The sequence below is a fragment of the Hyperolius riggenbachi genome, chromosome 1 (genome assembly GCF_040937935.1).
Source record: "Hyperolius riggenbachi isolate aHypRig1 chromosome 1, aHypRig1.pri, whole genome shotgun sequence".
Lineage (NCBI taxonomy): Eukaryota > Metazoa > Chordata > Amphibia > Anura > Hyperoliidae > Hyperolius > Hyperolius riggenbachi.
In genome coordinates this window covers 344,655,515-344,799,693 of record NC_090646.1, presented here as the reverse complement: position 1 = coordinate 344,799,693, position 144,179 = coordinate 344,655,515, and positions in this window count along the sequence as shown.

Here is a 144,179-nt window from a genome sequence, read left to right as displayed (position 1 = left end):
GGAAACAGAACAGAAGAGATAGCTGGTAGCAACCGCTGCACCAGCTATACTCCAAGAACATAGATCAGAACCATTTCCTGTCAACCACCATAGGGACAGGACAATGGCAAACAGGCAAGACAAGACAGAACAGGCAATACAGATAATACAACCTGACTGGGCTAGAAGGGGAGCCTAAAGCAACCCCCAGGAATTAACTATACTAGATAGCAATGGCTGACACTCCAGCAGTGTCCATCAGGAACTGAGCATGGAAAGGAAATGACCAGCAAAGCATTCTGGGAAAGATAAAGCTCTTATAGTGCCAGTCATCAAAGAAGGCAGGTAGGGGATTTGCATAACGAATGTATGCAAATTCCCCAGCAAGAGAACAGAACAGAAACTTGCAATGAAAAGACAGGTCTCTGTTCCAGAGACCTGCAGCCCACAGACTAGAGGAATGGACAAACAGCTGTCTGCCTGTGCAGCCAGCTGAGCGGATCATCACAGTACCCCCCCTTCTAGGGATGGATTCCAGACATCCCTCAAGACTGGTAACATCACAAAACTCTAACTGAAGACTCATGAAGGTCAGGACAGCCCGACAAGGCCCAATTCCAGAGTCAGTCCATCCGAAACCGACCTCATCAGAAGCAGAAGCCACCGAAACATGCCCATCAGCACTGCAAGTCTCAGCGTAACACCCATCAGGACTGTGGACACCAGAGAAGAAGCCATCGACACCCTCCAGACAATACCCACCACCTTCCAAGGAGCGTCCAAGAATACCAAACCTGCCGCAATACCTGTTCGAAGTGTCCCTTACAACACCAAAGCCATTGCTGATCGTATTCAGGGCACCAAGCAAAACCTTTCCCGGAATCTCCCAGAACGCCTTGAAGCTCCGCAGAGATCCCAAGAAGCCAGAACGCTCACCAGGCTCACATGGAGAACCACCAAGAACCCCTATTGAACCTATGATCATTCCAGACTCAAAATTAGCAGGACACCCATCAAGATCAGGACTTTCAGGGACCACTTCTGGGCATGCAAGCAGGCAGGCTATATCAGAACATGTCTCCACTGAGGAAGCATCTGAGTACGCTGGTAACCGAGGCACACTTGGGCTTTCTGGGTCACAGAGCACATCGGGGTACACTAGTACAGGAGAAACCTCAGGACATGTCGGGGAACTGCCAACCTCAGAGTCCGACACGACAAGACCAAAACCAGTACCGGGCAGAAAATCATCACGAGTAAAGATCACAGGTACTGGTCTTTCAAAAGAAGACTCGGACTCAAATTCAGAATTTTCTGTAACTGTAACATCATCATTGACTACACATGAATGAAGCTCCACAAGAGCTGCAAAAGTAGTCAGCAAGGCAGCAATGCCTACTGAAGTGGGCAACACCTCAGAAGGACCTGGGGGGCAGGAGACATCTCCTACAAGTTCTACACCCTTTGGGAGGAACTCGGAGACCTTTAGATCATCAAACAAGACCTCAGGAACATCATTTTTCAAGTTGTCTAAGAAGGATTCTGTACTATCCATGTTACAGGGCAAAACTGGAACTTTATTTTGAGAACAGGGCAGATGTCCCAGGGAAGGTTCCACCATAAACTGAGACTGAATTTCATCATCATGAGTGGAACGTACAGGAATATTCACTGGACCACACACTGACTTCCTAACTTTAATCTCGCTGCACCCAGAACTCTGCGTAGTAGTCAAACTAGCTTGCAATTCCAAAACTGCAGAAAGACAGGTAAAAATAGCAGCAATACCTAGACGAGCCTCTAGGGGCAGGGCAGGAGATATTGTACAAGGCAATATTGACTCATCCAGAGTACTGGGTGGAGAGTCAATACTTTCTTCAGAATCAGACTCGCAAATGTCAATGCAAGTGGACATCATGCCTTCATTCATGGTACAGGGCAGGTTCAGAGAAAGCTTCTCTGGACAAGGCAAAGAAGCTTCAGCATCAGATTCGCAAAACCGAAGCGCTGTCTCACTCTTAGATTCGGCTAACAATGTCGAATCCGAGGAGACAGAACGCAAAATTTGCGGATCCAAGATCGCTTTAGGTTGCGAAACTGACGCTTCCATATCGCAAACTTCCGCGATCTGCGGAGCAGACTGCAAGGCATCTAGGACAGAAACACTGGAGCAACTGTCATCAGGCAACAGGCCTGCACAGGTGTGAACAGGGTGAGACAGAAACTCATTTGCAGAAGAAATGGCGACATTAACAGGATAAACTTTATTAGGCATAATAATTTTACTTTTGACGCTGCATAGTCGAGAAATTTTCCCCATAGCAGGGTCACAGACGGAAGATCTCAAAGATCTGTTTCTAAATGACAAAGGATCCCACACATCCTTGAGGAAACCGGCAGACTCATGCTGATCACAATCTGCAGGAACATTCGAGAAACAGGCATCAGATCGCACAGATTCAAACTGCACACTGTCAGGAGCGAATCCTTCAGGATTCGCACAGGAATCAACCACAGCGGCACACTCATTCATTTCAGATTGCACAAAGTCAAGACTCACATGCTTTACCCCAGAAAGGCAGGAACAATCATCCGACAACGATGTCTCTTTATTGAAATCAATTGGTTGGTGTGTGTGCAACTCATCCAAAATCGTTTGCCATACATAGATCACCAGATCCACATCATCCTCGTCACATTCATCGGAATCAATCAGAAGGTACATAGAGTCAAGACAAGCATTCAAGACATCTTCGCTTTTTGCGATGTAAAAATCGCAAAAGGCTTTCCAATCAAAATCGAATTCTTCCAGCAAGGCCCCAATATCCCAGGAAGCAAATGGGGGTTCAAACAGGCCAGTATCCAAATAATCTCCATAGGGGTGGAGTTCAGGAACAAGAACAGATTTTTTAACTGCTTTAATGTAGTGTGCGATCCTACCTATAGCAGGATCCACATAAGCTTTGGATTGGGGCAAAAACCCTGGAAACTGATCAGCAGATGCATTATAAACATCATTATCATACTGCATGGTTTTGCCCATTTCAGACTTGACAGAAATAACCTCTTTATTTGTGGTTGCTAGGGGCAACGGATCTTTCCACTGGGAAGCCTTCCTAGATCTTTTACGTTTAGACTTAGAGGCTTTGGATGGCTGCTTTGTGGATGAAAGAGTAGATGGAACAGCTGATTGAGCTGCTGACAACAACTCATTAAGGGGGTATGGTAATTGAGGTAATCTCAGCCAATTATAAATTAAAAAGGCCAAGAATTCCAGGGGTCTTTGACTCAGGGTGGTATGATTTAACACATCATAACCCCACATTAACATTTCACCCCCCAACAGAATGTAGACCATTTGGGGGGCCCAGGTAGACACTGGGGTGCATTGGAATTCAGGGTTCGCTAACAGTTTCATACACTCAGACAAAAATTCGTCTGCTGATTCAGGTTCAAGTTTTTTAAATCTCTTAAAGGTACAAGAGCCATATTCGACAAAATCGTACAAATCGGAAATTCCGTCTACACTGGGGTTTTGGGTATGGCTGGTCATTCTGTCACGATTGTGGAACTTTCCCCGTGATCAGCGCACAACGCGTGCGCTGACACGGCGGAGATCCTCCACAAGCGTATAATTAGCAGGAACCCAGCAAAAGGTGCTACGCACCTGTAGAGGGAAATTCCCGTCGGCAGATGGCGCTGGGGAGTGCAGAGGAACCAATCCTCTGTACCTCCACAAGTGCCAGACAGGAATTGTACGAAGCGCAGAACGCAATCGCAAGAGAGGCGATTGCGAATGAGATGGAGCAAAAGGGATAGGTTGTATGTGTGTGCGCCAATCCAGTCGCCACTCCGCGACCGCGCACACACAACAGCAGATACGAAATAGGAACGCGATCGCGAGAGGTGCGATCGCGAGACGTGACACAAGGCAGAACAGAATAGAATACGAGGGTAGCAAAGGCACAGCAAATACAATAAGGAGATACGGAAAATAACAACCGCTAGCTAACCGCGAACACCGCACTCATTCGCAACAGTGCACGCGGTTATGCGCGATCTCCACGTGATAAGCACAATAGAGACAAGCACGCCTAACTAACCATAAACAGACAAACATGAAACAGGGGACGCGAGCGCTTGCTTAACGGTTACCTCACCGAGCCTGTAGCAAGCGCAGCGGACAAGACAGACACACGAAAAACAAGAACTAGGCAGGAAGGATCCACCGCTCTTCCGCCAGAGCAAGTGTGATCCAAGCAGGAACACAGATCAGAAAGATCCACAGCCGCTAACGCTAGCGGCTAGTGCGATCTCAGCAAGACAGAACGATTCGCTATCAACCGTCGTTGGTGACAGCGCAATCGCGACCGACAAGACAGAACAGAAGGATCCCCAGCGCTCGCACAAAGTAGCTAGCGCGATCCCAAGAAACAGAACAGAAGGATCCCCAGCGCTAGCACAAAGTAGCTAGCGCGATCCCAGGAAACAGAACAGAAGAGATAGCTGGTAGCAACCGCTGCACCAGCTATACTCCAAGAACATAGATCAGAACCATTTCCTGTCAACCACCATAGGGACAGGACAATGGCAAACAGGCAAGACAAGACAGAACAGGCAATACAGATAATACAACCTGACTGGGCTAGAAGGGGAGCCTAAAGCAACCCCCAGGAATTAACTATACTAGATAGCAATGGCTGACACTCCAGCAGTGTCCATCAGGAACTGAGCATGGAAAGGAAATGACCAGCAAAGCATTCTGGGAAAGATAAAGCTCTTATAGTGCCAGTCATCAAAGAAGGCAGGTAGGGGATTTGCATAACGAATGTATGCAAATTCCCCAGCAAGAGAACAGAACAGAAACTTGCAATGAAAAGACAGGTCTCTGTTCCAGAGACCTGCAGCCCACAGACTAGAGGAATGGACAAACAGCTGTCTGCCTGTGCAGCCAGCTGAGCGGATCATCACAGTCCGACCTCGAGAACTATCTCCTCTGTTTAGAGATAGTTCACAGATCTGTCAGTGACACTCCACCATTGGTGTCACTCACACTCTGGTCCTTCCCACTCTCAGCCTGACTCCTCCCCTTGGGGAGCCTCAGGCCATTGGAAGGAGCCTGTTCTTTGGGCAGGATCTCTTACTGCCTAGCACCCTCTATACGGGGGCTCTCCTCAAAGTATTACTGTTGCACCAAACACTCATATTACTCGGGTGTCCAGAGGTTAGAGATATATCTGATTATCGGTGATACTGCAGATCATCTATAATCGGGTATATATCTGTATTCTCGGTGATACTGCAGATCACCGGTAATCAGATCCTCTCTGTGTTACACCGATCGTTACACTCCTGTTCTGTTTGTGCCAAAAGTAAAACTCTGCGTTGTGCTCCACAGGGAAATCTCCAACCACTGCCCATTCCTGAGAAACCATGGACTCATATCTCCATGGATTTTGTGGTCGACCTTCCGGTTTCTCATGGACAAACTGTCATTTGGGTAGTGGTTGACGGATTTAGTAAAATGACTAATTTTGTTTCCCTATGAAAATTACCTTCTGCTAAAGAATTAAGTCAGTTCTTTGTCGATCACATATTTAACCACTTAACGACCAGCCGCCGCCCATAGGCGCGGCTGGTCTTTTCTGTATTTCCATGGAAACTTCGTTCGAGCGGCCGTTTCCTGTCAGTTCACGGCGGGGGGCTCCGTGAACAGCCTGCGAGCCTCCAATCGCGGCTCGCAGGCGAAATGTAAACACACGAGGAAGAAATCCCCTGTGTTTACATCTTACAGCGCTGCTGTCACAGCAGCGCCGTAAAGGAGATCGGCAATCCCCGGCCTCTGATTGGCCGGGGATCGCCGGCATCTGATAGGCTGAAGCCTATCAGAGGCGGAACAGGACGGATCGCCGTCCTGTGCCGCCCACAGAGGAGAGGAGAGGAGAGGGAGGGAAGGATAGGGAGGGGGGAATAGCGCTGCGGAGGGGGGGTATGAGGAGCCCCCCGCTAGGCCACACAGCGCGGCGGCGATCAGACCCCCCCAGCAGGACATCCACCTAGTGGGGAAAAAAGGGGGAAGTCTGATCGCCCTGCCTGAAACTAGATCTGTGCTGGGGGCTGAAGAGCCCACGCAGCACAGATGTTACAATATTCAGCCGGTCCTTAAGTGGTTAAGTTGCATGGAGTTCCTTAAAATATATTGTCTCAGACAGAGGAGTTCAATTTGTGTTGCAATTTTCACATTCTTTCTGTGAAAAAATTGGAATTTCCTTTTTATTTTCTTCAGGGTTCCATCCTGAGACAAATGGCCAAACAGAAAGGATGAATCAATCGTTGGAGCAGTATTTGAGGTGTTTTGTCTCTGGGTGCCAGGAAGATTGGGCAGAGTTATTGCCCTTTGCAGAATTCGCTATTAACAATCTGGTCAGTAGCACAACCAAGATGTCTCGGTTCCAGACTGTATATGGTTTCAATCCAAAGTTTAATGCACTCTCTAGTACGTCGAATCTGCCCGAACTAGAGTCTTGGTCTTCACGGTGTAATCAGGTTTGGCTACAGGTCCAGGAAAACATCAAAAAAGCTGTCAACATTCAAAAGTTGTTTGCTGATGCACACCATACCAAGGAGGTTGAATTTAATCCTGGTGATCTTGTTTGGGTTTCTATTCGACTAAGACAACCCTCAGCTAAACTGGGGCCCAAGTTACTCATTAAAGATTTTCATGATAAAAGAATCCTGAAAAGCCGAGGGTGGAGTGTTCAAAGTCCACTTCTAAGGGGAGGGGTACTGTAGGGTCCACAGGCTTGGAGGACGCCGAGATGCGGGCGGAAGCTTCTACTTCCGCATCTCAGCAGCCCAGTGACGTCAGTGGAGCGCAGGAGGCGACTGAGAGCGGATTGGGTGGATGGAGGACGCGCTCTCAGTATGCCCTGCGGTTCCCGCAGCATGGGGCAGCGCTGTCTATTGATTGGCTGTCCCTGGTTTAAATTGCGGTGGGTTCTTTCTGTCAGTGCCCGTGATAGTAACTACTAACCTTGTTACTGGTATCTCTCATTGCCTGTCTGTTTGACTTTACTTCTGATTGATCTCTATTGCCAAAATCTGCGTGTTCACTAACTACGCTTTTGCCTAGCCCTCTCCTGTACCTTGCCTCGGAAATCTACTAGACCTATCCTGCTGACCTCGGTTTGTCAAGTTTAACGGCTCTGTCTCATCCTTATCTGCATCACGTTTGGACCCTGCAGGACTCATGTGTATGACCCTGGCTTGTTAATCCACTTCATCTTGGAACTTCGGTGCTAATTGCACCCGCAGCTCATTTATCTGGACTGCTGCTGTTTCTGAGACTCGGGTGACTATTACTAGTTATTTATTCAATTACTCATGTGCCCTGTCATCTGTGCTGTAGAGGTTTGCTGATATAGTCACTGCGCTTTACATAGCATGCGGTATCTACTTACAAAGAGTTAGTGTGTGTGGTTGGGTCACTCTTTGGAAGTGTTAGCTAGTCGGCCGCATCCGCATGCGCAGGGCCGTGACAAGGTCCCACATCAACAGAGGCTGAACTGCCCAAATGCGCCCCCCCCCCGTAAGTTTAATGCACAGCTCTCTGGTGACTGAACTGCATGTTCAACCGCATAAGTAGGGGGGAGAACTCACACAGACAGGCTGACATCACATGAGAAGCATGCTGACTGTCTCTCTGCACAACAGAGAGGCACTGGAGTGAGGGGGAGGGGGGGGGCGCATCGCACGGTGACCATGACACAGGGCTGGATTTCAACTTTTCAGTGCCCACAGACCACTTTTATTAACTGCGCCCCTGAGTCTAAAAAGTATACACAGAAACCATAACTGTCTCTCGTAGGGACCAGAATCCAATTTTTAGGTTGACAAATTAGGCCACAAGCTCATACAGACACAGTGCTATATAAATACATAATAATAATATGGTAGGACATTACACTATGACTATGGTAGGATTAGATTGTAAGCTCCTCTGAGCACAGTCAGTGACATGACTATGTACTCTGTAAAGTGCTGCAGAAGATGTCAGTGCTATATAAATACATAATAATAATATGGTAGGACATTACACTATGAGTATGGCAGGATTAGATTGTGAGCTCCTCTGAGGACAGTCAGTGACATGACTATGTACTCTGTAAAGTGCTGCAGAACATGTCAGTGCTGTACACACACATAATAATATGGTAGAGACATTACACTATGACTATGGTAGGATTACATTTTAAGCTCTGAGGATAATCAGCAATATTGCTATGTATTTTCTAACATGCTATGGAGGGAATCAGCACTCTTGTCCAGAGAATTTTATTGGTAATGGCCACTTTAAAGCAGACCTGAACGTCCTCTCTGCTCTAAAAGATAGACAACATCATAAGAACCTTTAAAGAAAAACCTTTCTTTGCTGCAGCTGATACAAATTCTGCACTGTTTCCACTTCCTGCTTTCATGGAAGCAGACATACTGCAAACATCCTGTGCTTTCAAACGAGCTTATATGCCTTATATGCTGTGGCAATCAGGTGGCACAGGGGAGAGATCAAATCACAACTTTGTATTCGTCACAGATAATAGGGAATTAGACAGGCGTAGCTGTCAGTACCTACAGGGTGCACGTTTCTCTGTTTTCTTTTTAGACACACAACACTTATATCGTGATTTTCTCCTGACGGACTCAAAGCGCCAGAGCTGCAGCCACTAGGGCACGCTGCACTATAGGCAGTAGCAGCTTTAAGGAGTGTTGCCCAAGGTCTCCTCACTGTATAGGTGCAAGTTTCTTGAACAGGCAGAGCTGAGGTTCAAACCCAGGTCTCTTGTGTCAGAAGCAGATCCCTTAACCCTAAGCTCTTACACTATCCAGCCACTGCATAGTGTTCTGTGCAATAGTTCAGGTCCAAAGTGAAACACTGAAGGGATGCTTCTGGAGAGGGAGATATTTGAGGGAATGAAAGATAATGTAGAGAGGCAGAGAGGAGTAGAGAATTTAGAGGGGGGGGGGGGGGGGGGGTAAGGGGAGATATAGCATTAGAAGGGAGGAATGGAGAGTGATAGGGAGAGAAAAGGAGAGAGGTGTTAGTGACACAAAAGGCAGCATCTCCACAGACCTGACTGACACACAGCTCCTAGTTACTTCCCCCTGTGTGCTCTCCCTGCAGTTATTCCTGTTCCTGTTCTAACAGCCCCCCACATAATCATTAGAGATGGTGGGAAGTTCGGATCTTTTCAATGATCCAGATGATTCGAATCGGATCATTGAAAAGATCTGGATCTTTGATCCGAATCTCGGATCATTTTACTACGGAAGCATTCGGGGGTGAAATGACTAGCAGGACAGGAGAAGGGGAGGGGGGTGGACACACAGAGAAGGGGAGAAAGTGGACAGAGAAGGGAGGAGGGACGAGCAGAGAGCAGAAATGTTTGTTTGCCCACAATACCCACATGCTGCAATCATAGCTTTACATATATTTCACCTATATGTTCATCTGTAAACTTTGAAAGAAAAGGTCGCACAGTGAAAGAAAGCATTCCCCAAAGATAAGTGCTGCTGTTTAGTGCCGAGTGCAGGAGGATCATATTGCATAGCAATCACAGTGCCTGCAAAGTTACTGAGCTGTGCTGAGCCAAAAGCTTCCAATGTGTTCACTGTGCGCAACTACGAACAGACAGCCTGTAATGAGCAGCATGTTATAGCCAGTATGTGTGCTCTACACATATCTGGCAGTGGCACCCATGTCCCCTCTCTCATCTACCTGTCTCCCTGCAAGGCTGGCTCCCATCCAACAGAGCGATCCATCTCAGCTCTGCTTCCAGGACCCCGCTGCCCGCTGAGAGGGGGTGTGTCGCTCCTGGCCCCGCCCCTTTTGCGATCCGAATCACTCATTTTGATGATTCGGATGATTCGGCTCACAAAAGAGATTCGGATCAAAGATCCGAATCGTTCATGATCCGGACAACACTAATAATCATGAGAGAGAGAGAGAGAGCTCCCAGCTGTGAGTGTATAATGTACACTTGTGGCAGAAGCAGAAACAGATCAATTCAGCATCAGGCAGTGTGTGTGCATGTGAGCAGAATCATGCCTGCATGTTCTGCTCTGCAGGCATGATTCTGCTCTGGACACTTCTCCCCCTTCCTTACAGTGCCTCACCTTCCCCAGCACAGCTTCCTGTCTTCCGACTCCTTCATTTCATTCTTGAATTCCCTGGGTTCTACTGTTCTCAGCCCCGCCCCTCAGAGTCACAGAGGAGAGGAGGGGAGGGGCGCTCTCCTCCATGCAGTGCACGCATGAAAGACTGGAGGATAGCGAGCAGCAGACAACTGACTACAGATAAACAGTTGATCTGCTCAGCTCCTCTTCCCCCGCAACCAGCCAGCACTGCTAGCCAGTAAAGTGGTGAGCGATTCACAGCATGAACACAGCGGGGGTGCTGATCGGCCAGCCAGGCACAATACAGACCTGTGCCTTGCGCCCACCCACACTGCAGTTAGCTCCGCCCAGAGGCTCCAGCCTCGTGAGCCTATGTGTCGGCCCGGCCCTGCGCATGCGGTATGAATCAGAGTCGTATACCAGCCAGACCTGACACCTAATCTGTAAGAAAAAAAAACAAGAGATAAATCATTTAGGCGTGATGAGTAGTGATAAAGTTATTGGCAAATGAATGGGGGGAGCGCTGAAATGTGAAAATTGTTCGGATGCGTTAAGGTGAAAAAACACTGAAGGCTGAAGTGTTTCAATGTGCATTTATCGTATATGAAAATATAATTTTTGGTATATATAGTTATTATCTGATGGCCCGGCATTGGTATGTATTTGGCTGGTGTTGGCTCCACCCACTTTTTCTAACCCTAACACACAATTACTCAATTACCTTGTTTGTGAGCTTTGCGGTCTATGGCATCAATAATTTGCATTGAAATTAAACAAATCTGATTGGCTGTGGCTCCACCCCCTTTTCTGAATTTGAACCTCAGTCAGCCAGTGACCAAACTGTACCAAGTTTGAGGCTTGTGCCATTAACAGTGCAAGAATGGCCGCAATTAAATATTCCCCTTGAAAATCAATAGGTGAATTTAGATTGGCTTTTGTAGGCTTCACCCACTTTTCTGAATTTTAATCCCAGTCACCCAGTGACCAACTGTGCAAAACCCTACTATTAACAGTGTAAGAATGGCTACAGTTTAAATTTTCCCAGTGAAATTTGTATTTGTCTCCGCCAACTTTTTGGTTATGGGGATAAAAAGTATCCTATGTGTTATTTCAGGTAATGTACTATGTGTGCGCCAAATTTCATTCAAATCCGTTCAGCCATTGTTGCATGATTGAATAACAAACATCCAAATATCCAAACTTTGGCATTTATAATATTAATGAGATTTATATCTTTTAGCAGTAAAGGTGGCCATACACTGATAGATTTGCAGCAGATTCAGGTCGAATCTGACAGGAATCTATCTGATGTGTGCCACACACTAGGAACAGATTTCCAATAGATTTCACAATTAAATCTGGAAATCTATTGAAAATCGATCTAAAAGCATTACTGAACCATTATATCCAATGCAACTCTATGGGCCACTCTATGGCAGCAGATCGACCTAGATTTTCCATCCTGTCAGATCAAATTGAAATCAATCGATCAGCCGATTCTATAGAATCAATCGATCGATTGCTGAAATCGTCCAGTGTATGGGCCCCTTTAGACTAGGGTACCTATTGTGTTTATGTACAGTATATGTACAGTATAATAGATCCAAGTCTGTTATATGATAGGGAATGCTTGCTCCTTAGATGACTTATATACATACAGTGCAAGTTGTGCCCTGTTAACCAGTTAACCTCTTGAGGACCGCAGTGCTAAACCCCCCTAGTGTTCAGACCATTTTTAGTAAAATAGGCCACTGCAGCTTTAAGGCTAAGCTGTAGGGCCGCACAACACAGCACACAAGTGATTCCCCCCCCCCTTTTCTCCCCACCAACAGAGCTCTCTGTTGGTGGGGTCTGATCGCTCCCCCCATGTTTATTTTTATTAAATAAATATTATTGTTACTGTTTTTTTATTTAAAAAAACTGTTTCTTTAAATATCTACCCTCCCTCCCCACAGCCAGCCAATTATGGCAATCGGCTGTCATAGGCTTCTGCTTATAAGAGCCGATCTCTCTCTTTTCCCTCAGGGGGACAGCCGTGTGACACAGCTGTCCCCAGTACAGCGCTGCTGCTGATCGCAGAGCTGTACATGTAAATAGATCACGCCATCTAACAGTCTCCCGAGCGTCAATAGCCGCTCAGAGACGGAGAGCGCGATCTCCTGCAAAACAGAGCCCCAGGACTTTACGCCAATCGGTGTGGCTGCCGCCGTGGCCACGCCCATCGGCGTGACGCGGTCGGCAAGAGGTTAATGGCATCCTGACTTCCTGTTTGAGCCAGTTAACGGCAACAGGATCTTACCTGTCTGATGTCTTCTTCGTCCGTCCCTCTGCGCCTCCCTTGATGCGCTCCACGCGCGTCACGTGATTACAAACACTTCCTACTACAACCCGGAAGGAGGAAGTGTTTGTAATCACGTGACCGCCGCTTGGACCGCATCATGGGAGGCGCACCGAAGAAGACGTCAGGCAGATAAGATTGACCCCCCCCCCGCCCCACCCCACACAGGGAGATATCCGGATATAACTATCCGGATGTCTCCCGGATCGGATTTGAGCAGCCCTGTTTATATAGCACTGCCATCTTCTGCAGCACTGTACAGAGTACATAGTCAGGTCACTCACTGTCCTCAGAGGAGTTCACAATCTAATCAGTACCATAGCCATAGTCTAATGTCTTACCATATTATTATGTATTTATACAGCACTGACCTCTTCTGCAGCACTTTACAGAGCACATAGTCATGTCACTGACTATCCTCAGAGGAGGTCACAATCTAATCCTACCATAGTCATAGTCTAATGTCCTACCATATTATTATTATGTATTTATATAGCACTGACATCTTCTGCAGCACTTTACAGAGTACATAATCATGTCACTCACTGACTGTCCTCAGAGGAGCTCACAATCTAATCCCTACCATAGTCATAGTCTAATGTCCTACCATATTATTATTATGTATTTATATACCATATTATTATTATGTATTATATAGCGCTGACCTCTTCTGCAGCATTTTACAGAATATAGAGCCATATTTTATTTCTTCCTTAATTATATCTTATATGGACTTCATGTGCCACATGACTGCAGTTCAAAGCAGCTGCAGTGATGTCGTGTGTCACCAGCCACCGCAATTGATGCTGTGAGATGTAGTCCATTAATGTGGGCACAAACCCAGCCAGGACATATAGTCACATTTATGGAACACATCTCCCAGCATGCATTATTGCAGCAGCTGGTCAAGGGTGCAGAATATCACTGCAGATGCTTTAAACTGCAGTTCAAGCAACATGGGGGCACCTGAATAGACCACAAGGTGACACTAGAGATCATCCCCTGAAAACATACACAAACAAAATGATGATACTCAAGTCCCTATAGCAGTGTGCTCACAGCAGTCATTATAGAAGGAGGAGCACTGTGACTGGTAAGATCATGAAGGAGTTGCCAGCCACATGCAGATTCCAGCTAGGGAGAGGTAAGGGGGGGGGGGGGGGGGGACACAGACACAGCAGGAGAGATGATTTAAGCTCTGCACTTTTTTCACTTTCAGTTGGGAAACTGCAGTAGAGGAGAGATAAGCAGTGCAGAGGAGTGAGAGGCTGTCTGCAAGGCAAGCATGCTATGCACTGCTCAATTCACCTCTCCTCACCAAACAAAGTGAACAAAAAGTGCAGAGCTCCAATCCCCTCTCCTGCTGTGTCTCCCCCCAGCTGGGCTGCATTGCATGTGGCTGCAACTCGTTACCCACTTACATTTAGAATGTGTCATGAATACCTGCTGCCTGGGGAGAAAACCTAGAAGAGGAGGACAAAAGTGAACTTCCTGCACCCACGCTGTGCACAGTTTACTTCAGTCAGTAGCAGTCTGGACAGGGATTGTTGGCGGGCTTGCTGGGCAGCCTCTCTTCTTCATTGGCTGGAGAGAGGTGCCTGAGTGAAGGAGTCAACTTATTGGAGGAAGGGCGGGACAAAGGAGGAAGATGAAGCCTGTTAATTTCCTAGCTCAGCCGCCTGGGAACAAGCCTGGGTTTGCAGCGATGCGCACATGCGCAGTAAGAAATCGCGGCAGCAAGCGCCTGTTTTGACGGATGCCTATCTAAAAAGGACGGACACTACGGACAGGGGATTTTTAGTGTAGTAAGTACAGACTGCCCGTTCTTTTTACGGACGGTTGGCAACACTGAGCTCGGATAGTGCATTCCGGATGTACCCAGCTATCCGGAATCCGGATCCGAGGTTGGATATCGGAAAAGGTTTGGTTAATCCGGGTAGTTCGGGTATCCGGTATCCGGATGAGCATCCTTGGTGGCCACTAATGATCCAACCCTTTTCATCCAATCTTACCATTTCTATGTAATATAAGGGAACTGCCTAAGTTATCCATTAAATATACTCCCTCAATTAACCCTTATATTACATATATATGGCAAGATTGAATGAAAAAGATTGGATCATTAGTGGCCACTAAAACTAATATTAATCAATGCCTAGTTGATCTTGTGGTAGCTGTGATTGACAGTGGAGGTGCTTTTGTTTGGTTATGAGGTACAGCCACTGGAAAATCAGCAGGATGATGGTTGGCCAGCAGCAGCTGGAACTTCAGCTGGGTACATAATACTTGTTGTACTGAAAGAGTGCATTGAGGTAGGGCTATGCATAAAAGACAAAGCTTTCAAAGGGACCTCGGCTCAATCTCACATGAAGCCAGAAGATGAACACAACATCTCGGTCGTTGAGATTTGTTGATTCTGCATATCACTGGACATGCAAGGTAAGCCCCTCAGCCGTGACTAGGCCAATATCATTGAAGGAATCCTACTCTAACGGTGGATGCATCCTAACCATGCATTAAGCGTGTCTTTAGAAGGATTGATTAAGAGACTGATTTTCTTTGCAGACACTGGAAAATTAATTATTAACAAAATAATGTGGACAATTACATCTTTTGTTAGATCCTATTTAATGGAAATTTCCAACATGTCAGGTTTTTCATACTATATATTTAATGGATCTATTACTCATGTCTTATATGCAGAGGGCAAAAGATTCACTGTTTACTGCCAATACAATTATTTTGTATAAAAATTTTTTGATCTTTAGCTGTCCATATCATTCTATGTGTGGCCAGCAGTGGTTGCCTTCAGAAATAAATATTATTGACATCAAGTCTTTTGACCTTTTTTAAGTCATTTTAAAAAAGGAAAATGAAAATTTTCAAATGTAAGCATTAGTAAGTGGTGCCTTGTGGATTTCTTTTATTGACGATCTGAAAAAAATATATTATCTGTTATAAGTCAGTCCAGACTCCCTTTGCTACAGCAGTTAGTTGTTTTATGTTAATGTGAACTTTTAAACATAATGTTCTTTCAGAAATGAAGAAGCAAGGTTGAGAGCTCATGGAAAAAAAACACTAGGATTGGAACTATTTGGAATGTTCATATTCAATATTTGAATGGACTGTCCACCCACAAATAGTTTAGTGCATAATTTAAAGTGTGGGCGGTATATGAAAAAAATGTTTTCTATACCAATGCTTGTAGAAGCATTTTAACTGCTTGAAAAGAAGGATCAGTGCTTCAATAACTGTCCAGGAGCAGTATTTTAGTACTTTAGCAGGATTGAGGGCCCTTTTCCACTGTCCGCTTCAATAAGCGCATCGTAGTTTTTTTGCCGATCGCTAGAGCACCACAATTTACATGTAAATCGCGGTACTCATTTCCCACTAGTGCGCATGCTCTTTCCTAGTTCCATTCCCGATGGGTAAAGGGTGCAAATGCGGTTAGTGGATATTGCTGCTTGCGTGATCGTACTGCAGTGTGATTGTGGGCAGAAGCAAAAGCAGCAGTGGAAAAGGGCCCTTACGGCCCCGATTTTCATCCAATTCGATACAAATTATTCAAATCTAAAATTATCTGCCAAATCTAAAGATGCATGGCCACCTTAACTCCAGTAAGCTACAATTCAAATGTTATGGCATCGAACTCTTTAACCTCTCTAGCGTTCTGGACGAGCTGAGCTCGTCCAGAGACGCTAGAGGGCACCGCTCAGGCCCCGCTGGGCCGATTTTGATAATTTTTTTTTCAAACACGCAGCTAGCACTTTGCTAGCTGCGTGTTTGCCCCGATCGCCGCCGCTCGCCGCTGATCCGCCGCTACCCGACACAAAAGAGGGCAATCGCCACCAGGCTGTGCTTTGGGGTGGATCGGGAGTCCCAGTGACGTCGATGACGTCACTCCGTTCATCGCCATGGCGACGGGGGAAGCCCTAAAGGAAATCCCGTTCAGAACGGGATTTCCATATGGGCGTGATCGCTGGCGGCGATCAGAAGGGTGGAAGGGAGAGAGGAGGAAGGGGAGAATCATGTAGCTAGCGCTAGGCTAGCTACATGATAAGAAAATAAAATCGGGTGAAAAAAACCCTGGGGTGAAACGCCCAGCAGGTTAAGGAAGCAACACTTCAGAAAACAAATTAACTTTTTTTATCACACATTCACACATAGCTTATGTCACATTCCTCTATCCATAACTTTGTAGACCCCAAGATCAACCATTCTTTGGGTAAATCTGGGGTACATGTACTGTAGATGCTAAATTTGCTTAATTAATCCTTCTGAATCTAGGTGGGGTTCATCATTTATTTTTCTTGACTTTGCATGCTCTAGTTCAACCCTTACTTAACATCCACATACAATGTGGCAATTTAACCAGTTCACCACAGAAGGATTTTTCCCTTTATAAACCAGAGCAATTTTCACTTTCCAGCGCTCCTCCCTTTAATTTGTCTATAAATTTATCACTGCTTATCCCAATTATTTCGCCACCAATTAGACTTTCTTTGGGTTTTACGTTTTGCTAAGAATTATTTTATGCTAAATGCATTTTAATGGGAATAATAAGAAAGAAATGGAAATTAATTATTTCTCAGTTTTTGGCCATTATAGTTTTAAAATAATATGTGCTACCATAATTAAAACCCACGTATTTTATGTGCCCATTTGTCTTGGTTATTACGCCATTTAAATTATGTCCCAATCACAATGTATGGCGACAATATTTTATTACAGTTTCCAGGTGTCTAATGGCCCTCCTCCCTCCCCTATACAGTTCCCTGGTGTCTAGTGTCCCTCCTCCATCCCCTATACAGTTCTCTGGTGTCTAATTCCTCCTCCCTCCCCGTAAAGTTCCCTGATTTCTAGTGCCCTGCTTCCCTCTCCTGTACAGTTCCTTGGTGTCCAGATGCTGTCTTGGAGGAAGCAGAGTGAGGTAAGCATAGTGCCAGTGCCTGCAATGCACATCTCAATGTGTCTGTCCTCTCTGGTCCAACTTTGCACACACAGCTGGAGGGAGAGGGGGCTGGGGCCATCGCAATTTATGGATTCAGGGGGCAAAAAGTCTAGAACCGGCCCTGCCGAAAGTGAGAGGTATATGGAGGCTGCCATATTTATTTCCCTTTAATCAATATCAATTGCCTGGCAGTCCTGTATATCTTTCTAGCATTGGTAGTGTCTGAATCACCCACCTGAAGCAATAATACGGCAAAACCAGTCAAGCTTCAGTCATTTGTGATGCTTGTTAAAGGGACTCCGAGCTCACCCAAAAAAAGAAAGTTGTACTCACCTGGGGCTTTCTCCAGCCCAGTGCTGGTCGGGAGGTCCCACGCCGGCGTCCTGGCTCTTCTCCTTCTCCCCGCTCCGGAATGGCTGACAGGCCGCAGCCCGGGCGACACTTGGCAGAGTGTCGGGCTGCTCCTTCCGCGTATGACGCGGCTGACGTCACACGCCGGCCGCCTCGCGTCATCACGGCGGCCAGCGTGAAAGTGCTGCGCATGCGCGCTTTAATCGCGCATGCGCAGTACTTTCACGCCGGCCGCCGTGATGACGCGAGGCGGCCGGCGTGTGACGTCAGCCGCGTCATACGCGGAAGGAGCAGCCCGACACTCTGCCGAGTGTCGCCCGGGCTGCGGCCTATCAGCCATTCCGGAGCGGGGAGAAGGAGAGGAGCCAGGACGCCGGCGTGGGACCTCCTGACCAGCACTGGGCTGGAGAAAGCCCCTGGTGAGTACAACTTTCTTTTTTTGGGTGAGCTCGGAGTCCCTTTAAGGGTCTGTAACTAAAAGTATTAGGCAGAGGGTCAGCAAAACAGTCAAAAAATGTGCATCATGTGAAAGGAAATACAGTAAATGTGGCAGCCTCCATATCCTCTCACTTCATGTGTCTTTTAAAGGTTACCCAAGTTGTAGTCAAAATGTCCCCTTTTACTTACCTGGGGCTTCTCCCAGTAGTCTTTTAGGTCCCTCCCTGTCCTCCTGGTCCTCTTACTGTGCGGCCTGGTAAAGTCCACGACTTAGCTAAGTTGTGCACTACTGCACATGTGCTGACCCAGCAGTGCACTTACATGATTGCGAGAAGCGATGTGCGCATTCACGGTTTGTTAAAGGGAAGCTGAGACGTGAAGCGTCTTAGGTTCCCTACTTACCTGGGGCTTCCTTCCTTAACCCCATCCCGACCGCCTAACACCAATTGGCGTCGGGAGGGTGTCAGGAATGCCTAATGCCAAAAAACGTCAAGTCCTGGGGCAGGGTTTTACATGTGATTGCAGGCACTAATGCGCGCACATCCCCACTCCATCGTCAGTCTCCCAGCATCGTTCTACGGCATCGATGTACTGGGGACAGCCGTGTCACTCGGAGAGGCTGGCAACGCGATCCCCTCTCATAGGTTGATTCCTATGAGAGAGGATTGTTCTTGTTAGTTCACGGGGGGAGGGGGGGGGGATCATGGGAAAAAAATAATGAAAAAAGACACATTTTTATTAAAAAAAAATACACATTTAAATTAATAAAAAAAACAAATACAAACACAAGATGCAGCAGCAATCAGAGCCCATTAACAGAAAGCTCTGTTGGTAGGAAGAAAAGGGGGGATTCATTTGTGTGCTCAATTGCATGGCTCTGCGGCGAGCTATTAAAGCTCGTAAATATATCAGGTAGAGAAGGGAAAAGGTGCTGGCACTGCAATGCTTGTAATTCTTGTGGAGGGGGAGAGGGGGTGGTGGAGATGCAGAATCTCGGTAATCCGGCAACAATGGAAGCGTGCTCAGGCCATGAGATAATCTGTATACAACAGAAGGAGAGTAGCGCCGGCACTGCTTCAGTTGCTTTATTCAAATAAATAATTAGACATACCATACTGTGTCAAGTGTATACATCATTAAAAGGTGAGGCACATACTGGAGATAACAGCATTCAAGTGCGGTGGGTGCAGGGGGTGGAGAGCCTTACGGCCGTTTCGGGCTGTAAGCCTTACAGCCTCCGTAGAAGCGCACCTGCGCGAAACGGACCGTAAGGCTCTCCACCCCCTGCACCCACCGCACTTGAATGCTGTTATCTCCGGTATGTGCCTCAACTTGTAATGATGTATACACTTGACACAGTATGGTATGTCTAATTATTTATTTGACTAAAGCAACTGAAGCAGTGCTGGCGCTACTCTCCTTCCTCTGTATAAGAGCTATTAAAGCTGCAGAGCACTTAATTGTAAAAAATAGCCTGGTCACTAGGTGGGTGTAAGCCTGTGGTCCTTTAGTGGTTAAGCCCCCTTAAGGCCGCTTGTCCCTCACCGTCTCCGGTTCCCGTCAATTCAGCCCGAAAGTCTGGTCGAGTCACCAGTCATCTTGCGTGAGTGGCCAGACGCGCTCCTCATCGCACTCCCGTCCGTGGGAGCGCTCTGCGTCTGTGTGACATTAATGTGCAAGTGTAGAACGCTCCCAGCTGCTGGAGCTAAACGAGGAGAGCGCTAAGCCGCACATGCGCCACGAAGCAAGACTTGGCCAGGCTTTCGGGCTGAATTGTGAGGGACCGGAGCCACTCGTGGAGATGGGACGGGACGAGCAGCCTAAAGGAGGCTTAAGGAAGCCCCAGGTAAGTATGGTACCTGAGACGAGAAGCATACACTTAAAGATTTATATCTGTGCATTCACGAATGCTTCAGACAAATGTTCACTCCAAGGATTCTTTACCACTTATTATTGACTCAGATAATATTTCACTCTTTGTTTTTTCTTATCTTCTTATCTTTTTTTCTGAACAGCAATTGCAATACTGTAGTTGCACATAGAGGGGAAGCATGTTTTTAGACTGATTGTAAAGTCCAATTATAAGAATAGGACAAATTCAATTCAGTGTTCAATTCACCTGTGATTAAAGTAACAAGGCAATAAATCCAAAAAGCCTCAATCTTGTTTACTTCATTCTGTCTATCACCCTCTCTGGAGGGATTTTTTTGTTTTAGTATCCGATTAAAGGTATGTCTAGACCTTTGTTGGAGAGGCTGTGGTTTAAAAGGAACTTTAGAACATTTATTTTGGTATTGTCCTAGCATTGTTCCACTATGGTCTGAAATACAAAGTATGATATTAAATATTTTAGGGATTTTGGTCCCCCTTGAACCTCTCATTATGCTTCTAGGTCACCCACTTCCTAATGTTAGAAAACATATCAGACTTTTAATCATCCACATCCTTACAGATTTCAGATTAGCTATAGCTTCTTCTTGGAAAAACATAGCTCCCCCTCTGATATCTGATATTATTAGAAAGATCTCCTGCACCAAGGATATGGAACAGTTAACAGCAAAACTGAGGGATACAGAAGATGGGTACCAAAAAATGTGGGAACCCTGGGAATCTTATATTTCTAACAGTACCCCTCCTCCCCCCGACAGAGGTCATTATAATATGACTTTAGAAAGAGCATATTGGGAGGGTCCTATATGGGATCCAATCTCCTTATGTTGTTGTAATACTGTATCTATCATTTTCTTGGATACTACAGTAGGCTGATTTACTAACCTGGGACATCCCTCAGCCCCCTGAAGCTGTATGGTGCCCTCGCAGCCTCGTTCCGATCCTCCTGTCCCCGCTGACGGCTCCTTCCGGTTTCAGCGACAGCCGCCGACAGGCTGGGAACGCAAGTTATTCTCCACGTTCCCAGCCGCTATATCACCCTCTATGCTGCTATAGCGTATATGTATAATCCGATGCACGTATATGTATATGCTATAGCAGCATAGAGGGTGATATAGCGGCTGGGAACGCGGAGAATCACTCGCGTTCCCAACCTGTCGGTGGCTGTCGCTGAAACCGGAAGGAGCCGCCGGCGGGGACAGGAGGATCGGAGCGAGGCTGCGAGGGCACCATACAGCTTCAGGGGGCTGAGGGATGCCCCAGGTGAGTAAAACTTTTTTTTATTTTTTTTTACTTAAGTATCCCTTTAACTTTACTCTTTTCTATTCTCCATTCTTTTCCTAAAAGAAAGGGCTCAATTTCTTCTTTCTTTTTTCTTCCTCTCTAGAGTCCTTCCCACACATTATTTCATATATATACTTGATGTTTGATACTTTTTCTAATAATTATTGGTATACTGATATCTTTCAAACACTAACTATGGACATCCTCTCCATATACCGTAGATCCCTAGATGGGCACTGACCGTATTGTCGATAATATGTATGATGTTATGAATAGACGTTTTTCTCCTAAATTTCTATCGATGATTCTTTTTGATAAGGTTTCTTATGTTTAAAATGATCATTAGATAATAAGAATGTTTGATACTTACTATACTGTAAGTTACATATAGTGTCCACAACTTCAAACTAATGTGATGTATATCATGTTAAATTTAAAAAAATTTTTAAAGCGGTTTAAAACTGACTAAATATTCAACAAAAATGTGTTTTCCTACTTTTTATAACCCATACAATTATAATATTTGCTTTTGTGCACAAGTATTATAATTCATTTATAAATTATAACTTTCCAAAGTTCAGTTTATTTACTTTGAAAGCTTCTGGTGCATTTTATTCATAACTGTTGTAATTCTGTTTTAAATGCAGCCATCAGTGATTTCTGACCTGTGTTTCACTCCAGGATTTATTAGCATAAGTTTCTGCACAGCCACAGAATGTTTACTTATCACGTAAAGAATGCATACAGAAGATAAGCTAAACACCAGTTTGGATGCGACAGCCCCTGCAGAAAAAAAAGTCAGTCCTGTGATGTAACCCTTTAAATGCTGTTTTACTAAAAAAAAAAAAAACATTGTGTTAGTATATTACTGTATATGCTGTAAATAATCTTTTAGAGCAAAGAAGAAATACTGGGTTATATTACACTTTAATTAAAAAAAAAATAGCTCAGGCTCCCATAATCTAATGTTAAACCAATATCCAAACCAGACATGAGTGACAAATATCGATGTGACTCCTGAAATTCAAACCAGCCAAACCAGGTTTTCCAGAATTGATCCTGTCTATCCTGGATAGTAGATGTAAGATCCTCCATTTTTCGCACCCCGTGCACCTCCCTAAGCCATTCCTTCACTGTAGGAGGGTCTATCTTTCCTGCACCTAGCAATTAGGGCCCTATCTGCGTTGACCAGGTGTCTAGTAAGGGTTTTCTTATGTCTTTTGATGGACTATGAGTTATGGTGTAAGGGCTAGTTCACACTTGCTTTAAAAACGTATCCGTAGCTACGTTTTTTGTCCCGGACAAAAAACTGAGCCACGGATACCAATGTTAAAAATAGGAACAGTACACACTCAAGTTAAAAACGTATCCGCGTGCGATCCGTGGAATACGTTTTTAAACCCGGAACGCAGAGTCCGGACTTGCAGCATTTTTCACGGACCCGTATACACGTACGGGTAGTGAAAATCAATGGAGAAACGGGCCTCCCTCTTCACTGACATTTTGGGACACTGGAAACAGATCAGTTTCCAGTGTCCCTTGGTGAAGGATGGGGCCGCCATGCTGGACGGGGTAGCAGCCAGGACGGGGGGCTGCGGGGAAAGCGGCGGCCAGGGGGGTCACACCCTCCCCTTGCTCACCTGGGTGCCCCCCGTCCCCGCTCCCCCTCGTACATAATGTACTAAATTGTACCTAAGGAAGTTCGGCGAGCCGGCACTTCTGCCCACACCGCTCGAGTCACTTCCTGCGATGCCGCCCACTGAAATACAGAGGGCGGCATTGCAGGAAGTGACTCGAGCGGTGTGGACGGAAGTGCCTGGCTCGCCGAACTTCCTTAGGTACAATTTATTACATTATGTGCGAGGGGGAGCGGGGACGGGGGGCACCCAGGTGAGCAAGGGGGGGGGGGGTGTGACCCCCCTGGCCACCGCTTTGCCCGCAGCCCCCTATTGTGGCTACTACCCCCTCTAGCAAAAAAAAAAAAAACACGCAAACGGATCCAGAACGTGTGCTGCAAAAAAGGCAGCACGGATCCGTTTGTGTTCCGGTTTTTGAAAATCGGAGCCCGGACCGCGGATGCGTCCCGCACCCGGAGCTAGTGTGGCCCTAGCCTAACAGAAGGCTGGTGAGTCAGGCGGTAGAAAATCAATTCAGCTTGTGCATAATGTCTCTCACATCTGCCCAGTACTGAGTAAGTTTACTACATAACCAGAAGATATGTAACAAGGTCCCTGGTTCCAACCCGCACCTCCAACACAGATGGGAAATACCATATCGTCAGAATTTTGTAACCAGCCTCCTGAGATCATGAGGAGATGGAACACTTATGAGAGAATACCAGAATCTTAACCCATTGTTTATCACTAAAGAAGACACCCAGGTCTCGTTCCCATTTGTCTTTGTAGGGCCCAGAAGGAGAGTCAGAGTAGTTCAGCAAGGAATACATAAGCGAGACGGTGCCCTGTAGCTCTCCATCACCCTGACTTGCCTGCTCAAATGCAGTAAGGGGTCTATCAAAGCTGTTTTTTGAACCCTGAGACACAAGAAAGTGTTTAAACTGGATCCAGCTCCAATCATCCAGGTTCGGAGTGCACAAATTATGCCACTCCATGTCTGAAGCTGGATTCGGGCACCTCCCAAAATCAAATGATGGGCACGATTTTAGAAGACAAGAGGCAGCTTTTTAAAAAGAGATGGTCAACTCTATACAATAATTATAATCATATGCTACCTCCTCCTTCCTTATCATAAGGATCTTCCTAGCCTCTAGAGTACCCTTACCGATATAGCTTAGTCTTAATGTCCTCTCTTGTTCATGTTGTTTACAAATAAGTTGGTTCTTACCCTTTACAATGTTCTATGTAACTTCCCCTCCTTCCCCTCGCTACTCCCCCCCTTCTCCTCTTCTTTCTTCCCCTTTCTACTATTTTTCTCTCTTTTCTCATCTCCTTTTGACTTGGCCAGGACCACAGACGATCTAGGAATTCGGGATACTAAAGTCCTGCATTTGTACATAGGTTTGATACACATTCCCAGTCAATACAGTTACTGGCCCTTTCTCTGGGCTAGGGTGTTTGGGCTTTTTCTTTATTTGAATTTGTACTTTTCTTTTAGTCCAACTACGGTTTCTACCACCATTATCATTGCAATTTATTTTTAGTGCTCATTGTCTAATATCTCAACATCTTAAAACACAGATATTATTCCATTGAGATGGAGGGTTGATGTTCCTTAATTGTGATGTTTTCAATTGATTCATATTTGGCAGGTTACCTCCTTACTGAAAAGCCTTCTTTGGGTCCCTCCTATGTTTCTCAATTGTTTATGTTAAGGATGTATGTTCTCATTATGAGTAATTGATGTTATACTCTTAAATAACTTTCGATTACTGTAATGTATATTACATGGTAAATTTACATTTGGGGGGGGGGGGGGGGGGGCAATACTCTGCAAATTATTTTAGCCTGTTCCCTTTCACAGTTGGACTCCTTCATGTATCATTTTTCTTATGTTGAGTGACACACTGGTTTGTAATGTTGGTGAATTATGTTGTATTATTTGCTCAAAAAAGACAAAAAAAATCAATAAAAACTATTGATAAACAAACAAATGATGGGCACATAACACTGGGCCCCTACGCTAGGCAGGTTAGTTCCTAGAGTGGAGACCCAAAGCAAAAGATGGATTCTCAAGGATGGAAAGGAGCGGCGTGGGCCAAGGGGCAATAAGAGGCAGTCCCCCCTATATTTAGCAAGTGTCTGAATAGTGTGGGCCACAAGGGCCACTGCAGATTCTGATAGTTTCAGTGAGCGCACGGACCATGGGGAATATATAACACAACCCTTAAATAATTCATCCTCCATTTTCACCCACCACTTATGGCCAACGTGTCTATGCCAATCAATGATGCGGATTAGAACTGCCGCTGTGTAGTAGAGCCGAGGTTTGGGTACCACCATGCCCCCCAACTCCTTAGGAGCAGTTTGAATCAGTTATTTTAGCCTAGGCTTGCGGCCACTCCAAATAAATTTAGAAAAGACCTGAGTTACTAATTTAAAAAAAGCAGAGAAGATAAAGATAGAGAGGGTTTTTATAATATTAGATCTCCCAAACCAAGAAAACTGAGGTTTATTCCAAGTCTGCAAATCCTGTTTGATCCATTCTAGCACAGGTGGGAAGTTATTAGCTACCAGGTCTTTTGGATTTGGAGTAATATGTACTCCTTCTGTTTTTTTTTCCTGGCCTTTTGAAATTATTGCTCGATTAATGCCGTGGAAAACCGCAGGTCTCTAGATGTTTACTCAAATCATTAGCTTCTCTTTCAGAATCACTCTCCAATGCACAACTTTTGTGCAGTCTATGAAACTATACTCCGGGGACTGCTCTCCTTTGTGTAATTAGATAGTGCCTAGAATAGTGCAACAATTTATTACCGGCTGTTGGTTTCCTAAATGTAGAGGTAGGATGTTTGCCATCTTTTTTCATTATCATGAGATACAGAAACAATAGTTCCCTATATTCCCATTGGTACGTAAAATGCAGGTTCTCTCTAGAATCTGTATCTACTCAATAAACATTAATAATTATTCCTCCGTTCCCCACCAGACCAGGAGCATGCCATCTATGTATCTTAACCAGAGCATCACATGCCCCTGGAAGAGGCAAGTTGGATACACTTCCTGCCTCTCCTATAGTCCCAAATGGAGGCAGGTGTAAGCCGGTGCACAAGAAGCAACCATTGACATACCCCTATCTGGCGGTAGAACCAACAATCAAAGGTGAAAAAGTTAAACTGGAGGAGTTCCAAGGCTTCACAGAAAAACTGGTTGTAAGGGATCGTATGAGTGGGAGTCTGAAAAATGTACACGAACAAATAAGGCTGCAGATATTCCTGTCTCATGAGTACTTTAAAATCAGGGTTTTTTGTTTTTGTGAGATTACATTTTGGCTCTAGATTGTGCCTTCTTTGAGTTATTTTGTAGTTTTTTGAGATTATCCACAATACAGGTGAAACTCAAATAATTAGCATATAGTGCAAAATCATTTTATTTCAGTAAATCAACTTAAAAGGTGAAACTAACAGGCAAAGCAAGATAAGTCAAGCTTTTATTTGTTATAATTTTGATGATTATGGTTAACAGCTTATGAAAACCCCAAAATCAAGATCCCAAGGATTTGATTTAAGATTCTTGGAACAGACTGTACAAAGAAGAACATAGTTAATACAGTTCTTATTATTCCTTTAAGGCCACCAAAAATCCTGAGTTTGCAGGTCTGGCAGGAGAAAAACCTTCCTTTGATGAAATAACATTCCATCTTAAAGCGGTATTGTCACCATAAAAATCAAATTTCAACAGCAACTGGTCTGAGTGTATTAAGTGATAAAGATGCTAACCCTGCATTCAAAACTTGCAAAACTTTTTCTGCTGTTATGGTTTGGAATTATCACATACTTTAGGAGCAGTGGCCCTAGTGCCAAACAGTGCCAAAGAGTTGAATGCTGGGAGTTCTTTTTATCTATAATACAGTATATTCCTCCTTTTCCATTGATTTCCCTGCCTTGCTGCTTATCAGAAACACCCTCTGATTACTTGTGTTTACAAGCAAGGCTGAGGTGACTCAGTAATTGTATGTGTAAATAAAAAAGGACAGTGCAGTTGTTAGTATACACCTCAGTAGGAGTGTCTGAAGACTCTGGGAGGAGGGCAACTAATGAATACACAATGAGCAAGAGAAGGGAGGGGGGAAAACAAGAGTCAGGGAGGATATGATGTCAGCATTAGCTTGGCAAGATGGCTACTGCTTAGAATATGATTTTCTGATTTTCCTTCATACAATTCACAGGAATCATTACGTGGACAGCACAATACATCTGTTATGTAAGTAGAAGTAGTATTTATCTACTTACATACAGTATGTGTTTTTATTTCTAGGTTAGCATGGGTGTCGCTTGTTCTTTAAGCTTGTAGACAGGAAGTGAGGTTGGATGGGATATGGTTGCTTGCCTGACTTAAAGGGAACCTAAACTGAGAAGGGTATGCATTTTTCCTTTTAAAATAGTACCAGTTGCCTGACTCTCTTGCTGATCCTGTGTCTCTAATACTTTTAGCCACAATCCCTTAACAAGCATGCAGATCAAGTGCTCTGACTGAAGTCAGACCGGATTAGCTGCATGCTTGTTTCAGGTGTCTGTAGTAGCTGATACTACTGTAGCCAAAGAGATCAGCAGGACTGCCAGGCAAATTGTTTGAAAGGAAACATTCATGTCCCTCTCAGTTAAGATTAAATTGGGTTGTATTAACAAAAAATTGTGTGATGAGAGAAGGGTGAATGAAATTTTAGTAAACTCTTCTTTAGGAAACATGGGAAAGAGCATTAGGATTTGAGGTTTTAGGTTAGTATGTAAAATGTAAATTCAAGTATGGGAAGAAAAAGAGCAACCTGGTCAAGTTTTAAGAGTCTTGCAGTATGTATGTGCTCCATGTTTTTGTGGTCAGTATAGATCAGAATAGGGTGGGCATCTTCCAGAATTTATCTTTATTTTGACAAAGCAGCTTTGATGTCTAAAAACAGAACGACATAATCAAGTGCTGGTCTTCCCCACCTACAGCACAATACTATATTTCTGCTACAATACTATATTCTGCCCATGTTCGGGCACCACATGTTTGGCCACCATATTGTCAAATGTTTATATAGACCTACAGTGTTGATAAAACCTCTCATTCAGATGTTGACTATGGACTCATGCATAATCTGATAATTTGTCTTGCAACTTGCAGTGTTATAAGTTATCTTCAGTGAAATGTAAATCTGCCTCCCATGCACCTTAAACCAATCTTTTACTATTTTATATTAGTTTCTTTGCTGTAGTTAAAGTTTTTGACCAAAAAGGTAATTTTCAGTTTCATATCTTTTTAAAGGGCAACTATTGTGAAAACCGTAAAATGTAAAATACAGTATGTGTGTGCATATACTAATAGAATGCAGTATACATTACTTTTCTTCTATGTCGCTGTTGCTTACAGTTGGCAAATATAGCAGGTTTTGGACTAATCCATCTCCTCATGGGAGATTCTCAGTATTTTTTTTTTTTTTACAAAAACGTTCCATTGGAAAGGATACAAAAATGGCGACCAACCTTCTTACCCACTTGCACACTATTTTGGCAGTTGGGGTGGGCAACTGGCATTCAGTAAGTGCTTTTGAAAGGAAACCCTGATGATCTCCAATGAGGAGATGGACTGGTCCAAAACCTGTCTGATCTCTGAGATTACTACTATCTACTACTACTACTACGGAAACAGTAAATTCGGGCGCCTGAGGCTAGTGGACAAATCGGGCGCCGCCATTCACTTCTATAATAAATATCGTTTAATGGGCGCCCGGTAGGAAAAAAGGGCGCCGGAGAAAACTAACGTTTTAAAAGCGGCGCCCGGAGACTTAATGTTTTATTACTGTTTCTCATGATTACACATTATTTAATGATTTATACATGTTTAAATATTATTTTTAAACGAAAACCAGTACAATATTTTTCCCAAACATTATTTTTAAACGAAAAACATTACTTTTTTTTTTTTTTTTACATTATTTTTAAACGAAAACAATTACAGGGGGGTCTTAGGTTTAGGCACCAACAGGGGGGTCTTAGGTTTAGGCACCAACAGGGGGGTCTTAGGTTTAGGCACCAACAGGGGGTCTTAGGTTTAGGCACCAACAGGGGGGTCTTAGGTTTAGGCACTAACAGGGGGGTCTTAGGTTTAGGCACCAACAGGGGGTCTTAGGTTTAGGCACCAACAGGGGGGTCTTAGGTTTAGGCACCAACAGGGGGGTCTTAGGTTTAGGCACTAACAGGGGGGTCTTAGGTTTAGGCACCAACAGGGGGGTCTTAGGTTTAGGCACTAACAGGGGGGTCTAGGGGTTAGGGGTAGGTACAGGGAGGGTTACTTAGGCACCAACAGGGGGGGTCTTAGGTTTAGGCATCAACAGGGGGGTCTAGGGGTTAGGGGTAGGTACAGGGAGGGTTATTTAGTAATTTTTTTTTAAACGTTATTATGCGTTTCATTATTTAAACGAAAGATTAACGTTTTTACAATTGCCGATTTAATACACATTATTTAATGATTTATAACGTTTAAAAACATTACTTTTAAACGAAATACATTTTTAAACGTAATCCATGTTTATCGTTAAAAACCCGGCGCCCTTTTTTCCCATCGCCCCTTTTTAACGTACGCACTACTACTACTACTACTCTTTACTACCTGCTGTATCTAACAGCAACACAGGAGAAAATAAATTACAAATAGTGCATTTTATTCTAGAACAAAGGTACACTTTATACATATGCATACACGTGGATTTTTTCATGACAGTGGTCCTTTAAGCTAGAAATGTAAGACAAGGCTGTAATGAATAACTCTGTCATACCTAACAAGATATGTGTGATTTTGTGCATGAGCGTTAATATACAGGATGTGCATAATTAAGTGTTAAATGAACATAAAATATGTATCTTGCCTGTTATCTGTTAGTAAAATCAATACATAAAAATTCAGCAAAATCTTAAAAAGTAAAAGTAAAAAGATCTAATACATACGATAACAGTTGTGCCAGTTGCTGGAAAAAAATGTCTGGGAAAGCGATGGTGTTTATGAATGTTCCAGATTTTGTTTCCTTTGCACTGACATTTCTAATCTACTCCAGGATTTGACCCAAATAAAGTGGGAAGTGGTATATAAAACAACTGGCTAATGTGATAATAACTGCTTAATAACCTCCAACAAGTTCAAATATAGCAAAATTTTATTGGCATAATATTAAAAACAGCAATTTAAAAACACATGGGATGGCCACCCCACCATGCACACAACTCAAGACAAATACACCAGGTGCACCACCCGCACTGGCCACCAATACAGGGTCCTTGATAGTGAGCTTAGGGGATACTGGAATGCATAGTCACTATACAATTATTCACGAGCGTAAACCAGACAATACTTAATGCCAGGAGGATGTGCAGATTCTCTGCCACAACTTGAATAGGCGGTGTTGTCGGCGTGTGCCAGAGGTAGCGTTTCCGGAATTACCACTGACGGCCCGATGCTGTGCAGGCGGTCATGCCAGGCAGATGGTATAGCCTGAAAATCCCCGTTGCCACATATGCAGGGTGGCATGGTGTCCCATGGAGCGAGCAAGCAAGCGTCTCCCAGCGGTTTTGCCGGCTTCCAGTTTCGTCAGGGGGGCGTACTCCAGGATTTGTATTCTCTTTGAGACAGGTGCTCAGCTGAGAATAGAAGGGTTCGGCCCATATCAGTCGTACTCTGGGAAGTACATGGCTGCAGGACTGACAAAGAAATGTATCTGAACTCTGCTCTGAACAGACATGCTGGTGTTTTTCTGTCTTTTTGATTTAGGACAAACGGTTGGTGTGCTCCCAGTAGAAAGAATCCCCACATTTAAGTTGTACTTAGCAGCCAATCTAGTGACTAGGTACATATTAGCCAAACTTAATTAAGCAAGACCTGTTTTTTACCTTGAAAATACTTTTCATGTGAACTATGCCAGCTTTTCTACACCACTGTATACATTTGATATAGATGTATTTAGTGGATGGCAGGATTCCCCTCCTCTCCTTCATATTTCTATTGTGTGATATAATTCCCTCCTCTGCCTGCTTTGTTAGTCCACCTCTGTGGATATTGCTGGGTATATCATGAGAGGTGTAGACAAGCTCAGCTCGCCTCACAAAGGGGGTTTGTACACACAATCAAGCACAAGCAGATAACACATAGATATTGAGTCCTGCTGACCTAACCATTCAGGAGCTAGAAAGAGCAGATAGGCTAAAAGATCATAACACAGAGCTCTTCTACAGCTATTTTCAAATATTAATTGCTGAATATATTGAACAGTTACATCTCTGATTCATCCTGGTCACACAGAAAGTTGTATAGACCCTTTATGTTACTTGCTTTTAAGCCTACAAAGCTGTAGTGATTTAAAAGATGAAACAGATGCCTTGGTGACATAGCTAAAAGGTCAAATTTAGTATTTCAAATGTCACTCTAAAGCAGATGGGATCATGAGGTGCTCATCTTCAGATGAAAAGGAAAAACATAACTACCACATTCCATCTCTGGCAGCACGTCAGTTGCTAAAGGTTATTTTCTATCATTTCTTTTCTTCTTTTGCTTTTTATTTTAATTATTTTTATGTTCAGCTATAGTTGAGAAAAATTACAAAGCAAATGTTGCAGTGGAATGAAGTGCTTAATGGTGCAGATTTTTTGTTTCAAAACTCTAATTGACAGGCTTGAAAATAAATCCTAAAGGAGAGGTAGGTTTGCTATGCTCTTAGTGTTACAGAACAGATGGTGAATAACATAAAATAATTGTCCTTTGCACATAAGCACTGTGATGGGACATCAGAGCCGGATTAAGGCTAAATGGGGCCCTAAGCAAAGTAACTGATTTGGGCCCCCCCATCATGTCGTAATAGAATCACAAGATGCAGCTGCACAGCAACATGCCGCACACACCGGGGCAGCCGAGCTACTGGTTGCTATGGGCAACAGCCCGCTTTCCTCTGTGGGTGCACAATGCAGGGAATAGCAGCAGCAAAATGCAGAGTGAGAGATGAATGGCTGGGACATTTGCACTCAGGGGCTGGGGCACCCCTGTGAAGAGGGCGCCAGATATCACAGCAGCAGCACTTTCCCCCTGCATCTCCTGGCAAAAGCAGAAAGCTCTGGACGCCGCCAAACCGGAAGCCGTTCCCCAGACAGAATTACATAACCACCCTCACCACCGAACAACCGATTTCCTCCCAAACTAGACAGCCACCATTCAGCCTTCATCCCAGTGAATACGATAGTCCAGCAGAGAAGGCAGCCGCAGCGGGGGAGAATGACAGCACCAGATGACTCACATTCACCTATTGCCATCAAAGCAATAGAGGTCCCATCATCGGGAGCCAGGCCCGTTTCTAGGGCCGTGCGGCCCGTGCCGCCGCCCAGGGCGCTGTTGGGAGGTGGGCGCTGAAATGGAGGGGGAAGCCGGAGCCGTGGGAAGGGCAGCCCGACCTCTCCCTCCCTTTCCTGGGCCGCCCTCCGTGCTCCCCCCTCAGATGCAGAGCGCAGCAGCAGCAGCAGCCAGGGAGGAAGCGCTGTAAACAACATACCTCCCTGCATTCCAAGCGCTGCTCTATCGCCGCCGGTCTCTTCCTCTCTGCCGCCTATACGATGATGCACACGCTGGTTCCGGCTAACAGGAACCAGCGAGTGCATCATCGTATAGGCAGAGAGGAAGAGACCGGCGGCGAGAGAGCGGCGCTTGGAATGCAGGGAGGTATGTTTACAGCGCTTCCTCCCTGGCTGCTGCTGCGCTCTGCATCTGAGGGGGGAGCACGGAGGGCGGCCCAGGAAAGGGAGGGAGAGGTCGGGCTGCCCTCCCCCCGGCTCCCCCCTCCATTATGGGGGACAGCTACCTATCTAACCTACGCTGGGGGGCACCTACCTATCTAACCTACCCTGGGGGGCACCAACCTAATCTAACCTATACTGGGGGGCAGCTACCTAATCTAACCTACGATGGGGGGCACCTACCTAATCTAACTTACACTGGGGGGCACCTACCTAATCTAACCTACACTGGGGGGCACCTACTTAATCTAACCTACGCTGGGGGGCAGCTACCTAATCTAACCTACACTGGGGGGCAGCTACCTAATCTAACCTGCACTGGGGGGCAGCTACCTAATCTAACCTACACTGGGGGGCACCTATCTAATCTAACCTACGCTGGGGGGCACCTACTTAATCTAAGCTACGCTGGGGGGCAGCTACCTAATCTAACCTATACTGGGGGGCAGCTACCTAATCTAACCTACGATGGGGGGCACCTACCTAATCTAACCTATGCTGGGGGGCACCTACCTAATCTAACCTACACTGGGGGGCACCTACTTAATCTAACCTACGCTAGGGGGCAGCTACCTAATCTAACCTACACTGGGGGGCAGCTACCTAATCTAACCTGCACTGGGGGGCAGCTACCTAATCTAACCTACACTGGGGGGCACCTATCTAATCTAACCTACGCTGGGGGGCACCTACTTAATCTAACCTACGCTGGGGGGCAGCTACCTAATCTAACCTACGCTGGGGGGCACCTACCTATCTAACCTATACTGGGGGGCACCTACCTAATCTAACCTACACTGGGGGGCACCTACCTAATCTAACCTACACTGGGGGGCACTTACTTAATCTAACCTACACTGGGGGGCACCTACTTAATCTAACCTACGCTGGGGGCAGCTACCTAATCTAACCTACACTGGGGGGCAGCTACCTAATCTAACCTATACTGGGGGGCAGCTAGCTAATCTAACCTATACTGCGGGGCAGCTACCTAATCTAACCTTTACTGGGGGGCACCTACCTAATCTAACCTATACTGGGGGGCACCTACCTAATCTAACCTATACTGGGGGGCAGCTACCCATCTAACCTATACTGAGGGGCACCTACCTATCTAACCTATGCTGGGGGCAACTATTCTGGCTACCTATATTAGAGGCACCCACCTAGCTAACCTGTACTGGGGCACCTACCTAACTAACTTATACCGGGGGCGCCTGCCTATCTAACCTATACTGGGGGCAACTATACTGGCTACCTATACTGGAGGCACCTACCTGGCTAACCTATAGCAGGGGCAACTATACTGGCTCACCTATGCCTGGCTCACCTATACTGGGGTACCTATTCTTGGCTACCTATACTGGGGGGACCTATACTAAGTGCAACTAGACCTGGCTAACCTATACTGCGGGCACCCATACCTTGCTTGGGGGGGGGCGCAATTTTTACACACTCGCCCTGGGTGCATTTTAGCCTAGAAACTGCACTGTCCGGAGCCCATCTGTCTCCTCTAGAGTGCTGCCGCTCTGTTACTACTACTATTACTACTTCCTACTTCCTGTCTGATCTGAGAATCAGGAAGTTCAGAGCGAGTGGCTGCACTGTAGAAGAGACAGATGGGTTTCAGTTGATGGGATCTCTATCGCTTGGATCATGGATAGGTGAGTGAGCGTTTGCCATCTGCTGCTATCATTCTTGCTGCAGCTGTGGTTCTCTGTGGGAAGGGAGGGAGGAGTGGGCAGCGGCAGAGCGCACAGTAGCAGGAGGGGGACCTAGGAGGAGAGCCTGGCTCTGAAGACAATCAGCAGCACACAGCATCATTTGACAAGACAAGACAAGACAGATAACATTTATATCGCGCTTTTCTCCTGGTGGACTTAAAGCACCAGAGCTGCAGCCACTAGGACGCGCCCTATAGGTATTAGCAGTGTTAGGGAGACTTGCCTAAGGTCTCCTACTGAATAGTTGCTGGCTTACTGAACAGGCAGAGCCGAGATTCGAACCCTGGTCTCCTGTGTCAGAGACAGAGCCCTTAAAGGGACTCCGGGCAATGCCTGTGGGTATGCCTTCAAGCATACCCACAACTAATTAATTACATCCTCACACCTACCAGCATGATGTTTGTAATTATATCCCCCTGGGTTCCTTATATTTCATTGCATTGTGCTGAATCGAGCTGCTGACTTTGGAGAAAAGTCGTCCTGTGTAATACAATGTAACTATGGAAAGATGGATATCATTTTGAAACTCTCTTTCTCCTCTTTCCAATGACAGATAAACTGCCACCCTACGCCTTTTAGTTTTCGCTATTTTCGCGATCGAAAATTGTCGTTGCTGCGATTTCGATCGCGAAAATAGCGAAAACTAAAAGGCATAAGGCCGCGGTTTATATATCATTGGAAAGAGGAGAAAGAGAGCTTTAAAATGATATGCATCTTTCCATAGTTACTGCACTGCTCAGAGTCCCTTTAACCATTATACCATCCAGCCACCACTGACAGGATGGCGAGGGTTGGTTTATGTGCTGATGGGGCCCCTTTGACTCTGAATGGGGCCCCAAGCGACTGCTTTTGTTGCCTGGTCGGTAATCCGGCCCTGTGGGACATATCTTATTAGGAATGAGGGGAAAGAGTTTCACAAAACACAAAACTGTCCAATATTAAAGTAGATTATAGAAAGAGAAGAATAATCCTGCCCCACCTCTTGACAATAAGCTATCTGCAAGCCTAAATCAATTGTACACATTTTATAGTGGTAATTGTAACAGCAATACTCCTTTTATTTTGTTACAATACCTCTGCTAACAAACTCATGAATATGGCTGAAATAACCCTCTCAGAGAAAAAAATAAGCAAAAAAAGATATTTTAAAGCACACCTGAAGTGAAAATAAACTCAGATGATTAATTGTATGTGTTTTACTAAGGGTCAATTAAACATAGACCATATAAATAGTCTCATATTTTTATGTTCAGTTTACAGACTTCATTTTAAGACTTCATTGTGAAAATCTGCCTTTCTGAATGGAAAACAAACAGAAGCAATGACCCTTTGAACTTTCCAGCACTAAAACAACATCAGAAGCTTCATCTTGCTCTTTCTCAGCTGCTTTGGCTTCGATTTACTTTTTAGGGAACTGGACTGAATTCCACAAGCTGTTGGACAAGGCTCTTTTACTTTGATAACAACTCTAGTTTTGTATCTCTTGCTGAACTGGAAAACAAAAAGGGACTTAAGACAATTTATTTATCTCATCATGTCTCATTTTGCTTCAGGACAATAAAAATATCTCAATGCTACAACCCAATCCAAAGCACTTGTTCAGCACCTTCAACTCTGTTCTCCATCCCCCTCCTCCTTCTCCATCTTGGTTATCAGCTGAAGAATTTGCAACATACTTCACTGATAAAATTGACAAAATCCGAAGTGAATTCTTCATGCAGCCCTCGAATTCCACCTCCGCACCTCTCATTGACTGTTCTCTAACATGTTACTTTTATTATTGTCATTACCAATTCTGTATTTTGTATTCTGTATTTTGTATCATTTTTTTGCATTTTGTCACCAATTATGTATCTTGTATATTGGTGTACACTATTGTCTCTAGTATTTTGTACCCCATGTTCGTTTCTTACTTTGTACAGCGCCACGGAATATGTTGGCGCTTTATAAATCAATAATAATAATAATAACAACCCAGTGATTTCCAGCACCAGGGAGTCAACCAGTCAACACCCTTATCCACCTAGTGGTAACTTCAATGTAACAATGAAAAGACTGGGTCTCCATCTGGATTTTAGGCCAACTGGCCAGTTTATTGCAAATATCACAGTGAAGAGCACAACGTTTCGACCAGTGCGGTCTTTTTCAAGTGCTTAAAAAAAAGAAGCACTTGAAAAAGACCGCACTGGTCGAAAGTTGTGCTCTGCACTGTGTTACTTGCAATAAACTGTCCAGTTGGCCTAAAATCCAGATGGAGACCCAGTCTTTTTGTTGTTTTATTTTGCTTCAGGTACACTTTAAAGCTGTTTGCCAAATTTATACTAATGCAGTGGGATATGAAAGTTTGGGCAACCTTGTTAATCGTCATTTTCCTGTATAAATTGTTGGTTGTTACCAACGAAATAAAGAAGCAAGAAAAGACAACCCAGCATGCCCCGCAACTTCCTTTGAGTGGCAATGTACCAAATAAGAGTCAGGTAAACTGGGGAATGATCATTTATCAACAAGAAAAGTAATTGTGATTTTTAACTTTTGGATTGCCTGGTTAGCACCCTCATAACTTATTTACCAGATAAAAATAAATAATTGATTTTTGATTTTATGCCTGACAGTTATACTTTAAGTTGCTATAATAGGAGAGGCAGAACGACAGTATATGAATAAAAGTCTTTACTTCCTCAATCATGAATAAAAACAGCAAGAACAGCAGCAGCCCCCGTTTTCAGGACAACAACCCTTTATGAAGCTGCTCAGCCTTAAAGCGGAACTGTAGATATAAAATAAACACATTGTTTCACTTACCTGGGGCTTCCCCAAGCCCCCAGCAGCTGTCCTTTCTCGCGCCGAATCTCCACGAGTCTCCATTCCCCCGCCGCCGCTCAGTCCCGTACCTCGACTTGTAAGTCGAGGCCAGCGCAGCCCTGCCAAGCGTATCCTTTCTTTGCGTTCCCCTCTGAAATAGCGGGGAAGGCGAAGAAAGGATACGCGTGGCCAGAGCCACGCAGGCGCAGTGGCCAGGCGAGGAAACCGAAAGTAGCTGGCCGCGGGAAAACGGAGGCTTGTTGAGGAGCGGCGCGGGACAGGACGGCTGCTGGGGGCTTGGGGAAGCCCCAGGCAAGTGGAACAATGTGTTTATTTTATATCTACAGTTCCGCTTTAAGTTGCTTTGATGACAGCATGCTAAATCTACCGCCAGGTCTCCATCATTTTCTAGAGTAGAGCCACGGCATCATCAATTCATAATCTCATCCTGTCCTCCTGCAGTTACTCATAAGAGGGACCATGGCATATATGCCAATTACCCCCTTCTTGGTTCTTACAGCCACTAATGTCACTCTCCTATTCTGACCAGCAGTGTGTACTCTGGGTGTGACTTTATCGTGGGTGGGTGGCGGTGCATCTGGGTTGTGGTAAGTTGGTTTGGGAATGGAGGTACAAAGGTTAGGCACACCAGCTCTGTCCTGTTATTTCCTATGAAATAAAGGTGTGCCTTGGGTACAGAAGACTGCACGGTGCTAGCAATATGACTGGTAGAACCAGTGCTGCCCCAGCTGAAAATTAAATAATGTAACTTCAAAGCTGAAATCCCCTGTAGGTTGATAGGGATGAGTTCGGTGGATAGGGGTACATCTTGAATGTAGGGATGAGCTGTCACAATTCAAAAACTGTTTTTGCAAAAGTACTTAAAATTTTAGCATTAGGATAATTTTTATGAAAATGGCTCATAGATTTTAGCTAATTTTGAGAAGCTGCATCTGTTCGTGAAAATGCAGAATACTGTTTTTCTTTTTAAAGATTTATGTCTTTGCAAAAGGCATAATGCAGCATGTTACATCTTTAAGTGACAATTGCCGGCCAACTGCATTTTACCCTCCTCTTACCACGCGCACGGAAGCCACTGCGACATTACCAGCTCCATTGTCTCTCCTGCCTTCTTCATATACACAGAATATGTTGCTAAGCTGTTGCCTAGCAATGTATCTGTACAGCACTGTGGGCCCGAAGTGTCCTCTGCAGGATCAAGTTCAATCCTGGTGGGTATGTGTACACATCTTTAGCAGAAGTAAAACAGCTTATAAGTATGAGCGTTACTTTAAGAGCAAATCGGGTTTTTTTTGTCGTTTTTTCAATCGTATTGTGAAAATTGAAACTAAGTTATTAAATGGTAAGTAGATAGAGAAAGAGCTGGCACTCAATGTTGGCTTAACTTTAGTAGCCTGTTGCTGGAGACGTGATGTGCAGCCAACATGGCAGGCTCACCATAACAAAACAATGGAAGAAAAGCGCTGGGCACCAGGACGTCAGCTTCCAGACTTTACTCAAACAGGCAATACACCAAGTGGCAAACAAACACTAGGAGATAGGTCTAACAGCTGTTTCGCGGTAATCCGCTTCCTCAGAGACTAAAGGATCCTTTAGTCTCCGAGGAAGCAGATTACTGCGAAACAGCTGTTAGACCTATCTCCTAGTGTTTGTTTGCCACTTGGTGTATTGCCTGTTTTATTAAAGTCTGGAAGCTGACGTCCTGGTCCCCAGCAGTTTTCTTCTATTGTTTTGTTAAGTTATTAGATGGATAGATGGCCATTGAGTGGTTTGTTTACGCCTGTTTGCTTTCCTGTTGATATTGGAGTTGTTTCATTTATCGTCAGTGGCTGAGATACACCTGCTGCAATCATTCTGATTGCAATGGCCTTTTCAATACCGTGTGTTATAAATCATTATGGGGTTTGACAAACTCAAGTGAAAATAATGTAATAAAAAAAGTGCTTCATTTTTACAATAATTATGTATACATTATTTAGTCAGTGTTTGCCCATTGTAAATTGTTTCCTCTCCCTGATTTACATTCTGACATTTATCACGTGGTGACATTTTTACTACTGGAAGGTGATGTCACTGGAAGTAGCTGCTGCTTGCTTTTTTTGGCAGTTGGAAACAGCTGTAAACAGCTATTTCCCACAATGCAATGAGGTTCACAGACAGGAAACTGCCAGGACCATGGTCCTCACAGTTTCCTGTGGGAGGGGTTTCACCACAATATCAACCATACAGAGGCCCCTGATGATCCAATTGTGAAAAGGAAATGATTTCTCATGGGAAAGGGGGTTTCAGCTACTGATTGGGATGAAGTTCAATTTTTTATTACGGTTTCTCTTTAATTATGGAAACGTAAATCAGTTTTTTTTAGAAATCTGTATGGAGGGTGTTTGTTTCTGGGTTCTGCATAAGGAAGAGGTGTGGCAATTCTAGGATGCCAAAAGGGATCTTGAAGCCTGATTAGGAGCTCGCTCAAAGGGCCTCCATCTTTTAGCTGCAGTACAGATGCATTTCTGTTAAACTGTATATGCTTTTTGAAAAATCATTGATGGAGTGAAAACTGTAGGTTTATTCTGATCTCTAAACAAAAAATGCAATTTACATTTGCGGGATATCTATCTAGCACGTAAAGTGTTCTCTGTCTCACCTATCGAGTACATCAATAATTCAATAATTCATTATAGGGAGCCTGAAATATATTGTCTAAAGTGATTTATTAATCAGTTTGGACAACATTCCAATGGTACTCACAAAAAAAAGTGAATACCATTGGAATGTTGTCTAAAGGGATTAATACATTTTGATACTATTTGGATATACAGTATCTCAGGCTCTCTATAATAAATTATTGAATTATTCTGATCTCTATTAAATAATTGCTAGGATTTATAAAAGCACAGTTTGACATTATAATTTGCACTCACACTGTACGTACAAACATTGGTGTAGCTACAGTGCCAAGGGCCTACTCCACTGCAATACTGTAAATATAACAATCAATGGGCTGAATCCCACTACATACAGCAGGCGACTTGGCAGCCGATCGACCATACAATTCGATTATTATAATCGAATTGGATGAAAATTGGTTCTGCCAAGTGCATGCCCGATCAACAAAGCAACCAATTTCGAGACGGAAATTGGTTGCATAGTCGACCGTGCATGCCGCAAGATGTCAGGCCGAGGGCGAATGAGCAATGAGACGATGAAACCCCCGCAGCTACCACCGCAATGTATAAATCCGTACACGCTACTGGTGCATAGTGTCTGACGTCGGCGTATAGCATCTGATGTCAGATGCTATGCGCCAGTGGCGTGTACAGATAGCCAACCGGAGGATTACGGACACCGCACTAAGGCTGCTACAGGTGTTGTATTTTATTGGTATAAACAACGTATTTTTTATGTGTGCCTTCATGGAACAGCATGTCTGCACATTTATGTTGCTATGAGAGATTTGCAGTGAATCTAGTTGATCAGCCTGGGCCTTAAGCAAACCGTGTGTTTCATAAATGACTTTTTACAGCCATACAACATCTGCATATGAGTAAATAACAAACAGCAAAGACAATGGCTGAGTCCTCAGGCACTGGCCCCAGTCCCCGCGAACAGCCATTAAGGAGATGACTACACAAGCTGAGAGAAGCCTGGTTTATCCAGTTTATCAACACAATGGTTGCTGGGCCTGGCAGGTACACATATAACTGATAACTGAATGACCTACCATGGAGAAGGGGTCTCTATACCGGTTGTATCCAGATAAAAGACAGTTCTTGGGAAGCTCTCGCTCTCTCTTGCCAGGCTGATATAGACTTAAGATGATAATGAATTCAGGGCACAGCTAGCGAATGCGGTGTGTACGGATTGTAAGGTTAGCCTAAGAATGCTCCTAGTAATACTGTACACCGAGCCCGCAATTATGTAATCATATATTTTATATGCTGTAACTTGTACATATGTAAATAAACCCCTTTTATCTAACCCTTTGAAAGGACCTCAAGTGTCTGGTCATTAACAAAGAAATAAGTAACGTAAGCTAGAGGACATTCTACAACAGGTAACGTATAAGTGCACATATGGGCGGCACATTATACATTGGGGGTAGCGGTGGTGCGGACTCCAATTCCCTGAAGATTTCATGCTGAAATAGGAAGGGAATCGGCCTGTAGTGTATGGGCAGAATCAACAAAAAACAAATTTATCTCTGAGATTCGATTAGAGATAAATTCGTCTCTTTGTCAAATCTGCCCATAGTTGTCAGGTCTATGGGCACCTTAAAGGGAAGGTTCAGGGAACTCTTGAAAAAAATAAAAATCCCTATCCACTTACCTGGGGCTTCCTCCAGCCCGTGGCAGGCAGGAGGTGCCCTCGCCGCCGCTCCAGAGGCTTCCGGTCGTCTTCGGTGGCCGACCCGACCTGGCCAGGCCGGCTGCCAGGTCGGGCTCTTCTGCGCTCCATGGCCGGGCTCTTCTGCGTCCCACGCGGGCGCGCTGACGTCATCGGTCGTCCTCCGGGCACGTCCTCCGGGCTGTACTGCGCAGGCGCAGAACTACTGCGCCTGCGCAGTACAGCCCGGAGGACGTCCGATGACGTCAGCGCGCCGGCGTGGGACTAGTGTTGGGCGAACATCTAGATGTTCGGGTTCGGGCCGAACAGGCCGAACATGGCCGCGATGTTCGGGTGTTCGACCCGAACTCCGAACATAATGGAAGTCAATGGGGACCCGAACTTTTGTGCTTTGTAAAGCCTCCTTACATGCTACATACCCCAAATTTACAGGGTATGTGCACCTTGGGAGTGGGTACAAGAGGAAAAATTTTTTTAGCAAAAAGAGCTTATAGTTTTTGAGAAAATTGATTGTAAAGTTTCAAAGGAAAAATTGTCTTTTAAATGCTGAAAATGTCATGTTTCTTTGCACAGGTAACATGGTTTTTACCGCCAGGCAGTCATAAATGTAATAAAGATAAGAGGTTCAATAAACAGGGACCGGTAACGCTAACCCAGCAGCAGCAGCAGCACACGTGATGGAACAGGAGGAGGCGCAGGAGGAGAAGGCCACGCTTTTTGAGACACAACAACCCAGGCCTTGCATGAGGACAAGAAGCGTGCGGATAGCATGCTTTTTACCGCCATGCAGTCATAAATGTAATAAAGATAAGAGGTTCAATAAACAGGGACCGGTAACGCTAACCCAGCAGCAGCACAGAGCACACGTGATGGAACAGGAGGAGGCGCAGGAGGAGAAGGCCACGCTTTTTGAGACACAACAACCCAGGCCTTGCATAAGGACAAGAAGCGTGCGGATATAGCAGCAATGCTTTTTGCCGCCATGCAGTCATAAATGTAATAAAGAGAAGAGGTTCCATAAACAGGGACCGGTAACGCTAACCCAGCAGCAGCACAGAGCACACGTGATGGAACAGGAGGAGGCGCAGGAGGAGAAGGCCACGCTTTGAGACACAGCAACCCAGGCCTTGCATTAGGACAAAAAGCGTGCGGATATAGCAATGCTTTTTGCCGCCATGCAGTCATAAATGTAATACAGATGAGAGGTTCAATAAACAGAGACTGGAAACGTTAACCCAGCAGCAGCACACATGATGGAACAGGAGGAGGCGCAGGAGGAGAAGGCCACGCTTTTTGAGATGCAACCCAGGCCTTGCATGAGGACAAAAAGCGTGCGGATATAGCAATGCTTTTTGCCGCCATGCAGTCATAAATGTAATACAGATGAGAGGTTCAATAAACAGGGACTGGAAATGCTAACCCAGCAGCAGCAGACGTGATGGAACAGGAGCAGGCGCAGGAGGAGAAGGCCAAGCTTTTTGAGACACAACAACACAGGCCTTGCATGAGGACAAAAAGCGTGCGGATATAGCAATGCTTTTTGCCGCCATGCAGTCATAAATGTAATACAGATGAGAGGTTCAATAAACAGAGACTGGAAACGCTAACCCAGCAGCAGCACACATGATGGAACAGGAGGAGGCGCAGGAGGAGAAGGCCACGCTTTTTGAGACGCAACCCAGGCCTTGCATGAGGACAAAAAGCGTGCGGATATAGCAATGCTTTTTGCCGCCATGCAGTCATAAATGTAATACAGATGAGAGGTTCAATAAACAGGGACTGGAAATGCTAACCCAGCAGCAGCAGACGTGATGGAACAGGAGCAGGCGCAGGAGGAGAAGGCCAAGCTTTTTGAGACACAACAACACAGGCCTTGCATGAGGACAAAAAGCGTGCGGATATAGCAATGCTTTTTGCCGCCATGCAGTCATAAGTGTAATACAGATGAGAGGTTCAATAAACAGGGACCGGAAACGCTAAACCATCCCAGATGTTCATTGGTCATGTTACTTGGTTGGGGTCCTGGAGTGTTGCGTAGTCGTTTCCAATCCAGGATTGATTCATTTTAATTTGAGTCAGACGGTCTGCATTTTCTGTGGAGAGGCGGATACGCCGATCTGTGACGATGCCTCCGGCAGCACTGAAACAGCGTTCCGACATAACGCTCGCTGCCGGGCAAGCCAGCACCTCTATTGCGTACATTGCCAGTTCGTGCCAGGTGTCTAGCTTCGATACCCAATAGTTGAAGGGTGCAGATGGATTGTTAGACACAGCTACGTCATCTGACATGTAGTCCTTGACCATCTTCTCCAGGCGATCGGTGTTGGAGGTGGATCTGCACGCTTGCTGTTCAGTGGGCTGCTGCTGCATGGGTGTCAGAAAATTTTCCCACTCCAAGGACACTGCCGATACCATTCCCTTTTGGGTACTAGCTGCGGCTTGCGTTGTTTGCTGCCCTCCTGGTCGTCCTGGGTTTGCGGAAGTCAGTCTGTCAGCGTACAACTGGCTAGAGGAGGGGGAGGATGTCAATCTCCTCTCTAAAGTCTCCACAAGGGCCTGCTGGTATTCTTCCATTTTGACCTGTCTGACTCTTTCTTCAAGCAGTTTTGGAACATTGTGTTTGTACCGTGGATCCAGAAGGGTATAAACCCAGTAATTGGTGTTGTCCAGAATGCGCACAATGCGTGGGTCACGTTCAATGCAGTCTAGCATGAATTGAGCCATGTGTGCCAGAGTCCCACCAGAATCCTCATCATCCTCTTGTGAGCGTTGTGATAGTTGTTGTGATGCATCATAGTCGTCACCTTCCTCCTGGTCTGCTTCTGCTGACCATTCGCGTTGAATTGTGGAAGTCCAACGTGCACCGCTCTGGCCCTCGTCAGTGGTGGCATGAAACTCCTGCTCCAACTCCAGCTGTTCCTCCTCCTCTTCTTCGTCATAGCTGCTGGGGCCAGCGTTCCCTGAGGCGGATGGCCTGATGTTGGTACCATCACGCTGATCGTTTTCTCCTTCAGATTCCCCCAGTTGCATCATGACAGCTGTTTCCTTGATTTTTAACATCGACCTCTTCAGTAAACACAGCAGTGGTATGGTAATGCTGACTGAAGAGTTGTCACTGCTCACAAGCAACGTGGATTGCTCAAAATTTTGGAGGACTTGGCAGAGGTCCAACATGTTGGCCCAATCGGATCCACAGAAGCTTGGCAGCTGGCCGGATGCGCCTCGGTACTGCGCCGTCATGTACTGGACCACTGCACTCTTCTGCTCGCAAAAGCGGGCTAGCATGTGCAGCGTAGAATTCCAGCGCGTAGGGACATCACACAGCAAGCGATGGTGGGGGAGATTGAAGCGCTCCTGCATCTTGGCGAGTGCCCCCGAAGCAGTACTGGAAGTTCTACAATGTTTGGCCACTCGACGCACCTTCAACAGAAGATCGGCCACGCCTGGGTATGTCCTCAGGAACCGCTGAACTACTAGGTTCATCACGTGCGCCAGGCAAGGGATGTGTGTCAGCTTAGCCAACCTTAAAGCGCGAATGAGATTACTCCCATTATCACACACAACCATGCCCGGTTTCAGGTCCAGCGGTGCCAGCCACAAATCCGTCTGTTCCTTTATTCCCTTCCAAATTTCCTCCCCTGTGTGCTGCTTATCCCCAAGGCAGATTAGCTTCAGCAACGCTTGCTGACGCATGCCAACAGCTGTGCTGCACTGCTTCCACGATCCTACTGCTGCTGGGTTAGCGTTTCCGGATGAGGTACAGCTTTGAGATGCGTTGGAGGAGAAGGAGTCAGAGAGGTAGGTGCTGCTGTTATCCAGTGTGAGGGACGGCGGTGCAGCTGTTTGTGGCGTGGGCAACACCCGTGCCGTAGCAGGTGAGGAATCGCTGCCAGGCTCCACAAGGTTCATCCAGTGCGCGGTAAGGGAGATGTATCGACCCTGGCCGAACGCACTCGTCCAGGTGTCAGTGGTGAGGTGAACCTTGCAGGCAACGGCATTCTTCAAGCTTCGGGTTATTTTGCTGACCACGTGCTCATGCAACTCAGGCACTGCAGAGCGTGCAAAGTGGTAGCGGCTGGGAACCACGTAACGTGGGATGGCCACTGACATCATGCCCTTGAAGCTGTTTGTCTCCACCAATCGATATGGCAGCATTTCGCAGGCCAGAAGCTTGGCTATGCTGGCTGTTACTGCCACGGCCCGGGGGTCATTTGCTGGCAATTTCCTCTTGCGCTCAAACATCTCCGACACAGACAACTGAACCGTAGCGCTGCACACGGAAGGGCTGTTGGTTGTTGTGTTTGAAGAACACTGGGAGACCTCAAGAGCACTACTCCGGAAAGTGACAGTGTCAGCGTCGTCTGATGTTTGTGAATGTTGTGAACCACGCAATGGCTGGGCTACTGCTGCTGCTGAGGCGGGTCTGGTGAACCCAAGGGAGGCAGTGTTGTTTCTGGTACCCTGTCCTGACGCGTTTGCCCAAAGAGTGGGATGTTTGGATAGCATGTGACGGCTCATGCTGGTGGTGGAGAGGTTGTTAATACTTTTCCCCCTGCTCAGGCGGGTCTTGCACACCTTGCAAATCGCCATGGTAACATCCTCAGTGCAGTCTTCAAAGAAAGCCCAGACTTTGGAGCACCTGCCTCCTTGCTGGCGATTTCTGTTTGCTCCTCTTTTGCCTCTCACTTGAACTTCCACGCTTGTGGTGCCTGAAATTGCGCGCCGCCTACCTTGTGGCACAAGGCGAGCTCGTGCAGCAGTGGGTTCTTCAACAGACTCATCTGTGCTGCTGCTACGACGGCGATGTTCTCGTTCACAAACAAAATCTGGGTCTCTGTTCACATTGTCCATACCCTCCTCTTCCATCTCCTCAAACTCGTCATATGTCATTGTGGGCCGCCGCCGTGGAGTAGAGCTCCCCACAACAACCTCTGCGCAGCACACTCCAACGTCGTCTTCCAGATCTTGTCGGCCGACCTCCTGCAATTGCAACCCCTCCTGCCCAAATTGCTCTGGGATTTGGGTTTCCGAGTCCTCTTCGGACTCGCCTTGTATTTCAGTGCGCGGTGCATTTCCCACAGTTAACGGTTGTGAATCCAGGCACAACATTTCTGGCTGTTCCTCCATTGACCTTTGAAAGGTGGAAGTTTGTTGGGCTGGGAATAGCTCCTGCGAATACCCCATTGTGTCCTGAGGTAATTCATCGGACTGGTTATCTGGCAGTTGTGTGCGTGGTGTCGCTGCCGGTTGTGTCAGCTTTGTGCCCACTGGCTCCTTGTAACTGGCTGAGGACTCGGACCTCGTGCGTGATGTGCTGGTGCTGCTTAACCCACTGCTGGACGCTTGAGAGGTCATCCAAGTAATTATCTGGTCCTGTTCTTTTGGATTTGTGAGGGTTGTTGTCCTGGACAACATGGGCGGTATTGAGTGGGTTTTCTTGGGTGCTCCCCTGTGGCCTGTACGTGAACCGTCAGGGGAAACACCTCTTCCCTTGCCCCTCCCTCTTTCACCGGATTTCTTCCTCATTTCACTTATCCTTACAGTACACGCTGACTGGCAGCAGTACAGTGGCAGTACAGAAATGCTATACAGTACCACTATTCCCAGCAGCGACACAGAGCACAATGCTATACAGTGACGGGTGAGCGGTGTACCACTATTCCCAGCAGCGACACAGAGCACAATGCTATACAGTGGCGGGTGAGCGGTGTACCACTATTCCCAGCAGACACAGAACAGTACACAGAATGCTATATAGTGTGGCTGAACGAGCGGTGTACTACTGTTCCCAGCAGACACAGAACAGTACACAGAATGCTATATAGTGTGGCTGAACGAGCGGTGTACTACTGTTCCCAGCAGACACAGAACAGTACACAGAATGCTATATAGTGTGGCTGAACGAGCGGTGTACCACTATTCCCAGCAGACACAGAACAGTACACAGAATGCTATATAGTGTGGCTGAACGAGCGGTGTACCACTATTCCCAGCAGACACAGAACAGTACACAGAATGCTATATAGTGTGGCTGAACGAGCGGTGTACTACTGTTCCCAGCAGACACAGAACAGTACACAGAATGCTATATAGTGTGGCTGAACGAGCGGTGTACTACTGTTCCCAGCAGACACAGAACAGTACACAGAATGCTATATAGTGTGGCTGAACGAGCGGTGTACTACTGTTCCCAGCAGACACAGAACAGTACACAGAATGCTATATAGTGTGGCTGAACGAGCGGTGTACTACTGTTCCCAGCAGACACAGAACAGTACACAGAATGCTATATAGTGTGGCTGAACGAGCGGTGTACTACTGTTCCCAGCAGACACAGAACAGTACACAGAATGCTATATAGTGTGGCTGAACGAGCGGTGTACCACTATTCCCAGCAGACACAGAACAGTACACAGAATGCTATATAGTGTGGCTGAACGAGCGGTGTACTACTGTTCCCAGCAGACACAGAACAGTACACAGAATGCTATATAGTGTGGCTGAACGAGCGGTGTACTACTGTTCCCAGCAGACACAGAACAGTACACAGAATGCTATATAGTGTGGCTGAACGAGCGGTGTACTACTGTTCCCAGCAGACACAGAACAGTACACAGAATGCTATATAGTGTGGCTGAACGAGCGGTGTACCACTATTCCCAGCAGACACAGAACAGTACACAGAATGCTATATAGTGTGGCTGAACGAGCGGTGTACTACTGTTCCCAGCAGACACAGAACAGTACACAGAATGCTATATAGTGTGGCTGAACGAGCGGTGTACCACTATTCCCAGCAGACACAGAACAGTACACAGAATGCTATATAGTGTGGCTGAACGAGCGGTGTACTACTGTTCCCAGCAGACACAGAACAGTACACAGAATGCTATATAGTGTGGCTGAACGAGCGGTGTACCACTATTCCCAGCAGACACAGAACAGTACACAGAATGCTATATAGTGTGGCTGAACGAGCGGTGTACTACTGTTCCCAGCAGACACAGAACAGTACACAGAATGCTATATAGTGTGGCTGAACGAGCGGTGTACTACTGTTCCCAGCAGACACAGAACAGTACACAGAATGCTATATAGTGTGGCTGAACGAGCGGTGTACCACTATTCCCAGCAGACACAGAACAGTACACAGAATGCTATATAGTGTGGCTGAACGAGCGGTGTACTACTGTTCCCAGCAGACACAGAACAGTACACAGAATGCTATATAGTGTGGCTGAACGAGCGGTGTACTACTGTTCCCAGCAGACACAGAACAGTACACAGAATGCTATATAGTGTGGCTGAACGAGCGGTGTACTACTGTTCCCAGCAGACACAGAACAGTACACAGAATGCTATATAGTGTGGCTGAACGAGCGGTGTACTACTGTTCCCAGCAGACACAGAACAGTACACAGAATGCTATATAGTGTGGCTGAGCGAGGTACACAGTGGCAGTAAACAATGCTATATATAGTGTGGCTGAGCGAGCGGTGTACTACTGTTCCCAGCTGCGACACACAATGACTGGGGGGGACCCTGGCTAGCGTGGCTGGAGCGCGAACTACCCTGCCTGCCTACCCAAAGCTAAACCCACAGACAAATGGCGGAGATATGACGTGGTTCGGGTATTTATTTACCCGAACCACGTGACCGTTCGGCCAATCAGAGCGCGTTCGGGTCCGAACCACGTGACCCGTTCGGCCAATCACAGCGCTAGCCGAACGTTCGGGGAACGTTCGGCCATGCGCTCTTAGTTCGGCCATGTGGCCGAACGGTTTGGCCGAGCACCGTCAGGTGTTCGGCCGAACTCGAACATCACCCGAACAGGGTGATGTTCTGCAGAACCCGAACAGTGGCGAACACTGTTCGCCCAACACTACGTGGGACGCAGAAGAGCCCGGCCATGGAGCGCAGAAGAGCCCGACCTGGCAGCCGGCCTGGCCAGGTCGGGTCGGCCACCGAAGACGACCGGAAGCCTCTGGAGCGGCGGCGAGGGCACCTCCTGCCTGCCACGGGCTGGAGGAAGCCCCAGGTAAGTGGATAGGGATTTTTATTTTTTTCAAGAGTTCCCTGAACCTTCCCTTTAAGGGACAGCTGACACTTGCTTACAAACTTACCTGGTCGGGATGGTTTTTTAAGCTCCGCTCAGCGCAGGAAGTGGATCATAATTAAAAATAGGATCCGCCTCAACTAGAAAAAAAGGATCCACTTGCTGCACAATGCAAGCCGAACTAAGCAGAACCCAGAGCCCAAACTTGACACATTTTCCCGGACCAGACAGGAATATGTGTGCAATGAAAGCCTATGAAAATGGACACAGATGCGTACAGGCGGACTTGATCAACGCAGGAGCAGACAGGGAATTTGTTGCAAGCGGATGCAAAATGGATGGAACGCATGTGCCTAGTTGATGCACTTACCGTTTCCATTTTGCATCTGCTCTAGGGTGAACAGGCCCTAATGTTGTCAATACAGTATAACAATCACATGATATGGGACTGTTATGCTAAATCCACACCATACAATTTTTCGGCCGATTTAGATGCCTGATCGATTATTTCCAGCATGTCCCATCTGAGGATCAATCGATTTTATGACCGATTTCCATTTGTTTCTTTTTTTTCAAATGTGTTTTTATTAGGATTTTAACAGGTAAATCAGAAAATATTGCAGTAAACAACAGGTGCATGATACAAATATTGTCTGGGTTATAACAGGGATTGCTATCGGCATGTCGAGAATGCAACAGTGTAGAGGTTTTATGAAATCTATCCAGACAATGCTAATAAAAAACAAAGTGTTACCAGGAAAGGGGGTGGGAAGGGGAGGGAGGAAGGGTCTAAACATAGTCAAACATAAATGGGAGGTAGGGGAAAAGGAAATCTGTAAGTCTCTTTGTGGGGTTCAAGCTGTGCCATCAGCCGTGTTAGTTGCAGAACTGTTGCTGAGGAGGAGAAAAACCCGAGAATGGGGGAGGGGGTAGGAGGAGCGATTAAGGGATCAACACAGTTTTCAGGGTTGGGAGGAGAACCAGACACTCCATGGGTCCCATATCTTATCAAAAAGTGGGGTAGTTTCTCTGATAGTAGAGGTGAGTTTTTCCAAAATGTATGTTGACTGGACTCTATTTATTAGTTCCGACCTAGGAGGGGGCAATGATTTCCAGGTCTTAGCTAAAAGGGCTTTGGCTGCGTTGCAGATTTGGCCAAGGAGCTTATTTTGGGCCTTGCTAAGCTGGGGGAGAGGTTTGTGGAAGAGGGCCGACCAGGGATCAGGTTGGATATCTGAGTCCAGTACCTCTGAGGCAATTTGGAAACAAGAACCCCAGAATCCTGCGACATAGGGGCAGTTCCACCAACAGTGCAGTTGGTCAGCATTTGCATGGCAGCCTCTGTAGCAGAGGGGAGAAGGTGTTAAGCCCCATTTGGCCAATTGCATCGGGGTGCAGAACCAATCATATAATATTTTATAGTTCCTTTCTTTAGTGATAGTGTGCTTAGAGGAGCCGGCCATCGCATTAAATATTACCTCCCAATGATCTACCTCGTCAAAAGCATTTAGTCTCTCTTGCCACTTCATCATTGCCGTTGAAGGGGAAGTATGTTTGGAATACCAAATTTCATGATATATGGCTGAGATAAGACCCTGTGGTAAGGGTGTAGAGGAGAACATAGACTCAATTGGTGAGCGTGATGAATTTAGGCCAGGTACGTGGCGGGAACGGATGAAATGGCTGATCTGTAGGAATCTAAATGCTTCTGAATCTGGCAGAGCAAACTTTTCTTTAATTTGAGGCCAAGAAAGCAAGACGCCATCAGACACCAAGTCACTGACCGTGTGGACCCCTCTGGACCTCCATGCCCCCCAGGCCAGGCCACAGACTCCAGGGGAGAAGTCGTCATTATAGAATAACGATTCCAAAGTAGATGGGGCACCTCCTGGGGCCAAAACCTTATTCAGCTTTTTTTTGATTAGTAGGGATTCAATAATTGGGACAAAAGTGAAATTTGTGCCCAGACAGGGTCTGGGGGTCCAAAGGAGGGACTTGACTGGGAAAGGGGAGACGAGTTCCTGCTCCAGGTCAACCCATCTAACTGAGCCTCTGGGAGAGGACCACTGGAGGAGCTGAGATAGTCTTGCCGCCAAATAATAGTGTAAAATATTGGGAGCACCAAGGCCCCCCTGGAGTCTGTGGCGGGCCAGGTGCATGTATTTGATGCGGGGTCTACGTCCTTCCCATATAAAATTGGTTATTCTAGATTGCAGCACATCCACATCCCTCTTATTAATTCTGATGGGAAGAGCTCTGAATAGATAAAGGATTTTAGGAAGTAAAGTCATTTTGACTGCATAAATGCGCCCTTGCAGAGAGATGCGGTAGTGCTGCCAATCGTTGAGCAACCTGTGTAGTTTCTTGAACATAGGTGCGTAGTTAAGCTTATAGAGGTCGCCCAGATCATGAGAGATCAGAACCCCGAGGTATTTTAGGCCATTAGGTCTGAACTTAAAGCCAAAGGAGTGCGAGAGAGAGGACTGTTCACTGGGCGATAGCCCAAATGGAATTGCTTCCGACTTGGTGCTATTTATTTTGAAGCCTGAGTATGTACAAAACCGGTCAATCTCAGCGAACAGTCCCGGAACTGAAGTCAGGGGGTTGGATAAGGTAAAAATAGTATCATCCGCGAATAGAGCGGTTTTGAATTCCAGCCTGCCCACCGAGACCCCAGTAACGTCCAGAGAGCTCCTGACCCTGATAGCCAATGGCTCAATGCATAATGCAAACAGCAAAGGGGAGAGAGGGCACCCCTGCCTCGTACCATTCTTAATTGAGAATGAAGATGAAGTAATGCCCATGTTGCAGACGTAGGCTGTAGGGTTAGTGTAAAGGCATCTGACACCGTTTAAGAATTCACCCCTTATGCCAAATTTTTGTAGGACCAACCTCAAGTATCTCCAGTCCACCCTGTCGAACGCCTTCTCCGCGTCCAACGAGAGGAGCAGAGAAGGCGTCCGACAGAGCTTCATCCTGTCCACCAGGCCAACAATTCTACGAATGTTGTCTGTTGTCTGCCTTCCCAGAACAAAGCCAGTCTGGTCCGGGTGGACAACACTTGGTAGCAAAGGATTTAATCTATTCGCCAGAATCTTCGAGAGGATTTTAACATCCACATTAATAAGAGAGATTGGTCTGTAATTAGTTACCTCAGCCGGATCCCTGCCAGGTTTTGGGATGACTACTATGGATGCTCTAGACATGTCAGGGGGAAATTCCTCCTCCCCCTTTAGGATTTTATTGTAGAAGGACGTCAGTTCTGGGGCTAATATTTTTATAAATGCTTTGTAATATGAGGCGGTGTAGCCATCCGGGCCAGGGGCCTTGGAGGACTTAAGCTTTTTAATGACCGAGATAACCTCTTTAACTGTAATAGGTGCATTTAAGAGGGTGCCCATATTAGGAGCTATTCTGGGGATAGGGACACTATTGAGGTACTCTTGTATGTTAGCTATCGGGGTGTTAATTTTATCTGTAGTGGTACCGTCATAGAGGCTGGCATAATATTTCTGGAACTCCTGTACTATGGAGGATGGGTCGTGGGTCAGAGTCCCAGAGCTAGTTCTAATAGGATGGAGTCTGTTCAAGGTCAATCTACTACACAACTTCCTAGCCAACATTGTGTCTGGTTTGTCACCCTTCTCATAGAATTTCTGAGAGGTCAGGCGCATGGCCCTATCAGCCTTCTGAAAAAGAAGGGATTTGAGCTCTGCTCGTAGTGCATTAAGCTGTGTAAGGGATATATGCGGTGAATTTTTAGCGTGCAGAAGTTCCATGCGCCTGATCTCCCCTTTCAGTTCCGAGATTCTGGCCATAGCCATTTTACGTTTAGTTGAGGAAATTTTAATCAGCTCACCTCTAATGGTGGCTTTGTGGGCAGCCCAGCGTATGCCCTGGGAGGTATCCCCCTCACGGTTGAATGTAAAAAAAGATGTGATTTCAGAGGCAACTTTTAGTTTAATTTCCTGATCTACTAGGAGAGATTCGTTTATGCGCCAATTGCTTTTGGGTCTGGGGGTTGAAGAGGAAAATTGTACTGCTACGGAGGCGTGGTCTGACCAGGAGATCTCAGAGTGATCCACTTTGGACACCTCGGCTAAGAGGGTAGCATCCATAAATATAAAATCAATACGTGAATATGTGTTGTGTGGGTTAGAGTAAAAGGTGTGCCCTCTCTCCCCAGGGTGAAGCGCCCTCCAGACGTCCCAGGTGCCAGTTTCAAGTAGTAGTTTGAGGAGGCATTTGGGGGGTGCCCTAGAGCGACCGTTCCCGCCATCTAAGGAGGCATTGAAATCGCCGGCCATTATGAGTTTGCCAGACCTATTGGTTAAAATTTTAGAAGTTAAGGTGGAGAGAAAAGGACGTAGACCCTCGGAGGGGGCATAGACCGATACCAAGGTGAGCATCAAACCATTTGATTCCCCTACCAATATAAGATAGCGACCATTAGGATCCCTTATGCACTTGTGTACAGTAAAATTAAGTCTCTTGTGAAGAATCACGGCCACACCACATCGCTTCTGAGGGGCAGAGGCATAGTAAGCATGGGGGTAGTGTTTATGCCAGTATTTAGGTTCTTTATTATGAACATAGTGTGTCTCTTGTAAGAAGAGAATATCTGCTTTAGCGCTTTTGTAGTACTGACATGCTAGACGCCTCTTCTGAGGGGCGTTGAGGCCTTTAACGTTATGGGTGATAGCTGTTAGGGGGGCAGTCAGTTCCTGAACGGAAGAGTGAGAAAGTCCTAATGTGGGTGGGGACCTGTTAACCATTACATGTGGCGTGGCCATGATCCTCCAGAGAAGCTCGAAGCAAAAGAACACAAATAAACATTTCCCCCAAGTCCCCCAAAAATATAGATAGTCGGTCCTACATATTTAAAAACTACGGCGATCCGACAACAACAAAAGAAAAAGAAAAGAAAAGAGAAGGTGAAAATAAAAGCATATATAGCACAGCTAGCTGAGATACCGACAGGCTGGCGCAAGAGAGAGCCTCCATTAGTTATACAGACAGTAGGTTGAGTGTTTTTAGACATAACAGTTATAGGGAGTAAGAGCAACTGTAAACAAAACGTAAAGCTAAAGAGAGGGACACTTATCCAAGTGGCCCGAGTGAGCATCATGGGACTGCAGACTAAAGCTGCAGATCAGTTCGGGGCTATAGCACCGGCGAAGGTGCTTAGGCAGAGGTGCAGAGGCTCCGAACGTAAGCCGCCCTGTGAAGGCTCAAAATGGCGGCATGAGGCATCCAGGACAGTGCAGAGTCACAGCCAGAGTTCCAATGAGAAAGAAAAAAGTTATGTATCAGAGCCCTGAGAAGCGGGGCTTGCTGGGCTGCCTAGGGAGACATCAGGTTGAACAGGGACCTTTGGGGGCCTCCCTGAGACTTTAGCCCACGAAGACTTCGGAGGGGAGAGTCTCCTTGCTGCTCCTGCAGCGCGAGGCCTTTTATCATGAGCGAGGCCTAGCCTCTGTAAAACTTCAGGGATATGGTCAGGGTCAGAGATGGAGATTTGTCTGCCGTTGTGAGGTATGATAAGCTTGAAGGGGAAGCCCCATCTGTACTTTATCCCCTGCTTGATCAGTGCGGTAGTAAGAGGCTTCATCTCCCAGCGTTTATTCAGCGTGATGGGGGATAGATCCGGAAAGATCGAGATCTTGCACTCCTGGAAATCAACATGTGGGAGGTTGCGGGCGGCCACAATGATGGCCTCTTTGGTGCTAAAGTAGTGGAGCCTGGTAACAATGTCCCGAGGGGGGCTCCCATCTTTAGGCAGGGGCTTCAGGGCCCTGTGGGCTCGATCCATCCTCAGCTCTGAGTCAGGGAGGTCTGGGATAAGATGGCGGAACAGCGCCAGCAGAAAGTCCTGGACTTCTAAGACAGTCTCCGGGACGCCCCGGATTCTTAAGTTGCTTCTTCTGTCCCTATTCTCCTGGTCCTCGCGGGCTTCAAACAGGGTAGCTATATCTGAGCGTATCTCCTGGATGTCTGTGTCCGTCTGTTGGCAATAGGCCCTGACCCCCTCCAGACCCTCCTCGATTTCGTGGACCCGCTCACCGAGAGCTGATATCTCATCGCTAATCTCTTTGACAGTGTCAGTCTTGGAAGCGTTGATAAGTCTTTCTAGGTTTAAGTATAGAGACTGCAAGTCAGCTTTGGTAACTCGGTCAGGATCTGCTTGCTTACCGGCCTGTGAGCTGTTCTCGCCGGAGGTCCGGGCGCCATCTTGAGAAGGAGGCCCTTTCTGCTTGTTGGAGAATAATTCAGGAATTCCTGGGTCTGTGACCGCCTGGTTTTTCTTCGGACCCATGCTGGTAAGTTCCTAGGGGCTGGGGGATGAGAACCGCCGTGGAGGAGGGAGAGGAAGGGGGTCCGGGTGTGCTAATTGCGGCTAAGTCTGTCGGAGCTACTCAGCCATGCGTCTGCCCTGCACGGAGGTTAGGCGCCGCCCTCCGATTTCCATTTGTTTCTATGGAAATCGGTCATAAAATCGATCGATCCTCAGATTGGACATGCTGTAAATAATCGATCGGGCATGTAAATCGGCTGAACAATTGTATGGTGTGGATCCAGCATTACAGTGTGAAAGAGATTGAAGCAGGCGGGGGGAGAACAGTTTGATAATGATTACCACTATGCAAAACACATCATAGAGTTGATAGAAGACAGTTAGTGCAAATGATGTGTGAAAAAACATATACAGTAAAAGTATATGTTTATACTATAGTAAGAGTGAGAGTAACTTGGTTTGAGAGCGCTTTCAAATACAAGAAAAAAATTTGGTGAAATTTTGACTTGATATACAAGCAATGTCTTGGTATACAAGAGGTACAGACTAACCAGCAAGCTCATGGTGACCCAGAACTCTTTGTAGTGTGTAAGGGACTACAATGGTCCTAAAAGCCCCCTTACTAAGATGTTAAGAAAAACAAAAGTTTGCTTTCTTAAAACAGAAAGAATTTGCGATAATTCAGGTTGGAGTGAGCTTGAGATGTCTCCCAGAGCAACACTGCTGAATATATGCAAATTAACCATTGTACCCTTAGAAGCTAAACACACCTCCAGAACCGCTGGAATGCAATGATGTGTCAGCTTGTTAATTTGTACAGAGCCATAATAATCCAACATGCATACAGACTGTTTCGGATGTTTAGCTTCTAAGGGTACATTGGTTAATTTGCATATATTCAGCAGTGGTGCTCTGGGAGACATCTCGAGCTCACTCCAACCTGAATTATCGCAAATTCTTTCTGTTTTAGGAAAGCAAACTTTTGTTTTTCTTAACATCTTAGTAAGGGGGCTTTTAGGACCATTGTAGTCCCTTACACACTCCAATGAGTTCTGGGTCACCATGAGCTTGCTGGTTAGTCTGTACCTCTCGGATTTACAAGCCCTACTCCATAGAATCAAATTAATCCATGCCATGCACTGCTGAGGATCAAACAATCCAAAACAGTCTGTATGCATGTTGGATTATTCTGGCTCTGTACAAATTAACAAGATGACACATCATTGCATTCCAGCGGTTCTGGAGGTGTGTTTAGCTTCTAAGGGTACAATGGTTAATTTGCATATATTCAGCAGTGTTGCTCTGGGAGACATCTCAAGCTCACTCCAACCTGAATTATCGCAAATTCTTTCTGTTTTAGGAAAGCAAACTTTTGTTTTTCTTGGTATACAAGCAATGGAAAACAAAAGTTTGCTTTCTTAACCACTTAAGGACTGCAGTCATAAAACCCCTTAAGGACCAGACACTTGTTTGCCATTCAGACCACTGCAGCTTTAACAGTTTATTGCTCGGTCATACAACCTACCACCTAAATGAATTTTACCTCCTTTTCTTGTCCCTAATACAGCTTTCTTTTGGTGCCATTTGATTGCTGCTGTGATTCTTAGTTTTTATTGTATTCATCAAAAAAGACAAGAATTTTGTCAAACAAATGATTTTTTTAACTTTCTGTGATAAAATTTGTCAAATAAAGTAAAATTTCTGTATACATTTTTGTCCAAGTTTATTGTGCTACTTGTCTTTGATAAAAAAAAACCATTCAGTGTATATTTATTGGTTTGGGTAAAAGTTATAACGTTTACAAAATATGGTGCAAAATGTGAATTTTCCCATTTTGAAGCATCTCTGTCTTTTCTGATCACCTGTCAGGTTTCATGAGGTGCTAAAATTCCAGGATAGTATAAATACCCCCCAAATGACCCCATTTTGGAAAGAAGACATCCCAAAGTATTCACTGAGAGGCATGGTGAGTTCATAGAAGATTTTATTTTTTTGTCACAAGTTAGCGGAAAATGACACTTTGTGACAAAACATTTTTTTTTAAAGTTTCAATTTCCGCTAACTTGCGACAAAAAAAATGCAATCTGCCACGGACTCACCATGCCCCTCTCTGAATACTTTGGGATGTCTACTTTCCAAAATGGGGTCATTTGTGGGGTATGTTTACTGTCCTGGCATTTTGGGGGGTGCTAAATTGTAAGCACCCCTGTAAAGCCTAAAGGTGCTCATAGGACTTTGGGCCCCTTAGCGCACCTAGGCTGCAAAAAAGTGTCAAACATGTGGTATCGCCGTACTCAGGAGAAATAGTATAAAGTGTTTTGGGGTGTAATTTTACACATACCCATGCTGGGTGGGAGAAATATCTCTGTAAATGAGATTTTTTTGATTTTTTTTTACACACAATTGTCCATTTACAGAGATATTTCTCCCACCCAGCATGGGTATGTGTAAAAATACACCCCAAAACACATTATACTACTTCTTCCAAGTACAGCGATACCACATGGGTGGCACTTTTTTGCACTCTAACTGCACTAAGGGGCCCAAAGTCCAATGAGTACCTTTAGGAATTCACAGGTTATTTTGAGACATTTGGTTTCAAGACTACTCCTCACGGTTTAGGGTCCCTACAGTGGCGTAGCTATGAATCTCGGGGCCCGGGTGCGAGTTTTACATTGGGGCCCCCCAAGAACTCTATACGTAGCAATTGATACGGCGCAACAAAACCTGCCAAGGTCATCTACAGTGTCAGAGGTGCCAGAAGGGAATGGGGAACAGCTTGTTAATGATTACTACTATTCAAAGCATCTATAGAAGTGATCATTACCAACACAGGACCAATAAACAGCTTATACTTTGGTTTAGGAAGGGCCCCATGGGGCCCCTCTGGCCCAAGGGCCCCGATGCGGTCGCTAACTCTGCAACCCCTATTGCTACGCCCCTGGGTCCCTAAAATGCCAGGACAGAATAGGAACCCCACAAATGACCCCATTTTAGAAAGAAGACACCTCAAGGTATTCAGTTAGGAGTATGGTGAGTTCATAGAAGATTTTATTTTTTGTCACAAGTTAGCGGAAAATGACACTTTGTGGAAAAAAAACAATAAAAATCAATTTCCGCTAACTTGTGACAAAAAATAAAATTTTCTATGAACTCACCATACTCCTAACAGAATACCTTGGGGTGTCTTCTTTCAATAATGGGGTCATTTGTGGTGTTCCTATGCTGCCCTGGCATTTTAGGGGCCCTAAACCGTGAGGAGTAGTCTTGAAACCAAATGTCTCAAAATGAGCTGTGAAATCCTAAAGGTACTCATTGGACTTTGTGCCCCTTAGCGCAGTTAGGGTGCAAAAAAGTGCCACACATGTGGTATCCCCGTACTCAGGAGAAGTAGTATAATGTGTTTTGCTGTGTATTTTTACACATACCCATGCTTGGTGGGATAAATATCTGTGTAGATGGACAATTGTGTGTAAAAAAATAAAAAAAAATGTCATTTACAGAGATATTTCTCCCACCCAGCATGGGTATATGTAAAAATACACCCCAAAACACATTATACTACTTCTCCTGAGTACGGCAATACCAAATGTGTGACACTTTTTTTGAAGCCTAGGTGCGCTAAGGGGCCCAACGTCCTATTCACAGGTCATTTTGAGGCACTTGGTTTCAAGACTACTCCTCACGGTTTAGGGACCCTAAAATGCCAGGGCAGTATAGGAACCCCACAAGTGACACCATTTTAGAAAGAAGACACCCCAAGGTATTCCGTTAGGTGTGTGGTGAGTTCATAGAAGATTTTATTTTTTGTCACAAGTTAGTGGAAAATGACACTTTGTGAAAAAAAAAATTTCAGCTAACTTTTGACAAAAAATAAAATCTTCTATGAACTCATCATACACCTAACGGAATAACTTGGGGAGTCTTCCTTCTAAATTGGGGTCACTTGTGGGGTTCCTATACGGCCCTGGCATTTTAGGGGCCCAAAATCGTGAGGAGTAGTCTAGAAACCAAATGCCTCAAAATGACTGTTCAGGGGTATAGGCATCTGCAAATTTTGATGACAGGTGGTCTATGAGCGACCAAATTTTGTGGAACCAGTCATAAGCAGGGTGGCCTCTTAGATGACAGGTTGTATTGGCACTGAAGTGCAGGAAGCGCAGGATGTTCTCAAATCGTGACCTGGACATGGCAGCAGAGAACACGGGCATGTGATGTATTGGGTGTGTAGACCAATAAGACCACAATACATTATTTTTGACTAGACCCATATTAAGGAGAAGGCCCCTAAAAATTTTAAGTTCGGAAACTTGGAGTGGCTTCCACCGAAAATGCTGGGCATAGTAGCTTCTTGGATTGGCGGTTGCGTATTGTGTGGCATAACGGTTGGTCTCAGCCACAATTAAGTCAAACCAGCAGTGATCAGAAAAAAAATTCTGTCACTGCGGTGGGGCGGGTGAGGGTTTGGCCGGGTGATCAGAAGCCCGCAGGGGGGCAGATTAGGGCCTGATCTGATGGATAGGAGTGCTAGGGGATGACAGGAGGTGATTGATGTGTGTCTCAGTGGGTGATTAGAGGGGAGAATAGATGCAAAAAATGCACTGGGGAGGTGATCGGAAGGGGGTCTGAGGGGGATCTAAGGGTTTGGCTGAGTGATCAGGAGCCCACACGGGGCAAATTAGGGCCTTATTTGATGGGTAGGTGTGCTAGGGGGTGACAGGAGGTGATTGATGGGTGTCTCAGGGTGTGAATAGAGGGGGGAATAGATGCAAGCAATGCACTGGGGAGGTGATCGGTGGTATCTGAGGGCGATCTGAGGGTGTGGGCCGGTCATTGGGTGCCCGCAAGGGGCAGATGAGGGTCTGATCTGATGGGTATGATGGGTAGCAGTGACAGGTGGTCACAGGGGGTGATTGATGAGTGATCAGTGGGTGATTAGAGGGGAGAACAGATGTAAATAATGCACTGGGGAGGTGATCAGAGGGGGTCTGCGGGGCTATCTGAGGGTGTGGGCGGGTGATTGGGTGCCCACAAGGGGCAGATTAGGGTCTGATCTGATGGGTAGCAGTGACAGGTGGTGACAGGGGGTGATGGGGTGATTGATAGGTGATCAGTAGGTGATTACAGAGGAGAATATATGCAAGCAATGCACTGGCGAGTTGATCAGAGGGGGCCTGGGGGGCTATCTGAGGGTGTGGGCGGGTGATTGGGTGCCCGCAAGGGGCAGATTAGGGTCTGATCTGATGGGTAGCAGTGACAGGGGGTGACAGGGAGATTGATAGGTGATCAGTAGGTGATTACTGGGGAGAATATATGCAAGCAATGCACTGGCGAGTTGATCAGAAGGGGTCTGGGGGGCTATCTGAGGGTGTGGGCTGGTGATTGGGTGCCCACAAGGGGCAGATTAGGGTCTGATCTGATGGGTAACAGTGACAGGGGGTGACGGGGTGATTGATAGGTGATCAGTAGGTAATTACAAGGGAGAATATATGCAAGCAATGCACCGGCGAGTTGATCAGAGAGGGTCTGGGGAGCTATCTGAGGGTGTGGGTGGGTGATTGGGTGCCCGCAAGGGGCAGATTAGGGTCTGATCTGATGGGTAGCAGTGACAGGGGGTGACGGGGTGATTGATAGGTGATCAGTAGGTGATTACAAGGGAGAATATATGCAAGCAATGCACTGGCGAGTTGATCACAGCGGGTCTGGGGGGCTATCTGAGGGTGTGGGCGGGTGATTGGTTGCCCGCAAGGGGCAGATTAGGGTCTGATCTGATGGGTAGCAGTGACAGGTGGTGACAGGGGGTGACGGGGTGATTGATAGGTGATCAGTAGGTGATTAGAAGGGAGAATAGATGCAAGCAATGCACTGGTGAGTTCATCAGAGCAGGTCTGGGGGGCTATCTGAGGGTGTGGGCGGGTGATTGGATGCCCGCAAGGGGCAGATTAGGGTCTGATCTGATGGGTAGCAGTGACAGGGGGTGACGGGGTGATTGATAGGTGATCAGTAGGTGATTACAAGGGAGAATATATGCAAGCAATGCACTGGCGAGTTGATCAGAGCGGGTCTGGGGGGCTATTTGAGGGTGTGGAGGGTGATTGGGTGCCCGCAAGGGGCAGATTAGGGTCTGATCTGATGGGTAGCAGTGACAGGTGGTGACGGGGTGTTTGATGGGTGATTGATGGGTGATCACTGGGTGATTAGAGGGGAGAGCAGATGTAAACGATGTACTTTCGGAGGTAATCTGAGGGTGGGTCTGCGGGCAATCTGAGGGTGTAGGCGGATGATCAGGTGCCCACAAGGGGCAGGTTAGGGTCTGAGCTGATGGGTGGCAGTGACAGGGGGTGATTGATTTGTGATTGACAGGTGATTGACAGGGAAGAATAGATGTATACAGTACACAGGGGGGGCTGGGGAGGATCTGAGGGTGTTTGTGTATGTGGGGGGTGGTGATCAGGAGCCCCCAGGGGGCAGTTTAGGACCTAATCTAAAAAATAGCATTGACAGATAGTGACAGGGAGTGATTGATGGGTGAATAGGGGGGGTGATTAGGTGCAAACAGGGGTCTGGGGGGTGGGCAGGGGGGGTCTGAGGGGTGCTGTGGGCGATCAGGGGGCAGGGGGGGGCAGATCAGTGTGCTTGGGTGCAGACAGGGAGGGCTGCAGCCTGCCCTGGTGGTCCCTCGATCACTGGGACCACCAGGGCAGGAGGAAGCCTGTATAATACGCTTTGTATACATTACTAAGCATATTATACGCTTGTAACACGGCGATCGAGGGGTTAACAGCCCGCCGGCGCTTCCGAACGGCCTGCGGGCTGATGTCGCGGCTGGGCGGAGCCTATTGCCGGCGGATGCATGCGCATTACAGCGCGCGATCCCCGGCCAGGAATAGTCCCAGGACCCGACGCCAATTTGATTTACGTGGTCCTGGGCATGCCACTTTGCCGCTGCACTTTGGCATGGTGCGGTCGGCAAGTGGTTAAAACAGAAAGTATTTGCGATAATCCAGGTTGGAGTTAGCTCCGAGGTGTCTCCTAGTGCATCACTGCTGAATTATGCAAACTGTCCGTTGTCGTCCCTGTTTTTGGATTGTGGAATGAATCATTTGAATTTACATGAATCCTTATGGGTAAATTCGCTTTAATCTACTGTACTGTACTGGTTCGTAGCCTTCTGCCGGATGGGAGCACGTTAAAGTAGCGGTGGCCTGGGTGTGAGTGGTCATTTACGATCCTTTGTGCTCTGGAACGCAGTCTGTGTTGGAACAACACGCTATTGCGCAGCTTCCACTCACCCAACCTTCCAATGCACCATTGGCATTTTACGTACGCAGTCTGTTAAGACTTATCCAATGGTAATTTTTGGAGTAAATGGTCTTCGCACATCCCTTCCTCCCAAAAACAGAAGCGCCCCCTCACACAATTCAAACTAACTTCATAGCAGTCTATTAGTGGACTAGGCAACTATGGGACACCTTGCGTCCTTAATGCCTAGTGGCTGGATAGTGTAACGGTTAAGGGCTCTGCCTCTGACACAGGAAACCTGGGTTAAAATCTCAGCTCTTCCTGTTCAGTAAGCCAGCACCTATTCAGGAGGAGTCCTTGGGCTAGACTCCCTAACACTGCTACTGCCTACTAAGCGCGCCATAGTAGCTGCAGCTCAACCGCTTTGTGCAGTGGCTGGCTAGTGTACTGGTTAATGGCTCTACCTCTGACACAGAAGACCAGGGTTCGAGGAGACCTTGGGCACAATTTCCTAACACTGCTACCGCCTATAGAGAGAACCCTAGTGGCTGCAGCTCTGGAACTTTGAGTCCGCCAGGTGAAAAGTGTGGTTTAAATGTTCTGTGTCTTGTCTCCTTTTTAGGTATTTCTCTGACCATATTCCTCCCTCTCCACAATCTTTTCAAGCCCACTTGTATGCCTTACTAGACCGTTGGAGATATTACGAGCATGTTCGCCAATTCTTTCACTCAGCGACCTGGTGGTCCTGCCCACATACTGTAGCCCACAAGGGCACCAAATAAGTTATACTACAAATCAGTCAAAATTTCTAACATTATCCACCTCCCGACTCAAAAAGTCCTAACTATATCCAATATCTTTCAATCTATCCACCTGTGCCTTAAAATCTTCTTCCTTAGTGCAATTCCTCTTCATTCGCATAAATTGTTTCCTAGGGACACTCTTAATCCTCTGCGTGTGATGTCCACTCCTCACAGAAATGTACTGTAAGAGTGCTTTGGATTACAAGCATGTTTCCGGAACGAATTATGCTCACAAACCAAGGTTCTACAGTACTGATAACTGATAACCCTGAGGAAGAAAAAGGTAATTGCAAATTTATTGACAATTCATTTAACAAACCCATCTAGGATAAAATGACAATTAAAAAACCGAGAGAAATGTTTCTGATCACTCTATACACACTACACACTCTACACAAACTAGCCCCATATACACTTGCCAGGTGCCATGAAGATTACCTTTGAATTTCTGCTGTTGGCAGTATTTGCAGTCTTCAAGCAGCAGTGTTTACAGTAAAACACATAGCACTGACATTTTTTGCAGTACTTTACACAGTACATAGTCATGTCACTGACTGTCTTCAGAGGAGCTCACAATTTAATTCCTACCATAGTTATACTCTAATGTCCTACCGTAATATTATATTAAGCATGGCTGAGAGAGACCTTTCAGGAATCTGCTAGCTGCAGCCTCTCCATTGTCAGGGCTGCCAGTGTAATCTGAGCTGCAGTAGGAGGAGCCCGGAAAGGGCATTATCACTATATACAGCTAGGGAACCTGGGAAGAAAGCCCTGGACAGACAACAATTTGCACACTGTGGTTACAATGTCACCTGGCTGCCAGTCACTCAAAGAGAGATCCATTTGTTCACCTGATGGATTCCTACTTGCAGGGATTGCCATGTGCTGGACCAAAACATAACTGATGGAGCATTATTGGCCAGTCGGAAAACAAGGGCAGGGATAAAGGCTGAGGCTGGGCTGCAGTGGCTCAATGAGCAGGGCTGAGGGGTGGGACTGTCTTTAGGCTAGGCTGCAGTGGCTGGCTGAGGTAAGGGGTGGGACTTTCTCAAGTATCTGCAGGCTCAGCAGAGAACATATAATTACGGAGACTGCTATGACTCTTACGGCAATTACTGACACAGAAATTGAACACTTTATTTACGGAAAGTCCGTAAATTAATGGGCGGTTGGTAACGCTGCTGAGGGCACCTATACCTGGCTACCTATACTGGAGGCACCTATACCAGACTACCTATACTAGAGGCACCTATCCAAGGCTACCTATACTGAGGGGAACCTATAGCTGGCTAACTATACTGTGGGGCACCTATACCTGACTACCTATGTTGGGGCACCTATACCAGGCTTCCTATACTGTGGGCACCTGTACCAGGCTACCTATACTTCGGGCACCTATACCAGGCTACCTATACTGGAGGCACCTTTGCCTGGCTATACTGCAGGCACCTATACCTGCCTACCTATACTGGGGCACCTGTACCTGGCTAACCTATACTGGGGCACCCATACCTAGCTAACCTATACTGGTTCACGTCAGCGCCAAAGCCTTGAGTTTGGCCAATCACGCTATCGTGTGCCATATGACCACTTGATCCGTGCTGCCCCATCTCCCACTTGACTCTTTTGTGGTGCAGTATGTAATCAGAATCAGAATCAAGTTTATTTCGCCAAGCATGACTGGGTCATGCCCGGAATTGGGTTGGGCACAGACAGAGAACTCAGCAGCAAAAATCCTTTAGATCAGTTCCAGGGTGTTGAGACCAAGGACCTCACACCCAAGCTTAGGATTACTGTGTCACTACTGTGTTATCCTTTAGACCAGTTCCGGGGTGTTGAGACCAAGGAACTCACATCCAAGTTTAGGATTACTGTGTCATTACTGTGTTATCCTTTAGACCAGATCCCGGGTGTCGAGACCAAAGATCTCACACTCTAGCATAGGATACTGTGTTATGCTTTAGACTAGTTCCTGGGTCGACACCCAGGAACTAGTCTAAAGCATAACACAGTATCCTATGCTAGGGTGTGAGATCTTTGGTCTCGACACCAAGGACCTCACACCTCAGACTAGGATTGTACCTATTTGTTATGACCTCTGGCTCTGTTGACCTCTCTCTTGTCTTCTGATTTGGTACCTCTGCTCATCTGTCTTCTAGTTGCCAACCTTGCCTGTACCCGGTTACCGAATCAGCTTTCTGTCTCTGTACCTTATCTGCTTGTGTGTTGCCGACCTGGCCTGTCTGACCTTTCTGGCTGTCACTCATCCCTCGGGTGATTAGTCTAACTGTACTGCTCGTGACACTCGTCCATCAGGTGTCAATTAGCTGCAAGAGCTTCCTGCTCCTCAGGAAGTCCTGTCTGCAGTCCAGCCAGGGGCCTCTATCCCATAGGAGTCCACTGGCTGCAGTACAGTCTGATTCCCAATCCATCAGGGAATCCTTGGCTGCAGTACAGTCTGTCTCTCCTACACTCGGGAGGGCAGCTGAAGTACAGTCAGTGGTCACCTGCACCTCAGGGGTCCACTGGCTGCAGTAGAGTCTGTATCTCCCACACCTCGGAAGATAACCTTTCTTTCTGTTGCACCAAACACTCTACCTACACTAGGTGTCCTGTGTCTCTCTATACTTGCATTATTGGTGATTCTGCAGATCACCACATAATCAGGTATAGCGTCTGTATTATTGGTGATACTACAGATCACCAATAATCAGACAAACCTGTGTTGCTGACACCAATCGTTACAGAACGGCAGACCTTAAAAACAAAATGGACGCACTTCACAGCCGAATCGATGGACTGACCACCTTGGTGGAAAATTTCATCAGGGTGTTAGATGGCCAACAGACCCAGATCACCGCTTTGTCTGGGTCCATACAAGTCCTCCAAACGGCTATGAATGCAGTGCGATCCCCTCCAGTTACAGACTTGCGAATGTCTGTACCCGAATGGTTTTCTGGGCATAGATCTGACTTTCAGAACTTTAGAAATCGAGTGTTGTCTTATTTTGAGTTAAGACCTAATTTGTCGGGAACTGAGACACAGAGAATTACATTTATAAAGACCCTTTTGTCAGGGGATTCACAAACATGGGCATATAGCCTCCATGCTGGGCATGAGGCCCTGTCATCAGTAGAGGAATTTAATTTTTTAAGGCTATGGCCATAATATATGATGATCCGGACATTGCCTCCACCACTGAGCGGAAGCTTAAGACTTTGCGTCAGGGTAAAGATCCAGTAGACGTTTACGCAGCTGAATTCAGGAAGTGGGCTGTGTCAGCTAGGTGGGGGACATTTGCATTGTTAGACTGCTTTTTATCAGGGTTATCAGATGCAGTTTCTGATTTGATGTTGGGACATCCTGAACCCAAATCCATTGATGAGGCAATCTCTTTAGCAGTACGGGTCGATCGCCGTTTACGCTATCAAAAACAGACCCGGGGTAAGAATACTGTAAGATATGTCTCCTACGCCTCTCCTCCACCTGTGTCGCCTCCGCCTGAGCCAATGCAAATTGGACATCCAAGACTAACACAGGTGGAAAAGAATATCAGGAAAACTGAAAAACTCTGTTTATACTGTGCATAGGAGGGTCACAAGGTTCAGAATTGTCCTAAAAAATCGGGAAACGCTGCTGCCTAGGTGTAGTCAGAGGTAACACCCTAGGCGCGCAGTCATTACCTCTAAGCGATAATCGTCTGCTCCTTCCCTGTTCTATCACTTGGGAGGGTCAGACTGTCCCCACTGAAGCTTTTATAGACTCAGCAGCTAATTTTATAGATTACGAGTTTGCAAAAAATGTGGGAATTCCCTTACTCCCGTTAGACCAACAGCTTTTGGTCACTGCAGTAAATGACTCTCCTCTGCAAAGTAGACAACCCCTTTCTCGGACCCCTGAGTTGGTGTGTAATGTTGGGGTGCTACACACAGAGAGTTTACAATTTCTGGTCCTGCGTTTGACAACCTCCACCATTATTCTTGGCATGCCATGGTTACAACTTCACTCCCCTCAGATTGACTGGGCTTCAGGTCAGCTTAAGAGCTGGTCTACCCACTGTCATCATCACTGTTTAGCGAAAGTAACCGTAGGAAACACCAAGATTCAGGTTTAAGGTGTGCCAACCCAGTACGCAGAATTTGCTGATGTGTTCTGTCCTAAATCGACAGATCAACTTCCCCCTCACCGTACCTTCGATTGTCCCATCGATTTAAGATCTGGTTGTATGCCTCCAAGGGGTCACCTCTATAATTTATCTGGACCTGAGAAAATAGCAATGCAGGAGTACATCAAAGAGAATTTGGCCAAGGGTTTCATCCGTCCCTCTCGTTCACCAGCAGGGGCAGGATTCTGTTTTGTAAAAAAAAAGATGGAGACCTTCGTCCCTGCATTGATTATCGAGGCTTGAACACAATTACAGTGAAAAATCATTATCCGTTGCCTCTGATTGACGATTTGTTCACTCAGGTTACCAATGCCAAGATTTTCTCTAAACTGGATTTAAAGGGTGCATACAACCTTGTCCGAATCAGAGATGGTGACGAATGGAAGACGGCCTTCAACACACCCGACGGGCACTAAGATTATCTTGTGATGCCCTTCGGGTTGTGTAACGCTCCGGCCGTCTTCCAGGAGTTAATAAATGAGGTATTCAGGGAGGTGTTGGGGAAGTTCGTCTTAGTATATCTGGACGACATACTGATCTTCTCTTCCAATCTGTTGGAACATTGAAAACATGTCAAGTTTGTGTTAATGAAATTAAGACAGAATTCACTTTATGCTAAACTGGAAAAATGCCTTTTCGAGGTAACCTCCGTTGCCTTCGTGGGGTACATTATCTCTACGTCTGGCCACTCTATGGATCCAGGAAAAGTCTCTGCTGTTTTGGAGTGGCCTCAGCCTGTGGGATTGAAGGCCCTCTAGAGATTTTTGGGCTTTGCCAACTACTACAGGAGATTTATCAAGGGGTACTCCTCAGTGGTCTCACCTCTCACCAGTCTCACCAAGAAGGGTGCTGATACTTACCACTGGTCAGCAGAGGCACACTCTGCTTTCTCTACTCTGAAAAAACTGTTCTGTTCTGCACCCATTTTGAGACATGTGGATGTCACCTTCCCCTTTATTGTAGAGGTCGATGCCTCTGAGGTTGGGGTGGGGGCTGGATTGTCTCAGCGCTCTGGTTTGCAGGGCAAACTTCACCCATACGCTTACTTTTCCTGTAGGTTTTCACCCGCGGAGAAAAACTACGATATTGGCAACCGGGAACTTTTGGCTATTAAGTTAGCTTTCGAAGAGTGGCGACATTGGTTAGAGGGGGCAGAGCATACTATCACAGTTTATACAGATCATAAAAACCTGGAGTACATAGAGGGCGCCAAGAGACTCAGTCCTCGTCAGGCCCGGTGGTCTCTGTTCTTTTCAAGATTCAAATTTGTTATAACGTATACCCCAGGGAGTAAAAACATCAAAGCTGATGCCTTGTCCAGGTGTTTCTGTAACGATTGGTGTCAGCACGCAGAGAGAATCTGATTATTGGTGATCTGCAGTATCACCAAGAATGCAGATATATACATGATTATTGATGATCTGCAGAATCACCGATAATACAGATATATTGCTAACCTCTGGACACCTATGGTATGTGAGTGTTTGGTGTAACAGTAATACTTTGAGTAATGCACTTGCTGAGCAGGTGATCAAAGGCAGTGAAGCAATACTGCTCTTGAGGACACAGAAACCTTCCAGCAGCCTGAGACTCTCCAAGGGGTGGAGTCAGGCTGGAGGTAGGAAGGACCAGAAGGTAAGTGACACCTAAAGATGGATGTCACTATCTGATCTGGAGACTATCTCTTAATGGGAGAGATAGCTCTCGAGGTCGGGAAAGCCAGGTCGGCAACACACGGTCCGATAAAGTACATAGACAGAAAGTTGATTCGGTATCCAAGGCTAGCAGGGTTTGGCAACAAAGTATCAGATATGCGAGGTACCGAATCAGAGGACAGAGGAGTGGTCAGGAAAGCAATAAGTCATAACAGATATCAAACAATGCCTAGTCTGGGTGTGAGGTCCTTGGTCTCTACACCCTGGAACTAGTCTGATGTATAACGGAATGATCACACAAGTTCCCTAGTCTTGGGTGTGAGGTCCGTGGTCTCAGCACCCTGGAACTAGTCTGGAGTATAACACAGATGATAATACAGTTCCCTAGTCTTGGGTGCGAGGTCCATGGTCTCAGCACCCTGGAACTAGTCTGGAGTATAACACAAATGATAATACAGTTCCCTAGTATTGGGTGCGAGGTCCGTGGTCTCTACACCCTGGAACTAGTCTAAGCATAAACAGAATAACAATACAAGTGAACTGGCTCAGTGTGAATTTCCAGGTCCTCCTGGTTCAAACACACTGTAGGATCTGACTAAGGTCTGAGTGCTTCCACGTAGTGATCGCAACGGCAGACAATTTGAGACTGGCCAGCAGTAACTATATATGGAGTAGTGCTCACCGGCACCACCCCTAATTGATCAACCAATAGTAATCTGCTCTGGAGTCAGCTGATCGGCATGATCAGCTGACCTCTCCTTGCCCAGTATAAGGGTTCTGCCTCTCAGCGCGCGCGCATTCCTAAGCCTGTGTGCACTAACAGACCCAGCCACACCAGACACACGCTGCTGCGTGCAAACTGCCGCACTGGACGCGGAATCAGCCGCCTTACTGTTGTTACATGCGGCAGCTTTTCCGCATTCTGCACTGTTACCAGCCACACGCCTCCGCGTGCAAACCGCCGCATTGGACGCGGAAACAGCCGCCTCCTCAGTAGCACACGCGGCGTCTTTTCTGCGTTCTCTCACAGTACTCCCCCTTGAGGAGTGGACTCCGGACATCTCCTGCCAGGCTTTTCAGGATGCAAGTTATGGAACTCCCTTTTCAAGTCCTCTGCGTGCATGCAACATTCTGGTACCCAAGTTCTCTCCTCAATGCCATACCCCTTCCAGTGCACCAAATACTGCACGGAGTTCTGCACAAGCCGAGAGTCTAGAATCTTCTCAATTTCATACTCAGTTTGGCCATCAATCAACACAAGGGGGGGGGGGGAGCGGAATCCACGTGCACTGCCGGCTTTAACAAGGACACATGGAACGATCTCACACCTCGCATGCTGGTAGGGAGATCGATGGCATAAGTGATGTTATTGATTTTCCTGGTCACTGGAAAGGGACCCACAAATCTGGGACCTAACTTGGGAGAGAGTTGCTTCAGGGCCAAATGTCGTGTGGACACCCAGACCAAGTCTCCTGTAAGGAATTCCCATTCTATGGAACGTCTCTTATCAGCCTGTTTCTTCTGAGTCAGAAAAGCCCTCCTCAAATTCATTTCTACCATTCCCCAAACTTGTTTTAAGGACTTCTGCCAATCCTCCAGGGCTGGAAACGGGGTGGCAGCCACTGGTAATGGGGTGAACTTAGGTGATCTTCCTGTCACCACCTGGAATGGGGAGAAACCTGAGGAGGAGCTTTTCAAATTGTTGTGTGCAAATTCTGCAAAAGGCAGGAATTTGACCGAGTCGGTTTGAACATCTGCCACATAGCACCTTAGAAACTGTTCCAGAGACTGATTGGTTCTCTCGGTCTGGCCATTGGTCTGTGGGTGGTAGCCTGATAAAAACGATAGCTCCATGTCTAACTGACGGCAGAATGCCCTCCAAAATTTAGAAACAAATTGGACTCCCCGATCTGACACTATATTTTCCGGAATCCCATGCATTCGGAAAATATGTTGGATGAAAAGATCGGCCAACTCCTGGGCTGAGGGGAGTCCTTTCAGGGGAACAAAATGGGCCATCTTGCTGAAACGATCGACTACCACCCAAATGACCGTCATGCCCTCAGACCTGGGGAGTTCGCCCACAAAATCCATGGACAGATGGGTCCATGGCTCACTCGGGACTGGCAATGGTTGCAATGTCCCAACAGGTGCCTGACAGGAGGGTTTGCTCCTAGCACACACTGCACATTCCCTTACATACTCTTTGCAGTCAGTTGCCAATGACGGCCACCAGGCACATCTCGCAATGAGATTCTGAGTTCTGGTGGCCCCAGGATGCTCAGCTTTCTTGTGGGAATGGAACAACTGCAGTATCTGTAGACGAAAAGGCAATGGTACAAACATGACCCCTTCAGGCTTTCCCTCTGGTACGTCCTGTTGGAACGGACTCAATGTTTCTGTCCAGTCCCTCCAGGTCTCAGTGGCGGCCAGAACCACTTTCTGAGGGAGAATGGTTTCTGGGACTGAGGGCTGTGGTGTCTCGGGCTCAAAGCATCTGGACAAAGCATCAGCTTTGATGTTCTTACTACCAGGGGTATACGTGATTACAAATCTGAATCTCGAGAAAAATAACGACCACCGAGCCTGTCGGGGGCTAAGTCTCTTAGCGCCCTCAATGTACTCCAAATTCTTGTGGTCAGTATAGACAGTAATGGTATGTTCTGCGCCTTCTAGCCAATGTTGCCATTCCTCAAAGGCCAGCTTAATGGCTAGAAGTTCCCTATTGCCTATATCGTAGTTCTTCTCTGCGGGTGAAAACCTACGTGAAAAATAGGCACAGGGATGTAATCTTCCTTGCATCCCAGAACGCTGAGACAGCACAGCCCCTACCCCTACCTCTGAGGCATCTACCTCCACAATAAAGGGGAAGGTGGTGTCGACATGTCTCAAAATGGGTGCAGTAAAGAACAATTTCTTTAAAGTGGAGAAAGCAGCATGGGCCTCAGGGGACCAGTGATGAGTATCTGCCCCTTTCTTTGTAAGACTGGTGAGAGGTGAGATCACCATAGAGTACCCCTTTATAAACCTCCTATAGTAATTGGCGAACCCCAGGAACCTCTGGAGAGCCTTCAGTCCCACAGGTTGGGGCCACTCCAAAACAGCTGAAACTTTCCCAGGATCCATAGAGAGGCCAGAGGTTGAAATTATGTACCCAAGAAAGGCAACAGAGGTTACTTCAAAAATGCATTTCTCCAATTTAGCGTACAGCATATTTTGTCTCAACTTTTGTAACACAAACTTAACATGCTTTCTGTGCTCTGAGAGGTTGGACGAGAAGATTAGTATGTCATCTAAGTAGACTAAGACGAATCTGCCCAATACTTCTCTAAAGACCTCGTTAATTAGCTCTTTAAAGACGACCGGGGCATTACACAACCCGAAGGGCATCACCAGGTACTCGTAGTGCCCGTCGTGTGTGTTAAAGGTCGTCTTCCACTCATCACCGTCCCTGATCCGCACAAGGTTGTATGCACCCCTTAAATCTAGTTTTGAGAAAATGTTAGCATTGGTGACCTGAGTAAACAAATCATTCATTAAAGGCAAGGGATAGCGATTTTTTACTGTAATTTTATTTAAGCCCCGATAATCAATGCATGGACGGAGGCCTCCATCCTTCTTTTTCACAAAAAAGAACCCGGCCCCTGCCAGGGACCGAGAAGGGCGAATAAAACCTTTAGCCAAGTTCTCTCGGATGTATTCCTGCATGGCCAATTTCTCTGGCCCAGATAAATTATAGAGATGACCTCTAGGGGGCATACAACCAGACCTAAGATCAATGGGGCAATCAAAAGGACGGTGTGGAGGGAGTTTATCTGCTGCCTTGGGACAAAACACGTCCGCAAATTTTGAATACTGATCTGGCAATCCCTCCATGTGAATCTTGGTTTTACTAAAGGTTAGTTTCGCTAGACAATGATGATAGCAATGGGCAGACCAGCTTGTTAGCTGACCCGTAGCCCAATTAATCTGAGGCGAGTGAATTTGTAACCATGGCATGCCAAGAATGACCGTGGAGGTTGCCATTCGTAACACAAAAAATGGTAAACTTTCTTTATGCAACACCCCTATTGTGACCCCCAAGTCTGGGGTCTGGGAGAGAGGGTGGCTACTCTGCAGAGGGGAATCATCCACTGCAGTGACCCGGATCTGTTGTTTTAGTGGGGAGATCGGAATCCCCAATTTATTAGCAAATTCATAATCCATAAAATTAGCCGCTGAGCCAGAATCTATGAAGGCCTCAGTAGTCTTGGTCTTATCATGCCAGGATATAGTACAAGGGAGGAGAAAACGTTTATCCTCTAGAGGTAATAACTGCACGCCTAGGGTATTACCTCCGACTACACCTAGGCGGCAGCGTTTCCAGACTTCTTGTGGACAATTCTGCACTTTATGACCCCCCTCTGCACTGTATAGACAGAGCTGCTCTGTTTCTCTGCGTCTCCGTTCCACCTGAGACAATCTCGACTGACCAATCTGCATTGGTTCCAGCGGAGGTGAAGCAGGAGGAGATGGAACAGAAGGAGATGCTGCGTAGGACAAGTATCTCACATTGTTCTTACTCTGGATCTGTCTCTGGTATCGTAAACGACGATCAATTCTGATGGCCGATGAAATGGCCTCATCAATGGATTTGGGCTCAGGATGACCCAACATCAGATCAGAAACTGCGTCTGACAACCCTGATAAGAAACAGTCTAACAGAGCGAATGAATCCCATCTGGCTGACACTGCCCACTTTCTGAACTCCGCAGCATAGTTTTCTACCGGACATTTGCCCTGCCGTAACAACTTGAGCTTCCACTCAGCGGTAGAGGCAATGTCCGGGTCATCGTAAATTATAGCCATAGCTTTAAAAAATTCCTCCACCGAGGTCAGGGCCTTATCCCCCGTGGGAAGACTATATGCCCAAGTCTGGGAATCCCCTTAATAAAGGTTACTCTCTGTGCTTTGGTTCCCGATGAATTAGGTCTTAACTCAAAGTATGATAACACTCTGTTTCTAAAATTCCGGAAGTCAGATCTGTGACCAGAAAACTTTTCAGGTACAGGCATGCGTATGTCTGTGCTATGAGGAGATCGCACTGCATTCACAGCCATCTGAAAGACTTCTACAGTCCCAGACACAGCGTTGATTTGGGTCTGGTGACTGTTCAGCACTCGGGTGTAATTCTCCACCGTAGTGGTGAGTGCATCAAGACGGCTGCTGAGTGCGTCCATTTGGGTCTGGTCTGCCGTTCTGTAACGATTGGTGTCAGCACGCAGAGAGAATCTGATTATTGGTGATCTGCAGTATCACCAAGAATGCAGATATATACATGATTATTGATGATCTGCAGAATCACCGATAATACAGATATATTGCTAACCTCTGGACACCTATGGTATGTGAGTGTTTGGTGTAACAGTAATACTTTGAGTAATGCACCTACTGAGCAGGTGATCAAAGGCAGTGAAGCAATACTGCTCTTGAGGACACAGAAACCTTCCAGCAGCCTGAATGTAACGATCGGTGTAACACAGAAAGGATCTGATTATCGGTGATCTGCAGTATCACCGAGAATACAGATATATACCTGATTATTGATGATCTGCAGTATCACCTATAATCAGATGTATCTCTAACCTCTGGACACCTGAGTAATATGAGTGTTTGGTGCAACAGTAATACTTTGAGGAGAGCACCCGTATAGAGGGTGCAAGGCAGTAGAGATACTGCCCAAAGAACAGGCTCCTTCTAAAAGCCTGAGGCTCCCCAAGGGGAGGAGTCAGGCTGAGAATGGGAAGGACCAGAGTGTGAGTGACACTAATGGTGAAGTGTCACTGACAGATCTGTGAACTATCTCTAAACAGAGGAGATAGTTCTCGAGGTCGGACAAGCCAGGTCGGCAACAGACAGACAGATTAGGTACAGAGGAAGGAGACAGACTCGGAATCCTAGGGCAAGCAAGGTTTGGCAACGGAGTAACAGATATAGCGAAGTACCAAATCAGAAATCAGAAGAGAGGTCAGGAAAGCAGAAGGTCATAACAAATAATCAACAATGTCTAGTCTATAGGTGTGAGATCCTTGATCATCAACACCCTGGAACTAGTCTGAAGTATACCAGGATCGTAAAGCTAATTCCTACACTTGGGTGTGAGCTCCGTAGTCATCAACACTCTGGAACTAGTCTGAATGATAACACAGATAATACACAGTATTCCTAGTCTTGGGTGTGAGCTCCGTAGTCATCAACACCCTGGAACTAGTCTAGAGAATAACACAGATAATACACAGTATTCCTAGTCTTGGGTGTGAGCTCCATAGTCATCAACACCCTGGAACTACTCTAGAGAATAACACAGATACTGACAAACAGGTCTGAGTGCTACCACGTAGTGATCACAACGGCAGACAACCAGAGAATGACCAGCACCCAGTATATATAGCAAGGCGCTCTCCAGCGCCTCCCCTAAGTGGTGGACCAATGGGAAGTGGTGGAATTGTCAGCTGACCGGCTTGGTCAGCTGACTCCCTTCTGGCTGTCATAAAAGCTCTGCCTCTCAGCGCGTACGCGCGTCCTTCTGAACCTGTGTGGACTATCTGTCCCAGCCACACCAGACATGTGTTGCAAAGCACTCGCCGCGCTGGACGCGGAATCCGCCGCACCGCTATCAAAGCATGCGGCGGTTTCTCCGCGTTTGGCCATACTACTGGATGTAGGCCTACGCGTGCAGACCGCCGCGTAGGACGTGGAATCAGCCGCCTTGTTCTGAGCACACGCGGTGGCTTTTCCGTGTTTTCTCACACTGAGACTCTCCAAGGGGTGGAGTCAGGCTGGAGGTAGGAAGGACCAGAAGGTGAGTGACACCTGAAGGTGGATGTCACTATCTGATCTGGAGACTATCTCTTAATGGGAGAGATAGCTCTCGAGGTCGGGCAAGCCAGGTCGGCAACACACGGTCAGATAAAGTACATAGACAGATAGCTGATTCGGTATCCAAGGCTAGCAGGGTTTGGCAACAGAGTATCAGATATGCGAGGTACCGGATCAGAGGACAGAGGAGTGGTCAGGAAAGCAATAAGTCATAACAGATATCAAACAATGCCTAGTCTGGGTGTGAGGTCCTTGGTCTCTACACCCTGGAACTAGTCTGATGTACAACGGAATGATCGCACAAGTTTCCTAGTCTTGGGTGTGAGGTCCGTGGTCTCAGCACCCTGGAACTAGTCTGGAGTATAACACAGATGATAATACAGTTCCCTAGTCTTGGGTGCGAGGTCTGTAGTCTCTACACCCTTGAACTAGTCTAAGCATAAACAGAATAACAATAGAAGTGAACTGGCTCAGTGTGAATTCCCAGGTCCTCCTGGTTCAAACACACTGTAGGATCTGACTAAGGTCTGAGTGCTTCCACGTAGTGATCGCAACGGCAGACAATTTGAGACTGGCCAGCAGTAACTATATATGGAGTAGTGCTCACCGGCACCACCCCTAATTGATCAATTGTTATTGATTTTCCTGGTCACTGGAAAGGGACCCACAAATCTGGGACCTAACTTGGGAGAGAGTTGCTTCAGGGCCAAATGTCGTGTGGACACCCAGACCAAGTCTCCTGGAAGGAATTCCCACTCTATGGAACGTCTCTTATCAGCCTGTTTCTTCTGAGTCAGAAAAGCCCTCCTCAAATTCTTTTCTACCATTCCCCAAACTTGTTTTAAGGACTTCTGCCAATCCTCCAGGGCTGGAAACGGGGTGGCAGCCACTGGTAATGGGGTGAACTTAGGTGATCTTCCTGTCACCACCTGGAATGGGGAGAAACCTGAGGAGGAGCTTTTCAAATTGTCGTGTGCAAATTCTGCAGACAATTTGAGACTGGCCAGCAGTAACTATATATGGAGTAGTGCTCACCGGCACCAAACCTAATTGATCAACCAATAGTAACCTGCTCTGGAGTCAGCTGATCGGCGTGATCAGCTGACCTCTCCTTGCCCAGTATTAGAGTTTTGCCTCTCAGCGCGCGCGCGTGTATTCCTAAGCCTGTGTGCACTAACAGACCCAGCCACACCAGACACACGCTGCTGCGTGCAAACCGTCGCGCTGGACGCGGAACCAGCCGCCTTATTGTTGTTAAATGCGGCGGCTTTTCAGCGTTCTGCCCTGTTACCAGCCGCACGCCTCCGCGTGCAAACCACCGCATTGGACGGGGAAACAGCCGCCTCCTCAGCAGCACACGCGGCGGCTTTTCCGCGTTCTCTCACAGTTTCGGGCCTGAGATGTTACAGCCCTCAGCCCCTGAGACCATTCTACCACAGAGGGTAGTTCTGGCAGCTACTGAGACCTGGAAAGATTGGACAGTCACTCTAAATCCTTACCAACAGGATGTTCCAGAAGGGAAGCCCGAGGGGGTGATGTTTGTACCACTACCTTTTCGGCTGCAACTCTTACATCTGTTTCATTCCCATCAGAATGCAGGTCATCCCGGAGCCACCAGAACTCAGGAGTTGCTAGACCAGATGTGCTTGGTGGCCTACTTTAGCAACAGATTGTAAGGAGTTTGTGAGGGAATGTGCAGTAAAAGTAAGCCCTCTCGTCAGGCACCTGTGGGTACTTTACAATCCCTGCCAGTGCCAAGTGAGCCATGGACTCATCTGTCCATGGATTTTGTGGGAGAACTCCCCAGGTCTGAGGGCAAAACGGTCATTTGGGTGGTAGTGGATAGATTCAGTAAGATGTCCCATTTCGTTCCATTAAAAGGACTCCCCTCGGCTCAAGAGTTGGCTGATCTCTTCATCCAGCACGTTTTCCGGCTGCATGGCATTGTGGAAAATGTGGTGTCAGATCGGGGAGTCCAATTTGTATCTAAGTTTTGGAAAGCTTTTTGCCATCAGTTGGATATGGACCTTGCATTTTCATCAGGCTACCACCCACAGACCAATGGCCAGACCGAGAGAGTTAACCAGTCCCTGGAGCAATTTCTCAGATGTTATGTTTCAGATGCTCAGTCCGATTGGGTAAAATTTTTACCATTTGCGGAATTTGCTCACAACAATCTGAAGAGTTCCTCTTCAGGATTTTCTCCATTTCAGGTAGTTTCGGGAAGATCACCCAAGTATGCCCCGTTACCGGTGGCGTCTACACCATTCCCAGCCTTGGAGGATTGGCAGAGAGCTTTGAGGGAGATTTGGGGGATGGTTAAGAGGAACTTGGGGAAAGCGTTTCAGACCCAGAAGAAACAGGCAGATAAAAGGCGGTCTGTAGAATGGAAGTTTTCCCCGGGAGACATGGTATGGGTATCCACTCGGCATTTGGCCTTGAAACAACTGTCACCCAAATTAGGACCTAGATTCATAGGACCATTCCCAGTGACCAGAAAGATTAATAATGTCGCTTATGCGATTGATCTCCTAACCAGTATGAGAGGTGTGAGTTCATTCCATGTGTCTCTGTTAAAGCCAGCAGTGCACGTGGATTCCTCTCCCCCCCCCCCCCCCCCCTGTGATGGTTGATGAACAACCTGAATATGAGATCGAAAAGATTCTGGACTCTCGCTTAGTGCAAAATTCTGTACATTATCTGGTCCACTGGAAAGGATATGGTATGGAGGAAAGAACTTGGGTGTCGGATTGTCGCATGCATGCGAATGAATTAAAGAAGGAATTTCATGACTCACATCCTGGGAAGCCAGGTGGAAAGTGTCCGGAGTCCACTCCTCAGGGGGGGGTACTGTAATGGATAGCGGAGAAGCCGCCGCGCGGTCTAGCAACGGGGCGGCTGTCTCCGCATTCACACCGGTGGTTTCCGCACAGCAACATGTCTCTGGTTTGCCTGGGCCTTCTAATGCACACAGATGGAGAGCTACGCACGCGCGCGCCAGAAGACAGGACCTTTATGCCAGCAGGAGAGGTATCAGCTGATCAGGACGATCAGCTGATCCCAGCGGAATTCATGATTGGTTGAGTGGCTGGGGGCGGCGCTGCGGAGCGCTGTAGTATATATAGAACTTACTTGTCAGTTGCTGGTTGTCTGCCGTTGTGAATACTAACGTGTGAGCACACAGACCTCAGTCAGATCCTACAGTGTTTAGAACCAGTTGGAACTGGGAATTCACACTTAGCCAGATTCCGCTCTTGTAATTTACTGTGTTATCCTTTAGATCAGTTCCAGGGTGTTGAGACCAAGGACCTCACACCCAAGCTTAGGATTACTGTGTCACTACTGTGTTATCCTTTAGACCAGTTCCGGGGTGTTGAGACCAAGGACCTCACATCCAAGCTTAGGATTACTGTGTCATTACTGTGTTATCCTTTAGACCAGTTCCGGGGTGTTGAGACCAAGGACCTCACACCCAAGTATAGGATTACTGTGTCATTGCTGTGTTATCCTTTAGACCAGTTCCGGGGTGTTGAGACCAAGGACCTCACATCCAAGCTTAGGATTACTGTGTCATTACTGTGTTATCCTTTAGACCAGTTCCCGGGTGTCGAGACCAAGGACCTCACACCCTAGCATAGGATACTGTGTTATGCTTTAGAATACTTCCTGGGTGTCGAGACCAAGGACCTCACACCTCAGACTAGGATTGTACCTATTTGTTATGACCTCTGGCTCTGTTGACCTCTCTCTTGTCTTCTGATTCGGTACCTCTGCTCATCTGTCTTCTAGTTGCCAACCTTGCCTGTACCCGGTTACCAAATCAGCTTTCTGTCTCTGTACCTTATCTGCTCATGTGTTGCCGACCTGGCCTGTCTGACCTTTCTGGCTGTCACTCATCCCTCGGGTGATTAGTCTAACTGTACTGCTCGTGACACTCGTCCATCAGGTGTCAATAAGCTGCAAGAGCTTCCTACTCCTCAGGAAGTCCTGTCTGCAGTCCAGCCAGGGGCCTCTATCCCATAGGAGTCCACTGGCTGCAGTACAGTCTGATTCCCAATCCATCAGGGAATCCTTGGCTGCAGTACAGTCTGTCTCTCCTACTCTCGGGAGGGCAGCTGAAGTACAGTCAGTGGTCACCTGCACCTCAGGGGTCCACTGGCTGCAGTAGAGTCTGTATCTCCCACACCTCGGGAGATAACCTTTCTTTCTGTTGCACCAAACACTCTACCTACACTAGGTGTCCTGTGTCTCTCTATACTTGCATTATTGGTGATTCTGCAGATCACCACATAATCAGGTATAGCGTCTGTATTATTGGTGATACTGCAGATCACCAATAATCAGACAAACCTGTGTTGTTGACACCAATCGTTACACCACACACACTGATAGGTGGACAGTGCGCTCACAGTACGCCCTCCACAAGGGTAAAAAATAGTCAGCTGACCCGCACAGCTGACAGGAGCGGTGTCAGCTGATCTCTTGCTGATTATGCCTTGCTGTGTGATTGGTTGAGGCCGGCCACTGATTGGTGAATGATTGCTATTAATTTCATGTTTCATTATTGAAATCTGCTGCCAATTTTGAGCCCTCAGATACTCCTCCTCCAACTGTTGAAATTCATGGTGAACAAGAATATGAGTTGGAGAGAATTCTTGATTCTCGATTTTTTCATAATTCTCTTCAATACTTGGTTGACTAATGACTGGAAGAGGTATGGACCAGAGGAGAGATCTTGGGTTCCAGCCAAACAGGTTCATGCTGACGTAGCTGCTAAAGAATTTTATTCTAAATATCCTGACAAACCTAGGTTGGAGTGCTCTGAGCCCACTCCTAGAAGGAGGGGTACTGTAAAGAATGTAACTGTTAGTGCTGAAAGTGCTGCCGAGACCCAGGCAGAAGCTGACACTTCCGGGTTTCAGCGCTTGTGCCCCGCCGCCGGCCCTACCGGTGACTCACAGTCCACACACACTGATAGGTGGACGGCGCGTTCACAGTACGCCCTCTGCAAGGGTAAACAATAGTCAGCTGACCAGCTCAGCTGACAGAAGCAGTGTCAGCTGATCTCTTGCTGATTATGCCTTGCTGTGTAATTGGTTGAGCGGAAGGTGGCCGGCTACTGATTGGTGAATGATTGCTATTGAAATGTGCTGAGTGCTCCCAGTCACCGCCCGTGATAGCATAAGCTTTGACTAGTTGCTGGGTGCGCACTCGGAATCCTGTGTTGGTATTCTGGACTTTGACCTCGGCTTGTATTAGACTACTCTGTTGTACCTAACCTCTGCTTGATTCCTGCATTACCCTTTGCCTGCTGCCTGGACCGACCTCTGCTAAGTTACTGGACTTCACTTGATTGCCGCCTGGACCAACCTTGGACTGTTACTGGACATTCTCTGTAAGCCACTTGGATGATTAGTATAGTCTACTCTCTTTATCAGTCAGTTAACAGTGTGCTTATAGTCTTGCATAAACTTGCATCATCCTGAACGTCTGCTATCCATTTACATATCTTGCATGCAGACTCAAAGGAACTGTGTCAGTTACATCAGTTACTTCTTGTCAATACCCTCCATGCAAGTCTGCTGGAAATCTGTCAATCAAATTACTATTACTGTTGCATAGTTTTGTATGAAGAGATTCATACTTGGATTACTGTACTTGAACTGTGTATGTGATACTGCTGATCTGTATTGTTTGCCTCAGTAGTGACCTCTGGTGATACTCTGGCTTTCTAGCCTCAGCTGCTATACCTTGCACCTCTAAGGTCTGGGTGTAACCGAAGTCGGGCAGGTGTTATTTCCTCACCTCCCACTCAAGCGGGGATGCGCCACATAGGGTGAAGAAGGTGGTGATAGATTGGGGTATAGCAGCTAAAAGAAAGCAGGAGATCTTCCAGGCATTACTGTATCACGGGCCATAATCCCCAAAAACTTGCATGATGAACGCTGACGGGGAGCGTTCTCAAATGGAGGTTCTGTGTGATCTGGTTGCCCATCTGCGGATTTCCGTGGAATAAGTTTGTACTCAAATTCAACAACAACTTGATAACCCTGCACCTACATCTGCTAATGCAAACAATATTCAAACTGAACAAACTGCAGTTGTTCCTAGTAATACGGATGCAGAACTTAAAGTGGATCTGAGATGAAAAACTAACTATAACAAGTAACTTGTCTATATGTCTTATCTAAAGTTTAGATAGTTTACACAGCAAATCTATCTGCAAACTGCTTCAACAGTTTATGATGATTGATTCCTGTGATACAATGAGGGCAGCCATGTTCTGTTTGTCTCATTACACAGGCAAGCTGATATCATCTCAGCCCTCAGCCTCCCCTCCTCCCTTCTCCCCTCTGCCTCTGAAATCTATGGCTAGTAAACTCCTCCTCCTCCTGCCCAGACTGAGCTCCCATTAGCCCTTGGTACATGAGTCTGAAAATGCCAAGGCTCTCTGAAGCTGTGGGCGAGGCTTGTTTAGTTTATAGGGAATTAGAGTATTAAAACAAAACAAAAAAGTATTTGGCTTGAGGAATGCCCTATAAACTATATGAAAGGAACACAATTATGCAATGAGTAAAAGTTTATCTCGGATCCACTTTAAACTTCCACTGCCTGCAAGATTCTCTGGAGACAGAACTAAATTTAAGTTGTATGGAGACAGAACTAAACTTAAGTTGTTTCGAAGTGCCTGCTATTTGCATTTTTCTTTGTTACCCAGGACATTTGCTAAGGAGCACATCAGAGTTGTAACAACTATCTCTTTGTTACAAGGTGAACCTCAAGCTTGGGCTTTGGTTTAGTGAATCAACAACATCCTGTTCTGATCAATTCAACTACATTCTTTGAGGCGTTATCTGATCTATATGATGATAAAAGTCAAGGAGCCTATGCAGAAAGTGTACAGCAAATTTTGCGTCAAGGGAAAAAACCTGCAGAGGGATATGCAATTGAATTTAGACAATGGGCAGGTGATACTTTGTGGAATGAACCTGCTTTAAAGCATCAATTTAGACTGGGCTTATCTGAACAGTTAAAAGATGAGCTAGCCAGGGTAGGAATTCCTGAGACTTTGAAAGAATTGGTCCATCTTGTTATTCAAATTGATCAACGTCTAAGAGAGAGACGTCAAGAGAAATCATCTTACATAAAACCTGTCTGGTCCTGTTCAGGTCCAACAACTTCTGCTCCACCCCCAGCCCCGGTGGTTGAAAATCCTGAACCTATGTAATTAGGTGCTTCCAACCTCTCTATGGCAGAAAAGGTTAAGAGAAGGGATGGGGGATTGTGTTTCTATTGTGGGGGTTCAGGGCATTTGCGTTTGTGTGTCCTAACAAGAAACAAAAGCAGGAAAACTTCTGTGCTTAGACAGGGTAGAGGAAACTCGTCTAAGCGGGCAACTTTTTCCTCTAAAAACTGAATGCATATTGGTACACATATCTGTTTTTGTTGATGGAAAGATTCATAATTGTCGTGCCTTCATTGACAGTGGTGCAGTAGGGAATTTCATGAATAAGTCGTTCGCCTCTCAATTGCATGTTCCAATGGTCATTATATCTGAAACCATTTGCATCACTGCCATTGACGACTCCGTGTTACAAAAGGGTCAATCATTGTCATTAACTTCAGAAATTACAGTAGTGGTGGGGGCCAGACATGTTGAGAAAATTAGATTTTATTGTCTAGAGATGCCTTCCTATGATATTGTGTTGGGTATGCCCTGGCTCAAACAGCGCAATACTGTGTTTGATTGACAGTCAGGACAGTTGATAAAATGGTCCACTCATTGTGAACAGTCTTGTCTTGAAAAAATTGTTCTTGCTCAACTACTATTGAACTAGAGAAATTACCCACTGTCTATCATGAATTTGCTGATATTTTTTCCCCACAGGCTACTGGTAAGCTCCCACCACATAGACCTTATGGACTATGCCCCTTGTGGTCGTCTTTATAATTTGACTGGTCCTGAAGACAAAGCCATGAGGGAGTATATCCAGGAGAATTTAAGGAAAAAATTCATTAGACCTTCCTCCTCTATCTCATTCATCCGTTCAGGTTCATCACCTCGTATTGCACTTTCTACCCTGCAACTCTCCACAAATTATGGAGGCCTAGCGGTCCCTCATTTCTTCAAATACTACTTGGCATCACAATTAATACCTCTACAAAGTTGGCTGGGTGGGGACAGGGCAGATTCCAGTCTGGCGGCAGAAGCAGATATTGCAGGATCTTATGAATCTCTATGTGGAGCCATATGTAGGTACAGGGTATTAAATGACCGGGAAGGTACTAACCTAACCCAAACCACTATCAAAATATATAAAAAGACCCGCAAACTTCTTGGAGAACCCACCCAGTATGTATCACAAAACTCACTGTTATGGGGTAGTCCTTACCGCTTGTAACTACAATCTGTCCCAGATATATCCTTTTGGCACAACGATGATAGCAAATATATTTCACAGCTTTTTATAGGGTGTTCGTTTAAAGATTTCAACACTCTAAAATCTGAATTTAACTTACCTAGACATGCTCTATTCAGATATTTTCAGTTGAGACATGCCATTAAAACACACTTAGAAACAACCAATGTTGTGTTGGCACCAGGGGTGAGCCTGGGGTGCCTGGCATCTGGGTGCAAGATTTTCTCTGATGCCAATAGGAGTGGTTAAATTAACCGCGCCCAACCACATAACCACACCCATGTCCTGCCTAATCACACCCACACCTTCCACCTCTTTACGCATGCATGTGATACCCCATTCCTACCCCTCTTCCATGCATAGCAATGACTACTCCATTTTCCAATCTAAAGATAAATAAACTGAGTAGACAGACATTACCATGTTCAAAACAAAGAAAACTTTTTTATAACAAAAAATGTAAACAAAAAGCATATACCAACATTGTGAGGTGGTGCTGATCCATCCCTACTCATATGAACTGATGTTCCAGTGGATGTATGGAACCTATTTAGGATCATAGCACGCCATACTCCTCCGGTGGGTGCCTTCCCTGCTCTTGGTCTACTATATGGCTACATCCTTGTAGCCGGCACCATGGGAGAGAGAGAGGAAGTGATTCTGAGGTGGTGCTGATTCATCCCTACTCGTATAAGCATTTAAACATCACAAAATATTTATAAAATATTAACAGTGCAAACAAATGTACAACATTTTTAAACCCTAAAAGTAATACTATAAGAACTCAAAGAGCAGTATGCTCTAAAACAAAAATGTAACATTTTGCAGGCAGTGTGTAATTGTCCACTTGTCTCCACTCTCTCAGTGTGTAATTGTCCACTGTGTCCAGGCAGAACTGCTGCCGAGGAAGTAAAGCTCTGGCTGGCTGGCTGGCTGTCTGTGACCACCACCACCACGGCGGGCGTAGGCAGCAGGCCTAGTAGGCTGGCTGACTCTCTGAGGCACTTTGGGCTGGCCTGGGCCACTGTCTGTCTGTGTGACTCACTCACTGTTAGTTACTGAGTGCACGGGTCGGGTCGGGCGGGCGGCACTCTCTCACACCCACACACACTCTGCTGGGTGCTGGGCTTGCTGGCTGGCTTTGGCTGCCTGCGAGTCTGCTAGTCTCTGGACTGACTCAGGCTGAGAGGCTCTGTGAGTGCAACGCCGTCACACACACACTGCATATTTATGGCTGCCTGCGGGCGGCCTGCCGCCACCCTACTCTCGCTCGCCGTCGCCGGCTCCTTCCCCGCCAAGCCCAAGCGTGAGGTGAGCTGCCTGTATCTTTCCCGTTGCGCCGCGCCAGAGGCGGCCTTAGAGTATGCGGGGCCTAGGGCGAGTGTCACATGCGGGGCCTAGAGCCATAAGTGTAGGCCATATACCGTATTGCCACGTTCATGGGCTTGTTCGCCTTTAATGCAGTATTCCTTATTATTATTGTTTGAAAACAATTATGTCAGGTAAAGGTCACTAAGCCAACCAATATAAAAACAAACATTTGCATGGTGGTTTTAAGTGCGGGGGTGGGGGAGCTCATGCTTCAATTAATTTGGAAATTCTAAGGTTCATGTTTCACAAAATTCACATTGTTGTAGTAACTTTTGTCTTGCAAAATTCAGCAAATTCAGCAATCATGAGGCCCCCAACATGACTAACTCAGCAATCATAAGGCCCCCAACAAGACAAATTCAGCAATCATGAGGCCCCCAACAGACAAATTCAGCAATCATGAGGCTCCTAACAAGACAAATTCAGCAATCTTGAGGCCCCCAACAAATTATGAGGCCACCAACAAGACAAATTCAGTAACCATGAGGCCCCCAACAAGACAAATTCGGCAGTCATGAGGCACATAAATAGACAGCATTTCACAGAAATAGGCAGAATGCCCCCTTAATATGGTAGACACCTCTCACCTGGCAGCAGTTCCCCAAAATACACTCAATCTGACAGCAGTGGTTCCCCAAAAATAGGTAGCCCCAGGTCTATAGGTGTCCCCAGAATAGGTGGCCAGCGGTATAGATGTCCCCAGAATAGGTGGCCAGCGGTATAGATGTCCATAGAACAGGTAGCCAGGGGGTAGAGATGTCCTGAGAACAGGTAGCCAGGGGTATATGTGCCCAGTATATGTAGTCATGGGTATATGTCCCCAGTATATGTAGTCAGGGGTATATGTGCCCAGTATATGTAGTCAGGGGTATATGTGCCCAGTATATGTAGCCAGGGGTATATGTGCCCAGTATATGTAGCCAGGGGTATATGTGCCCAGTATATGTAGCTAGGTGTATATGTCCCACTATATATAGTCAGGGGTATATGTCCCAGTATATGTAGCCAGGGGTATATGTGCCCAGTATATGTAGTCAGGGTATATGTCCCCAGTATATGTAGTCAGGGGTATATGTGCCCAGTATATGTAGCCAGAGGTATATGTGTCAGAATTCTAGCGGTTTTATTTATGCAGGAAAAGCTGTCATATGTGTGTTTTAAGTTTTAATGTTCTATGCAACATTTCATTTTAAACTGTAAAGTTGGGTTACTTCTTTAATATATTGCTATGTGACATCTCAGCATATTCCAGGCTGTAAAGCTTATCAGATTATTTTAACTTGCAAGCTGGAAGATTGTTGACGTACTGGTTACAAGAAGCCACAACATTCTTTGTTAATGTCATGGTTAGACTGCGAAGTATGTGTAAGAGAGAATGCTAGTTTAAAATTCACATTACTGCAATAATTATAAATGCACATTTTTTTTAATTACTACACATAGATATTTTTAATCTAAATATTAATGATCAATACAGTCCTTCTAAAGAAAGAAATAGTAATTGTTAAACCCTATATAATATAATTGAATACTTTAAAATACATTTAAAAGCTGTATTCTACCCGTGAAAGATGAGACAGTAAGAAATTCTCGTGAGATTCTTATGATTCTGGAAGGTTGTTGACGCTGATAACACAGGATGTTTTAGGAACAAGCTTTATAAAATGTAAACAATAGAAGGTGTTTTCCCAATTAGTTAAAGATAATTCAATGATGCCACCTGGCGGTTTAATAGTCTTATAAAATTAATATTATTTGTTATGAAATGCTGACCTCTGCCGGTTGAAATTATATATTTATTAATCAGAAAGACGAATATATAGAACATGATTTTATATTATTAAGATTTAATATGCAATTATTTCTTATATTATTAATTGTTTTAAGAAGAATTATATAATAAGCTTTATATTTAAATGAGTATATTAGAAGCCCTGTATGTTTCAATAAGCCTTAAATTGCTGAAGGCTCTTACAGATCTGTGTACAGTGTTATAGGGTCAACCTGACCTGGGAAAGTACAGACACATTCCAAAAACGAATTACCAGAGAACACTTTATCAGAAATGCGTCATGAATGACATTGTTTAGTCTCAATGTCTGGGACAGCCAGCAGACAAGATGGCTGGTGACGTCCATTTTTAATTAATTGCGTCAGAAATGACCTGATTAGAGTGTGTAAACATTGCAAACCTACGTAGATTCTCACAGTTAAGATAATTAAGGTATTCAAGTGTTATGGGTATTTTAAATGTCAACGATAGCGAACTACGCATGGAAGCTTTAGCCAATCAGAACCTGGGATTCAGGGAAATTCCAGATTAGGCAGCCATATTGCTTCCTATCCCTATAAAAGTAGGGGCTGAAAGCTCATAGTTTGCAGAAGCCCAACAATCTCCTGAGAAGACACACGAGGCAGAAGCTACCTTCCCACACGTGGTTCTAGATGGTGAAGAGATGACAGAGAAGGGGTAATATGCTTAATATTCTGGTGATTTACTTTATTAATTTTTCAGCATTAAGTTCTGTTAAGATGTTAGCAAGAAGTTTTTTTAGAAGCTATTTTTTATGCTATTTCTTTAAGAAGATTACTACAAGTTTCACACAGCTTCTAGATACCCAGCTATTGATACAGATGAGACTACTTTTTCTACATGACACAACTGTTATATTCTTTTTTGTATGTGCTTAGAAGATAGACGATCGCTTGGTTATAAAGCCTTGATAAGATGGAATACTGTTAGAAGGAAACACTACTTGGGACTGTTCATATTTTATATATATGCTGTATGATAAGCAAATACAATTTTTTATATAAAATCATATACTGAGTGCTCTGATTCAATTCAAGGTAAACTGTCCACCGTCCGAGCGGTCCAAAAAAGGAGGACTTCTGCCCGTCCTTCCTTGCCTTACGGAGGACCCGCTGGCGCCTGTCAGAGAGAGGCGCCTGGGTGCAATGCACCCGCAGCACCCGCCCAGGCGCAGCCCTGGTTGGCACCTTCAAACTTAGAAAAACTACTCTTAAGTCATGAAAAATCTAAACAAATCACCACCTTATACACCTTCCTCATGACCCAAGGTAATGACCAAAAAATACAAAACATCAGGGGAAAATGGCAAAAGGCTGACTCCTCCTTGACACAAGAGAATTGGAAGGAATTAGTTGAAATCTTTCCCAAAATAGTCATAGGTCATAGCATCTAATGACAGACTTATTAACATAAAATGGCTACATCAGGCATACCTCTCACCAGGACGTTTGTCCAAAATGAGTCCAATCCATGAAAATCGTTGTTACTGCCCTACAGTCTTTATTCTTTGAAGTTTCAAAGATTCCAATATCTCTTGATCCCTCCCAGGCCCTCCTGTATGTATCAAATGACTCGGTTCCAAGGTCATATCAGGTATTTTATAGATATTTGTTATGTGCCGCACAATGGTCCATTGCTTACAAATAGAAAACATCCACACTTGGTATAGACCTTGTGAAGCACCGTCTGGACATGATTAGGTTGATGGATCGGATATATTATTCAAGTATTGAAAATATAGATTGTTTTAATGTAATTTGGGAAGATTGGTCGTCATACAGAGGTCATCATTGAATGATAAAGTTTGTTATCTTTTTTCTTTTATTTTCATACGAATTATGCTTTGGAGACGTGGAGGGGGGGACGAGGGTTGTAAATTTATTTGACCATACACTGTGTTAAATGTTGTTGAAATTGTATACTAATGTGGATTACTACATACTGTTGTACTTTAAATTGAGGTGTGATTGTATGTACATATATCTTCTGGCAAATTTCATATTCTGAAGTTGTATTTTTGATTATTCTGTATTTGCCAATAATTTATTATGGCTTGATTTGTTATCCTATTTGCTATATACTTCAATAAACTTCTTCGTTATAAAAAAAAAAAAAAAAAAAAGAAAATCGTTGTTTTAAGTGTAAAGCTCTTAATGTAGATTTCTTACACTGTGTATGGCACTGTTCATTGGTCAACAAGTACTGGAAGTCAGTGATACATTTTTATTAGAGATAAGCTCTCTCTACCAGTTATCCTTGATTTTAAACTCTGTATGTTGGGAATGGTGGAAGATATAGCCTGTTCTAAGAACCAGCTAATCCTATTAAGGATTCTATTATTCTATGCTAGGAAAAATATAGTCTTGAAATGGAAATTATCATCTCCCTGCTCTCTGATAGATTGGAAAAGACTAATTAATCAAGCCCTACTGCTGTTTAAGCTCACGTATCAAGTGAGAAACCAATTTACTACATTTGACAGCGTTTGGAGTAGATGGGTTAACGCCTTTGATTCCACAATTCCCAATCTGGACATTAATATTTCAGTACAAGACTACCAGTGATATAGCTAGAACTGTTAAAATTTTACAGATTGAATGCATATTTTTTGTGTCGGATTTAACCCAAGAATTATGAACTCTATGTTAACATTCTGCTTGTCTCAAAAACGACTGTAATACTGTATATTTACTATATCTTTATTGGTCACCTACCGGACAGACTGTGGTTTTTGGTTTGTTTTTTTGTTTTTCTTTAGGTTATGTTATTTTTACTTATATGAAAAATTCAAATAAAAATTCTCTTTTAAAAAAAAAAAAAGACCTTCCTCCTCTCCTGCCGGTACAGGGTTATTTTTTGTTGAAAAGAAAGATGGCGGATTAAGACCCTGCATCGATTATAGAGGATTGAACAAAATTACGGTGAAGAATCGTTATCCTTTGCCTTTGATGGATGATTTGTTCTCCCAGGCAGTGGGAGACATGGTATTCTCTAAACTAGATTTAAGAGGTTCTTATAACCTCAGGAAGGGGGATGAGTGGAAAACCGCCTTTAACACAATAAATGGTCATTATGAATATTTGGTTACTACTCTACCTAAGCCAGTTTAAAAAACGGGCTCTAGGTAGTGAAATTACCGCCGCCAGTCAGTGCGCGTGCCCACCGCCGTGCGGCGCACCGTGTGCGCGCTCCTGCCCGCGCGCACACGGCCGCCCTGCTCCCTGGCCTGACCTTCCGTCTCAATGGCTGTCTGTACTGCAGTACAAAAAAGCCACGGACGGACAGACAGGGAAAGCGGATGACGCAGGGACAGTTAGGTTTTATTGTATAGGATGCCCTTTGGTTTATGTAATGCTCCAGCAGTTTTTCAGAATTTTGTTAATGACATTTTCAGAGACTTTGTGGTAAGGTTTATGGTTGTCTCCCTTGATGACATAATAATCTACTCTTCTTCTTTAAAGGAACACCGTGACCATGTGAAAAAGGTACTCTCCAAACTTAGGGAAAATAAGCTGTATGCTAAATTGGAGAAATGTGTTTTTGAAACCAATAAGGTCGATTTTCTTGGTTGTGTAATTTTTGATACTGGTTTGACCATGGATACCAAGAAGGTAACGGCTGTTCTTGATTGGCCTCAACCCAATAGTTTGAAGGCACTGCAGCGTTTCCTAGGTTTTGCTAATTTCTACAGGAAATTCATTAAAAACTTTTCTTGCAAGGTTGCACCTCTTACTGACCTTACCAAGAAAGGAGCAGATACTGCCTATTGGTAGAGTTGGGCCGAACCTCCGATTTTAGGTTCGCGAACCGGGTTCGCGAACTTTCGCGGAACGTTCGGTTCGCGTTAAAGTTCGCGAACCGCAATAGACTTCAATGGGGATGCGAACTTTGAAAAAAAAAATAATTATGCTGGCCACAAAAGTGATGGAAAAGATGTTTCAAGGGGTCTAACACCTGGAGGGGGGCATGGCGGAGTGGGATACACGCCAAAAGTCCCCGGGAAAAATCTGGATTTGACGCAAAGCAGCGTTTTAAGGGCAGAAATCACATTGAATGCTAAATGACAGGCCTAAAGTGCTTTAAAACATCTTGCATGTGTATACATCAATCAGGTAGTGTAATTAAGGTACTGCTTCACACTGACACACCAAACTCACCGTGTAACGCACCGCAAACAGCTGTTTGTACTAGTGACGGCCGTGCTGGACTGGTGCGCACCATGGCGAGAGTGCAGGTTTTGGTGGCTTTACAGCCCATATGGTCGGCCTGGCTGATGTAGCTGAATGACAGAACAGTGACTGTCCAGCTGATCAAATTTGGTCTGACCACAATGAAGCAACGACCTTATTATCTTTTGTGTGCCCCCCGAGACACTCATCTAGGCGCCGGTCATTGCTTCATTGTGATACGCAAGCCCCTTCACCACGGCAAGGTAATGATCACGAAGGGGAATGGGCGCATGTACATGCCTTTTCTTTTGTTGTTGCAGCTGCCCTCAGTGCAGCCAGAAAAATTAGGCAGTCATGTACACGCACCATAAAAATTATTACAGCGGCCGCTGCTAGCAGCGGCCTAAAAAATTCAGCAATCCGCCTGGAGTCCCGGACCCTGTTGGTGGTGGCGGAGAAGGTAGTGAAGCGGCCTGCAGGCAGACATGCTGTGTGGAGGGACTGGGAGCGACTTAGTCTTTTTGGGGCAGGCCAGGCAGCCAGTCACACGGCGTGCAGGCAGAGATGCTGTGTGTGCGGGGACTGACTTAGTCTTGGGGCGGGCAGCAGCCCTCCGGGATCCATGCCTCATTCATTTTGATAAAGGTGAGGTACTTAACACTTTTGTGACTTAGGCGACTTCTCTTCTCTGTGACAATGCCTCCAGCTGCGCTGAAGGTCCTTTCTGAGAGGACGCTTGTGGCAGGGCAGGAGAGAAGTTGGATGGCAAATTGGGACAGCTCTGGCCACAGGTCAAGCCTGCGCACCCAGTAGTTCAAGGGTTCCTCATCGCTGTTCACAGCAGTGTCTACATCCACACTTAAGGCCAGGTAGTCGGCTACCTGCCGGTCGAGGCGTTGGTGGAGGGTGGATCCGGAAGGGCTACGGCGAGGCGTTGGACTAAAGAACGTCCGCATGTCCGACATCACCATGAGATCGCTGGAGCGTCCTGTCTTTGACTGCGTGGACACGGGAGGAGGATTAGTGGCAGTGGTACCTTGCTGGCGTTGTGCTGTCACATCACCCTTAAAGGCATTGTAAAGCATAGTTGACAGCTGGTTCTGCATGTGCTGCATCCTTTCCACCTTCCGGTGAGTTGGTAACAGGTCCACCACTTTGTGCCTGTACCGAGGGTCTAGTAGTGTGGCCACCCAGTACAGCTCATTCCCCTTGAGGTTTTTTATACGGGGGTCCCTCAACAGGCAGGACAGCATAAAAGACGACATCTGCACAAAGTCGGATCCAGTACCCTCCATCTCCTCTTGCTCTTCCTCAGTGACGTCAGGTAAGTCAACCTCCTCCCCCCAGCCGCGAACAATACCACGGGAAGGTTAAGCAGCACAAGCCCCCTGCGACGCCTGCTGCGGTTGTTCTCCTGCCGCTGTCCCCTCCTCCTCCTCCTCCCCCAAAGAAACACCTTGCTCATCATCCTCTGAGTCTGACTCGTCTTCTGCACACGACCTCTCTTCTTCCTCCTCCTCCCCCCTCTGTGCTGCCGCAGGTGTTGAGGAAACAGCTGGGTCTGATGAAAATTGGTCCCATGCCTGTTCCTGCCGTAACGGTTCCTGGTCACGCTCATTCGCAGCTTCATCCGCCACTCTACGCACAGCACGCTCCAAGAAGTACGCGTAGGGAATTAAGTCGCTGATGGTGCCCTCACTGCGGCTCACCAGGTTGGTCACCTCCTCAAACGGCCGCATGAGCCTGCATGCATTTTTCATCAGTGTCCAGTTGTCGGGCCAGAACATCCCCATCTTCCCAGACTGTTTCGTTCTACTCCAGTTGTAGAGGTACTGGGTGACGGCTTTCTTCTGTTCTAGCAGGCGGGAGAACATGAGCAGGGTCGAGTTCCAGCGAGTGGGGCTATCGCAAATGAGGCGTCTCACCGGCATGTTGTTTTTACGCTGAATTTCTGCAAATCGTGCCATGGCTGTGTAAGAGCGCCTCAAATGCCCACAGAACTTCCTGGCCTGCTTCAGGACATCCCCTAAGCAAGGGTACTTTGCCACAAATCTTTGAACCACTAGATTCATGACATGTGCCATGCAGGGTATGTGTGTCAGCTTCCCCATATGCAAAGCGGCAAGCAGATTGCTGCCGTTGTCGCACACCACGTTGCCTATCTCCAGGTGGTGCGGGGTCAGCCACTCATCCACCTGTTTCTTAAGAGCAGCCAGGAGAGCTGCTCCAGTGTGACTCTCCGCTTTGAGACAAGCCATGTCTAAGATGGCGTGACACCGTCGTACCTGGCATGCAGCATAGGCCCTGCGGAGCTGGGGCTGTGTAGCTGGAGAGGAGAACTGCCACTCAGCCAAGGAGGAGGAGGAGGACATCGAAGAGCATGTAGCAGGAGGAGAGGAGGTGGCAGGAGGCCTGCCTGCAAGCCGTGGAGGTGTCACAATTTGGTCCGCCGCTTTCTGCTTGCCATCGTTCACCACCAGGTTCACCCAATGGGCTGTGTAGGTAATGTAGCGGCCCTGCCCGTGCTTGGCAGACCAGCCATCCGTGGTCAGGTGTACCCTTGACCCAACGCTCTTCGCAAGAGATGACACCACTTGCCTCTCAACTTCACGGTGCAGTTGGGGTATGGCCTTTCTCGAAAAATAAGTGCGGCCTGGCATCTTCCACTGCGGTGTTCCGATGGCCACAAATTTACGGAAGGCCTCAGAGTCCACCAGCCGGTATGGTAACAGCTGGCGAGCTAACAGTTCCGCCACGCCAGCTGTCAGACGCCGGGCAAGGGGGTGACTGGCCAAAAGTGGCTTCTTCCGCTCAAACATTTCCTTCACAGACACCTGACTGCTGCTGTGGGCAGAGGAGCAGGAACCGCTCAAGGGCAGAGGCGGAGTGGAGGAGGGTGCCTGTGAAGGTGCAAGGGAGAAAGCGGCAGAAGCAGATGATGCACCTGAAGGAGGAAGAGGAGAAGGAGGGTGACTTTTCTTTTGTGTGCTGCTGCTGCTTTTGCTCAGGTGGCCATCCCATTGCTGTTTGTGCCTTTTCTCCAGGTGCCTTCGTAAGGCACTTGTCCCTACGTGAGTGTTGGCCTTTCCACGGCTCAATTTTTGTTGGCAGAGCGAACAGATGGCTTTGGTCCGATCTGAGGCACACACATTAAAAAATTTCCACACCGCTGAGCCACCCTGTGATGTGGGCACTATGGGGACCTCAGCAGCTGATGCTGAAGGGCAAGTTGGCTGGCTGTACATAGGTGGCGATACATGGTGCCGGACTCTGCCACCAGCTGTTTCTGACGAAGAGCTGCCCCAGCTTCTTTCAGCAACTTCTCTCCTCCTACTACTCTCTGACTCCCCCTCTGAACGTTCCTCTATTGGGAACATACAGAGGATCCCTATTACCGTCATCATCGTAGTCATCCTGCCCAGCTTCGCTTGCCTCAGACAAATCCAAACTTGCACCATCAGTAGGTCCTTCATCCTCCTGACACGTTACATCCATAGTGTTGCCGCGTAACTCAGACATATTAGCTGGTGAAAATTCATCTGGCTGTAACAACAATGGCTGTGCATCAGTGATTTCAACACTAAATAATTCTTGCGAAGTGTCAAATGCAGCGGAAGTGGTGCTAGTAGTAGCGCTGGTGGCTGAGCAAGATGAGGTGTTCTGTGTCGCTAAATACTCAACCACGTCCTGACAATCTTGGGAGGTGATGGGACGTGCCTTCTTCCGAGCACTGTACTGTGGGCCAGGTCCACACGAAATTACATTTACACGACCTCGCGCAGACCTGCCGGGTGGCCTTCCTCTGCCTCTGCCACTACCTCTTCCTCTTCCTCTACCTGTTTTGTCCATATCGGGTATGCACGGAGTGGTATATCACACTGCGTGCACTCACGTAGGTAGGTGGGTTCACTTAACTGCACAGGTATGCGCACTGATGCGGTGGGTTCACTGAACAGTACAGGTATACAGTGGCAGGTTCACTGAACACAACAGGTATGCAGTGGCGGGTTCACTGAACAGGTATACAGTGGCGGGTCCACTGAACAGAACAGGTATACAGTGGCGGGTTCACAGAACAGGTATGCAGTGGCAGGATCACTGAACACAATAGGTATGCAGTGGCGTGTTCACTAAACGGGTATACAGTGGCGGGTCCACTGAACAGAACAGGTATACAGTGGCGGGTCCACTGAACAGAACAGGTATACAGTGGCGGGTTCACAGAACAGGTATACAGTGGCGGGTCCACTGAACAGAACAGGTATACAGTGGCGGGTTCACAGAACAGGTATGCAGTGGCAGGATCACTGAACACAATAGGTATGCAGTGGCGTGTTCACTAAACAGGTATACAGTGGCGGGTCCACTGAACAGAACAGGTATACAGTGGCGGGTTCACTGAACAGGTATACAGTGGCGGGTCCACTGAACAGAACAGGTATACAGTGGCGGGTTCACAGAACAGGTATGCAGTGGCAGGTTCACTGAACACAACAGGTATGCAGTGGCGGGTTCACTGAACAGGTATACAGTGGCGGGTCCACTGAACAGAACAGGTATACAGTGGCGGGTCCACAGAACAGGTATGCAGTGGCAGGTTCACTGAACACAACAGGTATGCAGTGGCGGGTTCACTGAACAGGTATACAGTGGCGGGTCCACTGAACAGAACAGGTATACAGTGGCGGGTCCACTGAACAGAACAGGTATACAGTGGCGGGTTCACAGAACAGGTATGCAGTGGCAGGTTCACTGAACACAACAGGTATGCAGTGGCGGGTTCACTGAACAGGTATACAGTGGCGGGTCCACTGAACAGAACAGGTATACAGTGGCGGGTTCACTGAACAGAACAGGTATACAGTGGCGGGTCCACTGAACAGAACAGGTATACAGTGGCGGGTTCACAGAACAGGTATGCAGTGGCAGGTTCACTGAACACAACAGGTATGCAGTGGCGGGTTCACTGAACAGGTATGCAGTGGCAGGTTCACTGAACACAACAGGTATGCAGTGGCGGGTTCACTGAACAGGTATACAGTGGCGGGTCCACTGAACAGAACAGGTATACAGTGGCGGGTCCACAGAACAGGTATGCAGTGGCAGGTTCACTGAACACAACAGGTATGCAGTGGCGGGTTCACTGAACAGGTATACAGTGGCGGGTCCACTGAACAGAACAGGTATACAGTGGCGGGTCCACTGAACAGAACAGGTATACAGTGGCGGGTTCACAGAACAGGTATGCAGTGGCAGGTTCACTGAACACAACAGGTATGCAGTGGCGGGTTCACTGAACAGGTATACAGTGGCGGGTCCACTGAACAGAACAGGTATACAGTGGCGGGTCCACTGAACAGAACAGGTATACAGTGGCGGGTCCACTGAACAGAACAGGTATACAGTGGCGGGTTCACAGAACAGGTATGCAGTGGCAGGTTCACTGAACACAACAGGTATGCAGTGGCGGGTTCACTGAACAGGTATGCAGTGGCAGGTTCACTGAACACAACAGGTATGCAGTGGCGGGTTCACTGAACAGGTATACAGTGGCGGGTCCACTGAACAGAACAGGTATACAGTGGCGGGTCCACTGAACAGAACAGGTATACAGTGGCGGGTCCACTGAACAGAACAGGTATACAGTGGCGGGTTCACAGAACAGGTATGCAGTGGCAGGATCACTGAACACAATAGGTATGCAGTGGCGTGTTCACTAAACAGGTATACAGTGGCGGGTCCACTGAACAGAACAGGTATACAGTGGCGGGTTCACAGAACAGGTATACAGTGGCGGGTCCACTGAACAGAACAGGTATACAGTGGCGGGTTCACAGAACAGGTATGCAGTGGCAGGATCACTGAACAGGTATGCAGTGGCAGGATCACTGAACAGGTATGGAGTGGCAGGATCACAGTACAGGTATGCAGTGGGCTGAGGGCTCACTGAACAGAACAGGTATGCAGTGGCAGGATCACTGAACAGGTATGGAGTGGCAGGATCACAGTACAGGTATGCAGTGGGCTGAGGGCTCACTGAACAGAACAGGTATGCAGTGGCAGGATCACTGAACAGGTATGCAGTGGCAGGATCACAGTACAGGTATGCAGTGGACTGAGGGCTCACTGAACAGAACAGGTATGCAGCCAGGAAGAAGTTAAGCCTAACTAATCTTTCCCTATATGAGAGACTGCAGCAGCTCGCCCTACTCTCACTAATGCAGGCACACGAGTGGCCGTAATGGCCGCCGCTGCCTGCCTTATATAAGGGGGGGTGGGGCTCCAGGGGCTAGTGTAGCCTAATTGGCTACACTGGGCCTGCTGACTGTGATGTAGAGGGTCAAAGTTGACCCTCAGTGCATTATGGGGCGAACCGAACTTCTTCCGCAAAAGGTTCGCGTGCGGTACCCGCACGCGAACCACCTACGTTCGCGCGAACCACGTTCGCCGGCGAACCGTTCGGCCCAACTCTACCTATTGGGACTCATCTTCTGTTATAGCCTTTCAGGAGCTGAAGGAGGCCTTTTGTTCAGCTCCTGTATTGGTTCATCCTGACGTCAGGAAAGCCTTCTTTGTGGAGGTCGATGCATCTGAGACTGGGGTAGGGGCAGTATTGTCACAAAATGCTGGGGATCCTGAAAAATTGCACCCTTGTGCCTTCTTCTCCAGGAAGTTTTCGCAAGCCGAGATAAATTATGATATCATTAACAGGGAACTTTTAGGGGTTAAACTCGCTCTGGAGGAATGGAGACACTGGTTAGAGGGGGCTAAAAACCCAGTAACGATATACACTGACCATAAAAATCTTGAATATATTGAAAATGCTAAACAATTGAATTTGAGACAAGCTTGGTGGGCTTTGTTTTTTTCCAGATTCAATTTTGTTATCACATACAAACCTTGTTCTAAAAATATTAAAGCAGATGTTTTGTCTCAGTGTTTTGAGAAAGAAATCTCTAATAATGATCCTGTTCCTTTGATTCCCCCAAAAATGCATTATTACTGCTTCTGACTTATTATCTGATCTTTCTTTTCAGTTGTCTGAAGTGCAAGGCCTGTCTCCTCAAGGAAAGCCACCTGAGAAACTTTTTGTTCACGTTAATTTGAGATTCCAAATTCTAAAACAGTTCCATAAAGTTAAGGCGGTGGGTCATCCCCGGGAAAAGAAAACAATTGAATCATTGAAAAGACACGTCTGGTGGCCTTCCTTGAATAAAGATGTAGTGGCTTTTGTTAAAACCTGTGCTGTTTGTGCACGCAGTAAATCACTGCGGTCTGCTCCTCAGTCTTCTTCCATTGCCCATTCCTGAGAGACCATGGACTCATCAATCCATGGATTTCATTGTTGATCTTCCTAATTCCCAGGGTAAGACAGGGTAAGTTATTTGGGTGGTTGGGTAGTTGTAGACAGATTTAGTAAAATGGCTCATTTTGTGTCTTTGCCCAAACTTCCTTCAGCCAAAGAATTGGACAATATTTTTGTTGATAATATTTTTTAGATCACATGGTATTCCTGAAAATGTGGTTTCTGATAGGGGAGTACAGTTTGTGTCCCAATTCTGGAAAGCTTTTTGTAAAAATGTGGGTATTTTTATTTCCTTTTCTTCAGGTTTTCATCCAGAGACTAATGGTCAAACTGAAAGAATGAATCAGGCCCTTGAACAATACTTGAGATGTTTTGTTACCAATTGTCAAGAGGATTGGGCTCAATGTTTGCCCTTTGCTGGATTTGCTATTAATAATCAGGTTAACAGTTTAACTAAAATGTCACCTTTTCAAGTTGTTTCTGGTATTACACCCAAATTTAATGCTGTCTCCAGTTCATCCAATCTTCCAGATCTGGAACATTGGAATTCATGTTGTAATCAGGTTTGGAAACAAATACAGGAGAATATTAAGAATGCTGTAAATAATCAAAAAACATTTTCTGATATGCACAGGTCTGTAGAGGAAATATGTTCTCCTGGGGATTTGGTTTGGGTCACTACTCGACACATTTCTCTCCGCCATCCGTCTGCTAAATTGGGTCCTAAATTCATTGGTCCATACCCCATTCAAAAGAAGATCAATAAGGTAACTTACAGATTAAAATTGCCCAGCACCATGAGAGGTGTAAATTAATTTCATGTTTCATTATTGAAATCTGCTGCCAATTTTGAGCCCCCAGATACTCCTCCTCCACCTGTTGAAATTGATGGTGAACAAGAATATGAGTTGGAGAGAATTCTTGATTCTCGATTTTTTCATAATTCTCTTCAATACCTTGTTGACTGGAAGGGGTATGGACCAGAGGAGAGATCTTGGGTTCCGGCCAAACAGGTTCGTAGCTGTTAAAGAATTTTATTCTAAATATCCTGACAAACCTAGGTTGGAGTGCTCTGAGTCCACTCCTAGAAGGAGGGGTACTGTAAAGAATGTAACTGTTAGTGCTGAAAGTGCTGCCGAGACCCAGGCAGAAGCTGACACTTCCTCTGCAAGGGTAAACAATAGTCAGCTGACCCGCTCAGCTGACAGAAGCAGTGTCAGCTGATCTCTTGCTGATTATGCCTTGCTGTGTAATTGGTTGAGCGGAAGGTGGCCGGCTACTGATTGGTGAATGATTGCTATTGAAATGTGCTGAGTGCTCCCAGTCACTGCCCGTGAAAGCATAAGCTTTGGCTAGTTGCTGGGTGCGCACTCGGAATCCTGTGTTGGTATTCTGGACTTTGACCTCGGCTTGTATTAGACTACTCTGTTGTACCTAACCTCTTCTTGATTCCTGGATTATCCTTTGCCTGCTGCCTGGACCAACCTTTGCTAAGTTACTGGACTTCCCTGGCCTGCTGCCTGGACTGACCTCTGCTAAGTTACTGGACTTCACTTGATTGCCGCCTGGACCAACCTTGGACTGTTACTGGACATTCACAGTAAGCCACTTGGATGATTAGTATAGTCTACTCTCTTTATCAGTCAGTTAACAGTGTGCTTTTAGTCTTGCATAAACTTGCATCATCCTGAACGTCTGCTATCCATTTACATATCTTGCATGCAGACTCAAAGGAACTGTGTCAGTTACATCAGTTACTTCTTGTCAATACCCTGCATGCAACTCTGCTGGAAATCTGTCAATCAAATTACTATTACTGTTGCATAGTTTTGCATAAAGAGATTCATACTTGGAATACTGTACTTGAACTGTGTATGTGATACTGCTGAACTGTGTTGTTAGCCTCAGTAGTGACCTCTGGTGGTACTCTGGCTTTCTGGCCTCAGCTGCTATACCTTGCACCTCTAAGGCCTAAGTGTAACCAAAGTCGGGCAGGTGTTATTTCCTCACCTCCCGTTCAAGCGGGGATGCACCACACAGGGTGAAGAAGGAGGTGATAGATTGGGGCATAGCAGCTAAAAGAAAGCAGGAGATCTGTCAGGCATTACAATAAATAGATCTTATAATAGGAGTGTCAAAGTTATTGGGTTTGAAATGGCTTTTATGACTGATAACAGTACCCAATACAAATCAGTACAACAAATTGTACATAAGTACTGGGAAATTCTATTGTCGCTGGCAACCGCCAAAATTTTACTGTTGTAGGAAATGCAACGGCTGTAGAGGGACTAAAGATATAAGAACTAAAGATATAATCAGTCATGCAGGTGTTATGATCACTTCTGCAGCATGTACTGCTGGCTGCAGTCACTTACAGCACACGTTTGTTATTTTGCTAGTACTTGCGTCATATATTGGTTTATCGCCAATATATACGCATACTAGCGTGTTTGTTATTTTCCTTGTATTCGTGTTACGTTAATGCATTGCTGATATATACGTACTCAAACTGTTTATATCCTGTGTTCAGTCAGTCAGTTCCAGCACGTTTCAGTAGGTTGCGGTTATCCTGATCACCCGTGTTTAGCTAGTTCAGTCCTGTTTCTGCGAGGTAGACCATCGATACGTTCGCAATTGGCTACCTCGTTTCAGTCTGTCCTGTTTATGGGCGCTTGCTCTTACTGAGTCAGTGACTAGTTTAGCAAGCATTCATTCTGTCTACCTGTCTTGATATTTCTGAGTTCTGGTTAATGCGCTCAGCGCTACCTTGCACTGAGCCACTATTGTTAAGTATTGTTTGTGGTTGCTTGGATCTATGCCTGCTCTGTGCGCCACATCTCCTACTGGAGTCAGTCCTCTCCTCCACTAGTGTATTCGCACTATAACTGGGGATATCCTGGTTCCTTGTGCTTGCGTGTGTGTCTCCTTCACGTCAGAATATGCATTACGTGCTGACTGTGGAGAATATACCACCGAGTGTGACAGCAGGAAGTCGGGCGAACAAAGTGGGCCAATTTATAACCTGCAATGATTGATTTGTAGTATATCTTTTTGGTGCCCTTGTGGGCTACACTATGTGGACGGAACTTCCAGACCATTGAGGGAAAGAATTGGCGAACCTTCTCATAATCTTGTCAGAATCACCTGATTTGCAAATGCTTGTTTAGGGCCTAAAGCTAAGAGTATTAGAGGCAGAAAATAAGCAGGACAGCCAAGTAACTGGTATTGCTTAAAAGGAAATAAATATGGCAGCCTCCATATCCCTCTCACTTCAGTTGTTCTTTAACATCAGTTTATGCAATCTTATTTTTCTCAAACTACTGCAACACAACTTCCTTTTCCATTATTTTAAGTGCAGACTGGTATATTTAATAGATTCCCCAGGTCTAAGTATGGTTTCTTTTTAATTTTTGATTGGGAGAGGGGGGATTAGGGAGGCCAGTCATATCAGCAGTAATCCAAGTAACCTCCTGCAGTGACCATTGGCCAGTACAGAAAACTCCAATCAAGGTTAAACTCACCTACCATTTTTTCACTCTTCCTGTAATGTGAAGAAGGACTGGGGCAACCCTACTGCCTTTCCCTCTCTCAGCATTTATACCAGTCTACAGTGCACTGTAAATGTGAAAGAGCTCACTGCTTGTCCCCTGTTAGCTTGAGTTTGCATAGGAAAGCTTATTATTTTACATCCTTATACTGACTACACAATTCTAAAGGATGATCATGTTCACGGTTTGGAGTGGCACACCTTTCTGTCAGGCTGGGTGCCTAACCAAGGTGCTAAGCAACACCCATCATTCAAGTAAAGTCCAAATTGGGTTACCACACCATTGTTTTTGTAAAGGGGCCCATACACAGGTCGATTTTAGCCATCGATCGACGTCCGATTCGACCGCTTTGATCGAATCAGCTAGAATTCGATGCAGCAGAAAGCATGATCGATCAGCAGATCGATCGACTTCCGTCTGATTTCGATCGATTTGGTCGATCAGTCCGGATGGAAAATCTGGGTCGATCGGCTGCTGGCAACTGATCGATGGCCCATAGGGTTGCATTGAATCGAATGGTGCAACACTGCATTTCAATCGAATTTCAATAGATTTCACTCTGAAATTGTAACGATCGGTGTAACAGAGAGGATCTGATTACCGGCGATCTGCAGTATCACCGAGAATGCAGATATATACCCGATTATAGATGATCTGCAGTATCACCGATAATCAGATATATCTCTAACCTCTGGACACCTGAGTAATATATGAGTGTTTGGTGCAACAGTAATACTTTGAGGAGAGCACCCTTACAGTGGGTGCAAGGCAGGATGAGGTACTGCCCTGAGAACAGATTCCTTCCAAAGGCCTGAGGCTCCCCAAGGGCCGGAGCCAGGCTGAGAGCAGGAAGGATAAGAGAGTGAGTGACACCAAGGAGAAGTGTCACTGACAGGTCTGTGAACTATTTCCCAACAGGAGAAAATAGTTCGAGGTCGGACAGGCCAGGTCGGCAACAGACTGACAGATCAGGTACAGAGACAGGAGACAGATGCGGAATCCTAAGACTAGCCGAGTTTGGCAACAGAGTATCAGAATGACAAAGGTAAAAAATCAGAGATCAGAAGAATGGTCAGGAAAGCAGAAGGTCATAACAAATAATCAACAATTCCTAGACTAAGGTGTGAGTTCCGTGATCATCAACACCTTGGAAACTGGTCTAATATAACACAGATACTGACAGGGTCTGAATGCTACCACGTAGTGATCGCAACGCCAGACACCAGATGAATGACCAGCACCCAGTATATATACATCAGCTCTCACCTGCGCCTCCCCTAAGTGCTGGACCAATGAGAACTGAAAGAATTGTCAGCTGACCGGCCTGGTCAGCTGACACCCTTCTGGCTGTCATAAATGCTCTGCCTCTCCGCCCGCGCGCGCGTCCTTCTGAACCAGTGTGGACTATCAGTCCCAGCCACACCAGACATGTGTTGTAATGCCTCTGCTGTTTTGAATGCGGAATTCGCCGCAGCGCTGTCCGAGCGTGCGGCGTTCTCTCCGCATTCAGCAGTACTGAGAGAGGTAGGCCTATGCGTGCAACCCGCCGCGTCGGACGCGGAATCCACCGCCCTGTTCTCTGGGCATGCAGCGGTTTCTCCGCGTTCCGTCAGGCCAGTGAATGCAGGTCCCTGCGCGCAAGCTGCCGTGTTGAACGCGGAATCAGCCGCCTGACTCTGAGTACTTGCGGCGGCTTTTCCGCGTTCTCTCACAGAAATCTATTGAAATTCGATTCCTACTGTGGGGCACACATCAGATACATTCCTGTCAGATTCGACCTGATTGGCATCTGACAGAAATCTATCTGATGGTCGAATCTGCTGCAAATCTGTAAGTGTATGGCCACCTTAACTGAAATGTTTTATTCTTCAATGCATGTGTCAACACGTAATAATGAAATTTTTTCGGGGCCACGATGGGTCCTCTTCATTAAAGAAGTGCAGACATACAAACAACATGCTACTGCGTAAATCATTGAAATACACAAGTGGCCAGGAACCACCCATGGCTGATTGGAGCCTCCATAAATATGCAGACGCCAATGTAAACAGACTTGCTTCAAACATAATGGACATTTATTAAATTGCTTGGTTCATACGATTAATTAGCATAATCAATAGCAACATGTACCTGCAAAGAGGTTGCCATTTCCTGATATGGTCAGGACACTTGCACATTAGCAATGTCACTGGTCACCATCCTGCTGTATGCAAAATACATCCAAGTACTCACTGGAAACGAGTTTAAAAATGATTGGCCATCTAAAAACCACTCGAAATCACTGCTATGGCTGTTGTAGCATGATCGCAGGCTTGCTTCTGAATCTCCCATGCATTGTCATGGCAACGCACTGCTCAATCAATAGTTGAAGCGCGTTTACAGGCGAATGGGGAAAAGTATTGGGTGTGATTGGTGTCTGCGATCTTTCCCCCTCCATCATGACATGTATCCATTGGTGGAGGAAGGCTGGCTATGGGATATGTGTGGTAGGCATGGCTGGCATCGCCAGTCATGCTTCCGCATGGCTGAGCAGGCTCTTAATTGGATGGGGGCCTTTGCTCTCTGTCAACTTTACAAATCACACAATCGCACCATGTTGCTGAAATGCTACTGTATACAGTGTGGAGGAGCCCGCTGCATAAAGAGAGGAGGAAAAACATACGGTAACCCAGGGAGGTTGTGGGATTACCCACATTGGTCTCCTGTCCCTGCCAGCCTCCCTGGTTTACTCATGTTTTCCCCCTCTCTGTATGCAGAGGACTCCTCCATGCTGCATACAGTAGCATTTCAGCAACATGGCGCAATTGTGGCAGGGGTTGCCATGGCAACACGTGATTTGTGATGTGTGATGAATGGGCTCATATCAACAAACCAGAGAGGTTATACAGTTGAGGACCACCAGCCATGATAATGCCAATTAGTACATCTAGTTTATTTAGAAACTTTTTCTACTAAGTAAGATTAAAGTGGAATATAACACAGCATTTCTTCTTTGCTCTAAAAAAATATTTACAGCATATTATATACAACCAGCATTTTTTTTTTACTAGACCAGCATTCAAAGGGTTACACACAGGGCTGGAAAGTTCAGTGCAGTGAAATGTGGACCCAACCAGAGTTGTAGATAATGTTATCTTGTGTTTACTTCAATGTACCAAGTGAGGAATGTGACACATTCTCTGACTGTGGAGAAGTTGCTGGACACAGACAGAGACTCAAAGCATTTCTAAATTCAATACATAATGATAAAAAAAACTGTTATTAATAAAATGCAAAGTCAGCTCACAAAGCAAAAAATTTTACTTTTGGGAATGTATAATTCTAAATGAATTATAATACTTATGCACAAATGCAAATATGATAACCGTATGGCATATACAAAGTAGAAAAACATGTTTTTATTGAATATTATGCCAGGGTTTTAAACCGCTTTAAGTAAAAAAAAAAAGGGGGGGGGGGGGGGGAGTCAGTTTAGTGGAGAGAACATTTTTAGTGTTGCTCATTTTAATCCCATGGTCACAATGGTTAATAGCTACTAGTAATAAACTGCTTTTACAGGCAGTTCAAAATTGCACATGTGAAGGACAGATTAACTTGCTGTATTCACTCTGCTGTCCATTTTCTTTAAGAGCTTTATGAACACTCATGATTTCAGAGCATGGCAGTCTTTCTAGATTTCCATGACAACAGATCCCCAACTAGTTCCAATAAAGAACATGGCTGGAATACCATCTTATATTCCTAATAACTACATTTATAGTAAAGGTGGCCACATACCATACAATTTTTTAAATATCTGTTCAATTTAAGAATAGCAATCAATTTTTCTGACTGATTGCAACATTTCAAAAATATGACCAATGTACCACACACGTATGTTCAATTTTTCCCCCAATTATCATAAAAATGATTGGAAACTCTGAAAAAATTGCTAGGGTGTGTATATTAATAAATTGACAATCCAACACACACCATACAATCTTTAGAAAGATTGAAGAAAAATATCTGGCAGTCCGGATCGATTAACCACCCTGGCGTTCTATTAAGATCGCCAGGGTGGCTGCGGGAGGGTTTTTTTTAAATAAAAAAGTTGGCTGCATGAAAGCCCACTAGAGGGCGCTCCGGAGGCGTTCTTCTGATCGTCTCCGGCGGCCAAAAGTGACACGGAAGGCCGCAATGAGCGGCCTTCCGTGTTTTGTTTACTTCATCGCCATGGCGACGAGCGGAGTGACGTCATGGATGTCAGCCGACGTCCTGACGTCAGCCGCCTGCGATCCAGCCCTTAGCGCTGGCCGGAACTATTTGTTCCGGCTGCGCAGGGCTCAGGCGGCTGGGGGGACCCTCTTTCGCCGCTGCTCGCGGCGGATCGCCGCAGAGCGGCGGCGATCAGGCAGCACACGCGGCTGGCAAAGTGCCGGCTGCGTGTGCTGCTTTTTATTTGATGAAAATCGGCCCAGCAGGGCCTGAGCGGCAGCCTCCGGCGGTGATGGACGAGCTGAGCTCGTCCATACCGCCCGGCTGGTTAAAATCGAAGAAAATGGGAAATCCGATCGGATTTTTCAGTCGAATGAAAAAAAAGCTTTCGATTTTTTTCGGGAGATCCGATCGTTTTTATCGAATTACCGTAAAATTGGATCATTTTATTGTATCGTGTCTGGCCACAGTGATCTTCTAGCACTGATTCAAACCCAGGAGAAGAGCTGCAGTAATGGGTGTATGTTATACAAACTTTTTAATCTCATAGCCATACATAATGGTTAATTCAAAATGGCAAAATACAACCGATGTCACAGATTTATACATATTGGCCAACATAAGTGGGAAAAGTGTACAGGTCAAAATTACAGTTCATTTACATCATAAGGAGACACTCCTTGATCCTTGAGGATGATGGAGTGCACATTTGGACAGAGAAGGAGACACTCCTTGATCCTTGAGGATGATGGAGTGCACATTTGGACAGAGAAGGAGACACTCCTTGATACTTGAGGATGATAGAGTGCACATTTGGACAGAAAAGGAGACACTCCTTGATCCTTGAGGATGATGGAGTGCACATTTTGGACTTAGAAGGAGTCTGGCTTCCAAGGGTGGAGTAAAGAGGTCATCAATGTGAAATTGAAAGAACCACACCAGGACAAGGGAGGGAACCCTAAACATAATTTTTCATTAACTCCCAATACTATCTTATCTTGCTTGGCAACACATTCTATAAACAATGAAAACAATGCAATGGCACAAAAGGACAAGCAGCCTAGGAAAATCCAGGGCAGTCTCCATACCTGGCAGAGAAAAAGTCAGTTCAAAACAGGGCAAAGTTCCTGTTGCATTGGATGGGGGGCAAGCCACCCGTTCAATGTAACCACCTCCAATGCGGGCAACACTGAAATATATACATCTACAGTAGTTTAATGACCAGCAGTCATCTCCAGGATTGTGACATCTACATCCTCAACGTTGATCTCCTCAATGCTTCCACATCCACACAAGTGTAGGTGGGCCGGCTGAACCTGTATATGGTGAGAAAAGAGGGGCAAACAAAATAATGGTGACTGCGCCTACCGTGCGCATTGCATTTTCCTCAGAACAAAACTATAGGATGAATTATAGATTAAGCATAAGGTGATAGAAGTATATGGTGATATAAATGGAATTGCAATAACTAATATAACCTGAAGAAAAATGAATTTCAATAATCCAACTAGGGAAATACTTTTATTTAATACATTGTTGAAATGTGTTTTTTTTTAAAGAGACACTGAAGCGAAAAAAAATATATGATATAATGAATTGGTTGTGTACTATGAATAATTACTAGAAGATTAGCAGCAAAGAAAATATTCTCATATTTTTATTTTCAGGTATATAGTGTTTTTTCTAACATTGGATCATTCTCTAATATGTGCAGATTACACAACACTCAGCATTCAAAATGATTCTTTCAGAGCAGTCTGTGAACTAATGACTTTTTCTCTGCCAGAGGAGACTCTGGCAGAGAAAAAGTAAATAGTTAACTAACAGTTGAGATAATAAAAGTCAGAAAACAGCCCTCTCCACGACTTTGAAAGTCGTAGAGCTTCATGACTTTTTTGTATAGAGATAACAACTGGAGTTTCTTAACTCTTCCTGTACTGGAAACAATTAGACTGATGTATCTGATCTTAATGTTTTATTTCTTAGCTTTACTACACATACAAATCATAATATCATAATTTTTTTTTCGCTTCAGTGTCTCTTTAAACTCTTGATTTTGCGCAAATTAAAACTGCTACTAAAAAAACAAACAAACAAACAATTAACATCTGACCAGCGAAAGAAAACATGCCTGTGACAAATGTGGATATAACCACTATTTAAACCGTAACATGCAACGCAGGAACATTAAATCATAAGAAATCCTCCCCTGCACATTAAAGCACCTAAACTCTGAAGACAGCACTATGTACGCTCTACACCGGAGCTGCAACCGACCTTTCCCCCCCCCTCACGGAAGGGGGAAAAAATACGCAGCCTCCAACCTAACATAGCAGCTGCACATAACACAGAATGCATTATCAACAACTTGTACAACTCCAAATACAATGAAGATAATGCAATATAACAACGTAAACCAAACTTGCCTTGTTCAAGGGACTTCTTTCGCTTGCCAATTCGATCAGCTGTAGCAACTTTCCCACGAAACTTCTGATAGGACACACCTGGAGCTCCTGAGTGGGCTCCCCTCCGCTCAGTGGATCTGTTTCTCCCGCGGAAGTTGCCAGCCGGCCTCGGAGCGCTCCAGCCACCTGCGATCCTGTTTAGGCTTTTAACTGCATGTACACCTGCAGCTTAATTTTAACGTCCAAGAGTTTCGCCGCTGATTTCCTCGAACTGCAGCTCGTGTGCTGGCTCACGCACACCACTTATCAGCTTGATAAGCTTTCCAGTCCGTGTCTACTGCGCTTGTTTCGCTGTGGAATGTCTTGAAAACTTCTGCCCCTGGCCCTTGTCTGCCTGTTTCACTAGACAGTGAAGGGTTTAACGGCACTACTGTTATAAATCACCTTTTTGTTCCGACACCAGCAACTTCTTAGAGTTGCACCTCACCGACTGTGAGATAACTTGACTCTCCACACAGCAAGCATTATAGGAGATAGACTGTTCTCAAACATCTTCAAAGTACAAAGAGTTTATTCAATACACAGATATACAGATACAGTTCGTCATATCTTAGCCAAGCAGATTCATCTTTAAGTCCCTTTGCGTTACAAGCTCTTGATCACCTTCCTGTTGAAGGTAATCAGGTCATCTTCTTTCTATTCTAAGTTACATCTAACTAGGTATATACAGCATACATTATATCAGCTTACATAAAGAAAGGAAATAATTATGGTACCAGTCAGTTGAAGTCAGTAGATGGAGAGCGTGAAAGTAAGAGTAAGAATCCCTCCGCTGGCCCATCTGGCCCTTTAATACTGACTAGGAAAGAGTTAAATGTGACCTCATCTGAGCTCTCCCCCAGAACCGACTATTGGCTTAGACCCCTCGTGGTGTCTTAATACCCACCTACTCGATCAATATTCCATGATGCCTTTCACTTACATACAGGAATGTGATATTTTGTAAATATGGCCTAGGTTGATTGTTCTCGTAGTCCATTTGTCTGGGACAGTGTAGGCCTGTGGCCTTCCTTCAGGAAGATGGTCTCATTATCTGCTTGTATCATCTGCTTCAAGCAGACACTGAGATGCTTCTGCCTGCATCTTTGAAAACTCTTTAAAGGTATACTATATGCGAACAAGCCTTTTACCTAAAACTCAGTCCAGATAACTGAGGCCTACTTAAATTATAACAGTAGCTAATGGGAAACTCATATGATAAAGGTAGAAAGGAGCAGGAGATTTCTAATGTTGACATATTAAGAGACTGCAGGCCATATGCAATTCACTTTTTCACCTGAGTTTTCTCCTAGGAGATAATTTTTCATTTTCAATTTAAAATAACTTTCCAGACTTTTCAACTAAAAAAGTACCCAAAAGTACTTTCAACAAGTGTACAATCAAAATTATTTTAAGCATTTTCTTGCTTTCTGGTGGCTTAAAAGGCATTTTATTGACAAGTTTAAAAATCTCAACTTGGAGAAAACGAAGAAGGAAAAGTGAATTGCATATGGGCCTGCAGGTATAAAACACACGGGCCCATATGCAATTCACTTTTTCTCCTGAGTTTTCTCCTAGGTGAAATTTTCATACCTTGTCATAAAACACATTTTGAACCACCAGCAAGCAAGAAAATACTCAAAATAATTTTGATAGACCTTTTTCAACAACTTTTGGGTATTGTTCTAATTGTAACATCCTTAAAGTGAACCTAAAGCCTACCAAAAAAAACGAGATAAACTCACCTGGGGCTTCCCTCAGCCCCCTGCAGACGATTGGTGCCCTCGCAGCTCCGCTCCGATGCCTTTGCACCCGCCGGCGAACACTTTCGGTTTGGCCGTCACCGGCCGACAGGCATGGGAACGCGAGTGATTGTTCGCGTTCCCAGCCTGTATATCGCCCCCTATGCTGCTATTGTGGCCAGGAGGTCTGTCTAGGAAAGATAAGATAGAATTTCTCATATATGTGACACAGGTAAGAAGCAGACATATTATGTCAAGTACAGTAAAATATTTAACGTTAGAAGGAAATGGAGGCTGCCATATTTCCTTAGTTTTAAACAATACCAGTTGCCTGGAAGTCCTGCTGATCTTTTTTGGCTGCAGTAGTGTCTGAATCACACACTTGAAATAAGCATGCAGCGAATCCAGTCAGACTCCAGTCAGAAACATCTGATCTGCATGTTTGTTTAACCTCTTCCCGACCGCGTTACGCTGATGGGCATGGCTGCGGCGGCAGCCCCAGGACCGCCTAACGCCGATTGGCGTAAAGTCCTGGGGCCAGCTAATGCAGGAGATCGCGCACAGGCTGCGCGCGCATCTCCTGCTTGAGGGGCGGAGCTCCGCCCCGCCTTCAGTCTCCGAGCGGCTATTGCCGCTCGGGAGACTGTTAGACGGCGTAATCGCCGTTTATTTCCATGTACAGCGCTGCGATCAGCAACAGCGCTGTACTGGGGACAGCCGTGTCACACGGCTGTCCCCCTGGGAGACAAGAGAGCGATTGGCTCTCATAGGCAGAAGCCTATGACAGCCGATCGCCGTAATTGGCTGGCTGTGGGGAGGGAGAAAGGGAGGGAAGGTATTTAAAGAAACAGTTTTTTGTTTTTTTTTAAACATCAACAATAATATTCATAAAAAAAATTATAATAAACATGGGGGGAGCGATCAGACCCCACCAACAGAGAGCTCTGTTGGTGGGGAGAAAAGGGGGGAGGGGAATCACTTGTGTGCTGTGTTGTGCAGCCCTGCAGCTTGGCCTTAAAGCTGCAGTGGCCAATTTTACTAAAAATGGCCTGATCACTAGGGGGGTTTAGCCCTGCAGTCCTCAAGAGGTTAAAGTCTATGGCTAGAATTATTAAAGGCAGAAGATCAGCAGGACAGCCAGGCAATCTGCATTGTTTACAAGGAAATTAATATGTCAGCCTCTACACTCCTAGCCCTTCAGGTGTGCTTTAATAAGCACTTATTATTGTTATGTTTTATGTTTTGCACAAGTAAAAAAGTTTAGAACACACTTCTCAGCATGTAAAGGGACCATCAAAGATAAGAAAGGCAAAGATCTGACCGACCAGTGCAGCATCAAAAACAGATGTCAGGAATATACAGAAGAACTGTATGCTCACAAGAGTGAACTTCCAGAGATTCAAGAAAAGGAAACCATGACATCTGAATCAGAGCCAACCATCCTCTCAGAAGAAGTTGCATGGGCAATAAGACAATTACCCAACAACAAGGCCCCTGGCATTGACAGAATCCCATTTGAAATGCTAAGACCCATACCGATTGCATCCATCACTGCAATATGCCAGAAGATCTGGGAAACCAACACATGGCCAAAAGAATGGAAATGGTCAGTTTTTATTCCATTGCCAAAGAAGGGAGATTCTAAAGATTGCTCTAATTACCGCAAAATTGCCCTCATTCCTCAAATGAGCAAAGTGCTAACGACCGCCTAACGTCGGCGGGTCGTTAGTGGTATAGCATTTCCATGCCAGTTCACGGAGACTGTCTCCATGAACAGTGTGCGAGCTGCCGATCGCGGCTCGCACGCATAATGTAAACACGCGGGGAAGAAATCCCCGCTGTTTACATCATACGGCGCTGCTGCGCAGCAGCGCCGTGACGTAGATCGGCGATCCCTGGCCTCTGATTGGCCGGGTATCGCCGGCATCTGATAGGCAGAAGCCTATCCTATCATCGGATATCCGTCCTGCGCCGCTCAGAGGGGAAGGGAGAGGGAGGGAACGGAGGTCCAGAAAACGCTGCGGAGGGGGGCTTTGAGGAGCCCCCCCCCGCAAATCAATAATAGCCGGCGGCAATCAGACCCCCCCAGCAGGACATCCCCCTAGTGGGGAAAAAAGGGGGGAAGTCTGATCGCCCTGGCACATACCTGATCGGTGCTGCGGGCTGTAGAGCCCATGCAGCACCGATCACTGGAATATCCCCTGGTCCTTAAGTGGTTAAGATCATACATCAACGCCTCAATCCAGTCATTGACAGAGAGTTACCTGATGATCAGGCAGGTTTTAGAAGAGGGCATGGCACTCGCGATCATTTTGCGAATCTTCGATAGATCTTGGAGAAATCCCACGAATATCAGAAGAATGTCTATATGTGCTTTATCGACTATAAAAAAGCCTTTGATTGTGTCGAACACGATAAGCTGTGGAAAGCCTTAGGTGAACTGGGCGTGCCAACTCATCTGGTTAAGCTGATAAGATCACTATATGACGGCCAAGAAGCCACAGTGTGAACACCCTATGGAGACACGGATTGGTTAAAAATTGGTAAAGGTGTGAGGCAAGGTTGTATCCTATCCCCCTTCCTGTGTAAACTTTACACCGAAGTGATCATCAGAAAATTGGATCTTGAGGAAAAAGAAATTGGCGTGAAAATTGGTTGACGAAACATCGGTAACCTTCGGTATGCTGATGACACAACTCTTCTCTCAGAAACAGCGGATGGTCTGCAGCTTCTGATTAATCGAATCAAAGATGAATGTGCAAAGTTCGGCCTCCACCTGAATATCAAAAAGACCAAGATCATGACAACAGTAGGTGACGGCAATATCAAGATAGCAGTTGACAATGAAAAGATTGTGTGTGTGCAGAAATTCACCTTCCTCAGCTCTTAGATCGATCGAAATGGTGACTGTAGTCATGAAATAAAATGTCGGATAACCCTCGGCAGAAACGCGATGGTACGCTACGCATGAACCAAGTATGGAAAAGCAAAGACATTAGCATTACGACCAAATGTAGACTGGTTCATGCCATTGTTTTCCCCATAACCATGTATGACTGCGAAAGTTGGACCCTAAGAAAAGCTGATAGAAGAAAATTTGACCCCTTCTAGTTGTGGTGCTGGCGACGGTTGCTTCGCATTCCATGGACAGCAAGAATGACGAACAAAGAAGTATTAGAACGTATAATACCAGACATGTCACTGGAAGGCAAGATCACCAGACTCAGACTCACATATTTCGGCCACGTGATGCAATCAAATTCCTTAGAGAAAGACCTAATGCTACGACTGATCAGTGGCAAAAGGCGACAAGGCCACCAGAGAGCGCGTTGGCTTGACACCATCAAAGCTGACACAAGATTGAGCTTAAGGCAACTGGCAGAAATGGTACAAGATGGGCCAGCGTGGAGAGAGCTAACCCATAGAATCACCAAGAGTCGGACACGACTGAATGGATAACATCATCATCATCATTGTTATGTATTTGTGTTTGGTGCTCACTGTCTTATCTATATTACATCCATAGGCTATCATTCATAAAAGTGTGTTCGGTAAAAAAATTGGGGCGGGAAAATATCGCATTCTGTATTTTAGACTTCTGTGTGCTGATTCATAAAAAGGTTTACACTTGCGATAGAAGTTCGGTATTCTCCCGAACTAAGCTGGTGCGGTAACATGAGAAGCTGCCTGAGTTGTTACATTTCCTCCTGCAGAGACAGCGTTACAATAAAAGAGGCAGCCCCAACTTCTCTTTAGATGTGCATTTTTTTTAAAAAACTGCCTCTATTTGCCCTGAATCTGGCTGAATGTGTCTATTATGCGGGGCATACACGAGTATAATCGAGCCGCCGGATCGACTCCCGCCGCGTCCCCGCTCGTCCCCCTCGTCTGCGCGTGCGCCCGGATTGATTCCCGCTCATCCCCGCCGGCGCTTCTTATCTTCCGCTCGATTCGTCGCTATTGTCCGCCCGCGGGTATCGAGCGCGGAATCGATCGATTGATAAGCCTCCCTCGACGCTGTGTATGCCCAGCATTAGTCTTTCTAAACAATCTATTTAATTGCAACAGCTTAGAAGAACTTCAAGAAATGTTACACATGCAGGCTTTCTGATGTAAAAATGATATGAAAACAGGAACCCAAGAGGTTAAAAGACACAGCATGGGGTATTCTGGAAAGCCTTGTTTGTTCTGCTCTCACTGCTGCTGCCTGGGAGGTCTGTCTCCATTAACTTAGCTGTTATCCGCATGCTTATCGCCTCTTCAAAGCAAGCGGTATTCTCCATCCCAATACTGCCTGCTCTAATCTTTATGAATTGACATTTAGTGACATTTGTTAAGATAGTCACCGCACAAGGTAGTAATTTACCTCATTGCTCGGTAATTTGAGCTTTTCATGTGGTAACAGCTTTTATGAATTGATATTTTGCTAAGTGGTTGGTAAAGTCAGCTGTTTTCAGCATTATCACATGCGGGAATGCTTTATGAATGATAGCCATAGTCGAATGTCCTTTCTATAGTTTTCTTGGTGGTGGTGGTGGTGGTGGTGGGGGAGTCAAGAATGTTCTGTTGTTTTTGGAATGTAGTACTGAAATAAACTCACACTAATACAGAGAAAATACAATCTTCATGCTGGTGTCCTCACTGAGAGTAGATCCCATAACTCTAGCAAGGTAAGAGTGCTAACCCTTATGCCAATGGCTGCACTCCTGATTCTACCCTAGTGCCCCACTGATTCTTGTTAAAGGTCATTTTATTGATAGATTTATTTTTAACCTCACATAAAACAACTTAAAGATACCTGAAATGAGACTTGAGAGCAGGAAGAGATTTGTAGTCCTTAAAAGCATCACATGAAAGATAAAGAAAGTGAGACACTGAAAGACAATTGCCTTGAAATAGTCATTTTAGCAAAGCAAGGTCTATTAGAAAAAATCAGTATGGTTTTTGTTCAGGCATTGAATAAAACACAACCCTTTGCTACAAAATAAAAAAGAGAGTTTTTATGTCCATCTACACAATTCTATTGGCATCTACTGTAGATACATGTACAACTAAATTCATTATCCTCTTTTATCTTTCATTCGTTTCGCAAACGTTGTTAGTACTGTTTTGGTCTTATTCATATATATATATATATATATATATAAGAAGGATAACATTGCTAATCTAGTCATACAGTATTTCTTCCAATATCAGCTAATGTGTGCACACTTCTCTATTCTTCTGCTGTGCTTTGAGAAAAGAAAATGGATACAATGGTTGTTGAGGACAAAATAATGCTCATTTTAAAAGTTAAGCTTCCTAAACAAAAATGTTCAAAACTAGACAAAATCACAAACAATGGAAACATGAAAGGCGTCTATACACTAATTTATGTTACCGAATAATAAACCCACATTATAAGGTCTATAAACAATGGATTGATCTATGATCAATCATCAATGGATCAATCGTGGAATTTCACTGCCAATTTCCTTTTTCTTCAAATAGTCTCATATGCTCCCAGATGAATAAGCATAAAGGAAATGGATAAAGGAAAACGCTTCCAGCTGTGTAAAACACTCTTGTCAATTTATTCTTTTTATAGGAATAATATTGCAGCAAAACACACAAATAGTTAAAAGTAGCCATCACTCACATAGCGTGCCTGTATTGCAGGGACCCTTTAATGGGAAAAGTCTTATCTCTATGTGAGCACTGTCATCATTTCGTTTTCCACTCTGTCCAACAGTTTTGTAAGCGTGCTTCATCAGGGGCTTAATGGGTTAGAAGCACTTTCCTTTACCCACTGGCTTTCTGCATATTCATCCAGGAGCATAAGAGACTATTTAAAGGAGAAGGAGATTGGCAGTGAAATTCCAGGATTGATCCATTTATTGACACTTGTTTGTAGAACTTATAATTCGGGTCTAGTATTCGGTAAACTTGCACTTATGGGTGCTTGGTGAAGGAAGAATTACAAGAATTAGCCCTAAATTGATTTGCAGATGTTCAAGAAAGGTCCACTCTGAGGACTTGAACTTTGGCTGCTTGCTGATATTGCTAAAGATAAATGTCTATTAAAAAGATGATTTTTAGAAGGCTTCAGACTCTCTTTAAAATAAATAGTTTATAAACGAATATTGTAAAAAATAAGTAATTTTATTAATAAACTTATAATCAGTAAATGTCCTCTTTATGCTGACCATAAATCCATATTTTTGTCTGATTGCTTTATAACAAATATCATTACTTTAATCTGCCATTAATCTATTACTCTAAGACAGTGGTTCCCAACCTTTTTGGAGTCGTGACACATCAAACCAAACGTTCAGATCTCCGTGACACGTAGACTAAATGCATGTAATGAGAGACAGCGTTTCCCCACTAAATGCACATAAGAGACAGCGTTTCACCAGTAAATGCAGGTAATGACAGACAGCCTTTCACCAGTAAATGCACGTAATGAGAGACAGCGTTTCCCCAGTAAATGCACATAAGAGACAGCTTTTCACCAGTAAATGCACATAATAAGAGACAGCTTTTCACCAGTAAATGCACATAAGAGACAGCTTATCACCGGTAAATGTACTTAAGAGACAGCCTTTCACCAGTGAATGCACATAATAAGAGACCTCTTTTCACCAGTAAATGCACATAAGAGACAGCTTATCACCGGTAAATGTACTTAAGAGACAGCCTTTCACCAGTGAATGCACATAATAAGAGACCTCTTTTCACCAGTAAATGCACATAATAAGAGACCTCTTTTCACCAGTAATGCACATAATAAGAGACAGCTTTTCACCAGTAAATGAACATGATAAGAGACAGCTTTTCACCAGTAAATGCACATGATAAGAGACAGCTTTTCACCAGTAAATGCACATAATGACAAACAGCTAGTTGTCCCCAGTATATGTAGCCAGGGATATATGTGCCCAGTATATGTAGCCAGAGGTATATGTCCCCAGTATATGTAGCCAGGGGTATATGTGCCTAGTATATGTAGTCAGGTGTATATGTGCCCAGTATATGTAGTCAGGGGTATATGTGCCCAGTATATGTAGCCAGAGGCATATGTGCCCAGTATATGTAGCCTGGGGCATATGTGCCCAGTATATGTAGCCAGGGGTATATGTGCTCAGTATATGTAGTCAGGTGTATATATGCCCAGTATATGTATCCAGGGGTATATGTCCCCAGTATATGTAGCCAGGGGTATATGTGCCCAGTATATGTAGTCAGGTGTATATATGCCCAGTATATGTAGTCAGGTGTATATATGCCCAGTATATGTAGTCAGGTGTATATATGCCCAGTATATGTAGCCAGGTGTATATGTGCCCAGTATATGTAGCCAGGGGTATATGTCCCCAGTATATGTAGCCAGGGGTATATGTGACCAGTATATGTAGTCAAGTGTATATATGCCCAGTATATGTAGCCAGGGGTATATGTCCCCAGTATATGTAGCCAGAAGTATGTGTGCCCAGTATATGTAGCCAGGGGTATATGTGCCCAGTATATGTAGTCAGGTGTATATATGCCCAGTATATGTAGTCAGGTGTATATATGCCCAGTATATGTAGTCAGGTGTATATACGCCCAGTATATGTAGCCAGGTGCATATGTGCCCAGTATATGTAGCCAGGGGTATATGTCCCCAGTATATGTAGCCAGGGGTATATGTGCCCAGTATATGTAGTCAGGTGTATATATGCCCAGTATATATAGCTAGGTGCGCCCCCCCCCCCCCCCAGGAGGCGAGAGCGAGGGAAGGAGAGCGACACGGAGAGCGGCACCTCAGGGTGCTCTCCCTCCCTCGCTCTCTCCTCCGGAACGAAGTGCGGTGGCTGGCAGAGAGGCAGAACTTACCTTCCGTGTTCTCCGTCTGGTCTAGTTGCAGGCACGGGATGATTTGCCACTACTCTGGTCTGATCCAGACCAGAGCAGCGGCTGCGGCACCAGAACTTCCGGCGCTTGGAGCGACACGGATAGTAAGTCCCGCCCGCTGCAAACGCCTGACCGCAGTTAGCTCCGGAGGAGAGAGCGAGGGATGGAGAGCACTCTAAGGTGAGAGAAGGGGGGGAGATGGCCTCCTTCTCCGCCGCTGCCCACAGCTCTCCCTCCACTGCGCTGCTTTCCTTCGAGAGCACTGCGACACATACCCGAAGCTGCCGCAACACATGTATGTGTCGTGGCACATGGGTTGGGAACCACTGCTCTAAGATATCCGACTAACTGACTTTGAATCTATTTTGTGCAGTTTATCGGTTGAAAGTCTGATCAGACGTGTTGAAAATTTTTCGTGAGATGGGTACGGGGCAGAAGCAGTGGGGGACTGATGGCCCATAGCCTTATACTGCATAGAGCATTACAATATATATGTTTAATTGATGCTTGATAGTTTTCCAATGAAACATATTAAAATTGAATTTGCCACGTGTGGAAGAAACCAATCAAATTCAAATCGGATAAGGATCAATCGAATAAGGATCTATGGCTAGCTAAACTCTCCTCATATGCACAGACCACACACTGCAAACCAGAGATAAAAACAAGACAGTGACGTTAGTAACATGCAGCCAGTTAGAAAAGTTTGTGTGCGTGTGTGTGTGTGAAAATACTTGTTTACTCACATAACATATGTAATGTACTGTCCACGTTTTGATTTCTGTTAATTTTATACACTAAATAAAAAGAAAACGGTTCCAGGCATTTTCCATCTTTACTGCCTCTGACTGAAGCCAATCCTGATGTCATTTCCTCCATTACTCCTCTGTCTGAAATGGTGTATATCAAGTTTGCTTTGTAAACACATGTGAGCAGAACATAGATTGGATTTCAGCAGCATCTGCAGAAGGTTGAGGTGATTTATCTTTTATTTCCCTTCTCAGGCTCATGTCTCACTGAACTGCCCTCAGCCAATCAGCAAGGAGCAGGAAAGTGGGAAGGGAAGAAAGGGAGATTACAAGCTTTCCTCTTCCTGGTAATGTACTAGAAAAGAGCCAGGCTGACTGAAATAAGATTAATTACAGCAAGCACATTTATGTTTACATTGGAATGTTTGCAATGCAGGGTCAGGATGTAGACTGCATAATACACATAGAACAGTGGGTAATAGGAATTTGATTATATGGCTGTCAATCCCTCTTTAACCTCCCTGATGGTAACCCAGATTCAGGCTCGTGGCAGAAAACCGCATCTCAGAGTAATAACCCCGATCCTGACTCGTGGTAGTCGCCGGGAGCTCTATGCAGAGTGCAACGCACAGTGGGCATATCAACTCACCTCCCCCGGGATACAGACATTGGTAGTCATTCTCCTTCCTGTCCTTGGAGGCTCTGCATCCCTCTGGTGAGAACTCCGTTTGTCGTCATGACGACAGACGGCAATCTCACTACAGAGTTGCATTGCCACCCGGAGAACAGAGGGAGAATTGCAGCACTAGATCTCAGGAAGGTGAGTAAACGCTGGGCTGCTGCAGATCTCTGTGCGGTATAATTCTTTCTGGATTTTAGGGTCTGAAAGCGTGCTAAAAAATTGCACCGGTAGACCCTAATATCCAGAAATAATCATACCGCCAGGGAGGTTAAGGTGATTCAGGAATATTGCATTTGGAGAGCCCATATACAGCAAGGACAATTTACCATTGGCAACAGCTCTACTTGTCAAGTATACTGTATAAATGATTTGTACTAGGAGCACAGCTGTAAGTTAGTTAGAAAAGGCTCTTCTAACATATTGCCAGATGCTGCTGAATAGATGAACGATTATTACTTCAGAAAAATCTGAGGACAAATTGTATGTTGCGTTCTGGCAGATATCCTTCCCCATTTTAACTGACTGTGGTATGCGTCTTCCTCCAGCCCCTCCAGTTGGGCTTTCATTGGTGTACAGAGGCAGGCTTGTGATGCAGATGATGATAAAAGAATTCTCAGAAATGCATGCTGAGCTTGTATGCCACACAGTCACTGGAAGGTGCTGGCAGCTCAGCCATGTGCAGAACTGTATCGTGTTTCACCTGTATTCTCAGGGGGATTCAACAATGCAGAAGGTCTACAATGTACTAGTACTCTATTTGAAGGACCTCTGTTGCGAAAATCTTAAAATTTTAAATACATGTAAGTACGTTTCTTGCTCAGTAAAATGAGCCATAAATTACTTTTCTCCTATGTTGCTGTCACTTATAGTAAGTAGTAGAAATCTGACATTACCAACAGATTTTGGACTAGCCCATCTTCTTAAGGGGGGGTTCTTTATTTTTAAGAGCACGTAGTGAATGGCAGTTGCCCCGTCCAACTGCCCACAAAGTTTGCAGCGAGCCGGGAGGCTGGCCAGCATCTTTGTATAAATATTTTTCAGGGAATGTCTTTATAAAGAATAGAGACCTTGCTGAGAATCAGGGCCGTGCAGAGGATCCTCAAGGGGGGGGGGGGGGGGTGCTCAAATTTGAAAAAGGGGTCCTAATTGATCAATCCTGCTAAATTGTATATGCAATACCCCCTCCCCAGAAATCAGTATTAGACAGTCTTAACCCCCCCCCCCACACACACACACACACGCACACACACACCTTTATAGCTGTATTAGGCAGACTTTGCGTCTCCTTCCAACCAAGTCTTTTGGCTCCACCACCCTCAAATCAGCAGTGATAGGTGCCCACTATTAGAGCGGGCACAGTGGAGCCTGAGGTAGGCACAGACTCACCTTTCATTACTGGGAACCTCTATCCCTCTTGATCAGCACCCAAGCTTCTTTTCAGGCAAAGAAGAAGTGGTTGCCAATATGCAGTGGTTGCTAAGCATTAGTAGGTGCAAAACTGCAGTAAGTGCTAAGGTGCAGTGGGTGCACAGATGCAGTCAGGGCCGGCGCTACCATAGAGGCAAAGGAGGCAGCTGCCCCACGGCCCCAGAGCTTGTAGGGGCCCCCAGTGGCTACAAGAGGAAAAAAACATTTTTCAAATTGGCCTTATAGTTTTTGAGAAAATCGATTTTAAAGTTTCAAAGGAAAAAAAATACACATTTAAAAATCCGCCGACTTTAATGGTTAATAGCAAATCCACCTTAAATGCTAGAAACCCTAAATTTGCAGGATATGTTAAGGAGATCATTAGACCTTATAGTTTTTGAGAAAATTGATTTTAAAGTTTCGAAGGAAAAAAGTATACTTTTAAATGCGGTAAATGTCACTTTTAGTAGCAAACCTAACGGTAGTGTAATTTTACATGCATCAAACGAAAGCGCAATAAATTTCCTGACAGGGTTTCCAGGGGGTCTATACGCAGCCGCAGCGCTTTGGCCAGGGATCGCTATACAGCCGCAATATGGCTGTATGAAGATCCCTGGCATTTTTTCCTATTTTCCCATTTTTTTTTTTTTTATGTTTAGAGTGTGGGAATTTTTTTTTTTTTTAAATTATGTGGAGTCCCCCCTCCTGAAACTTTTTAACCCCTTGTCCCCCATGCAGGCTGGGTTAGCCAGAATGTGGAGCTGTGACCGATTGGGACTTCACACCCTGACTATACCAGCTGCAAAAAAGGTCCCCTAATGCCGATTTTTGTTCCGAGGTATATGTTGGGGGGGGGGGGGGGCAGGTTTATTTTGCCCTGGGGCCCCATTGTTGCTTAAACCGGCCCTGGATGCAGTGGGTGGTAAGATGCGAAGGTCCATTTTGTGCTAAGTTGCAGTGGGTGCTGAGGTGCCAAAGTACAGTCTGTGTCAAGCTGCTGTGGGTACCAAGGCCCAGTTTGTATTTGGTGTTTATTTGCAGTGGGTGCTAAGCAGTATTGGGTGCTAAATAAGTAGCAGGTGGTAATAAACAATAATGGGTGCCATGTGAGTGCTAACTAGTACAGGGAGCCATGTGAGTGCTGGACATGAGTGAGTAGGGAGTGCCATGTGTGAGTACTATATGAGTTCGGACGAAGGGACTGGTACTAAGTGCATATAATGGCTTGGGAACTTGGTGCCGTGTGAGTCCTGTGCCATGTGGGTGTTGATTATGGGGGGGGGGGGAGGGTATAGGATGTCAAGTGGGTCCTAGGTGCAAATACTGAGTGCCAAGTGGGTACTGGGAGTGAGTACATGGTGCCATATGGATGGGCGCTGGCTAGTGGGGTATTTGTTGGCATGTCGGTGCTAAATGGGGTTCTGGCACAGGATGTCAGATGGATTCCAGCTGTATAGGTGGGTATCAAGCATCATGTAGGTGTTGATTGCAGGTACTCAGTCCCATGTGAGTTCTGGATGCATGTACTGGATGTCATGTGAGTGATTGATGTTTATGGTGGGCACCAAGTGGAGGCTTAGTACAACTGGAACTACTGCAGATGAAACATGGGGGTGTTGGGTGCAGGTACTGGGTATCACATAGGTGCGAATACTTGGTACCATGCCTGCACTGGGTGCTAGCTATGGGTGGGCATTGTGCGTCATGTGTGGTGCAGGTACTTCGGGTGCTAGTACTGGTTATGTGGGTGCAGATAGTGGGTGCCATGTGAAGGCTGTGTGCAGGTGTGAGTAGTGGGTGCCAAGTCAGGGTTGGGTGCAAGTACTGTGCCATGTAGGTGTGAGTACTGGGTGCCAGCTATGGGGTGAAGGGGAGCAGGTAGTGAGTGTCATGTGGCTGTTTGATCCAAATACTAAATGCCATATGGAGGCCAGATGTGAGTACTGGGTGCAGGGTGCTTGGTGCAAGTACTGGGTGCTGGTTATAGTGTGGGTTACTGGTTGAGTGTAATGTGGGCGCTGAATATTGGTGGGAGTGTTGTGGGTGCAGGGGGTGGGAGGTCACTGTGGGTACTGATATGAATGGCATAGTTGCTGCTAGGGTAGGTAGAGGTCAGTGTGGTGGGGGAGGTAGAGGTCAGTGTGGGTGCTGGGGGAAGGGTAGGTCACTGTGGGTGCTGGGGGGGAGAAGTAACTGTGGGTGCTGAGGGGGAGAAGTAACTGTGGGTGCTGTGGAAGGTAGAGGTCAGTATGGGTGCTGGAGGAAAGGGAGGTCACTGTGGGTCCTTTGGGGGAGGTCACTGTGGGTCTTGGGGGAGGTAGAGGTCATTGTAGGTGCTGGAGGAAGGGGAGGTCACTGTGGGTGCTGCTGTGAATGGCATAGTTGCTTCTAGGGGAGGTAGAGGTGAGTGTGGTTGCTGAGGGAAGGAGAAATCAGTGTGGGTGCTGGGGGAAGGGTAGGTTACTGTGGGTACTGTGGAAGGTAGAGGTCAGTATGGGTACTGGAGGAAGGGGAGGTCACTGAGGGTGCTGGGAGAAGTCAGCGTGGTTACTAGAGGAGGGAGAAGTTGTTGTGAATGCTGGGTGTTGGGAGAGGTCACTGTTAGTGCTAGCGATGGGAGAGGTCACTGTAGGTGCTGCTTTTATGATGGGGGGTCCCTGTGGGAGCTGCAGGGGATGGGAGGGTAGTCGCTGGGGAAGGGAAAGATCACTGTGGGTACTGGGGGAGCAATAGTACAGTGTGGGTGCTGGGGTAGGCAGGATCACTGCTAGAGCTGGGGAGAGAGAGGTGATTGTGGGTGCTAGGTGGTGGGAGAGGTCACTGTGGGTGCTAGGTGGTGATAGAGGTCACTGTGGGTGCTGGGGAAGGGAGAGGTCACTGTGGGTGCTGGGGAAGGGAGAGGTCACTGTGGGTGCTAGGTGAAGGGAGAGGTCACTGTGGGTGCTAGGTGGTGATAGAGGTCACTGTGGGCGCTGGTGGAGGGAGAGGTCACTGTGGGTGCTAGGTGGAGGAAAAGGTCACTGTGGGTGCTGGGGAAGGGAGAGGTCACTGTGGGTGCTAGGTGGAGGGAGAGGTCACTGTGAGTGCTGGAGAAGGGAGAGGTCACTATGGGTGCTAGGTGGAGGAAAAGGTCACTGTGGGTGTCAGGAACCGGCCCGCGGCACGCCTGCGTATACGGTTCCCGACTGCGGGTTTGACCAGATCAAGCGGGGAGCAGCCTTATTCAAGCTACAAACAAGGCTGTGACCCCTCAGAACACTTCTCACTGCCACCACTAACGGTTTGCTAGACACGTCCACTCTGCTGTTGAGTCCTCAGCGCGCAATCTGCGTTTTCGTATTCGGGTCAGCTTTGCGTTTTAGGCCGAATACGGCAACGCCACGCACCCCCACACACAGTACAGTTGTACAGTAACACAGCACAATCAGGCACTGACTTGTAATGCAAGTTACACTGTCGCGCAGCAAAACCACTAACAGTCGTTCCGAACGATACTGTTAGCCACTCCCACTCTGCTGTCGAGCACAGAAGTGCCCGATACACACAATGCAATTACAATTTCATATGGTAGTGTTGTTCAAGCATACAATTAGGCATGGACTTATACACAGTTACACTGCAGTCTCTTCTAGGCTGTGAGTGTTAGTTTAGTACAGCAGAAGTCAAGCTTATTAAATAATGATTTAATATTCCAGGAAAACGTGGAACAGTGCAGAAAAGAATATATACAAAAAATTACAAAAACAAAATAAACATTACAGAGTAAAAAAAAACAAAGTTACACACAAGGACAGTTGCGTAAAATAAACGGGGGAAAAAAGGAACGTTACCAGCGTAGGTTAGAACGTTGTTTGACGGGAGAACGCCGTTTTTTCGACCAGGAGTCAAGATCATCCCTAGCTATGCGCTATCTCCAGGAGAAGATACCCATGACTGTCCTGGACCAACTTAAATAGTCCGGAGTGTCCCCTGGGGCATTTAATGTCCAGCCCCCAGGAACTAATGCAATTTCCCCGTTTGTGACATCACTGAACGCTTGTCCTAGTCTTCCTGTAATATGCGAACTTTAAAGGGTTCCTGTTTTAGCTTTTTGAAGGTTGCAGAATTCAACAGGTAGGATTGTATCCTAACAGACATCAAAAGGCTTCCTCAACATTATTTCCTAGCATCAAAGCTTTCCTATCTCCGTTTTTAAAGTCTGCAGAGATTTCCAACCCCTTCCAGCCGGCTGTTACGTAAATTTCAAACCTTCAGGTGTCAGCTTCCCCTGTCCCCAAGACTGCAGAGTTCAAAAGCCATGCCGACCAGCCTATTCTTCCTCAATTGGCAGCTAATTAACAGTAGACACAGTTTCCCCTGCAGCACAATGAGGGCAGAGGTAATGTACATTTACATGCAGACTCACACTAGCCTTCAGTTTACTCTGGCCAGGTGACCAATTACTCCCAAGCACAATACACATCTGAGGTTTTACCCAGTAGACAGAAACAGGACAGAAATATGTTCTGTTATTATCCTTAACATCATCAGCACCCCAATATATCACCACAGTGGGTGCTGGGGAGGGAGAGGTCAGTATGGGTCCTAGGTGGAGGGAGAAGTCACTGTTGGTGCTAGGTGGATGGAGAGGTAACTGTGGGTGCTGTGGGAGGGAGAGGTCACTGTGGATGCTAGGTGGAGGGAGAGGTCACTGTGGGTGCTAGGTGGAGGGAGAGGTCACTGCGGGTGCTGGGGGAGAGGTCAGTATGGGTCCTAGGTGGAGGGGGAGGTCACTGTGGTTGCTAGGTGGAGGGAGAGGTCAGTGTGGCTGCTGGAGGAGGGAGAGGTCATAGTGGGTGCAGCTAGGAAGACACCATTGGGGAGGAGCTTCCCATGGGTGGGCAGGGCTTATCACAGTTGGGGGCGGAGCTTCTTTTTCTTGGCCAGAGGGGCCGTTTTTGAAGATTTTAAAAGGGGGGGGGGGGGCTGGGCACCCAGAGCACCCCCCTCTGCACGTGCCTGTCATCTACCTTCCGAGTGCTTCCTGGAATACAGACTACAGCAGCAGTGCTGGCACACACACTTTCTTGGTCTGGTCCTACTAATTTTATTCTAATATTTTTGATTTTTACATGTTCACTTCTGGTTGGCTTTGCTGATGCAGTCCACACAGCTCATGCTGCCAGCTAACAATGCAGTCTCCCTGGCAATAGTTGACTAGAGACCACACACTGCTATTGCTCTTGCTTACCCACACTCCATCTCAGGTCCTCCATCCTTGAGCCTAATAAAAGGAGAGTGGGCTGCTACAACTCACCTGTATCACACTAGATCATGGGAGCAGTAAATCAAGTGCAGAATTGTAGATGGTAGTTGAAAAGGATGTTCCACTACACCAATAGAGATGGCTCGAACCTCAGAATTCGGGTCAATGGACGCAAACTTCCGCAAAAGTCATAGTTCGCGCAAACCGGGTGGACGGCCATAGACTTCAATGGGCAGGTGAACTTTAAAACCTACAAAGTTTTTTTCTGGCCACAAAAGTGATGGAAAAGTTGTTTCAAGGGGTCTAACACCTGGACTGTGGCATGCCGGAGTGGGATACATGTCGAAAGTCCCAGGGAAAATTATGTATTTGATGCAGAGCAGGGTTATAATCCCTAAAGGGCAGAAGCTAGGGCAAGCTTGGGTGTTTTTATTTAAAATTTTTATTATTATTTATATTTTTTGAAAATAAATGTCAATGTCATTTACCCCCAAAAATAAGTAGGTTAGTGCGTTATGCTCAAGTAAACAGACCAACGTAGCGTCATGATGTCACATGTACCAGAGGCCTAAATGGGATGGGAAGTTAATTATAGAACTTTATGATGGTAGCAAGCAGACAGGCTCACTGTACAACATATTATTTTCTTAGTTTTTCTTAAAGCATGTTTGCCAAATTTAACAAAAATTATTTCTAACGTTTTTTATATTTGTGTGCTGCTTTTATTAAGGCTGCATTTCCACTTGTGCGGTGGGAATCGTCGTGGGAAAAATTCGCATGCGGCTGAGAATTTCGCATGCAAATTTTTCATGCGAATTTCCATGCGAATTTGCATGGATGACGATGTATGCGAATTTAACCATGGCAGTGCTGGTGTGGGTTTCCATTGTTTCTATGCGAATTCGCATGAAAATTTGCATACCCAAACCGCATGCAAAGTTCCTATTAAATACATTGTATGCGATTTGCATAGCGGTATGCGGTATGCGAATTCTGATGGCTCTGCCATGCAAATTTTTTCTGCACAGAAAAACACAAAGGAATCCTGACAAGTGGAAACAGTCCCATTCACTTATATTGCTATGCGAATTTGCATGCGAAAAACGCATGCGAATTTGCGATAGTGGAAATGGGCCCTAATGTGTGCATACCACTGGTGTTTGTGTTTTGCGATCAGTTGCCTTCGCAAAGCAGTTGTCCCTAGTTGGGTGTTGGGCTTCCCACGACTCTTTCTTTTGGCAGAGGTTGCAAATGGCATTTCTGGTATCAGAGACACTCTAAAAAAAAAAAGGCCACACTAGTGAGCTTTGGAAGGTCGGCATTCGGGTGGTGGCAACAGCAGGCGTTGAAGGGCGTGTTTGCTGGATGACCCCAAGTGTATCACTATATGCATCATGTGTGAATAACTCCTCTGACACATCAAGTAGAACAGCTGTGTTGCTAGTGGTAGTGTTCATTTTTTGTGGAAAACCAGAAGCAGAGCAGGAGGACAGTGCATCACGGAGGTTCTAAACGGAAGCTGTAGTCAACCATGTCCTCAGACTTTTGAGAGTTGAGGGTACATGCATTCTGAACACTATATTTTGATCGAGGGCTGCACAAAATCATGCCAGTACGACCTCGAAAATACCTGCAGGGTGGCCTGCCTCTGCCTGTTATTTTTCCCATAATGGGGGTATGCAGTGCTACTAACAATATTCAATAGTGGTAGACAGTGTGTGTAATCACAAAGAGGCACACAATCAGTGTCAAATACACAGCAGGTGTGTGTGTGTGTGTATGTATCACTGGGCTGTGTACTTTAACACACACAGAGAGATATCCTATATAGTACTTTCAATCACAAGGCAAAGGCAAAGTCCCTGCTTGCTTCAAGAGGTCGACCATCATCCCTGTCCCCAAAAAGCAGGGAGTCACTGACCTCAACAACTTCAGACCTGTGGCCAGGGGCGTCGCTAGCCCTATTTTGGGGGGCCCGTGCCCCCAATCTGTCCTGGGGTGCCACGGATCTCCCGGCCGCCGCTGCCCCGCTCTGCCTTGCTGTCCCGGCTGCGCTGCCATTCAGACCTCGATCAGCGCCGGGCGACCAGATAGAGCGAGCGCTAGGACCTAGCGGACACCGCTGATATGCGGAAGTGACATCACTTCCGCATATTTGTGCCCGGCGCCCGCTGTATCTGGTCGGGTCGCCCGCTGATCCTGAGGTCTGAAGCGGCAAGGTAGGTGGGGTGGGGAGCGCGCCTGCCACTCACTACCTAACGGGGGTCCCTGTCACTCACTCACTACCTAACGGGGGTCCCTACTGTCACTCACTACCTAATGGGAGTCCCTGCTGTCACTCACTATCTAATGGGGGTCCCTGCTGTCACTCACTACCTAACGGGGGTCCCTGCTGTCACTCACTACCTAACGGGGGTCCCTGCTGTCACTCACTACCTAACTGGGGTCCCTGCTGTCACTCACTACCTAACGGGGGGTCCCTGCTGTCACTCACTACCTAACGGGGGTCCCTGCTGTCACTCAATACCTAACGGGGGTCCCTGCTGTCACTCACTACCTAACGGGGGTCCCTGCTGTCACTCACTACCTAATGGGGGTCCCTGCTGTCACTCACTACCTAACGGGGGTCCCTGCTGTCACTCAATACCTAACGGGGGTCCCTGCTGTCACTCACTATCTAAATAGGGTCCCTGCTGTCACTCACTATTTAATTGGGGGTCCCTGCTGTCACTCACTATTTAACTGGGGGTCCCTGCTGTCACTCACTACCTAATGGGGGTCCCTGCTGTCACTCACTACCTAACGGGGGTCCCTGCTGTCACTCACTACCTAAACGGGGGTCCCTGCTGTCACTCACTATTTAATTGGGGGTCCCTGCTGTCACTCACTATTTAACTGGAGGTCCCTGCTGTCACTCACTACCTAACGGGGGTCCCTGCTGTCACTCACTACCTAACGGGGGTCCCTGCTGTCACTTACTACCTAACGGGGGTCCCTGCTGTCACTCACTACCTAACGGGGGTCCCTGCTGTCACTAACTATCTAAACGGGGATCCCTGCTGTCACTCACTATTTAACTGGGGGTCCCTGCTGTCACTCACTATTTAACTGGGGGTCCCTGCTGTCACTCACTATTTAACTGGGGGTCCCTGCTGTCAATCACTATTTAACTGGGGGTCCCTGCTTTCACTCACTATTTAACTGGGGGTCCCTGCTGTCACTCACTATTTAACTGGGGGTCCCTGCTGTCACTCACTATTTAACTGGGGGTCCCTGCTGTCACTCACTATTTAACTGGGGGTCCCTGCTTTCACTCACTATTTAACTGGGGTCCCTGCTGTCACTCACTACCTAACGGGGGTTCCTGCTGTCACTCACTATCTAAACGGGGGTCCCTGCTGTCACTCACTATCTAAACGGGGGTCCCTACTGTCACTCACTACCCAACTGGGGGTCCCTGCTGTCACTCACTACCCAACTGGGGGTCCCTGTCACTAACTACCCAACTGGGGGTCCCTGTCACTCACTACCTAACTGGGGGGTCCCTGTCACTACCTAACTGGGGGGTGCCTGTCACTGCCTACACTGGGGGGCTCCTGTCACTAACTGAACTGGGGGGCTCCTGTCACTACCTGAACTGGGGGGCTCCTGTCACTACCTAAACTGGGGTACTCCTGGCGCTACCTTAACTAGGGGGCACCTGTCGCTACCTAAACTATCCAGGCCAGCCAGCCCAGCATCACCACCAGCCAACCAGCCCAGAATCACTATCAAAAAGGCCACAGCATCACCACCAGTCAGGCCAGCATTTACTTCAACCAGCCAAGCACAGCCCAGCATCACTGCCAGCCAACCCAGCCACAACATCGGCCACAGCATCACCGCCAGCCAGGCCACAGCATCACTGCCAGGCCTTTCAGCTCACACATCATCCCCAATCCAGCCAAAAACAGTATTGCCAGGTACAGCAGCCAGTAGAGGAGAATTCAGAAGCCAGGTGAGAGGTGTCTACCATATTAAGGGGGCATTCTGCCTATTTATGTGAAATGCTGTCTATTTATGTGCCTCATGACTGCTGAATTTGTCTTGTTGGGGGCCTCATGATTGCTGAATTTGTCTTGTTGAGGGCCTCAAGATTGCTGAATTTGTCTTGTTGGGTGCCTCATGATTTGTTGGGGGCCTCATGATTGCTGAATTTGTCTTGTTGGGGGCCTCACGCTTGCTGACTTTGTCTTGTTGGGGGCCTCATGATTGCTGAATTTGTCTTGTTGGGGGCCTCATGATTTCTGAATTTGTCTTGATAGGGGCCTCATTATTGCTGAATTTGTCTTGTTGAGGGTCACATGATTGCTAACTGCGAGACTATGGAAAAAAATGAATCATCATCATATGAGACAATAGCATTAAACCTACTTTTTTAGCTTTTTAAAACAGAAAATAAAACTGGGAGGTTCTAAAAAAATGAATATATTTTTTCAGGAGTAGGATGGATGAAATTGTTTATCTTTTCAGTTTTTCAACTTGGATTTTCCATAATGTTCATGTATGTGCTAAAACGTTTGTATAGTATTTAGTTTAAATTGCTGTTGCCACTTTGCGATAGATAAGTGACTTGTGGGTTGCAGTTTGGGCCTCCAAAAAGTTTGCCACCACTGTCCTAATCTAATGTACGATTGGCCCCACCCATGGCCACGCCCACTCACTGCATGACCACGCCCAATAGCCCCCATCTAGTGCCCCCAGGTGCCACTGATCTCCAAGGACCCTAGGAACACCCCTGCCTGTGGCTCTCACATCCGTCATTATGAAAACTTTTGAAATCATGGTTATGCCCCTTCTAAAAGTCTCAACAGAGCCCCTGCTGGACCCACACCAGTTTGCATACAGAGCGAACAGGTCCACCAACGATGCCATTAACATCTGCTTAGAGTCAATCTACGAGCACCTGGATAGCCCAAACGCATACGCCGGGATCCTCCTCCTTGACTTTAGCTCAGCGTTTAACACCATCAGCCCTAAAATACTTCAGGAGAACCTTGCTGCGCTCAATGTCGACCCCACCCTGCGCCTGTGGATCACTGACTTCCTCACAAACAGATCCCAGGTCGTCAAGCTAGGTGCTATCCTCTCTCAGCCAAGGACCACCAACACAGGGGCCCCACAAGGCTGCATCCTGTCACCGTTCCTGTTCTCCCTGTATACAAACAACTGCAGATCCACTGAAAGCTGCATCAAAGTTATCAAATTCGTGGATGACACCACCATTGTTGGCCTCATTACCAACAACGATGAGGAGGCATATCGTCACCAGGTTGCAAGTATCTGCAACTGGTGTAGGGTGAATGGGCTGGTCCTCAACACCGCAAAAACTGTTGAGCTGATCATAGACTTTAGAAAGCACGCCCCCACCCCCTATGCATAAAGAAGGCACGAAGGTCGCACGAGTCCCCTGCGCTCGTCTCCTGGGCACAACCATCTGCAACAGCCTGAGGTAGAAGGCCAACACCACCTCCATCCTGAGGAAAGCCAAGCAGAGACTATTCTTCCTCCGCCAACTGAGGAAGTTCAGTATGGACCAGAAACTTTTGACAATCTTCTACTCAGCCACAATTGAATCTGTCCTGTGCTCTTTTATCCTGGTCTGGTATGCTGGCTCCTCTGCCTGTGATAGACACAAGCTACAGAGGGTCATTAGATCAGCGGAAAGAATCATTGGAAAACCTCTCCCCCCACTAGACCTCCTCTACAGCACCAGACTGAGCTCCAGAGCTTTGCAGATCGCTAACGATCCCTCACACCCAGGCTCCCGCTTCTTCAGTCGGCTCCGTTTGGGCCAGAGGTATCGATCAATCTACACCAGGACAAGACACGGGAAGAGCTTCTTCCCCTCAGTGGTCAAATCACTGAACTCTCTAGACTCACTCCCATCCCCCACCACCACCGCCCCCCATCGCCCTCTCCTTAGGCTGTTCTTCCTCGAGTAGACGGAACCGTCCTTTGAGCATGTCTGCACGGCAGAACTCCATATTTACTGTGAACAATGTTTTTTCTCTGTTATGTATTACTGTATTGCATTTGTTTGTTGTATGCTACCCTGTTATTCCTGTTTTCTGTCCTTTCCTGTACCTGCTTTGTGTCAAGCCCAATTCTGGGCACGACCACGTTGTGCTTAAAATTATTCTGATTCTGAAATACAGTTGTAAGCTAAGCACTGCTTATGATAGACAGTGTGCTGGCTTGCTTGCAATAGTTAGAAGAGTATGGTAGAACTACAAGAGCCAGCAACTGACTGTGGCCTGTATGTATGCAGTGTGTAACCCACACAGATATCAATAACAGATACACTTGGAAGCTAAGCGCAGCTTATGATGATAGAAAGTGTGCTGGCTTGTAATAGATAGAAGACAATAGTAAAACTGCAAGGTCCAGCAATGACTGTGGCCTGCACTGTATACAGTGTCTGTCTCACACACACACACAAAAAAAGAATAGAATATGAGCCCTCAAAAGGGTTTTTGTTTTGGGGTGGTTTCAGCAATAAAGAACAGCCTAGCTAACTGTCCCTGTATCTCTGTAGGCTGTATGCAGTGTCACCCACAAAGGAAGCTATGGTATAGTACATTAGTACGTTCAATCACAGATACAGAGGAAAGGTACGCACTGGTTTAATAGAGTGTAATGTCACACAGATACAATGGGAAGGTATACACCGGTATAATAGAGTGTGCTGCCAGTGGTGGGGCTACAAATTCCAGCTGGCCTGGCTGGCAACTGTCCGTGGGCTGTATCTATATGCAGTATCACCCACAAATACAGTTATAATTTAGTAAGTTAAATCACAAATACAGTGAAAAGATATGCAATGGTATGGTAATACTGTGTGCTGCCAGTGCTAGAACTACAAATCCCAGCTGGCCTGGCAAATGTCTGTGGGCTCTATCTATGCAGTGTCACCCACAAAGACAGCTATGCTTTAGTAAGTTAAATCACAAATACAGTGAAAAGATATGCAATTGTATGGTAATAGAGTGTAATAGAGTGTACTGCCAGTGGTGGGACTACAAATCCTAGCTGGCTTGGCTGGCAACAGTCTTTGGGCTGTATCTATATGCAGTGTCACCCACAAAGACAGCTATGCTTTAGTAAGTTAAATCACAAATACAGTAAAAAGATATGCAATTGTATGGTAATACAGTGTGCTGCCAGTGAAGGGACTACAAATCCCAGCTGGCCTGGCAACTGTCTGTGTGCTCTATCTATGCAGTGTCAGCCACAAAACCAGCTGTGCTTTAGTAAGTTAAATCACAAATACAGTAAAAAGATGGTAATACAGAATGTGGGCCTGGCACAGTACAGCAACTAGGCCCAGCTGCGACAGGACTGTATCTATGCCTGTGGTCACATACAAAAAAACACATCAGAAGAATATTAGCTCTCAAAAGAGCTTTTGTGGGGTGCTTTCAACAACAAAATTCAGCGAGGAGCAAGCTAACAACAGCCTAACTAATGCTTTCTCTAGCTCCAAATGTCTCTCCCTTCCTCTCATTACAGCATCAGCAGACTGAGAACATGGCCGACGCTGCAGCGTTTTTATTATAGGGGGGACGGGTGTCCATGGGCAGGTACAGCCTGATTAGCTGCCATGTCTCTGTTGACTGTGATGTAGAGGGTCAAAGTTTAGCCCAACGACGAGCTATAGGAGGCTGGTCGAATGCACTAGGTTTTCGCTACCCATGCGGGCGCGGGTAAATGATATCCGCACGGACTACGCGCCGGGAAAACCGTTCAGGCCATCTTTATACGCCAACTGGCTGGATTGCAATAATAAACTCTTTATTCCGATATCATGGTACATACAGGTAAAAGCTCACGCGTATCGGAGCAAAAGCATGGCTCCTTAATCATAGCTTCAATTAAGGAATGAGCTATGATTAAGGAGCCATGCTTTTGCTCCAATACGTGTGAGCTTTTACCTGTATGTACCATGATGTCGGAATAAAGAGTTTACTATTGCAATCCAGCCAGTTTGTGTAGCGGAAAACATCCTTTTCAACTACCATCTTGAGCCTAATGCCACCGTGCTATTTCTAGACACCTCTTTGGGTGGCATATGTTCCAGATGTCATCCAGTTCATGATGCCAGCTAGCAATGCCGTCTCCTGCTGTTTTGATGGCACAGACTGCTACTAGTGGGCTGAGTTGACATGTAGCATCACCATTTCTCAATCTCAGGTCCTGCCTTCATGGCCTAATTATACGCTGTCCATCATGAAAAATTACTATTTGCCTGCTGACAACTTAACTGTGATTTTCTGCAAAACCAAAATGTCCTTTGGAACTTTTTTTCTCCTGTTGCCACTGTTCTCCTACACATCCTAACAAACCTGGTTCTAACATGTATAGGAGCTTTGCTATTAATGTTAAAAGCTGGCCCATTGACTTCAATGTACTTTTCCTTTCCCTTCCATCATATTTTATATGATGTGTTCCTCTTTTTCATTTGTAGAAAATTTGAAAATTGTCAAATAAAAATAAGAACATTTCAGTGTAGATTATTATCAATGTATTTTAGCTGCATTTGTTTTGGTGTATAATGGCTCACCATGGCATGTCTATTATCAGGATATCTTTTCAACTGACACAAAATAATTGTAGAAATAATCTGGGAAAATATTTATCTTTGTTTTTCTTTGTAAACCTGTAATCATATGCATTGTGATGTGCTCTAACTCAGAATAAATAGTAGCCATGGCAACAGACCATGGTTCTGGCTCACTGCATGAGTAAATGATTTGCAACATGCCTTTAAAATTGTTCAAGGCAGCAAATATGAAAAGATGTCAGTGTGCATTTTCATGATGCTTAAAAAATATTGTTCCTTTTACAAGTCTCCTGTAGATTGATTGTTTGTTTGTTTTTCTCTTGCCTTTGTAAGCCACAAAAATCTATACTGGTTCACACTTGGCGAAGATAGGTGGTAAAATCTTTCTTCCAGTGCCACCTACAACAGCTTGTATTCGGTGTACCTTCAGTATGAAGGCACTCATGAGCAAGGCTGTGCAACGGATCTTTAAGGGGGGGTGCCCAAATTTGAAAAAGGGGCCCCAATGAATGAATGAATGAATCAATCAATCAATCGTGGGTTGTGTATGTAATACCCCGACTCCAGAAAGTAGTATTAGGCAGTCTTTGCCCCCCCCCCCTCCTTCCTTTATAGCAGTACCAGGCAGACTTTGTGTCCCCTTCCAACCAAGTCTTTATGCTCCACTACCCTCAGATCAGCAGTGATAGGTGCCCACTATTAGAATGGGCATAGTGAAGCTTGATGTAGGCATAAGCACAACTATAATTTCTGGGACCTCTGTCCTTCTTCATCAGCACCTATGCTTCCTTTCAGGCAAAGAAGTGGTTGCCAATTTGCAGTGGTTGCTAAGCATTAGCAGGGAGAAGTTACTGTGGATGCTGGGTGTTGGTATAAATCACTGTGGGTGCTGGCAATGGGAGAGTTCACTGAAGGTGCTGCTGGGGGGTGGGAGGTCCCTGTGAGTGCTGCTGGGGACAGAAGGGTTACAGCTAGGGGGAGGGAAAGGTCACTGTGGGTGCTGGGGGAGGGATAGGACAGTGTGGGTGCTGGGGAGGCAGGATCACTGCTAGTGCTGGAAAGGGAGAGATCATAGTGGTTGCTAGGTGGAGGGAGAGGTGACCTTGGGTGCAGCTATCAGGTAGACTCCAGATTACTTGCTGAAACACAGCTGACAGAATGACCAGACTAGGATTCCTGTCTGGAGCTTCTTTACTTCAAATTGTCCTAGGTGGGGGGTGGAGCTTCCCATGAGGTGGGTGGGGCTTCTCACGTGCTGGGAGATGCGCGGCGGCACTTCCTCATCTGCGGGAACGCTGCCGAATCCCATAAGCTGTGCCATGCACGGCTATGGGATTTGCAGCCTCCCGCACGGAAACTGATGGCAATGTCGGCCGAATCGCTAAGGTAAGTGATTCGGCCGGCGCCGCCATTGTTTCCTATGGCAGAATGTCCCTGCGCGATTTGCCTGCAGGGAAGCTCTGCGGATTCGGCCCGGTTTCCGCGCTAGTAGAAACGGGCCCTAACTGTACACTCATTATTTACCAATACATAAACAGCAATATAATTTATATTGCTGTTATAGTGATTGTTTTATCTATGAGTCATTTATCAGGAAAGGGTGTAATTTACATGATTGAGTGCTTTGTGCCATAGATAGGAGCAGTTTACAAGATATCTGTTGAAAAGGGCTCTAGAGCTGTCTGTGTAAAAAGATGAACACATGCATATTGGCTAACATGCCAAATACTGGTTATATCCTTCAGGAGAAAGGGGGATTAAGGTTAGGCACCACCATGAGGGGTGGGTTTAAATTTTGGCACCACCATGGGAGGGTTAAATTTAGGCATTACTGGGGGCTTAAGGTTAGGCACCACCATGGGGGGTGAAGGTTAGGCACCACCATGGGAGGTTGAAGTTAGGCACCACCATGGTGGGGTTGAGGTTAGGCGCCAGGCAGGGTTAAGGTTAGGCACCACCACGGAGGGGTTAACGTTAGGCACCAGGCGGGGTTAAGGTTAGGCACCACCATGGAGGGGTTAAGGTTAGGCGCCAGGGTGGCGTGACCGGAAGTCCATGGAGTAGGACGCAGCAGCGGCGAGCTCCCGCTTCATTACCCGAAAAACGTATCCGTATGTGAAGCCTATAAGCTCCACAGATATATAAACTACACCTGCACCTGGATAAAGGTATCGTTGACCACTGGACCTAGTTGCACGATGTCTCGACGTGGATCTGAGGCGGTAGCCAAGTTACAAAAGTTCAGGCTGGATTCTCAAGATGGCAACAGCCGTGATGGAGTCATCGCGGAAGAAGACGAAACTCCGCAGCCCTCTCTGAAAGACAACCTTCAGGGGAAAACGACCTGCCAGGAGGCACTTACCCATATCACTACCAGGCTGAAGGAGGTGAAATCTGACGTCTTGCTGCTCAGGGCAGACATGCAGACGCTGCGCACTAGAGTCACATCGGTGGAAGACCGGGTGAGCGCCATTGAAGATAGGGTGAAGCCCCTAGAGCGTGACTCCTCTCAAACCCAGCGGGATGTCCGCATATTGAATGGAACGTCACGAAGACCTTGATAACCGTAATAGACGTTCAAATATCCGCATTGTGGGCCTACCGGAGAAGGTAGAGGGCAGCACCCCTGAGAACTTTGCAGAGCAACTTTTAATAGATCTTTTTGGCAGATCAACGTTTTCAACAGCCTTTATTATTGAGCGGGCTCACAGAGCATCAGCCAAAATCCCGGCTCCGGGCCAGGTGCCAAGAACCTTTATCATGAAACTTCTTAATTATCGAGACCGGGACGCCATACTGCGAGCAGCGCGTGACAAGGGGGAAGTCACACACAGTAATGCGCGCCTTTCCTTCTACCCTGATTTCTCGATCGATCTGCAACGACAGAGAGCACAATTCACTAATGCAAAGAAGAGACTGCGGGATATGGGTCTCCAGTATGCGATGCTCTACCCCACGAAGCTATGCGTGATTGACGGAGACCGCACTCACTTTTTCACCACTCCTGAGGCAGTGCAAAGCTGGATAGACACTAGGCCTGGTGCTCCAACGTCATCAACAGGCTCTCCCAAAAGTCCTCATCGGTCGTGAGTATGACCCTCAATCTGCTCCCCTTACGAACTATCTGCTGCCAATACCGTCACCCCCGCGAGCTGGCATCACGGAACTCTTAATAGAAGTATATCTCTTTTCCCTATTTTTCCACTCTCTTTTTTATTTTTGACCCTCTTAGGAACTTTTTCATGTGTGGCTCAATATCTGCAACCCCATTACCATCATTATAAGTTCATGTGGAAATGATCTACACACACGGTGACTGTAAACCTACGTAATGTACTGAGCCCCATCTCCATATGCATGGCGGATATGTCCAGTATCCGTTAAACCCAGTCACTTGGCAATCTATAACTCCACTCCATGGCTTGTGCTAGTGGCTAACTGTACCTATACATTGCGATGGCTTCTCACATATTCTACATGCTTATGCACTTGTATGCTTGATGTTATTGTTTATTGCTGCATTAGGTCCATGATCAAAGATGTTCCTATAGTTGAACCATGTTATAAGTTGTATAGTTATTGAGGTGAAGTTTTCAGCGCGCTGCTGGGTCGGGAGACGCCCAACCCAAATTCCCTTACTATGCTACCCTATATCCCATCCATTGCTGCCTACACCCCGGAGTGCTATGTCACTCCCCGTCACTGGGCTCCCTAATCTCCCTTTTCCAGAAAATACCGGGGTGTCTCCCCTCCTGCAGCGCGAGGGAAAGACGTATGAAGAGATTGAATCCAACCTTTTCTTAGCTAAGCATATCTTAGGTTTAAAAGGGACATTAGTCTCTGTGTTCAGTGCAACTTTCCTAGACACATAATGACATATAAACAGTACATGATTTTCTCTTTAAGGTTACCAGTATTACTTCAGGGGCATAAATGGTACTACTGTGCTTTTAAACCCTTAAGATACCTCAGGCTTTGCCTACACTCTGCTACAAGCGGGAGCTCAGCACGTAGCAGTGGTGAGTTATACCCCCCCCCCCCCCCGCATCTATTTCCCGTATAGAGTTGTTTTGATAATCTTTACCAGTTCTTCTCCCCCTTGGTGTGAGTGATTACACACTTCGTTTTACGGAGTGGTGGTCACTGGTCCCTCGCGCCTCGGGTGGACTTGAGAACATATCGGTTTCCCCCCAAGCAGTGTCGACAGCACCCGCTGTAGCTTGCTTGATAAGTGTTGAGGTTTTGGTTTTGGGATAAGGACCTATCTACGTTTTGATGGGTCAGGGCGGGATAAGGGTTGTTGGGTGTTTTTATTTTTCTTACAAGGTTTATGATCTAATATGTGTTCAGGTAAATCCAAACCACCGGTCATGGTATCATTTCCACTTCATCCAAAGTTTATGGGCAAAGCATAACCATCAGTTACATAGAGAACAGTGCAAATGGCATTACCCAAATTAAAAGTTATTAGCTGGAATGTCCGCGGTCTAAATGACTCCATGAAACATCAGATGATTATGACATACTTGCAGCGCCATAAACCCGATATTATAGCACTCCAGGAAACTCACCTTACAGGCGGCAGAACGCAAGCATTAAAGCAATAAGCTTCCTCTTATTCCCAGTACTCCAGAGGAGTATCCTTACTCATTAAAAAATCCCTTACATTTCAAGCGCTGACAGTTAAAGAGGACTACCTGGGGAGATACATCTTTATGCACTGCAAAATCTCCGGTATCCCCATGTTACTCCTTAATATCTATATACCCCCCCCCCCCCCCCATATAACTCCTTAGTTATTAAGGAAGGTGTGCAGTTTATTCTTGCACATCCCAGTGATTATACATTATGGATGGGAGATTTTAATGCAGTCTGTAACCCGCAATATGACAGATACCCCCCCAAGCAAGATAAACGCACTAATTTCGCAAACCTCATGTCAGAAATGCATTACATGGACGCTTGGCGTCATTTCCACCCAGCCCAATGTAGTTACACTTACCACTCTGCCACGTATGCTGCTTCCTCTCGCCTGGACTACTTCCTCACTTCTCCCTTACTCCTTCAAGCTACCATAAAGGTAGACATGCTGCCTAGACTAGTTTCAGATCATACACCTATCTGCCTTTGCGCTTCTGGAAGCTGAACCCGTTTTGGCTAAATCTTATAACATCTCATGACCTAATAATCAAGCATATAAATGATTTTTTATATATACACAGAGAGGAGGAGAATGTGTCGTTGGTATGGAACACTTTTAAATCCTTTTTGAGGGGGGAATTTATAGCGGCAGTGGCAAATTGCAAAAATGACTCCCAAAAGAGTGAACAAGACCTAATACATCAAGCTGACACCCTACGCAACTTATATTTCTCTAGTCGTGACCCAACCCACCTAGAAGCTTGGCGTACAGCGCTTGGCAATCATAAAGCCTTATAGAAGAAATTACTAAAAGTAAGCTATTTTTCAATAAACAAGCCTTCTTTGAACAGGAGGAGAGAGCGGGCACCCTTCTGGCTAAAATTTCCAAGACGTACACCTCCCCTCCAGTAATCACTCACATTAATAACGGCCAAGGAATAACAGTGACAGGCAGCGCTGAAATTAATCAGACATTCCACGACTACTATGAATCATTATACAGCAGCAGTACCCCTGCTACTCAGACGGATTCCGAGATTTACCTAGCAGAAATCCAACTACCCCACCTATCAGCGGAACAATGAGAAGCATTAGATGCTCCTATCTCATTGGAAGAATTGAATATAGCAATTGCGAGCTTTCCAAACAAAAAAGCCCCAGGCCTTGATTTCCTTCCTATTGAAATGTATAAAAAATACGATGAGGTTATAACCCCCCTGTTGTTGCAGACATTCACAGACGCATTTGAATCTGGTTCTCTTCCTAATTCTATGCAGGAGGCTTTGATTGTTGTCCTACCCAAACCTGGCAAGGACCCTCTATATTGTGATTCATACAGGCCAATCTCCCTCTTACCAACCGATATTAAAATACTAGCTAAAACTCTGTCTATTAGGCTAAACTCAGTAATACTATCTCTCATACATTCAGACCAAACTGGCTTTATGCCTGGCCAGAACACCGCTAGGAATGTAAGACGCCTATGGACAAATATTCAAGCTAAACATATAAACTCAGGAACCAGAGTAGTGGCCTCCTTGGATATGGCCAAAGATTTTGATACGGTGGAGTGGCCGTATCTTAGGGCAGTCCTTGCCAGGTTTGGATTCGGAGAATCCTTTTGCAAATGGGTACACTTGCTTTATGAGTCTCCCAAGGTTAGGGTATGTACTAATGGTTGGATCTCTGAATCCTTCTCCCTAAAACGTGGTACGCGTCAGGGGTGCCCTCTCTCTCCTCTACTGTACGCTTTAGTTGTTGAGCCCCTGGCATGCCGTATTAGATCCCACCCTCAGATTCAAGGTTTTTCCACTGCGCACACAGAGGAAAAGATAGGGCTCTATGCCGACGACACGATCCTCTATCTTGCCGACCCGGGGGAATAACTGACCAATGCCCTAGACATTATTGAAGAATCAGGTTATTATTCTGGCCTTAAAGAGAACCTGTACTGAGTAAAATTATTTAAAATAAACACCTGAGGTAACTTCAAATGAACATTACATAGTTACCTTGCCATCAGTTCCTCTCAGAAGCTCACCATTTTCTTCTGACAATAATCCCTTCCAGTTCTGACAACATTTTGTCAGAACTGAAATATATCAGTTGCTGTCAGTTATATATCAGTTGCTGTCAGTTATAGCTGAGAGGAGAACTGATGTGTCCATGTTTCCCTATGGCTCAAGTGGCGATGTTACAGTTTAACTGTGTACTGACCAGGAAGCTGTTATGGGGTAATGGCCATTTTCAAAATGGAGGACAGAGAATTTAATTGATCACAGTGGACGAATAGGACGCAGGAGAGGAGAAAGAGATTGATAAGTAGAGTACATGGGAGGTAAGTATGACTTGTGCATGTTTATTTTGGCTTTTAATTTCAGTTCAGGTTTTCTTTAAACTTAACAAAACCAAGTCGGTTCTTATGAACATAGATCGACCTCCTGTCGAAGCTGGCTCCCTTAAAGAGAACCCGAGGTGGGTTTGAAGAATATTATCTGCATACAGAGGCTGGATCTGCCTATACAGCCCAGCCTCTGTTGCTATCCCAAACCCCCCTAAGGTCCCACTGCACTCTGTAATCCCTAATAAATCACAGCCACACTGCTGACAAACAGCTTGTCAGAGCTGGCTGTGTTTATCTCTATAGTGTCAGTCTGCTGCTCTCCCCGCATCCTGCAGAACTCCAGTCCTCGCCTGCATCCCTTCCCTCCCTGCTGATTGGAGGGAAGGGAAAGGGGCAGGGACCGGAGCTATGCAGGAGGCGGGGGAGCAGCTGAGACTGACACTACAGATGTAAACACAGCCTCACAGCACAGCTCTGATTTATGAGGGATTGCAGAGTGCAGGGGGACCTTAGTGGGGTTTGGGATAGCAACAGAGGCTGGGCTGCATAGGCAGATCCAGCCTCTGTATGCAGATAACATTCTTTAAACACACCTCGGGTTCTCTTTAACCATGAACTTCGTATAGTTCAGTCATTTAAGTATCTCGGGGTCCAAATCAGTCTGCCTCCCTGCACATACCTACACACAGAAGTTCTCCCACTACTATAACTAGTCCAATCCAAATGCAAAACGTGGTCCAAGTTGTATCTATCAATTACAGGTAAAATTAGTCTGGTTAAGATGGTGTTGCTACCCAAAATCTTATACATTTTGCACCAATCCCCCATTTACATTC